The sequence below is a fragment of the Pogona vitticeps genome, chromosome 2 (assembly GCF_051106095.1).
Source record: "Pogona vitticeps strain Pit_001003342236 chromosome 2, PviZW2.1, whole genome shotgun sequence".
Classification (NCBI taxonomy): Eukaryota; Metazoa; Chordata; class Lepidosauria; order Squamata; family Agamidae; genus Pogona; species Pogona vitticeps.
The window spans coordinates 59877952-60002903 of record NC_135784.1 but is presented as its reverse complement, the minus strand read 5'-3'; the positions used below and the strand labels follow the sequence as shown (position 1 = coordinate 60002903).

Here is a 124952-nt window from a genome sequence, read left to right as displayed (position 1 = left end):
CTACGGACATTTCAATGGGTCCAGAACTCGGCAGTCAGACTATTGAGCGGGATTAGAAAATACCAACATATTCCCCCACCTTGGCCGCCTTGCACTGGTTACCTGTTCGCTTCTGTTCCAGCTTCAAGGTGATGGTATTAACATATAAGCCCCTAAATGGTTTAGGACCTTGATTTCTCGCTGAGTGCTTCCTTTCTGTCAGGTCTGCCTGTCTAGTAGGATCGTCTCAAGCAGGGCAGCTGAGAGTTCTGACCCTCAAGAGAGGCCCGGAAAATAACCAATAGGAACTGGGCCTTCTCAGTGGTTGTTTCACAATTGTGGAACAGCCTCCTGCCTGAAATCCACCTGGCCCCATCACTGGGCACTTTTAAAAAAACTACTAAAAACCTTGTTATTTAGCATTCCCAGATTAAAAAAAACATCCTGATGCAATAGAGCTTCCAATAACGTAACATCTAATCTACCACCATGCTTTTCATATTACTTCTTCTTTTATTATACTTTTCGTATTTTATGGTATTTTTGTTTTGCACCTTTATAGATGTTGGGTTTTTTTGTGTGTGATTATGTTATTGTTGTTGTTTAGTTGTTGCAAACTGTCCAGAGTGGCCTTGGCTGCGAGATGGGCAGTACAGAAATCAAATAAATAAATTCTAGTAAACATTGCCGGAAGTGAAATCTGAGATGCACCATCTGGATAGATTCTGCTGCCCTTGTTTTGGAGCTTGCTTTAAACAGAGAAACCTGACCTGCTTATCTGGCTGAGTATTTTGGGATCTGTATTTTTTTTTCTGAACTTCAGCGCTCTAATGCCCAGCCTGATGACTTGTTTGCAGTTGAAAGCTAGCTTATGTTTGTGACTTTTTCATATTGATAAAATTAACACTCACCTTTGTCTTTGGAGACTAGCAGATAATGCTTCCAAACCCTGGAGGGCAACTGCCATTTTGCTCCTAAGAATCATGCTACTAAAAACCCAGAGTTCCACTTGTAAATTGACATTGCTGGGCTAGATGGACTGATGGTCTGACTCAGGTTAAGGCAGCCCCCTAGATTCTTAATTACTTAAGTCTTAGAACTGCAAAGCTGGAAGGGAACTTGTTGATCACCAAATTCAGTCCTTGTCAAAGAGGCACAGTGAAGAATCAAACTCCCAACCTCTGGCTCTGCAGTGAGAAACCTAAACTACTGAGCTATGCAGTTTGAAGCAGTTAACGACACCTTAACCCCTCCCTGATATCCACCTCTAGGAGGCATGAAGGACAACTTTATCATGTTTTTGGAATTCCCTGAGCTGTTTGAGCCTCGGCAAAGGATCATTTTTTCAACATTGGAAGTGGCTTCCAGTCATATCCAGTTTTGAAAAATGCTTCCACTCCCAGGCCTAATAGGTTGGGAAGGATATAATAAAACTAAACCCACGCTCCATAGAAAGTACAAGAATCCTTTAGCAGTGAAGGAAGGAAAAGGCGATTACCATCAGGGAATCATGGAGATCACCTTCTGTCCTGTTGGTGTGTGCACATATGTCCCCAAGTCCTCCATAGGCTGGTGGCTTCAAAAGGCCCCACTGTCTGGACACAAAGGCAGGATATGTTATTGCAAACCAATGTAAATTTATTTAACCAACTACAGTAGTTACACAGCATAACTCTTCTAACAGCTGGGCAGTGTACCCAGAAAGTGGGAGCAATTGTTTCACCCTAACTTGTATCTATAGTTCTCTCCAAAGTCTCAGTCCTGTTCTCCTCTGTCCATGACTGCAAGCTGGGTATGTCAAGTTGTATAGCTAGCACCTGTGTCCAAACAGCAGAGATGCTTAAATTGCTGCTGTGTCTTCCCCCACTATAACTCTACGAGCATCCAAATTATAGTGGAGGTTGGTTGCACTTCTCTGTGCAATGGCATTGCAGGGCCAAATAAAATAAGCTTGCACAGCTTCCTTAGGTCGCTCTGTCTAGGGGCTCTGTGATGCCAGTACCTGAAGCTCTCCTTTGACCTTTTTCACCACCTACTCCATGTTTTTTTCATGGTCAGAGTCTCGTAAGGCTGCCTGTGCCCCCCCCCCGCAGTTCCCTTCCCTGGTGAGGTTGACTCCTGATCACCGTGTACAGGTGTGAAAGTTGGACAGAGAAGAAAACTAACAGGAGGAAAAATGATTTATTTGAAATATGGTGCTGGAGGAGAGCTTTGTGGATACCCCGGACTGCTGGAAAGACAAACAAGTGGTTCATTGATCAAATCAAGTCTAAACTATCTCTGGAGGCAAAAATGATGAAACTGAGGCTATCCTACTTTGGGCATATTATGTAATTGCAAGATTCTCTGAAAAAGACAATTATGCAGGGAAAGGCAACCAGAAGGAAGGAAGCCACAGACTGCAGTTTATAAATGCTGAGCAGGGCAGCTGAGGACAGGACATTCTGGAGATCTCTCATTCATATGTCAGAGGTGACTTGATGGCATGTGTGATAGCCTCCTCTCACGTCACAAAGGAGCTGCCACGTCACACACTCACTTTATTTCACGCTGCCACCAACCATTCCCTCATAAGACACTACAGACAAAAGTATGATTTTAAAAATAAAAACATGTTTATTGATAATAACAAAAGTAATGCTAAATTACTATAATAATTAAAAATAAAAGGCAATCAGTAATAATAAAGTACCCCCACACACTCTCTCTCTCTCTCTCTCTCAGACCTTCACTCTATATATATAGCACAGAACTACACAACATGTTCAAGCCCTAACTCCCTAAGTCGCTATCAGGTCCCTATCAAGTCACTATCTCAAACCCTATCTGACTCACACCTCATTCACTTCCCCTTAAATACCCTAGCTCCACCCTCTTATGTCCCACCTCCCATCACGCCATTGGCAGATGACATGCAGCCACAGGAATGACGGGCAGATGATGTCACCGCTACCGTAACAGCATGTAATATTGTTATGTAGTGTGTCTCATAACACACAGCAGGTAAATAAATAACCCAATTAAGGTAAAGGTTCGTTCTCCTAGTAAATACGATAATATAGTTTAGTCACATACTAATTAAAGGGGGGAGGGGACACGAGTCATAAAAAACCCGAGTCATTTTTCCCCAAGGTACAGCACAAATTTTACAGCACAGTTCAAGGTGACTGACATAATTCTTTGTGCTAGGGAGGATTTTTTTAAAATTCCCGTATTTCACGTCTTTCCTGCTTTTTCTCTTTCGAGATTAGGCTGGACGGCTTTTCTGAGCGGAGAGGGCTTTCCTTTGCCTCCTCCTCCCCCCCCCCCCACATGCCACCATCATCCGCTTTCCCAAGAATTGTGTGTGCTTGCGGACAGTTCACCTGCACATGTCGTTAGAAAAAGGTACACACACACCCTCGCAAAACCACCTCACGCGAGAACCACCGCCTCTACCAGGCTTTTAAAGGCCGCTAAAGCTTCCTTCAGCTTCCTTTTGCCTTTATAGGGTTGGGGGTGGGTGTCGCGAAGGCTATATACGGTTGCTCTTCGGCCCCCGCAGTGTAGACTAAATATTTGACTTCCTGTTGGACTGGAAATAAATCTTTTAGCCTTTAGGGTCGTTTATTATTATTATTATTATTATTATTATTATTATTATTATTATTATTATTATTATTATTATTATTATTGGCTTTGGTTTTGTTACACTCAGCACGGAACTTCTGAACTGAACGCGAGTCGAGCGTTAGTTAACGGAAGCTTCCGAGCCTCACGCGGTGGGCGGTTGCTCTGGGGAGGCTCGCCTTCTCTCTTCAGTCCTGCCAATGCCTGCCTTCCTGCCCTTCCCCCGCCGGGAGGAAGCAGGCAGGTTCCCCCTCACCCTCGTTCCCCGACATTCTCGACAGCTTTCTTCCTCTCCGCTCTTGGGAACCGTCTCCGTGACGGCGAAAGGCTCGGTCTCCTTCATCCCTGTCGCTCCCTTTCTGTCACAGAGGCTGCTCCACAGCAGCTTCTCCGTCTCCCTCCTTCACTTTGACAGGTCGTGGGTACATACGCGCGAGGCAGTTCCTGTTCTCACAACCTGCTGGAATAGTCACTCTAGACCCGCATAAATCCCGACGGGCTGAGGAAGGGTGGGATATCAACGCAACAAACGAATAAACAAATGTAAATCGGTGGACAAAAAGGGGAAAGGAGCGGGCAAACAGGTGACCAAGCAAGGCGGTGACTAACGGGCGAAATTCTATAGCAGAGATCTGTAGGTAGCTTGACAAACCAAATAGGTAAAGCAGGAAGCATTTTAAACTTCAGAGAGTACAAGTTGTCTGTGCACTGGTGGCATTTTCACCTTTTTCCCCCAAGAATCAGCGTGCCTGCAGCATCCGTTTTGCTCCATTCCCCCCCCCCCGTTGTCTTGTTTGAGCCACCTTATGTACTCTCATTCCACCACCCGCATTGTGCATTGCACAGGCTGTAAAGAGACTGTTTTAGCTTTGATGCAGTGCATCTGAAGTCAATCATCTATTACCCTTCACAACCAATTTTTAATATTATCTATTCCTGTTTCTTTCACAGAAACATTGCTCTGTTCTGTCCCATTCTTAGATCTTATATGTCGTTTAGTGACTCTGGCCACCAAATTGAATAGGTGTTGAACAGGGATTTGGAGATTTTGCAGAAATTTTCAGTGTCACTCTCTTGATTATCCCCAAATATCTCTTTGCTATTGAGTTTTTGGGGCAAGAAACTGGGCAATATGCCCACTTCTTTTATGACAAATGGAAAAGAAAATTTTAACAAGGCTTCCTTTCTAAGCTTTTGCTTGATTTGGCTTCTCTTTATTTATCAGTGCGATAATATAATCAGAAGTATGTATAACTATTAAGTGCTAAATGTCTAGTTTCAGATGTGATATCTAGTTTCAGATGTGATATCATTGGCTTCACCTAAGAACCTCTGTGCAGGAGGTATTAAGTTATCCAATTTGATCTTAACAGACAAAAAATAAGTTGCATTATTTCAAAGTGTTATGAATTTGCATAAATTCTTTTTTGACATTTAAAATGATAGGTAGAAAAATTAACACAAATATACAAATTAATTTAGGCTTTTCCTTTTACAAACAGATCTTTTCATTGTATTATGAAAATTAATATGTTTAGTTTTTTATTTCAGATAAATGCTTTATTGATTTGTAGTACAGAGGATTCTCCTACACAAGAGCAAAATCTACTTATATTCAGATCAATTCTGCACTTATTAGTCAACAGCTTTGGGAATGGAAGTAGGCCAAGTAATTATTAGTGCTATTAAAAAGCCCAAAAAAAGAGGTACCAGGAGTAAGAAGAAAAGGTAAGCATTAAATTGTTAAATTAAAATAGGTTTACTTTCTTTTTCCTTGTTTTGGGTTTATTGGAATTTCACATTGAATATATTATGGATACACATTTTTAAGTTGATGTCACATTTCTAAACAAGGGGATTGCTGTGCAAATCTAAATTGAAGCTGTGCTTTCTAACCTGAAAGCTTTTTCTACTTTTTGTAGATGCGTTAAAGTTTCCTTTCAGCACTCTTTCTAAGCCAATTCTTTCTCATTATTTTATATATCCAAGAATTGACCTCTAAAACAGCTTTAGATACCAACATTTAAAGATTGGCCTAGTATGAATATACCTCATATAGTTGAGACATGACTGCTGAATGCATTATTTTATTAGAGCACAGCAATACAAACATTTTAAAAACTGCCTCCTAATAAGTCCTGGAAAGTATCTTGCGCTGGCAGAAGCTGTTTCAACAAAAGAACTGGAAGGGGGCAGTTTCCTTTCCCTGCACAGCCCTAAAACATTTCAGTAAGATTTTATCCGTTTCTTTTCCCCCATCTCCCCACAAAATCTGTGTATTTCCTCTGGAGATCTTTCAAAGGTTTCTGAACTCTCTGGAATTATGGAGATGACAAAAAAAAGGGAAATGCCTCCTCCCAGGTTAGCTAATAAAATTGTTTCATGACCAGAATTATGCAGTTGAATATTGGTCTCTGTAAATAAAGGCAGGCTGTATACCTATTCACATTTACATGGGAGTGTTCCATGAACCTAAATGGGGCTTACTTCTAGGCTTGTATTGAGTTGCATTGTAAGTCTTTTTCTTGAAAACCTTTTTACTTAAGAGAATACTGCTTTATAGATACCTGGCTGGTGAATCTTTAGCATTCCAGATGTTTTAGACTACAAAATCCCATGATGCTTTATCATCAGCAGTACAGGCTGGGAATTTGGGGAGCTGTAATCCAAACATCTGAAGTGCCCAAAGGTACACCACCCTTGTCTCAGGAACTATACAACTGATCTGTAGTATTAGGTTTTTATAACCTTTCAAAGAGGGTGTATGCTTTCTATATAACAGTTGGTAATTTTTTGTCTATATCATTATCTAATCCAGATGTTGTGGACTCCTTTCTTGAGTTCATATCCCATTTTTCTCCAGATTCAAGAATCCTAAAAAGGTTACAAAATAGGATAGTTGGGTTTTAAGGCGTTCACAGCAAACTGCTGCTGCATATCCAAATTAATTGTCAGGGACAGAGAGGGAGGAGGCAATAGAAAATGAGCAAGTGAGAAGTCCCCATTCCTACTGTAAGATTTCTGGAGTAGAACTGACTGTAGATGAACAGAGATTGTAGGTGAACCTGGAAAGGTGAATTCAGAGAGAAAGGAGGGAAAGATCTATGAGATCCAGGTCTGGATATCTTTTGAAGAAATTTGCCCCTTCACCTCTTTTCCTAAACTCCTGCTGTTTTTGGTTGTTGTGAATGGAAATGGGGGGGATAGAGTGACTGATGGATTTCAGTACTGGAGAGGGGACAGGAGGGATAGCATCTAGTATTAAATGGTGGGGGTTGGCGGAAAGATAATGATTAGGTCTCCATAGGGTAGTTGTTTATGTTGTTTACTTACTTATGCCTCCAGCTGTGTAGGATGGGATTGGAACAAAGGTGAGAGGGGGAAATGTGGGGGAAAGAGACATTATTAAGAATGGAGATTTTTAAAATAGTTGGTAGGCAAGTGCTATCACATGGAGAAGTAGTTTCAGATCTCGCACACTTAAGGATTAGGGACAGCTTCTTTCTGGTACACCAAACTAGCAGGCATGCATCATTTCATATTTTCTTCCTTGCTGTTAAATTTTTATATTACTGCTTCCAGTATTCTTTTCCAAAAATTAAGAAGTTGCTGCTTTAAAAATTTCCCATGCTGGCTTACCGTATCAATAAAACAGTCTAAAACATCACAGATAAACCAACCTTAAGCACTGCTGCATACAAATCCACTTGTATACACCATTTGTATCTTTTAAGTCTTGCACAACTGAAATATGTGCAGAAGGATTGTTTGATTCTATAGAAGCTGATTTAAACAGAATATTTCCAAATCATTTTGACAATAATTAAGCAATAACTTAATTTCACTCCCTGCTATCAAATTTTCCTGGCCTATATATACTGTATGTTTTTTTAAAAAAAAGAACTAGGGATAAGGTAAGGAATACAGAAGATAGAGGGGAATATGGGGGGGGGGGAAGGGGAGGAGAAGAACACAAAATATACTATCATCCAATCTGTTCATGTTGTGATATCAAGTCAACTTTCCGCCTTTCTACAATTTGATCATCCTCCAGGTTTCAATTAAGTTGAAACCGGGAGGCTTTCGATTAAGTTTCAAATAAGTTACATCTTAGTTTAAATCTATGTTATTCAAGCACTATCTGATGACTCAAGCCATTTATATAATAAATCCCATCATTCAGTTGCCTTTTGTATTGGACAGTCTTTCAACACTTCTGATAAAATATCCATGCCACTTTCCGTATCTTTATAATGGGTTCCTCTTATTTTGGTACCTCCAATTTCTTCCAGTTCTTAGCATAAAGTATTCTGGCTGCAGTGACTATATATGTAATTAGGTAATTCTTTGTCTTATCTATATTGTCTGGAATACTGCTCAGTAAAAACAGTTCTGGGGTTAGTGGAACATTACAAAGCAGTATTTCTTGTAACAGAATATGTACTGCTATTTAATACTGTTTCACTACTCTACAAGTCCACCACATATGGTAAAAGCTTCCCTCTTCCAACAAACATTTGACACCTCTGTATAAATCTTTGACAATTTTTCCAGTCATATGCCACCTATCAAACATCTTGTATATGTTCTCCTTGAAATGTACCGATTTTTTTTAAGACATAAGACATAAGACATAAGAAATTTATTTGTCATTGCGCTCACAAGTGGGTGCAATGAAATGTGGTGCTCTTCCCCAAGGTAAAACTGGACAACACTACAAAAAAAAGTTTTTTTGTGATCTTTGTGTTATTTTTCCGTATTTGCAAACATTGATCAATATCAATATTATGTCCTATATTTTGTGCCCACCTAATCATACATTCTTTGACCATTTTAATTGCATTTTAACGTCTAGCAAATAATCATACATTTTCTTAATTACTTTATCATTTGAGCCCAGCAGAAGTTTATAAAATATCATTTGTTCTGGATAAAAGCCCTCCTTTTTATCTTTTCTATACCTAGATTCCATACTGTGTGTTTTGATAGGTAAGGGACTCATTGAAATATGAAAAATTATTTTAAAATTTTTTTCAAGAATTTAGGAAACACTGAATTATATATAGTATTAAAAATACAGTTAAATGTATAATACCCAAAACCATTTATTTATTTATTTATTTATTTATTTATTTATTTATTTATTTATTTATTTATTTATTTATTTATTTATTTATCTATCTATCTATCTATCTATCTATTTATTTATTTATTTATTTATTTGATAGATAGATAGATAGATAGATAGATAGATAGATAGATAGATAGATAGATAGATAGATAGATAGATATAGATATAGATATATAGATATATATAGATATATAGATATAGATATAGATATAGATATAGATATAGATATAGATATCCCGCCTATCTGGTCGTATCAGGACCACTCTAGGCGGCTAACAACATTAAAAAACATACAATGAATATGCACATAAAAACAATTTTTTACTTAATACAATGCTTAAAATATTTTAACTATTTTTAAAGCATTAAAAACAAAAAGACACAGTGAAAAGTTGTTTTTTTTTTAAAGGACTAATGCAGCATTTCACAATGAAAGTACTTTAATTGCAGCCTGTTCAGTTGCTGAAAGCTTGTATGAAGAGAAAGAGTTTTAATTTTTGGTGAAAGGACAATAGGGAGGAGGGGAACCTCGTCTACCGTGGTAGATCATTCCAGAGCCTACAAGCAGCCACAGAGAATGTCCTCTCTAGAGTCTTCACAATGTGCCTGTTTGAACGAAGTTCCTGAAGAGATGCAGCCCTTCCAACAACTGGGCCCTGACCTTACAGATCTTTATAGATTATAACTAGATTATAACTGGAACTTTAAATAGAGTCTGGAAACAGTTTGGCAGTCAATTGAGCTTTTCTAATACGTGTATTATATGATTCCTGTAACCAACCTTTATTGGCAATCTGGCTGTAGTGCTTTCAATTAGCTCAAGTTTCTGAACACTTTTATAAGTTGGACACACATGTGACATATTACAACAGTCCAGCTGGCACACAACTAAGACATATGTTATCCTAGTCAGGCTAGTCATCTCAAATAAAGGATGCATCTGATTTAATTCTGTAACACTCTGCTGCTGAAAACTAGGTGTCTGGTCTTGGGAGTGAATACTGGATTTAGCTGCCAGTATAAACTGGCACTCCTCTTGAAAACTTTAGCTTGAGTTTTCCAGAGGAGTGTAACCCAGCGAAGCACAGGTTGACTCCTATTCCCTGATCTGCCTTTTGACTGACAAGAAATAACTTCTGTTTTACCCAGATTAAGCTTCAATTTGTACATCTTCATCCAGTCCATTAATGATATTGAATATCATTAATAGCAGCAGTTACACATAGGAAAGTGATATTATTAAACTTGGGCTGACCCATGTTTACTTAAATGCTAAAAATAAAACAAATTTTTAGGGGAAAAACACTAAGGCAGGAAGACAATCAACTGAGCATGCTCAATGCCTATGGAATATAGACTGCTCAAAGGGAAAAACAATGAAATTCTTGAGAAGTAGAATGGAACAGAGTAGCTGGAAAAGGAGGGTACAGAAAGAGCAATGCAGATATGCATAGGGTAGAGAGAACCATCTCATTGGGTAGGTTAGTTCTTGATTCATACAAGGAAGCTGTTTTTAAGGGTTTATAAGTAAGATCTGCCCATACGGCTCTAAAATTTGATTATAATTTGGGTTGTGCACCAAGACCCACTCTTTCCAGAAATCTAGATGGCCAAAAATGAAAACAGCCCCAAGCACCTCTGAGGATGCAGCAAGCTCTACGTCCAAGGAATGTTGGCTGACAATTTAGTGACAAAAACTGAAGTGGTGTAGGGATGGAATAAAATGTCTAGAATCCTGAACAGAGCTCTCTTTGGTACAGGCCCTCTTGCTGCACTGAACCTATCCAGTGAGACAGGCCTGCTAACATAAACTCCCCTCAGTATTCTGAATGTTTCTGATAAATTCAGCATATTATCAAGGTGACAGTTGCTGTTGGGCTATCATTCTAGAAATGGTTTTGAACTGATACAAAATAATTGCTAAGATCTATTTCTTTCTTTCTTTCTTTCTTTTCGAAGATTAACATTTGAAGATGAAATAAATGTCACAAAATCTGAAGAGGACGTAACATCAAAAAGTTCAGAACAAATGTGAGTATGCATATGTATTACTTACAGAGGTCTGTCTGGAAAGGTTCTAATTTCCCAAGTATATGAACGCCTACGTATGCCTCTTTAGTCCCACATTTTGTATGCTAAATATAGCAAAGCAAAGTAAAGTGTGCTGCTTATATACCGCCCCATAGTGCTTCAATCACTCTCTGGGCAGTTTACAAGTTAATTATGCAGGCTACACATCCCCCCCCAGCAAGCTGAGTGCTTATTTTACCAACCTTGGAAGGGTAGAAGGCTGAGTCAACCTTGAGCCGGCTACCTGGGATTGAACCCCAGGTTGTGAGCACAGTTTTATTGTCTGGAAGCTGCCTAGAGTGGTCGCAATGACCAGATAAGTGGGGTATAAATAAAATAAAATAAGTAAATAAATAACCACTGTGCCACGTGTGTGTGTGTGCGTGTGCGTGCATGTGCGTGTGTGCTTGTTTTGAGAGAGAAAAAATAATCGTTTCCCCCAATGTTTAAAAAGAATTGTATCTTTTGTTACTTATTTGATCATTTAGAGTCTGTTTTGTTTTATTTCTTAAACCTTTTCAAATAAATGTTCTTGAGTCACAGACAAAAACTGTTGAAGAGTTTTGTATTTTGGCTAAAATCCTCTAGCTATGCAGCAGAAGAGCAAGGACTTGCAGAGCAAAATTAGCTTCAAATCTCCCCAGAGAAACCACCCCTTATTGCTCTCATCAGCTGGCATTCTACAGTCTCAGTAACTTACTCTGAAATGTTGGTAAAAGAAAGAATAAAAGATTTCATTGACTCACAGTTGACTAGGTCAAACAACATATTGAAGAAAAATTATTGCTTAAAGCAACAGGCCTGAACAGACTAACAGCCTGCTTCTAGCAGACTCCTGCAGACTACACTTTAACTGCACAAACTGCTAAATGCCAGCAGGCTAAAAGGGAGGAGAAAAGATTCATAAACATAGGGATGTGGTTCTCTTTGAAATCAGAGATAGGGAAGGAACAATTGGTTACTGCAAAATTGATTGACAGTCACCCCAGCCCAGAAAGGTCCCTCCCAGTCAAACCTAATAGAGAAAGCATACAAGGTTGAAATAATTCCGAGAAAAACAAAATAAAAATAAATAAAACTAAAAAAGACAAAAACGGTATGGCATCTTAAAGACTAAGTGCTATATTTTAATGTAAGCTCTCGTGGGCAAGTCTGCTTTTTCAGACCTTGAGTCACTGGTTAGATATGTATTGAGAAAACAATACAAGAGCATTTCAGGGTGAAACTAAACATTAATGTTTAACTTATATTTAGAACTGATGTCCTCTTACTAGATAAAAGACACCTATCCATCATAGTTCATGCTTTCTATCACCTTCATATCTCTCTTTTCTACACAATCTATTTCCCAATTGGTCTTTGGAATGTGGACAAAACAATGTAGAAATCTAATTGCTGGAGCACATATCCTTGGGGAAACTGTAGTGAGAAAAATGGGCTTATCCAAGACTATATTCCTCTAATCCAGTTTGATCCTTAGATGTATGGGAGTCATGATAAGTATTTCCATAAAATATCTTATTTCAATTTTTTTATTTTTTTAAAAAAACTATTATTAATTTTTCCTGAATTGTGAAATTATCTTTCTTATTGCAGAATTACAGCAAAAAGCACCAACTTTCTAGCATTTGGCTTTATCCTCATTAAAAGCTTCTCTCAGAAGGGTTCAGATATAGTTGGAGGTAAGAGGAAGTAAATTCTGCACGATTAAGAATGAAATACCTGTAGGAAAAGCATTGCTTTGATCAGTATTTTGTTGTTGTTATTGTTGTTTTGACATCTAATCCACCCCAAAGTGCTAGAGCACTCTCTGGGCAATTTACTATATAATTATGCAAACAGCAACTTAACTCCCAATGATCTGAGTACTTTGTCTCTTGCAAAGTCAGTTTTAATTTATCCCCATCCCCCATCTACTCTGGGTGTGGGGAATACATAAGAAAGCATGGAAGTGATGTTGGCGGCTGCACAGAGAAGGGGATGTAGTTGAAAATTGTGTCTCTTCTTTTCTTGTAAGAAGTGTGACCATAATAGAACTCCACTCAAGGGTCTAGTATATATAATTTCTGTTTGATTTCCTTTTGTATCTCAGAGTACTTTGTAGGTGCACAAGTACACAACCCAGGTTTTATTTTATTCTACCTAGATTCATGGCCAAAAATAATTTTTCTTCACAATGTCTTTTAGCAACCTATAACAGCTGGAGTAAAAGACTGGTTTTGGCAGATGGCAAAGGATTTTTCAGCTTGGATTTGCGTTCTTCTAATTGTAATGGTGAGGTGGCTATAGGGTATCACTTAGTTTTATTTCACACATTGCAATTGTTTAAATTTATACCTTTTGTGGAAAATTTAAAAAAGAGAAGGTTATACTGTATCCATCCTAAATTTTACACTCCAACAAAATTTAAATCCTTCAGTTCTCTAGTAAGACGGTGATTACCTGTATTATTTTTCTGTTCATGGTACGGTTTTCTCTTTCATTATTTTTTCATTGTCTATAACCTGCTTTTGTAACGGTATAGTAAATTGTTTTCAGCTGGTTAATAGTGAAATTTCCACCTGTTTTCAAAGTTCCTGAAAAGAATTGAAAGCATTGACCAGAATTCTCCCACCTAGATCTACCCGTGTCACTCGCGCGAGCCAGGAGATAAGGCTGAGGAGCCTAACGCCGAGAGAGGCCCGAAAGGAAAAGACCAGAATCCGGGCCTTCTCGGCGGTGGCTCCTCGCCTTTGGAACAACTTGCCCCCTGAGATTCGCGCGGCTCCCTTGCTGGGCATTTTTAAGAAACAACTAAAAACATTGATGTATAGGCGGGCCTTCCCAACAGAAAACCCTTGACGATCTTTTTTCTTATTCTGTTCTTTATTTTTTAATTTACGTTTCTGCTGTAAAGTTTTAAAATTACATTATTGTTTTTACTGTAAGCTGCCTAGAGTGGTCTAATATGATCAGATAGGCGGGATAGAAATTAAATAAATAAATAAATAAAATAAATATTGTGCAAGTAGTTTTGCAGTTTTCAGGCTGTCTGTTGCACATCTGGGCAACAACTGAGTGCCTTATTTGATTATGTCTGAGTGTACAACAGAAAGACAGTTATACAATTCTAGAGTTATACTGTAAGAACCCAGCTGGATTCTGACCATCATATTAAGCACTGATGGCTAGATTCTATTATTTACATATGCTGACATGAAATCAAACTGTGTCAACCACAATGGTAAATTGCTACAGCAATTTATGATATCTGATTTACTCCAGTGTTTTGACCAATATTTTCTTTCAAAAATGAGCTAGACAAATATATTCAAATTTGACTTCTCCCTCATTTTGTTAATACATACCCTGTTTTCCCAAAACAAGACCTAACCTGAAAATAAGCCCTAGTATGATTTTTTTTCAGGATGCTCGTAATATAAGCCCTACCCCAAAAATAAACCCAAGTGAAACCCCGCCCTCCACCATTGTGCAGCAACCAGAAGAAGATGACATGACTGTATTTGAATAAATGTAGATTGTTGTGCATGAAAAAAAATAAAATAAAACATCCCCTGAAAAGAAGCCCTAATGTGTTTTTGGAGCAAAAATTAATATAAGACCCTTTGTTATTTTCAGGGAAACACAGTACAGTATCTATCAACTCATAATCTCCTAAAAAGAGAGATGTATAATTTTTAAAGCATTTGTGTTTGACATCTTTGTTTTATACTCTCCTGAAATCTTGTTTATACAATCCCAATCCTGTGCTGGGTTGTTTAGCTTTTTCTGTCAAACATAGCATTCCTTTGGAGATAATTTTTCAAGGACTGCACATTGGTGGTGGCATCAAAGCTAGCAATGGGCAAGACCAGAGTGTAATGTGGACAAGACACTTTTCCCTTTAACCCCTTTTGCCATAATTTCTATCTCAGCTGCCTTGTTCTCTCCATCTTTGTTCCTGTCCATCATTCTGCTTACAAAGGTCAGATTGCTCGTAAATTGCTTGCTTCCAGCAGGTTTTAAAAATTAAGGATAGTGCTCCATGAATTTGTCCTTATTGATTTATAAATTATCATTTAAATGATATTAATTACTATCAATTTGATGTGAGTATGCTCGTGAAGAGGGGGAAGATTAAATGAATCCCTAAACTGCAACCAAGAGTATCAGAGGAAGTGACTGAAGAATTCTCATAACCACTGTCTATTATCTTATTGAAATGATGGAGAATGGGTGAAGTGCCAAATGATTAGAGGAGGTCTAATATTGTACCTATTTTCAAAAAAGGGAAGAAAGAAGGAACCTGGAAACTATGAACCAGTCAGCCTGACGTCAGTCCCACGGAAAATTCTGGAGCAGATTAGAAAACTATTACTCTGCAAGCACCTTGAAAACAATGCAGTAATAACTAGAAACCAACCCAAATTTGTCTAGAACAAATCCTGCCAGACTAATCTTATCTTGTTTTTTGATTGGGCAATTTCCCTGGTAGATGGTGGGAAGTCTGTATACATAATATACAGTATCTTAACTTCAGCAAAGCTTTTGACAATTTCCCCCATGATGTTCTGATTAGCAAGCTAACTAGATGTGGGCTGGATAGAACAACTATCATGTGGATCCACAATTGTTTATACAGTTGTAATCAGTGTGTGTTTATCAATGGCTCCTTCTCAAATGCAAAGGAGGTAACAAGTGGAGTACTGGAAGGCTTAGTTCTGGGTTCAGTGCTCTTCAACATTTTTATTAATGACTTGGATGAGAGGATGCTGGAAATGAATACCGGATTTGTGGATGGTACAAAATTGGATGGAGCAGCTAATAACCTGGAAGACAGAAAGAAAAAAAAGATATTGATAAGCTCGAGAATTGGATTGAAAACAACAAAATGGATTTTAATAAAGATAAGCCCACAGTTCTATACATAGGGGTGGGGTTGGGGGAACAAAACACACAGCTACAAGATGGGAGATACTTGGCTCAGTAATTCTAAAGTGAGAAGGATCTTGGAATTGTCATAGATCACAAGTTGAATTTCAGCCAACAGAGCAAAGTGGCTGCAAAAAAAGGTGAATGCTATTTTAGACTGCACTAATAGAAGTATACTCTCCAAATCCTCTGAAATATTAGTTCCCCTCTATTCAGCACTAGTTAGGCCTCAGTTCTAGACATCGCACTTTAAGAAGGATGCTGACAAGCTGGAACAAGTTCAGAGGTGTGCAACAAGGATGATCAGGAGACTAAGCCCTGTGAGGAAAGACTGTAAGAATTGGCATGTTTAGCGTTGAGAAAAGAAGACTGAGACCACATTGCAAATTCTCATACAGAGGAGGAGCAGGATCTGTTGTTCATCATCTCAGAATGCAGGACATGCAATGATAGGCTCAAATTTCAGGAAACCAGATTTCAGTTGAATATCAGGAAAAGTGTCATGACTGTTAAGAGTATTACAAGAATGGAACCAATTTCCTCAGGAGGTGGTGAACACTCCAATACTGGAGGCATTCAAGAAAAAAAAGTCATCTGTCAGATATAATTTAATTTGAATTCCTGCATTAAGCAGGGGTTTGGATTTGATGGTCTTATAGACCCCTTCCAACTCCGTTCTATGATTATATGAAATTGTAATTGTATTGGACACCTTCTCTACTATCTATAGGCATTCAGGAATTCCTTTGCATGAGCAGGATGATGAAAGATGAACTAATCACTATTTCCTTTTCTTTGCCAGTCTCTTTGGTAGAATGTTTTTCCCCATGACTAACCTGACTAGAAGTCTGTGGACTGCATTTCTGTGTTAGCAATGGTATGGAAAATTTTCATTCTTCCACAGCCAGCAGAAAAGTGCTAGTTAAGTAAAAATACAGTAGTTCAGACTAGCAGGTTTTGTGGTTTTGGTTGCAAAATTGGATTACATGACCAAGTTCTTCTTTGTGCTTGTCATTTTAGTTAGAAGAGAGCTAACTTTTGAAAAGTATCAGTTCAGCATGGCAAGAATCATCATTTATGCCGAAAAATTCAATGTGTATTTTGTTCTACAAAAAGATTATGTTATAAAGGTAAAGTTATGTAACGCTGTCATTGCTATGCTTTTCCCCTGACAAAAGAGCCAATCTGCAATTTCTACTGGTAGAAAAAAAGTAAATTTTAGACCTTCTAGGATATTTGAATGCAAGCAGATATGAGCAACATAGGTCTGTGAGACTGACTATATGTTATATTTACAGATGTGTAATTAAACCCAGCATGGCATAGAGGAGAGAGTGATAGACATGGACACAGGAGATCTGGGTTCACGTTTGGGCATGGAAACTTACCAGGGTTGTGGATCTAGTGAAACTACTCCTGAAATATCTCACTTATCTTAAAAGCCCTATTAGGTTGCTAGAAGTCAGTTCTAACTTGATGGCACATAGCAAACATAACACAGGGAGGGCGATTTACAGAGGCTAAAGGACTGCACAATCCAGGATCTCTGAGGACTGGTCCTGGGACCCCCTCCAATTTTTTCTTTGTTTCATTGGTTTTAATTCTATATTGTATTTAGCTTGCATTTTAATTGTTGTGAGCCAACTTGAGTCCTTTTATGGGAGAACAGCAGCACAGAGATGAAATAAAATATATACATGCATTATTAAAAAGATCCCCTTGCACCCTGTGGTGGCTTGTACACACACATATGCGCACAAACATGTGTTGAGTGATACCACTCAAAACATGCCAAAATTTCCCTTTAACTCTCTCAGAGGGCAGATGGTTGTTAATGGGCAATGAGGAAGAGCTGGGCGCTTTAGAGTTTCAGGGGTTCTGAGATGCAGTCTTACAGGCTGCACATCTTTGAACTAAACTGAAACATCAGCATTTGAAATATGGAACATCTTTATCTTTACAGAATTTTGTCAGAACAGTAAAAGAAAAATGTGGCCTTTGCTAAAATGTTACTTTTGCCTTTAGACAGAAGAAGGCTCCATATTTGAGTCAGAAATGTCCAGTAGTGGAATCACATATTTATAGAGGCAAATGGCATTATAATGTGGTTGGAATAAAAGTAACTATGCAATCCACTAGTGCAACATCAGATTTTGATGGCAGTATCTCAGTGAGGATCAGAAATTTAGATATATCAGCTCTACATTATTTGAGGATGCAATCTTGCTTTTGGAAGTTGTATCTTTGATCCTTTCTTAGACAGCACAACATACTTAAATACATGGTCAAAATCCTCTAGCTATTGATGGTTTTATTTCCCCAAAGATGTTTAATGCATTTTGTTAATATCAGTGTTTGTTTTGTTGAGGTTCATAACAAAGACTATACTGAGATTTGTTCGGTAGAAAATGCAGGTTCAGGACGGTTAACATTTATATCATTCAACCCCATGAGAGATGAACTTATCAGTGGAGGAATCAATGGAGTAAAGGTACATGCGAGTTTATAGTTGCTCAGGTTTTCTTTCCTGTATATAAATTTTGTTTATAATTTTGAAGAGATGGATAATATTATTAGGTCTAGGGACTTGTCGGGAAAGTCTAGATATGTGAAATTATGGGCTGAGGAATCTGGGTGCTATCCTTTCTTCCATATACTTTTGCTGTAACTGGTATTTGGAACTGTTCATAATTCCCTCTACCTTGACTAAGGTCCCTGTCCCAGCTGAAGAAAAACAGCCCCAAAGCATGATACTGCCACCACCATTCTTCACTGTGGGTATAGTGTTCTTCTGGTGATGTGCAGTGTTGTTTTTACACCACACATATCTTTTGGAATTAGGGGCGAAAAGTTGAACCTTGGTTTCATCAGACCATAACACTTTTCCCACATACTTTTGGGAGACTTTAGATGTGTTTTTGCAAAATTTAGCCAGGCTTGGATGTTTTTCTTCATACGAAAAGGCTTCCATCTTGCCACTGTACCCCACAGCCCAGACATATGAAGAACACGGGGGTTGTTGTCACATGTACCACACAGCCAGTACTTGCCGGTATTCCTGCAATTCCTTTAATGTTGCTATAGGCCACTTGGCAGCCTCCCTGACCAATTTTCTTCTAGTCTTTTCATCAATTTTGCAGGGACGTCCAGTTCTTGGTAATGTCACTGTTGTGCCATATTTTCTCCACTTGATGATGGCTGTCTTCACTGTGTTCCATGGTGTATCTAATGCCTTGGAAATTATTTTGTACCCTTCTCCTGGCTGATCCTTTTAACAATAAGATCCCTTTGATGCTTTGGAAGCCCTCTGTGGACCATGGCTGGATGTGACTAAGAAAATGGCTGGATGTGACTAAGAAAATGTCAAGAAAGACCTACTAGCACAGCTGATCTTTATTTGGGATTTCTCAGAGGCACTTTAACTAATGGCAGGGGTGTACTGACTCCTACTTAACATGACTTTGAATGTTATTGTTTACTGCTGAACACGGCTACATCCCCAGTTGCAATACAGGCTGGAGGAGAGCCCTCCAAATACAGTGGATACAAAAAGCTTACACACTCCTGTTAAAATGTCAAGTATCTGTGATGTAAAGAAATGAGACAAAGATAAATTAGACAAAGATGGTACAAGAGGGTGTGCACAGAGATGCAACCATATTATTTCCGTTTTTTTATTCTTACTTCCCTCCACCTAAAAGATTTCAGTTTGTTGCTCAGCTGAGTTGTACACTTAATAGGTCTCATTAAAGTTGGAAAAAGTTCTGAAATGATTTATCTTTGTCTCATTTCTTTACATAACAGACACTTGACATTTTAACAGGGGTGTGTAAGCTTTTTGTATCCACTGTATTTGGAGGGCTCTCCTCCAGCCTGTATTGCAACAGTTTCAAGGGAGAATTTTATGTTGTGCTCTTACTTTCGGACAAGAAATCTGATACTGTATAACTAAAGCAGTGGTGAAGTTTTGTGTGGCAGTAATGAAGTGTCATTGTTCCCTCCTTGCACCAATTAAAGCAATCCCAGATGTTTAGTAATAGTGTGTATTGGCCAATTTATAATTTATGTGTCACACTGCTTAGGATGATGAAACTGGAGATGGTACAAAGTTTACTGAATTGATTTACTGATCTCCTCAGTCCTGTGAAACTATGGAGATTCTAAGAAATTTAGTCACATTGCAATAGGTTCTATATTTTTTTAGTTGCATTTTCGTGTTATACTAATATTTGAATACATCTGCTGGTAAGTGGAATAAAGATCAATCAATCAATCTTTAAAAAGGACTTATATCCTTGAAAGACAATATTTAAAGCTAAAAACAATGAGTATATAACAGTGGTTTACATCATTAAAAGACAATATTTAAAGCTAAGAACAGTGAGCATAAAGAGACAGCTTACAACATTAAAAGACAATATTAAAGTTAAAACAATAAGTATGTAAATAGGTAAAGGTAAAGGTTCCCCTTGACAATTTTTGTCCAGTCGTGTCCGACCCTAGGGGGCAGCGCTCATCCCGCTCTTCAAGCCATAGAGCCAGTGTTTGTCTGAAGACAATCTTTCCGTGGTCACATGGCCAGTGTGATTTAGACACGGAACGCTGTTTACCTTCCCACTGAGATGGTACCTATTTATCTACTCACATTTGCATGCTTTCGAACCGCTAGGTTGGCGGGAGCTGGGACAAGCGACAGGCACTCACTCTGTCGCGTGGATTCGATCTTACAACTGCTTGGTCTTCTGACCCTGCAGCACAGGCTTCTGCGGTTTAGCCCACAGCGCCACCACGTCCCACCAAGTATGTAAATACTGTACTAAAAAGGAGCAAACAAATACCACTCTGAGAGATGGTAAATACAAGTAGAACTAAAGACCCAGTCAGAGCATTAATACATAACAATCCATCCAAAGGTTACTCATGTAGCCAGCCATGTGGACAGTCACTCATGTAGGCAGTCACTAAGAGAAAGCCTGCCTAAAGAGAAAGATCTTTGCCAGCTTTCATAAGGACAGGAAAGAAGGGGCCAGTCTGGCCTCCCGTGGGAAGGAGTTCCAAAGTCTGGGAGTGACAATAGAGAAGGCTCTGTCCTGTGTCCCCATTAGACACATCTGTGAAAGTAGTGGGACTGAGAGAAAGGCTTCACCTGAGCCGGCTCATAGCAGTCTTTGAGATAGCTTGGATCCAGGTCATTTAAGGTCGTATAGGTTAAAACCAGCACTTTGCATTGTGCCCAGAAACTGATTGGCAGCCAGTAGAGCTACTGTAGCAGGGGGGTTATTGTGATCCCTTTAACCAGCCCCGATCAGCAATCTGGCTGCTGCATTTTGGACCCACTGAAACTTCCTGACACTTTCCATTGGCAGCCCCACATAAAGTGAGTTACAGTAATCCAATTGGGAAGTAACTAGGGTGTGTGTGACAGTGGCCAGATAAGATCTCTCTAGAAACAGACATAACTGGAGTATTAATTTTAATTGTGCAAATGCACTCCTAGCCACTGACAAGATCTGGCCATCCAGGTTCAGAGATGAATCCAGGAGTACCCCCAAGCTATCAACCTGTTTTCATTGGGGAGTGTAACCCCACCCAGTACATCCCTATTCCTTGATCTGCCTTTCACTTAAGGCTTCCCCCTTGACATTTTAGTCCAGTCGTGTCCGACTCTAGGCGGCAGTGCTTATCCCATTTTTCAAGCCATAGAGCCAGCACTTGTCCGAAGACAGTTTCCGTTGCCATGTGGCCAACATGACTAGGGAATGCTGTTTTACCTTCCCACCGAGGTGGTATCTATTTATCTACTCGCATTTGCATGCTTTCAAACTGCTAGGTTGGTGAGGAGCTGGGACAAGCGACGGGAGCTCACTCCGTCGCGTGGATTTGATCTTATGACTGCTGGTCTTCTGACCCTGCAGCACAGGCTTCTGCGGTTTAGCCCACAGTGCCACCACATCCCACACTTAACCACAAGCACCTCTGTCTTGTCTGGATTAAGTTTCAGTTTATTCACCTTCATCCAATATTACTGATGGCCACCGGTTTAGAGCCGAAACAGCTTCCTCGGATTTAGGTGGCAAGGAGAGGTAGAGTTGGGTGTCATTGGCACACTGGTAACACTGAACCCCAAAACACCAGACAGTGTCTCCCCGTGGTTTCATGTAGATGTTAAATAACATAGATGTTAAATAAGAAACATAATACGAACACAATGATTTGTTTTGTCTTTTTAATTCATTGACAACTTCTAGTGTAGCAGCAATTAAAAATTTATAAATATTTTGAAATTTAAAAGGATTTTCATACTTATAGTTCAGTTCTTTGTTACTTGGAAGGAAATCCAAATGTGTCCCAGGTTATTGTGCATAGGACTGTAGGCTTGAACTTCTGGATTGCTAACTTATAAAAACATACACATTTTACAACTTTGCATATAAACCTTTTTCTTTTAGACTTGGAAGTTTAAAGAAAAGAAGATTCCAACTCATGCTAATCCTGTTCCAATGTACAATTACAGCCTTTTCCCCAGGTACTAGAATTAATTGTTCAATCGGAACATATATGTGTACACATTATTATCTTGATATCCTTTTAATATAATTTGTCACTTTTAAAAACATGTGCAAGAATATAAGGGGTTATAATTATAACAAAGTTGGGCCTATTATTTTGAATTTATAATAGCAATTTGGGATAGGATGTCCATAATTCCAGGACTGCTAGTCCCAGAAGCCATCTAGAATTCCCAAGGCAGACTTCTGGGACTGGGAGAAGAAGAAAAAAGGAAGGCAAAAGAGAGGTCTTCCTACTACCATTATCTGCTTCACTTCACATGCTGGCAGGCAGAAGGATCCACCTCCCCAGTCACACTGCTTGCTAGGAGTTCCTCACTGCTCCATGGGAGGATAGTTTATTGACAGACTACCCCTGTAGACTCTAATGTGTTGTGGTGAAACTACCCTTCCATAGAGCAATGAGATGACTCCCAGCAAACAGTGCAACTGAGATGATGTTCCTTTCTGCTTCCCAGCCAAAGCACATATGCAGAGATGGGCATGAAGCTCAGTTCGAAGGTTCATGCCAGTTCATACATGTGGCACCACAGGAGCTGCGATTTCCCCCACCTCCTTGTCCAATGATCCACTCACCAGTTAGAGCACACTCTTCCTCCTCTTCCTCTTCGGCTGTTTAACCAGTCTCCAGCAGGAAGACAGGATTCACTGCCCCGCTTCCTTTTAAAAAAATGTTTACTTAACTGACACAGCTTAATTCTAATACCATGCTAGGTTGATATATCGCTGTTTTGACATACCACTAACTTTACTTAACAACAAGAAAGGAAAGTCACTGAATGATGGCTGTGAGAAAAGACAGGGAAGGACGCTATATTGACTCCATAGGCTCTGCCTCCTCAAGGCAGGACAGCCCCAGTAGAGGCTCACCTGAGGAAAAATGTGGGAAAGGGGGAGTTTACTTGCCTTCCGTCTCTCCAACCTTCATCCCAATGTTTTCCTCTTGCACCACTGCTGTCTTCAGCTGCTGTTGTTGGTGCCTCCTTACTTGCAAATAAACTGGCCAAACTTACACATGAGTAACTTGGGTAAACTTACATGTGAGTAAACCAGGTAAATATTTCTCATGAGTAAACCAGTAATCCAAAAACCTGTGTGGACTCTTCTCATAGGAGAATAAGCATCTCCAGTGTGAACAAAAGGATTGCTCAAGTGAGAGATAGAATACATTGCACTGAAGATAAGAACCTTTTAAGCACAAACCAAACTGCTCCAAATTCCCCTGTTTGGACAAGCCCTTTTAAGAGTCATTTCCCATTCACTGTGTAGTCATGGCTGATAGTGAGTGAGGGTTTTCACATGCCACTCAATGGGAGGGGAAGCAAGGTTGCCTCTTATTTTATATATGAAATAGATAGGTGGTGTCCTCCTCCTTTTTTCAAAAAAAATATTAATAAACATAAAATACAATGATGCAATGTAAAATATATGATGGTGAAAAAAGATGATTTAAATCATGCCAGTTTAAAAATATAGGATGAATATCCAAATAATAAGTTGCTCAATATAGAAATATATAAAAGAATATACAAAAGATAAATTTTAAAAGATGCTATTTGTATCAAAACAAGAGTTTAACATAAGGAAAGTTAATGAAGCCTAACATTTCACTGAAGTGTCTAGAAGAAGTGTGGAAAATATGTCACTATGGTCATTTAAAAAATTGATTCAGAAGGATGATACAGAAAGAAATGAGTCATGAGCATGAATATTTCTTGAACATTTAATTTGTTGTGTTAATTTTTCCATCAGTGCTATAATCCAGAGCCATCCTTTCTATGTCTTTAATGACAGATTTTAGCCACTCTTCAACTTGAGGGGCATTTCTAGACATGCTGCCAAGCACATAAAGAGAATCAATTCTTTTTGTGCTTTAAATAATTGTTATCATCCAAAAGAGAGATAGAGACCCGGGGAAAGGGAGAGATGAATAGGTTGCTCAGTGACCTTTTCAATCTCCTTAAAGACTTTTACCCAGAACGGGGAAATCAGTGAGTAGCTCCATGGTAGGTGGTAAGTAAGAGTCAGGCATGATACATCTTCTCCAATGTTTACTTTTAATTTTTTATTGATGTAACTAATTTCAAGAGGGGTTAAACCAATCTAAGATTATGGTCTGCATGTTTGTAAAGATGGAAGCTTGGGAGGTCCAGTTTTCTATGGAACACCTAGTATCATAATTGATCAAATGGCAAGACCTTTTTCACAGACTAATTTTGTACCCAAAGTGTTTTTACATATGGCATTGATTAATAAAGCAGAAATCCTGGAGGTCAGCTGTTTGCTTTCTTCTTAGGTTTGCATAACAAAATTTTCAAAAGGTGATCAAGGGCATACTATTTGGACTTCGATAACAGGATGTGAATCTACATGAATATGATACAGTATATTTTTATCCAAGAGTCTATCTCTTTTATAGATGAAGTAGGTAGATGGTGTCCCCTTCTTTTTTCCAAAACATTTAGGCAAGGTTCCTGCCTATGCAAAACAGGTCCTTGTTGCTTCCTCCTGTAAAACCCTGCTGCTTTCTCTGATGTTACTTCTTGGAGGTGATCGTGTCACATGAAGTATCACAAATGGAAAAAATAGGGGGAAAGGGCATCTGACCACCTTCTATATAAGAGAAGAGGCAACACTCCTCTCATCTCAAATGATAAAAGTAACACGTTACTAATAAGCAACATACATGGTACTTCCCCCTGCTCTCAGGTAATCCTTCTGTTATTAACACAAGTATGTTTGCTTTTGAGATAGTATTTTAAAAGTCTGTTCTTTATTGAGGAAGAACTGCATGTGTGGGATTTTTGCAATTTCAGCACAGGAAAAAACGATTCATATGCCCTATTTGTGATCTGGTTCCCATGACAGCAATTGTTTAAGGACACAACTGTGCTAAAAACTAGAATGTGTTTCTCCCCAAACTAGTGGGAATGTCTTTTAGTAACTTTTTTGTTTGTTGTTACAGAAAAATCTGTTTTGTTTTGCAGGGGTGGGGGTGACTTCATGGTATTGTATTTGTATTTGTTGAAGCTGCTGAAACTTGAGGGCAGAAAAATACAATGATAGCAACTATTTTGTTCTTAGAAATGCAAAAATAGTTCTGAAATTAAAAACAAATACTTAGAACTAAATCCTCTTGCGTAATTAGAAGCATAGCTTTTAGAGGTGAATTGTGTTTAATTAGGAAATTACCATAGGCATTATTTGTAGTGCATGGAGTTGCATGACTCAACATGCAACACATAATATCTACAGTGATTTTCTAACTTGAAGTAATTTGCCTCCAAAAGTGATACAGTTAACTTTATGCTGACATATCTATGCAAGACGATTTTAGCCATTGTCTGATGTAGCAGTCATAAAATTTTGTAACAGTCATAGTATTATAGTCAATATTGTCCAGGTGATAAGACATACTCAAAAAGTGTAAAGACATAAGTTAATATTAAAGCCATAAAGTAATAATACAAACAGACTGTCCCAATGTGATATAATACTATTATAATGCAATGTAGTATAAGTGTATTCATTACTATATAGTATATGTGTAATAACAATTGTGTGATTATATAAAAATTATATAGTGGGCAAACTCCTTCTGAGCAATGTTATGCCTCAGTAACTGCCTTTAATAGTAAAAATTGGTTCCCAGATTGCCGCCACTGGGTTTGGGATTGCTGCCAGCAATCCAGCAGCAATTTTGGACTATCAGAGTCTCCCTCCATACTGTCCTGAGGCTCCCAAAGCTTCCCCCAGGCAAAAAGAAACCCTAGGGAGTGTCAGAACTTTACACAACAGGATTTTGCAGATTGAATGATAGAACATTGTGTAATAACACATATTAATAATATGGAATAATTGTTATAGGCTGTATAGTTAGGAACATTATAGAACACTGTGGGTAGTGGTGTGGGATTGTGTGTACAACAGAGTTAAGCCTAGAATTCTGCTTTTCTGCTTAGCAGTGCAAATTCATACAACAATATCTTTTGTATATTCAGCTTTTGTGGCACTATAACTAAGCTGAAATAATTTTCACTGTTTTTTCATACTAAAATATTTTAATAATGTTTTACCAAACAGTACAGAATATCCATACATGGGGAAAAAGTGGTGTACAAATATGGATTTTGATGTCATTATGCAAAGATACTACTGCTTTTCTGAAGGTCACTTCTTCTGCTACGACATCAATGGGAAATTGCTACTTGAGATACTAAATGCCCACCAGACTGCTATTCTCTCATGTATCTACTCATCTGATGTTAAAATTTTACTTACTTCCTCTAGAGGCAGTGAAAGTAAGTTGGCCCAAAGAAGCAGCAAATAATGTAATATCATTATACAGTACTTACCCCCTTATTTTATAACCCATTTTATTTATTTATCTAAAATGCAAGTGGCATTACGTTGGTGGAATTTAAATTGTTTAAGTTAGGAGTAGGCAAAATGTAGTCCATGGGTTGCATGTGGCCCCCATAAGCCAAAGTATGACCCTCTTGCTGTAATACCTGAAATTTACCTCAGGAAGATAATTTAAGATTTGGAGCAGCCATCAGTAGAGTTTAATATGTTTGCAATAAAGAAAAATTTGTGACTTAAAGAAAGATCTTGCATCAATAAAGCTGAATTTCATGCCAGGTGTCTTCCAAATGTAGATTTTAGTAATTTAACACAATGATTGGAAAATGCTGGAGAGTTGTTTGTAGAGAACAGTTTAGGTGCTGACGTTTTGTTCTGTGAACAGAAGGATCTTCCATTCATGGAACACAATGGCTAAAATCCTGTTGCTTAGTTTAGCAAATTGTGTTAAAGTAGGCCCATCTAATCAGTGGGGATTTGGTGACTTATAACTTACCAAGATTTCAGTCAGTGTTCAAATTATTGGGGCAGGAAAAGAGATAGAAGAATTTCAGCTTGCTAGGCTCCTGAGTAGTGCCAGCAAAATGGAGCTGGCAGAAGATAACACTCCTTACTGTCCTCCACTGGTATGTCCCAGAAAACCCTCCTGTGGTTTGGTAAACCCTTGTAGTTTGAGTAAGTTTTGGTACAGTAGACTAAGGAAGAAGGGAAAGATCAGCAAGTGAAATTAAGTGGAAGTGGCTTCTGTGGACCACAGTATGTCCCATGCAAAAGGTTCCCTGATTCTTCAGAGAAACAGTAAGGAGGGTTGCTTGGACAGGGATCAATTTCTGTTAAACTTCTTCCCCTGATACTTTTCAAGATCTAACACAGTGTATATTGAATATTCCTACTCTAACTCTCTAGCAGCCTTCTAAAAATTAAAAGAGAGTCATCAGATAAAATAAGGAAGCCAGTCACACACACTTCTTGGCCCTTCCGTATATTGATAAACAGATTAGTATAAAGCTGGAGTCTAGGGTCTTCTCCTTAGTGAAGCTACAGAAAAACATCCTGGAAATTTCAAAGAAGAATGGTCATGGGTACTCCTGAGCAGAGTTCAGGGGCAAACCCCCAGGGAACCAATAGAAAGCTGTCCCTACTTCAGTAATTTAAGCTTTGATAAAATAAATCAAACAATTAACTCCTATATTTATAATTTGATTTATTATGTCTAACAATTGCTTATATTTTCCTGTTTTTGTTTTTTATACTCAGTAAAATCTTGGAATGATCAAGGCTGCTTGTTGCATATATTTCAAGGACATTCTAAAACTGTCACAAAGCTTCTACTGCATCCAAATACAGCTTCATTATTTATCTCTGCGTCACTAGATGGATCAATCAAACTCTGGTCATTTGATACAATGGACATTTTTTATAGGTATTATAGTTCATTTCATAAATACAGTACATATGTTTGGATACAAAGGTGCTCTTTTAATGTGAAAGGGTACCACTGAATCAAGCTTGTGCAAGCTATGAATATAATTTTCTATAGGTGTAGTCTTGTGTGTACCTACCTCGGAGTAAATTTCACTGTAAAAAAATAAAGTCCAAGGCATATATGATTGTGCTGCAAATTGCTTTTCAAACTAGTTTCTCAGAAGTCATACTGATTTGTAGCAGCTGTCTCTTCACTTTGTTCTATAAGATATGTAATTGTCATGGCACCCAAATGGATTTCATATGGCACCAAAATAAAATGGAGCATAGTTTGCTTTATCTAATCAATTTTGTACATGATACAGAAATTTTAACAACAGTTATATATTTTCATGTAATCTCTTCTTTTGGGGGGTATGTGCTAGTTATATTTATGTGCCAAACTGACTAATGTAGTCCGCCTGTAAAGTAGTTATGGTTCTTCTTCATGGTCTCTATGTATTCACATTAATGAGTTTGTATCTGCACAGGATGGCCCTTTGAAGCCCTCTGGATGGAGAGTTTTTGTGGTAATCCTGCCCCTTCCATTTACACTGTACGCTTCAGCATAGTTCTCATTTCTATTTCATCTTCTACAGCAGCCACACCTGTTTGGGAGAGACCCTTTAATCTCCACCTATAAAATTTGTCACCGTTTCTTCAACTAGACATGGTGAATCTACTGTATAGCATCAGGTTAAAGATGCTGTATTTTGGAGAAGGTAATTTTAGTTAGGCATTGAAATTTTGTACTCAGAATTCACCAAGAATTATCCCAGCAAGAATTTTGGAAGGCATGGGCAAGAAATTAGAGTCCTCAGAAGTGTTTTCATTCATTCATTCATTCACAAGTGTAGGGCTCAGAAAACCTCCTTAGCAGCCTCCATTTTGGCAATTAAGAAGAAGGAAGAATAAATCCTTAAGCAGAGCTGATGCACCATCCAACAGCTGCCAACCTCACTCATCTTAATGCCATGACTCAGAGGTCTGTATTACAGAGAGTATTTAATTCGGTATGACACCAGTGTGGCTGTACTGGCCCAGCAATATGCACCTGAGCATGCAAGGTGGTCTCAGCAATGCCTACTGTCCAGCACACCTGTCTCCTCATCTACCTGTGAGCAGCAATACCACCTTCATTTTGCTCTTCGAGGAGGTCAGAGGATTGCAAATATGAGTACCCTTGTTTGTGGTCATCATGTCCTTGTCAAAGGAGTTGTCCACTGATGATAAACACAACACTCCTGAACTCAGTACAACAGAAGAATCTCTGACCATTCTTCCACAGACCCTGGACCCTCAGGCAGGTGCCCAAGCCTATGGATGACAAGTTCAGGAGTCAAGGCAGAGGCAGAGACTTGAAATCCCAAGGTATGGGGCTTGGCTGCAAAGAATGACTTTTTGAGGGAATGAGCTTCCTCAGGAGTAGGGGATCACCTTAGGAGATGGCTTTCTTCCCATGGAGATTAAAAAAGAGCTAAATCTTGCAGCTGAGTTCTGGCCAGAGTACTGGCAGCCCAGCTATATTAAAAAAGAAAGAAAAACATACTTTTAGCCAGGACTGCAAGCTACTGGAGACGTTGCCTCTACTTGTTTCCTATATGCTTAGACACCTGCTTTGGAGTCCTGATCTGTGCCTTACTAGGTCTTTGGAGGTCCGGGAGGCAGTGGAAGGTAGGAGGGCCTGGTGTGCTGTGGTCCATGGGGTCATGAAGAGTCGAACACGACTAAACGGCGACAAGGTTTTTGGAACCTGAATTCTCCTTGTGGATGATATTTAATTGTGGGACTTATACAGTATTGGATTGTTGCTTTGGATCTCCCTACTGAGATTGTGTGCTTTGGTGAGCCCTCTGCACCTGCCTCTTGTGTCTTGCCCCTTCCCTGGTTTCGGGATCAAGTGTTGTGTGTCAGGCAGCAACTGCTGAGTTGCACTGCCTTCAGACAGTCCGTATTAACAAGCAGGAGGTCAGTACTGTCTGTAGATCATAGTATTCAGTCTAAATAGAGTCATCTTCATAACAGAGAGCAGGCAAAGTCATTGCCACTGTATTTGTCAAAAATCCTGAGAATGACTAATAGCACAGACTAGCAAGCAAGAAGTAAACTTCCACATTGTCTCCCCCAAAGGTTCTTCTGGCAATGCATAATAATTTATAGCTCCCCAACAGCTTCTCTCTGATATCCCAAAAAGCAAGAGAAACACGGTGCACTGAAAGCCTAATAATATATAAACAAAACCTGTGTTAACTTACTAAGCATAATAAGCTAACTTACTAAACATAATAACCTACAATGATTTACTTATATACTCTCATAATCTACTTATATTTATACAGTATGAAAGTTTACAATATGGCTGTACATATTTCAATTTACAGTATGTGGTTTGGATATTGTAAACTTTCATACTGTATAAATAAAAGTAGTTTATAAGAGCTTGTAAGTAAATATTTGTAGGATATTGTGTCTAGTAAGTTAACATGGATATTGTTTATATTATTAGGCACAACACAGATATGTAGTCATGTTCCCAATGCCTGCCTTATCTGACCACTGACTTTCCCATGGGCTGCTACTATTAGCTCAGTACCAGCCTTTCTAGCCAGCTTCACATCAGGCAGAGGGGCTAGTAAATTTTGTACTCTGCAAACAGACACTCCACACCTTATCTTCCACAAGGACAAAGTTGCTGCCCACCTCAACATCTCCTTTTTATCCAAAATGGTGTCAGAAATCCATCTGGGTCAGAGTATTTCACTTCCAATGCTATACCTAAAACCAGTTGCAGTGGTTGAAAGATCACTCCACACTCTGGATGTGTGGAAAGTACTTCCTTTGTATGTCCACTGCACATAATCCTTCAGGAAACCACATAAACTGTTAATCTGCTATGGTTCCCACAAATAGGAATAGCCGGTATCCCCACAATGCACAGCAAAATGGGTAACAGACACAATAGCATTCTATTATCAGATGGCCTATATATCTCTGCTGCAATCCATTAGAGGCCAGTCAGTGAGATCCACAGCACCTCAGAGAGCAGTTATATACAGTCTACTTGGCACCTTTATGAAACACAACTGCCTGGACATTCTCCAGTGACATCTGTCTGCCATGCAAGAGATAAGGTCTCTAATCAATCATAGGTGTGCATTCACAGAGACCCTGAAGAGGAAGAATAGATTTCTTATCTGTAACTGTTGTTCTTTTTGAGGAGTCATCTGTGAACTAACACAACCTGGCCATCTCCCTACTCAGATGTCCCCATCTTCACAGTGGACCAAAACTGAACAGAAGGGGAAGGATTGGCTGGAGCACACTCGCTGGATGGGCAGGGCTCCTGCCAAAATGCTTTGGCTCAGCTCTAGAAAGTTACAAGGATTCTGTCCTTGCAGACTAGGTGCATACATCCCCATAGGTGTGAGTGCACAGATGACTTCTCAAAGAACCACAGTCACAGCTAAGCAGCCTGTTCTTCTTTTGGAAGAGCCGTCTCCTTATAGGACTCCAGTGAGTTTAACTGCCTGCTTCTCTAACCTTTTCTGCAGTAATCTTCACTGTTAGTGTGAATAGATTTCTCACCAGGAATATTTAGGCACCTGTATGCATTCACATGACTCTTCCCTTTGTTGGCATCCCCTGGCAACTGAAACTCTGTCACTGATTTATCTGATTTTGAACTGAGGAGAAGCATATCAGCATGAACATTGTAAAGAAAAGGGGTGGAGCTACCACCAAAACTCTTTCCATCCAGAAGATTCTGAAGGGTGGCTTTGTGCAGATGCGAGCCACTAGTATAAATGCATATGTGACCAACTAAACAACAGATGTTACAGGTAAGGAACCTGGATTTCTTTCTGCTAGCATGCAGACTTGTAAACAATTCTGATAGATCCTTGACAACTGACGTCTGTTGCTGTGGGAGAGGTGTTTAACTGGGGAGGTGTCATGTGCTTTAAAATGTGTTTTCAATCTGTTGTTTGAACTGTTTCATGTTTTAATTGTAGTTCTGTCCAATCATACTATTCACTGTCTCGTTTTTGGAGGAAAGTGAGATATAAATCCAATTCATTTTTTAAAGTGCTTCAGTTTTTAAAAGTTTCCCCGAAATATTTCACATTATATCTCTAATTAGCCTTAGCCAGAATTAGCAATAGTTATGGATGATGGAAGTCATAGTATGGAACATTTGTAGCTCCCCTGGTTGTGGAATGCAGACTATTACTATTTTTTAAATAAATATGATAGATTTGGAAGAGTGAGGATATGTGTTTCAAACTGATAATAATAGATAACATGTACATGACACCTTTTTTTACTTCACATTTTGTCTACAATGCCATTCTTTTATGTCTAGCTTATCGCCATTCCAAGAAGGAATACTATGGATTGGTACAGTGGAAGATAAATATCTATACTGTTGTTCTGCCCGCAGTCTTCATATATTCAATTTGAACACCTTTACCAGCTTTTGGACTCGTGTCAATAGTCCAATAAGTGATATGTATGTCTGTGGTGCTGATGGGAAGTCGAACAGGGTGATTGCCATGGGTACTGACAACAGGTATGTAGAAATGTTAGTAAAAATAGAAAAAAAAATTAAATAAACTTTTTTTAAAAAATGAAACAAGTATATTAAAAAATATAAAAAATGACACAAGTTTTTTTAAAATAAACTTATTTGCATGTTTAACAAGAGCTACATTTTGAAGAAGGCATTGGCTGTTATCCACCCCAAAATAATTATTTACTATCAAAATCTGGAATGTACCACCCCATAATAATTTTTACAAATTGAAGACGTTTCCAAAGTAACGATGATACTATGGGACTTTTTATGGCAATGAAGAAGAGTTCTCTTTGTATATGTCATATTCTGTGCATAGGTTTTACATTTATTTTAAATTTTTCTCTCTGTTTCTTTCTAAAGTTTAAGGATATACTCCCTTCATAGTGGGACACGATTATGCACAGTTCTGCCACCTCCTTATCCCCCTCTAATCCAGCCAATTATACACTTTACTTACAACCGAGCTAGTGGAACTATTTACTTTCTCTTGACACCGTGGGATATATGGGTCTACACAGCAAGGTAAAAAATGTTGGCATTTTCACTCCAATAATAGTTGATGATAGCATAGACCTGTTTACATTGTTTTAAAAGAGGCTAATGAATGACAATGAAAGAAATTTAGATCCCCTGCTAATGAAATGGAGGCATAAAAATAAGTTAGCAAATGCACTTCCTCTGTGTTGAATCTGTACTATGTTGGTAACCATATGAATTTCAGAACTTTATTTTTTCATCTGAGTTTGCAGTTCATACAATCTCATAGAGTAGGTATTACTTAAATGCCCAAAATTACAATATTGTATAAGCAAGAAGGTATTTTTTTAAGTATTTTAGAATGGAAGTAAATAGCAAATACATTCATCTTCTATAAAACATCAAAGCAAAGCAAGATTGAATCCCAATTGGCAGTATGGAACCAGGTTCATTGATGGCTATTAAATTCATACTGTTAGAGTGGCGTTATGTAAGTGGGTATGAGGAGGAAGACACTACCACCAGGGCACCTGTGCATGAGCTGTCTCCTGTTTTCCTTGAACCAGAGACTTTGAGACCACCAGCTCCCAATAGACCAGGCAATGCACTCTGGGCCAAGTGGGTACCTGTGCAATACAAATCCAGGAACCTAGAACAGCCCCCCAACATACCTGGGAAGGTGATGTGTGGCGGGGAACACCCTCCAGTTGAGGAGGGGGCAAACTGGCCCTGGGAGCTAGGAGATATAAAGCAAGCTCTGGAGCCAGGAAAGGAGGATCAGGAGAAGGAGGGAAACAAAGAACAAGCAGAGTAGATGGCAAAATGCTCTGTGGATATGATAGTAGAAGAGGTTAAAGAGAAGAACTGGGGAAATGCCTTAGGAAAACTTCAGGAGATGCCTTAGAGGAACCACAGAAAGGCTACCAAGCAGAGGTAGAATCCCCAGAAGAACCAGAGCCACCGAGTGACTGAGAGTACGTATACAAAGAAGATCCCTTGGCTCAGGTTATAATAGAACTGAGAGTACCACAGGAAGAGGCTGAGAGACAGCTAAATCCTTCCAAACTCAGAGAGGAAAGGGAATACTGGGAATGGAGAGATTGACAGCAGGAAGCCTAGATGGGTGAACCAGCTACAACCCAACCAGGATGCTGGAGAAAAAAGAGAAGCGCTGAAAGGAAATGCCAGCCAGGGGACAACGATTCCCCAGAACTGGGAGTGCTGTTGTTGCCTTTAGTGTGGGCATATAAACCCTCCATGCTGCGGACAGGAAGGGGGTGGACACCAGGACTAGACCTTTTGAGGGGAAGGAAAAGAAATTGAAGGAATGGTAGTAACAGGGGGACTTTTGGACTCTGAAGAACACTTATGGGAACTATCCTGAAAGAAGTTCCTTGTGCTGGATCTTTTCCCCATGTACCCATTTTATTAAATTCCATTGCTGTTGAAGCCTCTACGGTGTCTCTATGGAACTGGGAATGAAGGAAAAAGCTCCCACTGAAGCTGCCACGGTTGGTGAGGCTCACAATGGTGCTAATGTGGGACCTCTCCTTTTGCTCCAGATTCAATGGAGTAGTTTTGGACCTGGGCTACGGAGAGGCAGGAACTGCTCATCAGACAAACAGCTAAACAACAGTGTGTGTTGGTGGTATTGGTTGATCAACAGAGAGCTCAGTCTGAAACCCTACAATAAGTCACCAGGGCTAATCTATACCAGGTGAAGGTGATCTCTAGTCTAACATGTAAAAGGGATCCAGGAACCCTCTTTTTTAATGGTGCAATGTGTTCACAGGGATATGAAACCCTATGTCGCTATCTTGGCAAGGCCAAATTACCAGGCCAGAGAGACATTTGAAATTAGGGATCATATCAGATTTCTGTAGGCAGATGCTTTTAGGCAGAGACTGGGGGGGTTAGACTTGCTGGTGCAGAAGCAAGAAGAGATTGCTATAGTAGCAGTGGACACCTCAAAAGGATTAGCCTGGGTAGAAGTCATGAAAGAGCAAATCTGTCTGTGGCAGCAGTATGATCCTGTTCTTATTCAAGCCCTAGTGGTGGAACAACCAGAAGGGAGCCATCACAGTAGTATTCAAGGTAGTATTAAATTCAGACTTAGAGATAGTTTGCTATGTTAGGTTCCCCTAAAATAGGAAATCCCTGAAATAGGTGGACCCCATAAACTGAAAGTAGTAATAGTTAAGGTCACACATGATATGCCCATGGCAGGGCACCTATCCTCCAAGAAAACCCTATCTAGAATTAAACATTTGACTGGCTGTGAATAGTTAAGGAAGTGGAACAGTATCGTCAGCTGAGCCCAGAATACCAGTTCTCCTAACCACTCCTTCACCCCTGGGCCCTATTGATCCTTCTGCCATTGGCAGATAATTCTTTTTAGCATATTGAGCTTGATATAGTGGTCCCACTCCTTTGTTCTACAGGAGGTGATACTCACATGTTAGTTATGGTAGACTATGCAACTGCAGCCAAGGGTTTCCTTATTTTCTTGAGTAGTTTTTCCATTATAGGTTTTGACAGACCAAGGCACTAATTTTATGAGTCGGACCTTCCAACAAATTTGGGCAATGTTAGAGGTATGACGTTTGGTAGAACACTTCAACTGTACCTTAAGAGGAATGCTTAGCAAGTTGGTGCAGGAGGAACCACATCTGTGGCATACCCTATGAATACCAGTCAGAGAAGTTCCTCATCCCTCATAGGACTTCTGTATGGAAGATAGTGAAGATGGCTTTAAGCTTTCCTAAATGAATGATGGGAGGACCCATCATACAGCATGTCAAAGAAATGTGAGAACATCTGAACCTGATATCAAGGTTAGCTAAATAGATGCTAGGAAAAGTCTTGGTGATACAGTACAATAATATGATAATAAGGTGCAACCCAGGAGTTTTTCTCAGATCAGAAAGTGATGCCGCTCTTGCTGTCAGCTTCAGCTAAGCTATTTGTACAATGATAAGGGCACTTGGAGGAAGTGAGGAAAACTGGGGCAGTAAATTACGAGATTAGAATGTCTGGCAGACATAAACCCTTGCAGATCTTCTATGTCAACTCATTGAAGGGCTTGCATGATAGGGAAGCCCTTTGGAAGATACAGAGTAGACCACCTTAAGACTCAAGGTTATGCTAGTAAAAATAATGAAGTTTGTCTGGCAAGGGGGGGAAACTAGAATAAGAATCAAAGCACTTCAAGACACAAAACAAAGAGCGGGCTTTGGACTTACAGATTGCTTTTTATATTATAAAGCCTGTGCTCTAGTTTGGATAAAGGAATGGATAGTTTTAGAAAATGACAGAATACTAATACTAGAAGGACATGTTATAAATCTAGGATGGAATGCCTTCCTATGGTATCAAAAAGCAAAGGACAACAAGCAATTTAAGAATAATCTGATAAGGAAAGTTTTGAACTGAGTATGGACTAAGATCCAGGAAGAAAATTGCCAAAACGTTCCTGAATAGGTCTCACCAATGGAAGCATTCACACAATCAACATTAATGAAAAAGAAGAAACTCTTGAAATATAGAGATTTGTTAGTAGAGGACTTTAATATGAAACCAAGGAAAGAATTAGAAGAACAAGGTATAATATTTGATTGGTGGACAAAAACACAAATAGATTCAAGATATACATAAGATAAAACAAAAGGTTTTGTAAGGAATAGACACCATTAGATAAGGTACTTCTGAATGTAAAGGAAAAACTGATCAAAATGTTGTATAATTATCTACTAGAATCAAAAACGCAAGATGAAATAGTTAAAGAATGTATGATAAAATGGGCCCAAAATGTGGGCCACAGTATTAACATAAAGTCATGGTCACAAGTATGAGAGTACAATACAGTATTAAATTAACAAAAGCAATTAATTACAAAGAAAATATGTATAAGATGTTCTCTAACAAATGTTGGAAATACAAATCAAAAGAAGGTAGCTTTTATCACAGTAGTGGACTTGTAGGGAAGCTAAGAGCTTTTGGAAACTAGTCCATGAGTTTTTACAAAAAAATGTTATCCTCTATAATTCCATATGAACCTGAACTGTTTTTGTTGAATATAATACCCGATTTGATAGAAAAGAAAAAAACTACAGCAGCAAGAATTTTATATGCCAAATACTGGAAAAAAAGAGAAACTCCAATAACCCAGTGAATGGGTTGAGAATGGACGGGCTAACTTACAGACCAGGGATTTACAATTTTAGGAGAGGTGGTATTACACCAAACCAATGGTTCCCCTGAAGTTGTTGGATGAAAACTCCCAGAAGCCTTCACTACTAGCTATACTGGCCAGGATTTCTGGGAGTTGTAGTCCAAGAACATATGGAGACCCAGTGCTGGGAACCACTGCACCAAACCCTCTTACATGATTTTACTTTAGTGGAGGAATAGAAAGTCATTTAGCTACTGAATTGTGTTTATACAGAAGTATGTTTTGATTCTAGAACTGATCCTGCATGTCGAACAGCAGTGTGGACCATTGGAGAGCTACAGCGACACCTGTATAGAAAACACCCCTTAGCCTCGTAAGTTCCTGCTATTTCCAATTTTTAATGTTTGACAACTTTTTCATCTGCTCTGTGCTTTAGTTCTTTTCTGTTCAAGGTAAGCTTCATTTAAGTTTTGTTCTTAGTGTGTTTAAAGTTTAAGTGTATACAGTTTATCTCTGAAAAATAATTAACAATTATTTCATGTGATGATATTTCTGAAATACTATCTCATCAGTTTTTCTCCATAAGGAGTGATGAATGCAAGGAGGGGTTTAACAGACAGAAGAACTTGTATCTAAGATGTTTTATTTATTTAATATTTTAACGTAACATTATTTTATTTATTTATCTATTAAATTTATACCTGCCCACATATACTGAAGTCTACTCTGGGTGGCTAATAATAAAAAATGGAATAAAAACAATATAAGAAAAAAATAACAATAGCAATGTGGCACGAGATGGGGAAAAGAAAAAAATAAACATTAATTCCTATGCATTGAAAAATCTGAAAATCATGTGGGCCGGGTTGCATTGGCCACATTATTCATATATTGACTTGTAAATCAATCAATGGAGATACTTTGACAAAGTTTGGATAATAAAATTTTCTGTGGATTTTTCAACGTTCTAGATATATGATACTGTAACTTTTAGCAAATATCCAGGCTTTTATTAAAAGCATTTACTGTAAATTAGAAATCTATTTAGCATGATTTAAACTATATATGTTGTCCTTGTTAAAGGAAATGTACAAACAACTCTTAGGTATGATGTCAATCTAAATATGTGAGAAGAAATAGCTTTGTTTTGTTAGCTCTGAGATTATAATCTAAGGCAATGAACACAACATCAAAAAACTAGTCATAACAAGTTAACATGTTATCTTAGAATCATTTGATGACCTGGCCAAAGCACACCATACACAGGCAAAGAAGAAAACACATGAAACAACATTGATGCAAACTGTATTTTAAAAACTAAAGAGAATAAAAAAAATTGCATAAACAATTTCTATAAAGTTCTAAGGTGTTTTTCTTGACTAAAGCTGTACTTAAGCATGTTATTTTCTTGCCACAATTTACCTGTACACCATTTATTTTCAATATAATATTCATACATTGGAATATTTATTTCTTTATTTAGTGTTTTTATATACTGTTGACTTAGTGCAAAGCACTACTCTACATGGTTTACAGCAAGACAAGTCTGAGTCTTTTGTCTCTCCACTTTTGGTAAAACCTTTATTTTATTTTATTTTTATTTTAGCAAAGTCTGCTGCAGTAAAGCAGAAGAAACATGCTCTGCTTTTCAGCAGACTGGCCCGATTCAGGGGAAATGAAGTTTTTTTAAAAAAATAGGGGAACATTGGAATTCACTAGGATGAGGAAGAGTCCAGTAATACAAGGATAGTATGTTTGAGTTGATTTTAATCCTATTCCATTATATATATATATTTCATATTCCAAACTTGGGTATGGGGATTGTTTGTATCTCACAATACACATTAAAATCCTCACTGGGGCCAGAAAATATCCTGCAAGATCTATAAAGTAAAATTTTAGGGGTTTTTTCCGGTTTTTCATCCTAGTGTATGTTTAATTTCAAACACAATTACTGAAAATTCTTTATTAAATTTTGCATATTTAAATTGACTTGTGGTCCCATATGTGTACACTAACTTAGAGCTGGCTTTATATTTCTTCCTAGCTGTGTTCAGAAGAATGAATATTTTCAGCATACTCGAAGAAGAAATTTTAGGACACCAGCAAAATGCGAATGCCTCTGCAGCTTGTCTTCACCATTGTGCTACTTGACAGATGAAGGAATGGTGTATGCAGATAGTCAGGAATTTCTGGTTCTTGGTATGCAGGTAAAGAAAAGAACAGGAGGATACATGTAACTATATTAATCAGTTAGCATTATACTTACCATTATACATTACTTGAAAATGTTACAATACATCTACATGTTTCAGTGTCATTGGAAATGCAAATAATTCTGCAAAGGTTTGCATTTTGGTACTGAAAGGTACCAATTGCGCCTCATGGCACAGTGATAAAACTGCAGTACTGCAGTCAATCCTCAGTTCATGACCTGAGTTGAATCCATCCTCCCAAGATTGGTAAAGTGAATACCCAGCTTGTTGAGGGGCAAACTGCTCCTTGAATAATTACATTGTAAACTGCCCAGCGAAAGCTCTAGCACTATGGGGTGGTGTATAAGTTGAAACTATAAAAGTAGACAATGTTGTCCATATCAGCTTGTTTTGGGCTGCAGGCAATGAAAGTAGCATTCTTCAGATTATCAGTTCTTTTAGTTTGTTGGGCAACATCATACTTCTTGGAGATTTCCCATTCTCTTCCTTGAGAAAATGCCTAAGGTAAAAGGTGTGTAGGGAGAAAAGAGTGAGGTGAATTGGGTGCGTTTATAAACATATGAAGTGGTTCACAAGAGCTGCAGCTGCAGAAAATTTATTGAGATAGAGTCTAAATAAAGTAATGTGTGAATTAAAAATTTAAAGTACAATGACTATATATTTGATATAAACACTCCTCATATTATTGGCTTGCACATTCTAGTGCCATCTGTTCTGGCAAGTAGTGGCTTTCCAGGATTTCCAGGCGAGTTCTTTTCCAAATCAGTTATAAAAACCCCTTTTAATGATTTCTTAAATTTAGAGATACTAGGGTTCTAACCTAGGTTGTGCTGCATGAGAAGAACATACTCTGGCCCTGAGTTTTTACTACTCTGTTATTAATTTGTTTGGAGCTTATGTTTTCAAGGGGGCAGATATGCCAATAGGAGACAATAGAGATAGAAATAGGCAGTTAAGGTTCTGTGGTGTGCCTGTCTGCTCTGTTGCATCCTCATCTATAGGCTGATACACTCGGCTTGGCTTTATTTACTTCTAGAGGCCTCTTCACCCTGCCAGTTTCCTTCTCATATAACTAGGAGTACCAGACCTCATCTTTTCTCTTTCCCAAATAAGTAGCTCATACAAATAAATTATTTCATAACTGAATGGTTTTTATTATTTATAATTTTTATTTTTTATTTAATTTATATACCACCCATCTGACCAATAGCTACTCTGGGCAGTTCACAAGCAACCAAAAAGCATAAAATCAAAGTACATTAAGTAATAAATTAGATTAAAATCAAAACAAAATTGAACAAGGTTAAAAATGATGGCTGTAGAGGAAAAGGCCAGTAGTCAACAAGTTCTTAAGTTGGCAGTGTTTTGAAAAGGTTGGAGTAGATGTGTTTTTAAAAGTTTCTTAAAAGATGCCAAGGAGAGGGGCAGGCAAAATTCAGTTGGCAATTCATTTCAGAGGTGGGGTGCAACCTCCAAGAATGCCTGGTTCCTTGTTCTCTCCTTCTGGTTCTCACTCAGGGTTAGCACCCTCAGCCATCCAGTATGGGAGAAGTGAGTGGGAGCAGGTGATCTGCCATGTAACAAGGTCCCAAACTATTTAGGGCTTTATATGATAGAACCATCAACTTGAAGCTAATACAGAAGTGAACAGGCAACCAGTGTCATATGGCCAGGGTTTGGGAAATGTGATAGAATTTATTCATTCACATTATTAGCCTGACTGCCATATTCTGGACCTGTTGAAGCTTCTGTCTTAGGAGTAGCCTCACATAGATGATTTCAAACACCACCTGCCAAATAAAGACTAGATGTGTAGCTCTGGCCCTTCAGATGCTTTTTAAACTATAACTCCCATAAACTCTCAGCTCCCACCAGCTGACTTCGGGCAGGTGGGAGCTGTAGGCCAAAAACATCTGGAGGACTATATTTGCCCATGTCAGTGTAGATGAACTAGGAAAACATGTCTGCTTGAAACTTTGACTCAGAGACTGAGATGTAGTAGTCAGTCACAGCTAGGTTCATTGAATCAATGAATTTACAGAGGAATTGGTGGAAGGGATAGACCATGGTTGATGATACTGAAAGCCACTGAGAGATCCAGCAGAATCAACAGGGACACACGCACACACCCTGCCCTGTTCCCAGTGTAGGGAACCTCCATCCCAAATCCAGACTTGAAATCAGATCCAGATTGAAATGGATCTGGCTAGATTATACAAGGAAAATCTTATACTTTGATAGGATTAAGACTTAAATGTGAATGTTTATGCAAATTTGCTATAGGACGTAAAAATCTTGAACATTTTAACATTATTTCTGCATTGAGATAGTATGCATTACCTTTTAGATCTATTGATCAGAAAAGTATCTCAAGATTGCATACAAAATACATTCACTGGAGTTATTTTCTTAGCAAACTACTAAGTTCCAAATATACCACCAGTTTAATCTGGAAGATTTTAAAACTGATGGCAGTTTGATAAAACAAGAAGCATCTAGGAGCATAATTTATCTGCACAACAGCCGCTCCATAAGACTGCACAGCACTGCACTTATGGGAAGGGATCAGAATAAGGTTCAGTGGAATTATTTACCCTCCTCTTCTCTCTGCTCATGTATGCCTATTTAGAAATATAAGCACCTCAAGATTTGCCAAAAATAGGAAGCCCATAATTCATCTATCCTCTTCCCTAGTTCGCCAGTCTGCAAGTTGCTCTGGGTTTAAAGTAAATCCTCTGCTTATTATTTTTACTATAAATAAACTATATCCTAGGGCCTCCATGGCTTTTTTTAAAATGACTTCTTCTATAGAGGTATATCCATATATTAGGGCCTTCTACAATGTCCTACTTGAATACTGTGTACTAAAGATGGCCCTGACCTTATTGTAATCCTCAGCAAAAGTGTGTGTGTGTGTGTGTTTATGTGTAAATAGACAACAGTTTTACATTACATTAAATGTAATCATATTCCCTTTATAAAGGATGGAAGAGTATTGTTTCTTCATACATCAATACAGAATTTGGTATATTATGAGCTGATAGCCTACAGAGATCCAGTAAGTGCCATTTAGTTCTTTTCTTTACAAATTGTAGCATAAGCATTAAAAGGAGAGAGATCTGTGTTTTTTGTGTGTTGATTTGATAGTGTTTAATAGTATCACAGATCAAATGTTCTTGATGGAGTGAGTGTCTTTAACTCATTAATCCAGTGATAAATTACTAGAATTATGTTACATCTATGATGTGAAAATTAACATTTTGTCTACTCCCATGGAGTTGCCCTGAAATACTGCCACAATAATTTCCTTGGATGAATTATCTTGCACTGCTGTTGCTCTCCATGCAGTACAAAGATTGAAATGCATCACCTTTGTTTACAACTCAGTGGATCATTGTGCCAACAGAAGCTTTTATATGCATACAGAACCCCATCATGTCCACAAAACTCCTTCGTTCAGTTCTGTGGATTCGTACTGCTGGTTATTTTATTAGTTGGTTCTTAGGGGGCAAAATAAAAATAATATGGGTGAGTTAAATGGAGTAAACTTTTTCCCCTGTTGGCCAAATCCTGTTGCAACTATACATGCACAACTTGAAAAACTGAATAGCATAATTTCTTGTTGCTGAATTTAATGCCTGGCATATTTACACAGGTGTAACTTTATGTTATGCTAGCATGAACAGGACTGAGCCCAATCTGTTATTTCTGAGGTGAAACAGGGTTGAGTAAACAGACTTGGAAATGGTGCTTGCATGTGCTTTTGACTAATCACAAAACAAAGGTTGCTCGAAGGCAAGATAAAGAATGGAGTAGAAGCATCTGCTATAATAGATACCTGTCAGCACTTAAGGAAGCTCCGTGTCTAAGAATCTGCTAAGTATGTAACATACTTTCAGTGTACAGCTTTCATTAATTAGATGCTGTAGATGTGAATGCTATACAGGTAACTGAGTTTATTTAAGAGTATTTTTAAAAAGACATGGAGCCAGTGTTTAAAATCATTTATTTATTTATTTATTTATTTATTTATTTATTTATTTATTTATTTATTTATTTTACATCCCGCCTATCTAGTCAACTCGGGCCTCTCTAGTACATTTTTTCCAGTAGAAGTAGAGAGAAGCTTCTGCACATGTAGCTTTCAAATACTTATGGAATCTGACCTGATGATAATAAACATTGATAACTTCTAGTAGTAACCACTACCCCTTTTCATTAAATGGGTTTGATATTTCTTGAAGGTCATGACAATTATTACATTTTTGAATTTAATATATGAGTTATTAGAGTTTGTCTTTAAAAATTAATTTCAAGTTCTTATTATTGCTACCATAACACACTATCATCTTACTTTCAAAATGTAATGATGATCTGATTTGAGTTTTAATTTTTAAAAAAAGCTTACCAAGTATTTATGATTTAAGCCATTGCATTTATTAAAGAGAAATGTGAATTGATTTAGGTTATCCACTTAAAACATGATGTGGTTCACCAGGAACTTATAATAATGTATCAAAGATCAAAAAGCAAACTGATACACTTCAGAAGCTTGCCCGCTCTGGAGTTGGTCTTCCAAGCTGAAGTATCAAATGACACTCTGGTCTTTACCAGGCTGGTGAGTAACAAGAACGATTGAGTAATTTGATGAGAATATGGGTTGGTTGTTGTGGGTTTTTCGGGGGTTTTGGCCGTGTTCTGAAGGTTGTTCTTCCTAACGTTTTGCCAGTCTCTGTGGCCACCGTCTTCAGAGGACTGGAGTAGGAACTCTGTCCATGCTCTGCTGGTGTTTGTTGGATAGTATTTATAGCTGTGCGAACAGCTTTTTGTCTTTTTTCAGGAGATAGGGTGATCAGCATGTTTTTGTTGTGATGATAGAGGGGGGAAGGGGGAGAGATTATCTGTCACTGTGATTGATGGGTGTCGTTAGCTGGGTTGATAAATAAAATTGCTGATAAACTATAGTTATTATTCTCTATAATTGTCTGATTTCTTCATGCATCTTCTAAACTAGCATAAACCTGTATTGTATTTAATGCAGCTGGATTCATCCTAGGCCAGATCATTAAAAGTATATAAAACTAAATATGGAGATTTTATAATCAATGCACTGATATTATCATTCACAGTTCTTTTGACATCAAAGAAATCCTGGTAAGCAGTTTTGCTATCACAAGCAGAAGTGTAGGGAAGATTGAAAGCCAGTTGCTTCTAAAAGAGCTGCTGTGGAGCTTACCTGTTCTCTTCTGTATCTCAGAATGTTTGAGGACTTCTGAGGAAGTAGCCACTTCAGTAAATACTTCCCAAGTTATAATTTGGGACATGGAAGTGACTTCCAAAAGCGTTATCATGAGTTTGAATTAACAGCTTGTAATACCCACTGCCCTAAGTTGAGAACATGTAATTAATTCTAAAATTCTGGAACAAAAGCTGGAAGCCTGTGGCCCATAAAGAGTGGAGGGGATATCTGATCTTTGAAGATTCCCCCCACCCATCTGTTCACTGTCCAAGTGAAATAGAGTGGGATGGGGATTCCCAGGCATCTTTAATCAGGGATCAGAGATAATGGCAGGAATTTCCCATGCACCCTCCCCATTGGAAAGGCCAGTGATGTATGGGAGAGTCTCTGTTGTCATCTGCAGTAGCAAGATGACAGTGATAACAATGAGGAGCTTTGCCTGCCCCATTCTCTCTCCACTGGGAAAATCACAAAGGAAGTGAAGCTACTGAGATCCTAGGACTGGCAAGAACAGACTTCCTCAGCATATGCTGGGGTTGGCTTCACCCTCCTTGGTGAAGCACAGGGCAGGTGAAGCCAATCCCAGCACCAACTGCTGGAAGTCTATTTTTTCCAGTCCTGGGATCTCAGTAGCTTCACTTCCTTTGTGAAGTCTCTAGCAGACACAGAAGCACTGAGCAACACAGTCACCTTTTTGGCTGCAGTACTAGCTGTAGACAGTCCATAATCTGATACTGGGGCCAGAACTATGGTTGTAACATCAGGGAATGAGCATGCCACCTGAGGAGGTGGAGACACATGGGTTTGGAGGTGTGAGGATCTGGCCCAGCCCCGCAGACTCATTCTGCAACTCTGTTATAAACAAAAGCAATCAGCACAAAAGACAGAGCACTTGTTTATATCAAGCTAAAATGTTATGCCTATTTCAGAACAGATCACTATTTGTTGGCCTGGCATCTGGAACTGTGGATATTTTAAACATTCTAAATGCAGATGAAGAAGCAGCGTTTTCTGAAAAAAAGTTGAATAATAGTGGTAAGATCCTTGTTGATAATAATTCAATGTAGTTCAATGAATGTATAAACTGGAGGAGCTAGGACATAAACTTACTGCAGGAAAAATTCTGAATTACTCTTATTTTGATGGCTATCAGATGTTCTGAAACAAGAGTGTAAATGTACATATAACTCCCTATTTGCTTGAAGTAAATCCAGGTGAGGACTGCAACCTATTTTTATTTATTTATTTATTTATTTATTTATTTATTTATCTATCTATCTATCTATCTATCTATCTATCTATCTATCTATCTATCTATCTATCTATCTATCTATCTATCTATCTATCTATCTATCTATCTATCTATCTATGCAGAAACACTTGAATATCAAATGTGGGTTGGCCTTCATTTGTCACTCTTAATCATTTAGGCTGTCTTGACACAGTAAAGACATTTAAATGAGTTAAATGAGATAAATGATAAAAAGTGGTTAAAGTACTGTTGTCAAGCCTGTCATCACAACCTAAGTTTGCTCTTGATGGGCTCAGATAGCTAGCTCATAACTGACTCAGACTTCCATCCTTCTGAGGCTGGTAAAATGAGCACTCGTCTCCATGGAGGAAAAAGTGTCACTTGCATAATTATATTGTAAATCACCCAGAGAGTGTGTTAGCACTATGGTGTAGTATATATGTTGTAACAAGAAAAAGTGAGGTGTTTTCATGGTCTGCAAGCCTCCTTGGCTGCAATATGAGAGAGACAAAACTGTTTTTTTCCTGTGCAAGTTCCAGAAATGTACTGCAAAATGTCTTTGCATCACTCTGCACAAAATTAATATCTTTTCCCTTGAAGAAGCAAGAGAGAGAGAGAGAGAACTAGCTGATTGTTAAAAAAACTTTCAAGTCTCCCATTTGATGATTAAAAGAAGCAATTAAGATGTATTTCTGCGAAATTTGTGCAAATTATGCACGTTGCATTAGATGTTGAGTGAATATTGCCAGAAAAAACATCTTCTCCACTCACAGATTGAAGTGAACAAATGACAGTTCCCTACCTTTTTCTGTGAGGACAAGCAAGGTTTATGTCTCAGTTCCTTGCTGCATTTTGACTGTTCATCTTCAGCAAAGGATTACCTCTGGCCTAAAGGATGTTAAAATCCATCTCTTGGGATGCTTCAGGTCTCCCTTCCTCTAAATCCTGCATACTGTCATCTGTTGGAGAGGGAAACAAAAAAAAATGCCTTCCTACCTGTGTGCAGAGAAGTAGCAATGTCCAAGGAGGTATCTCGGGCTGGGATTAGGTGAGATTAGAGGAAGGAAGAGCTTGTGACCATATTACCCAGCCTTATCTGACAATCTAAATCATGGGGCCAAACCAATTCCCCACTCTGCTCAAAAGCAATAAAGATAAGTCAGGATGGGAAACCTCTGAGAGTCTGGCAGCCATTCTTTCCTTCTTTGGACCTTGGAGACTCCCACTCCCAAGGGGAAAATGACCCCTCAAATCATAAAATCTGCTCCCAGAAGCCTCAGGTGAGCATATCAAGATGGTAAAAGGGTATTGTTGAATGTTAGGAAAAAACATTACTTCCAAACATGATGCATTCCCCCTCCCCAAACATGGCTGGTTACGTCCTGTTCCAAAAAAGACTTATCCCTGCCTGCTTGTCTGCCTGCCTGCTTGCCTATCTTTTTCATTTTCTGGCTACAATAGGCAAAGGAAGTGAAGTTACATAAAAATGGCAGGCTGTATATCTCTGACACTTTTGATAGTTTTGGACAACCCTCTACTCCTGAATATATGGGAGTGGTGGTGGGGAGGCTGTGCTGGGATCCTTGGTGACACATTCTGACAACAGGCTATACTTCCCCACATATATAATTGATAGATAAACAGAGCATTAAGCAGATACCAATGTTTGGCAACCTGCTTCTTTTTAAATTAGATGTCTAACTATATCTGATGTGACATGACGTATTAATATTATTGTTGAAGTTCAGGTTTGGTGATATGTACTTAAAATTTGAAATGTACGTAGGTTTTGTGTCACCTCACAACTCTGAGTTTCTCTAAGCAACCAGTCAGGTTTGACTCATCTGTTTCAGAGGTGTGACTTGTCCGCTTCGTACAGAACCTCTTTATCTGTTTGCAGCAACTAATTCATTCCTTCTCACGCATATGCTGGCATTACTCTTCTGTGTAGGTGGCATGTTGCAAGCCAAAGTTTGGGGGAGGGGGGCACTTCTTTGTCAGTTCCCATCCTCATGACTATTGCAAAATAATACAATTTCCTGTAGTATTTCTGCACATACCTTTTATAAAGCCATTAGTTCTAAGAAATAATAAAATAAATTGCCACTTTCCATAATAGAAAATGCATATTTTCTGAATTTGGCAACTGGGGGGGGGGGGAGGAGGGCTGGGATGACCACATTAATGAGCAGGGCAGCAACTGGAGAACTGAAGTTGCTTATCTGGATTTAAACATTTAAGTACCTACGTATTGAAAAAATGCATTTATATCTACTGTTTAGGAATATGTTTTGGCTTTCAAAGACCGAGGGGAGTAAATATTGTTTATTCTTCATCTGAAATTTCTTTTTGCAATGTCATGCTCTTACTATGACTCCGCATATCCTTCAGATTTATCGACTATTTAAGAAATGAACTCAGTTTATGTGCACATATTGATACTGTCCTCTTATCATGAAGGGCTGGGCTGGGCCTATGACTCTGTCAGGAGACCTAGCAGGTATTTCATGATCAACATCACAGTTTTTTCGCTATGCCTAATCTGATTTATACAAAACTCTCATACATTCTATTTAATTCCACCCACATGTATTTATCAGTATGATACTTATGACGTTTTTCTTTTTCTTTTTTAATTGAGATCTATAATGCATAGTAAGTAGTAAGTTTTAGAAGAGGTGGCTGTGTTCATCTGAGCTAACATATCAGATGAAAAAAAGAATAAAAATTAAAAAAGAGGATTAAAATGTTGTGCCACCTTACTGACTGCTACAATGATTTTGTCCTCTTTTCTTTGTTCTTTTTCTTTTGTTTTTGCCTAATACATAGTAAGTGATTCAGAGCTTAATTTTGTACGTTGTTTTCTTTTCTTTTCCTTTTTTTAAAGAGGCTATATACTCAATATATTTTTACTCGGCTCAAACTGGTGTTGCCAAGCTATCAACCCATTTTTAATTAGTTGTTAGTTGTTATTAGTATAGAGCTTTTATAGTTCTGTTCACCTATGAATTATAAAGAACTTTATAATAAACGTAATAATAAAGAGCCTTTTTATTAAGTGCCTTTATTATTATTGCAGGCCATTGCATAAATGTCTGTTCGGCATTGTTAGAGGTAAAGAAAAAAACCTATGCATAAAAATATTAAAATGATTAATCCAGTAGATTTTCTGAAGGGTTAGTATGTTTGTCACATCAATAACAACAACGAAAAAGATTCCAGTGGCATGTTAAAGACCGACAAGTTTTTTTTCTTAAGCTTTCATGGACCACAGCTACATCATCAGATGACATAAGCAATAAAAAACATTTTTACTCTGGAAAGTTTCTGCATTGTGAATTAAACTCTTAGAAAATAAAATACTATGTTGATTTATTAACAATGCATTAACCAACAAATATGTGAAAAACAAAACTGTATGTTAAATAATCTTGAAGAAGTATATTCTGGCATATAGATGTTCTCCTGACAAGCCATTCTTTATTCAAAATATTAAATTAGTTAGAATTCAACTCTTAACAACTATTTTCTGTCTTTAGGGCAAAGTGAAAGAATATTTGCTTCATCTTGCTCAGAAGACTGCCACAATGGCCCTGTAGTAGCAGTTGATTCTTGCAAGGATCTTTCTGTCTTTTTAAGTTGTGGGTAGGTATAAGTATGGGTGTTACCTTTTTTATTTTCAATTTAAAAAGGAGATGAAGATATATGTGCTGTAAAATTCATAAATCCATGCAATGGCTGTAACTACAAGGCTTAGCACCTGACTTGATCTGAGCAAATGCTGGGACTGTTCATTGTTTCAAGCCATTATCCTCTTTGTTTAATTTTTTTTCAGAGCTAAGCTTTCTGAAAGAAGGACTCAGCAAAGTAGCAGCCACCATCTTAATTTTTCCAGAATGTTTTTCAAGAAATATCTTGGAACAGGATTTGTTTGCTTATCATGTAAAGATTAAGTACAGCTCTATAATAATTATCATAACATCACTACACTTATGTTAGGCAAATAATGCCACTAAAATACTCTAAAAATGTAGACTTTATCTTCATTTTTGGCTGGTGCATTTTGGAACTTGTAAGAACACCAGTTCATTCAAGAAACGAGATAGCTTTCATTTCTGACAGCTAATTTAAAAGGCACTGTTGAACATACATCTTGTGAAGTTAATCAGTATGCACTTGATGACCTTAATAAACTGTAGTCATATCTGTGGAATGTGTAGGTAATCCATTTGTCAACACCTCTTTGAGTTCAACCCTGGGATTCGCCAGGCAGAAATCAAGAAGGAGGAAAGCAATTTTCAGAATCTAGTCAGCCTTGACTACTATAAGCCAATAATAGTATGTAGGTATGAAACAAACTCCTCTGTATATTACACAAGCATTTCTAAGAGGGATAAATATTAATATCCTTGTTTGTAATACCAGCATAAAGCATATCCACTAAAGTTTGTCATTCGTTTAGTCGTTTAGTCGTGTCCGACTCTTCGTGACCCCATGGACCAGAGCACGCCAGGCCCTCCTATCTTCTACTGCCTCCCGGAGTTGTGTCAAATTCATGCTGGTTGCTTCGCAGACACTGTCCAGCCATCTCATCCTCAGTCGTCCCCTTCTCCTCTTGCCATCACACTTTCCCAACATCAGGGCCTTTTCCAGGGAGTCTTTTCTTCTCATTAGATGGCCAAAGTACTGGAGCCTCAGCTTCAGGATCTGTCCTTCCAGTGAGCACTCAGGGTTGATTTCCTTTAGAATTGATAGGTTTGTTCTCCTTGCAGTCCAGGGGATTCTCAAGAGTCTCCTCCAGCACCACAATTCAAAGGCATCAATTCGTCTGCGGTCTGCTTTCTTTATGGTCCAGCTCTCACTTCCATACATCACGACAGGAAAAACCATAGCTTTGACTATTCGGACTTTTGTTGGCAAGGTGATGTCTCTGCTTTTTAACATGCTGTCAAGATTTGTCATCGCTTTCCTCCCAAGAAGCAGGCGTCTTTTAATTTCGTGGCTGCTGTCTCCATCTGCAGTGATCATGGAGCCCAGGAAAATAAAATCTGTCACTGCCTCCATATCTTCCCCTTCTATTTCCCAGGAGGTGATGGGACCAGTGGCCATGATTTTAGTTTTTTTGATGTTGAGTTTCAGACCGTTTTTTGCACTCTCTTCTTTCACCCTCATTACAAGGTTCTTTAATTCCTCCTCACTTTCTGCCATCAGAGTGGTGTCATCTGCATATCTGAGGTTGTTGATATTTCTTCCGGCAATCTTAATTCCGGCTTGGGATTCCTCCAGTCCAGCCTTCCGCATGATGTATTCTGCATATAAGTTGAATAAGCTGGGAGACAATATACAGCCTTGTCGTACTCCTTTCCCAATTTTGAACCAATCAGTTGTTCCATATCCAGTTCTAACTGTTGCTTCCTGTCCCACATATAGGTTTCTCAGTAGATAGATAAGGTGGTCAGGCACGCCCATTTCTTTAAGAACTTGCCATAGTTTGTTGTGGTCCACACAGTCAAAGGCTTTTGCATAGTCAATGAAGCAGAAGTAGATGTTTTTCTGGAACTCTCTGGCTTTCTCCATAATCCAGCGCAAGTTAGCAATTTGGTCTCGAGTGCCTCTGCCTCTTCGGAATCCAGCTTGTACTTCTGGGAGTTCTCGGTCCACATACTGCTGAAGCCTGCCTTGGAGGATTTTGAGCATAACCTTGCTAGCGTGTGAAATGAGTGCAATTGTACGGTAGTTGTAGCACTCTTTGGCACTGCCTTTCTTTGGGATTGGGATGTAGACTGATCTTTTCCAATCCTCTGGCCACTGTTGGGTTTTCCAAACTTGCTGGCATATTGAATGTAGCACCTTAACAGCATCATCTTTCAAGATTTTAAATAGTTCAACTGGAATGCCATCACCTCCACTGGCCTTGTTGTTAGCCAGGCTTTCTAAGGCCCACTTGACTTCACTCTCCAGGATGTCTGGCTCAAGGTCTGCAACTACATTGTCTGGGTTGTCCGGGATATCCACATCTTTCTGATATAATTCCTCTGTGTATTCTTGCCACCTCTTCTTGATGTCTTCTGCTTCTGTTAGGTCCCTCCCATTTTTGTCCTTTATCATGTCCATCTTTGCGCGAAATGTTCCTCTAATATCTCCAATTTTCCTGAACAGATCTCTGGTTTTTCCTTTTCTGTTATTTTCCTCTATTTCTTTGCATTGTTCATTTAAGAAGGCCCTCTTGTCTCTCCTTGCTATTCTTTGGAAGTCTGCATTCAATTTTCTGTAACTTTCCCTGTCTCCCTTGCATTTTGCTTCCCTTCTTCTCTCTGCTATTTCTAAGGCCTCGTTGGACAGCCATTTTGCTTTCTTGCATTTCCTTTTCTTTGGGATGGTTTTTGTTGCTGCCTCCTGGACAATGTTACGAGCCTCTATCCAAAGTTCTTCAGGCACTGTGTCCACCAAATCTAGTTCCTTAAATCTGTTCTTTACTTCCACTGTGTACTCACAGGGGATTTGGTTTAGATTATACCTGAGTGGCCCAGTGGTTTTTCCTACTCTCTTCAGTCTAAGCTTGAATTTTGATATGAGAAGCTGATGATCAGAGCCGCAGTCAGCTCCAGGTCTTGTTTTTGCTGACTGTATAGAGCTTCTCCATCTTTGGCTGCAGAGAATATAATCAATCTGATTTCGATATTGCCCATCTGGTGATTTCCATGTATAGAGTCACCTCTTGTGTTGTTGGAAAAGAGTGTTTGTGATGACCAGCTTATTCTCTTGACAAAACTCTATTAGCCTTTGCCCTGCTTCGTTCTGAACTCCAAGGCCAAACTTCCCTGTTATACCCTTTATCTCTTGGCTCCCTACTTTAGCATTCCAGTCCCCTAGAATGAGAAGAACCTCTTTCTTTGGTGTCAGTTCTAGAAGGTGTTGTAAATCTTCATAAAACTGTTCAATTTCAGTCTCCTCAGCAGTGGTGGTTGGTGCATAAACTTGGATTATTGTGATGTTGAAAGGTCTGCCTTGGATTCGTATTGACATCATTCTATCATTTTTGAGATTGTATCCCATTACAGCTTTTCCCACTCTTTTGTTGACTATGAAGGCTACTCCATTCCTTCTACGGGATTCTTGCCCACAATAGTAGATATGATAATCATCTGAGCTGAATTCGCCCATTCCTGTCCATTTTAGTTCACTGATGCCCAGGATGTCGATGTTTATTCTTGCCATCTCCTGTTTGACCACCTCCAGCTTCCCAACGTTCATAGATCTTACATTCCAGGTTCCTATGCAATATTTTTCTTTGCAGCATCGGACTTTCCTTTCACTTCCAGGCACGTCCACAGCTGAGCGTCCTTTCGGCTTTGGCCCAACCACTTCATTAGCTCTGGAGCTACTTGTACTTGTCCTCCACTCTTCCTCAGTAACATGTTGGACGCCTTCCAACCTGAGGGTCCCATCTTCCAGCGTCATATCTTTTAGCCTTTTGTTTCTGATCATGGGGCATTCTTGGCAAAGATACTGGAGTGGCATTGCCAGTCCCTACTCCAGGTGGATTGCGTTTAGTCGGAACTCTCCACTATGTCCTGTCTGTCTTGGGTGTCCCTGCACGGCATAGCCCATAGCTTCTCTGAGTTACTCAAGCCCCTTCGCCACGACAAGGCAGCAATCCATGAAGGGGAAGTTTGTCATCCACGTACAAAAAAGATAAATTTCAAATGAGAAGGTTCACAGAGTAACCAGAAACACTTTCTGTCTCTGCAATCTGGCTTACAAGTGACTAGAGGAGTTTAGTAGCTAAGAAGGGATATGTTGGCTCTGTAAAAATATATTGGAAGGAGACGGCAATACAGTTATATGTAGTTATGCGTACTAGAAACAGTGACTCAGGCCTTACCTCGATACATAGGGAGCTTCCAATTTGACAGTTTCATGTGCTACTATTCATCCAAAGGCACTGTGCAAGCATTCCTCTTTTCTTAATAGGTTTTCTACAGTATACGTAGGTATTTTTAAAATGGAACAAGCAGTAAAAGAAATACAAGGGGGATATAATTGAACCTCCTGCAAAATTTCATGGATGAGACAGTGTTATTGCAGAACAAATTAGTGTTTGGAAGACTCATATTAAGTGTGCCTGTCCACTGAAGTAAAAAAGACATTATGTAAGAGCACAAATACAAAATAATGGACACAGTCCTGTTGCGTAACTTGGCAGTAACCCAGAGCAGATGCTGGAAGGATGGAATTTAAAGTAATTAGATGCTTCCTAGTCCCCTGTTTTTGAGTTCTGAGACTTCCTGGGGCTCCCTTTTGCCCTGGCCTTTAGGAGCATCAAGATAGAGGGAAGGGGGGTGTTTAATAATTTTAAAAAAGTTACTGCTGAATTGCCAATGCTGGGATCATGATCCAGCAATCCATGGTAATTTTTTTACCATTTACTTCCAGTGTACCTACTGAGTTTTATTAGCAGGACCAATAATTGTACCAAGTGTAAGCTAGAAATGGTAAGGAAGACTTCAACTATTTTAAGCATAAACTTTTTGTATTGTATCTAAGAAGCACTTGTGGGATCTAAAACATTAATGGTTGCAGAACATAATACAGTAGGAGCCCCATGCCTATGAGAGCAGTATTCACAGTTTCACTTATCCACGGTCTGAAAATATTTTTAAAAAACATTTTTAATCTAGAAATTTTTTTACATGTGCTGCCAGAACTGGCCACTAGATGGAGCCAGAGACTGTGCTATGAGTACTTGTTATAGAAGAATACATAGCATGGTTTCTGGTACCTTCTAGTAGCCAGTTCTAGTAATGCCTGTGAAAATAATTTTTTCTATTTTTTTCTTTTACCCCGCTCCCACCCCTCTCATGTTCACTATTACCCACAGTTTTCTGTATCCACCACAGGGCTTGTAACAAATCCCCAATGAATATAGGGGTCCTACTATATGTTATATTTTTAAAAGGATATCCCAAATGTAATTTTGATGGAGAAATATCTGTTGAAACTTTTAAGCTACTTTTCTTCTGAATGGAGACAGAGTCTTCAATCCGATATATTACTGGCAGAGTGGAATGCTCTAACAGCACATTTATACCTGAGCTAAAGAGAAGACAAAGATGTTGGAGGCAGTAGTAGCAGCTGGAACAGCATGAAGCTCAGCAACCCAGCTCAGAGCCTCCAGCAGCACTTCCAGTCAATCTGCAGATAGCTACAATAGTTGAACACCATCAATTCTGGTTTTCTTAATGGAGTTCTGATCATGGACAAGAAGTTGTTTAACTGCCTCATTAGCCCAAATTGCAGTTTGTAAGATTCTTCCCCCCACAGTCTTAGATTTTATTAACAAAAACAAACAGTATCAACATAATCTTCAAGAATTTTTATTTGGTTCTTGATCATGCAGTAAAACTCACAGCTAAATTATGGCTTATAAAAGTTTCATATACAGGTATTTCCTCTAAATTGCAAAGAGACCTTTGGCAATTTAATGATTAACAAACTTAAGACTTGATTAGATGAGCATTTGTTTCACTGTTTGCTACACTGGGGTGTGGGTTGTTTCACTCTTTTTCCCCTGAGGATCAGATGACATAATCACTACAGCGAACTAACCTGTCTCCAGAGTTCCCCTACCTGCACTTTTTTCAGCCCCTCAAAGGGGCTTCTACATTTTTGGAGAAGATAGGTTTGCTATAATTTGGTCCACTTCCAGCACATGCAATAGTTGGGGACAGAAGAAGAAGTGAATCCTAACTTGTCATGGCTCCTTCCACTGTCAATTTCAATGGAGGGTCAGGTGGACTATTGAGGAAACATTCAGTTTGCCAATATCCTGAAGTGGGTTTCTTACTAAGCCACTTCATGATATCAGAAATTGGGAGTGGAAGGAGCCAGACTAAACAGGGTTGCTTGCACTCTGATATGCCGTTTAGATGTGAGCATGGCACCAAATACATCATACAAAAGGCAGGACTGGATGAATCCCAAAATGGAATTAAGATTGCCAAAAGAAATATCAACAGCCTCAGATATGCAGATGATACCACTCTGATGGCAGAAAGTGAGGAGGAATTAAAGAACCTCTTAATGAGGGTGAAAGAGGAGAGCTCAAAAAATGGTCTGAAGCTCAACATTAAAAAAAAAACTAAGATCATGGCCACTGGCCCCATCACTTCCTGGCAAATAGAAGGGGAAGATATGGAGGCAATGACAGATGTTACTTTCTTGGGCTCCATGATCACTGCAGATGGTGACAGGAACCATAAAATTTCTTGGGAAGAAAGTGATGACAATCCTAGACAGCATCTTTAAAAGCAGAGACATCACCTTGCCGACAAAGGTCCGCATAGTCAAAGCTATGTCATTGGAAGACAGGAGGGCCTGGCGTGCTCTGGTCCATGGGGTCACAAAGAGTTGGACATGACCTAATGACTAAACAACAACATGGCACCACATGGCACGTTGCACCTCCACCTGGCCCCAACAACCCAATTTAAACTACACTGAAAGGGCTAGTGTAGATGAGCCCTTAATCTTTTATATTCGCGAAGGCTTTCACGGTCGGGATCTAATGGTTGTACACCAGAGCACAGAGTGCTGTCCTCTGAAGATGCTGGCCACAGAGACTGGCGAAACATTAGGAAGAACAACCTTCAGAACACAGCCAAAGAGCCTGAAAAACCCAGAACAACCCTTAGTCTCTTCATGGAATACAGCCTTTTTCATAAGAGTCATGAAACATTATATTTCAGACAGATGTCAATACACACAACACATAACTGAATATGGAGAGGCCAGAGGGAATATCACAATCATCACTTTAGCATGGTGGATGGTCATTGTTAATATTATAATTGTGATTGTCTGTACTTTCTGTATCAGTTTACCTCTGCACAATGTAATATGACATCCAATATATGCTGTAATAAATGTGTGGCATTTTAAGGAGTCACAGAACTCTTTGCTGTTTTTACTACAACTGACTGATGTGGTGTTTTAGCAGCAAGCCAGCTGTATAAAGATGTGAACTTAATCTCTGTGCTCTTAGTAATATACTATACTCATAGTCCAACCTGTTTGCTTTTATTCAGAAATGCATTCTGTTCTATCAGTCTTGCAGTGAAATACTCACAGGACTGCAGATGCTGCTAGTTTTTATTATGACAATTTTTACTTTAATGGTAAACTGTTTACTTTCATGGTACTGTACGTGAGTCTTGGAAGCAAGTTACTACTTAAGAATTCCCAAGACATTTCCTTTATTTTCTAGTTCAGATTCCATGGTAAAACTATGGGATATTCAGAAGAATTTATTGGCTGAGATCACCCTTGACAACACTTTAACCACAGCCTGTTTCCTGAATAGTTGTGGTGACATTTTACTGGCTTTCAAAAGTGATCTGTATTTCTTGTCTCACAGTAAGGCATTGGGTATAATGAAACCCATTGATACTGCTACTATTTCAGCAGCAGGTAAGCCGTTGAATTTCTTTGCTGTTTGTAACCATTCATATTGATATAGTCCTATCTATTCCCTTTTACTCAGAAATACATTGTATTCAAGTGACCTTACAGCTATGGGTTCGTTGGACTGCAGACCTAGCTAGATTGTATCAACAGATTGTCTGATACACTAAAAGTGAATTTATTATCAGAATGCTAGTCCTTTCATAATCAAAATGGCACCATCTGGATACAAGGAAAGGCAAGCAAACTTGTGAGAATCCAACTTTTGCAGAAATAGATACAAAAATATCTGTAAGAAAAACCTACGATTGTCCAAAAGGACCCAGAATAGTACAGTGATGCTGTACTAGGTATGCTCACTAGCCACAGCATGTTGAATAACTGTTGGATAGGAAATGGAATGGAAAGGAGAATGGAACAGAAAATACTGAAAGAAAATGTTCCAGGAAAAAAAAGATTATGCCCAAATCTATTCAAATATTTTATAAGATTCCTAGTGTCTACTGACTGCAACAGTTCATAATTGCATCATATTTCACAAGATAATGATTCCCTGTAAGTTAAACTAGCAAGAAAAAGTTCAGTTGTATATTCACTGCTCATTTGAGAGCACAGAATAATATCAGTAACTACTATGTGTATGAAAGAAAAGTATTATGTAATATTAATAAATGTAATATGTGTATGAAAAAGGCAGATTTCTTTGACTATTTTCAGATATAAAATGTTTTGTTATGTAAAATATTACATTAAAAATTCTGAATTATTTTTATCATGTGTTCATTGTGGTATGGTGTTCTTTTTTTATATATATTTATTTTCCAACATAAAATTGCCAAATATATAAAGACAGCATCATATATAAAATGAGAAACATAATATAAATCTTATGTGGTATGGTGTTCTAATGGGAACACTGTCATATTAAGTATGGCCATTTGTTATTTCTTCTCCAGAATCTTACATTTTTGAAAGTCAGCCAACAGAGGATGAAGAAAAATATGATGTGCCCAAATCAATTGAGTTGGCATCATATCTGGTATGCTGTGATTTTATATTATATTTGTAACTAAATGGAGAAAGCAGTATTTATTTATTTATTTATTTATTTATTTATTTTATTTCTATCCCGCCTATCTGATCATATTAGACCACTCTAGGCGGCTTACAGTAAAAACAACAATGTAATTTTAAGACTTTACAGCAGAAACGTAAATAATAAAAAAGAATAAAGAACAGAATAAGAAAAAAGATTGTCAAGGGTTTTCTGTTGGGAAGGCCCGCCTATACATCAATGTTTTTAGTTGTTTCTTAAAATATGTTAGAGATGTTCATTATTAAACTGACTTGCATCCAACATCAGCTGCAACGTATGCCACCCTCTGTTAGTTGTGTGGTAGTGCAATGACTCCAGACATAACTTTTAGTTTTATGAATGCTTTAAATTGTGGATGTGGAACCTAAAGCCATGGTCACACTAGAGAAATGCTCCACTGCTTTCTTGCCTCTTCTGCTTTCTGTAGAGTTGCCTGTTATATCCTGTGATAGTGGTTCATAGTTCTTTAATTCCACGTGTGTTTTTTTGGTAAATTACATGTGGTATGTTTGTCTACGCCCCTGCAATGGGATATACCCCTTCTTTATATGTTTCTGTGCTCCCCTTCCCCCCTTTAAAAAAGGTATATCAATATTTCGGCAAAACACTGTTGTTGGCCACATACTGATCTGGGGGGGCATTTATACTCAAACAAATATACTCGTAGCCTTTCAGCAGGTTGGATTTGATGCAGAGATAGCACAAAGGGGGAGCAAAAGATTTGGTAATGGCCATGCATCATCTGAACACAAAAAACAAACTCAAAATTCATGAGGAGTAACTAGGAAACTTTTTACAAGTGTGACTATGTGGAGTAGCATTTTATGCAGCAACAATGATCCCTGGCTCATGTTCATAGAATATAAACAGTCTCCAGCCTATTCTGCTGATGCTATTTCTTCCTTAACATTCCACTTTTTAATGACTTTTTCAGTGATGGTTGTTTCCATGTCAGCTATGTTCTGATGTAGCAATGTTATACCTTCTAGCCCTTTAGAGTGGTGTTGAAGTTGTAGAACCTTTATATCCCACACATGTATTCATTCTTTCTCCTTCTCTTGTCTAGTTCTTTCTTCTTAAAAATGTTGATATAATACATATGCAGGAGATGGGTCTTTTTGTATGGAGGCATTCTTTCATTAGGCAGCTAACAGCCATGGACAGGAAAACTGTAATGTAAAAAAGCACCATAATCTCCTCTACACTTTCTCCCCATTTTGCCATGCATTGTCTTTAGAAGGTTTGTGAAATAAAATAGCTATCCTGTCCCCCAAAATAAGATCTAATCTGAAAATAAGCCTTAGTATAATTTTTCAGGATGCTCGTAATATAAGTGAAAATAAGCCCCAGTTAAGTGAACCCCGCTCTCCACCATTGTGCAGCAACCAGACTGTATTTGAATAAATGTAGATTGTTGTGCATGAAAAAAATAAAACATCCCCTGAAAATAAGCCCTAATGTGTTTTTTGGAGCAAAAGTTAATGTGAGACCCTGCCTTATTTTCGGGGAAACACGGTAGTTATTGTTTGTGGGGAGATTATAAACATTGCCACAGCACATGACATAATCAGTTTTATATGGCATATTGTAATTTTGGCCACATGGTGTCAGCCAACGTATTTTAAAATCTGTGTTCCTTCACATTTGGGAAGTGTGCATCCAATGGCTGGACATTTTTAAAAAGCACCTTGAAACAATAGCCTGGCTTTCCACTTCTCTTGCAATTGTAGAACTAGGATTTAGTGTGTGTGATTGTTCTGGAATGAATGACCCAGAGTATTAATTGTGTTTTTGGGGGGGAAATACAGGAGGGCAATGGTTTAAACATGACAAGATCTACATACCCAAGAGTTTCACTTCTAATGTACAGTATATCCTACCTTGAATGCCGTATTGACAAAATGGTTTCTTTCTGCAGAAATCTTTATTGTTACACTTTTCTCAGAAAGTTAGAAACAAAGTTGCTGTAACGTTAAATAGTGTTGACATTTCCTTTATCATAGATAGTTTATACACAGCTTTTACATTTGTCAAAATTACTTTATGTGTAGAATCAGATTTTGCAAATTTAAAATAATTTCATATGGAATAAACTTTAATTCTTTTAGGCTTAATGGGACTTAATTTTTAGGGCATGTGTATAGAATAGTAGAATGAATCTGAAACTATGACACATATTCCTATAAACTAGAAATTCATTTATAATATTATAAACATTATAATTCCCTGTATATATTTAATGTTTCTCTAGGAACCTTACAAGGGATATGCTTTCACTGATGACTTCACATCAGAGCTGCATGTTTTGCCAAAGAAGAAAGAAAAGGTTAGGTTGTCCTGCTGAATTGATTTGTGCTGTTGAAAAATAAAACCAGTGATAACTTATTTGAAATGAATAAAATAATTGATGTTATCATTGTTTTTAAACAAACTGAGTGGAAAAACATCTTATCCAAAGAGGACGCAAGTCATGGAAATAATTTACAATGCCAAATCCACAATTTATCTGTGAAGATTCTCAGTCATCCAGGTTAGGTTATCTGGAAGTTGAGTCATGGCAATTGGACTTGTTTCTTATTAGGGTGAAACATTTCACTACTCATCAAGTAGCTTCTTCAGTCAACTTCCAGACAAATCCATAATGTAACTGTTGTGATGTGACCCAGTCCATAAAATCTTAGACTTGAATAATAAGATTTCAATGCATTATTGGATTTATTATGATCACACACCAATGATGTCTAATTGAAATAGAATAAAATAAATAACAAACATACAAAAGGGAGTTCTTATTTTACTACTTCCTAATTTTATACTGTAGACAGACACATTCTTCCTGACTTAATAATACTTATGTGCCATGAAGATTCTGACTTACAATGACCCTCTCAGGCTTTTCTAGCTATAAAGTATGCTATGAGCATACAAGCAGCACCCTTTTGGTAGGCGCTGTTTTGAGTCTGCTGTGTCTCTAGATGAAAATAGGAAATGAAAAAGTAAATATTGAAGGTAGCTTTTCCTTCTCACCGTGACAAATAATATTTCATTTACCAAATATCACACAGGTTTTCACTATCCCCAAAAGGTGTCTAAGTCAAGGTTTATGTTATTTCCAAATTTATTCAAATTAGATTAGTTAATTTATCAAATTAAAAGCAGATACTGTAATGAAACAAGTAAAAGCTGTTTAATTTATTTATAACTGTATATATTTGTTCTCTCTCTCCCCCCCCCCAATCCATTAGCAATCCTGGAGATTGGCAATAGCTCCCTCAGAGGTCTACTGTTCACCCTCTACTTCAGAAGCATCTCTGAAGATGTTTGATTTCCTACTTCATCCTGGAATTCCCGACTTAGAAAAACAAGATAAAGCAGAAAGTAAATGCTTAAAACAGATTTTTTTTTATTAAACGATGTTTAGTATTATATAAATATGTGCAAAATGTCCACTGGTTAGAAGAGCTAGTTTCCTTATCTCTATGTAAATCCTTTCCTTCTTCCATGGAAGACCTATTCCCAAACAAATGGACAACATGCCCTATTGTGACCTGTCTCTCAATGGCTATCTTGGTTCTGCACAATGCATTTGAAGCCTGTTGTGACTGAAAGAAGCTGGAATGTATAAATGACAAGCTAATTGTCTGCAAAGTAAGAGACAAAGAAGGGAAATACCCCTTCTACCTTGTATCACCAGTGCTTGTGTTTCTTGACACAATTTTCCACTTTTTATCCATCTTGCTCCTGGTGCAGATTTTCACTAATTTCTGTTAGCCGCCTAGAGTGGTCCTTAGTTGACCAGATAGGCGGGATATAAATAAAATAAATAAATAAATTTATCCATGCTGCCACGAGCAGTCCTCATATGGCTGATATAATATCATTGATGCTAACTGCCCCAACATAGTTGAGAAAAGGAAGAGCCCTGATGGGCACTATTGGAGCACGGCTTTGTGTTCCTAGCCTAAAAAATAGCAAAGCAACGTGTGAGTTCCATCATGCAACTACACCTCCCCCCGTCATTTTCCTATATGTGTGTTGGACAATAAGTAACTGTTACAGCAGATCCACCAATTTTCTAATTGCATTGTTGATTGGAGATGAAGCAAAAACAGAGTAGCTTGCAAACAGAAGAAACATTTCTGCATGTTGTGGGCAACTCCAGTGTCACAGAAATATGTCTTTAAAATGATACACCAAATAAGTGGTGCATGCATAAGCAGCCAAGTATAAGCAGCACACTTCCAAATTGCATGCTTATCCACAAGTTCCTTCTGCTTTGCACAAGGCCCAAGCAGAAGGAAATGCAAACATGAAAGCTTCTAAGCTGGAGGTTTACATTTGTATGCTATCTTTTAAAGAAATCATAAAAGTTACATATTCTATGTCATAATCCCTTCCCTCTTCCACTACTGCAGTTCCAACAATAAGGCAAAGATGGCGCCAGTGCTTTTGAAAAATATGACTGCAAACTTTTTTCATGTCAATACTGTACTTTGCTTGAGAAGCATACTACTGTACTTTTGTTCTGGCAAAGCCTGGCTTTCCATAGCCACAGATGTTCCCGATTTCTCATGTGTGCTATACGATGATCATACAGTGCATGTAAGAGGGCTGATTGAAAATACCCTTTTCTTCTCCTTAGTGTCTGAAAGGATGATTGTGACAGAAGGCAGGAAATATGTTCCCGGACCAATGTATGTACCATCTGCCAAGTGGGAAATGCCTTTCTTTGGAGTTTCTCCATGTTCATCTCAAGTCCCTGAACAATTTGGGACAAGAACACAATCCCAGGAACAGGTTCGTATATTACTTTGTATGACTAACTTTTCACATACAATACAGTAGCCCCACTGTGGCCAAGAGGAAAAACAGCAGCTGCAGATTTGTGTCTTGATTAATTGGACCTACATTCTTTTAAAAAAAAACTTTGGTTGGTGCTAAGCTTTAATGTTCATGCTCCCTGTGGCAGTTCTCCATATTATTTACATTATGGATTAAAAATGGACTCCTACCCATGAAAAATCTGAAATCTAAAGGGACACTGCATCCTCTCGTCCATGACTCAAGGGATAGTTTTGCCAGCAAAGTATCCCAGTCATTTGAATTGGCACAGTCTAGGAGAAATGGCAACATGTGTGGTCCCTACTCTTGTGCCACCCATTCCAACATGGTGATCCAGTGTTGCTGCATCATAGGCACACTGTTTGAAATGCTGTGCTTCCAGTTGGAAGAAGCAGAAGCAGACATTGTTTCTTTGACAACAGATGGCTGAAACACACACTGCACATCAATAGAAAATCTTTATTTTCTGAGCCTTACCTTTCCAAATTTGTTCTGTTTTGTTCAGAGGAGTTTATTCCTTATTACTATCTTTTCCTTATTTCCTTATTCCTTATTACTATCTTATATCAGAAAGTTTTGGATATCCCGGACAACCCAGACAATATAGTTGCTGACCTAGAGCCAGACATCCTGGAGAGTGAGGTCAAGTGGGCCTTAGAAAGCCTGGCTAACAACAAGGCCAGTGGAGGTGATGGCATTCCAGTTGAACTATTTAAAATCTTAAAGGATGATGCTGTTAAGGTGCTACATTCAATATGCCAACAAGTTTGGAAAACTCAACAGTGGCCAGAGGACTGGAAAAGATCAGTCTACATCCCAATACCAAAGAAGGGCAGTGCCAAAGAATGCTCCAACTATCGGACAATTGCACTCATCTCACACGCCAGCAAGGTTATGCTCAAAATCATACAAGGTAGGCTTCAGCAGTATGTGGACCGAGAACTCCCAGAAGTACAAGCGGGATTCCGAAGGGGCAGAGGAACTCGAGACCAAATTGCCAACATGCGCTGGATTATGGAGAAAGCCAGAGAGCTCCAGAAAAACATCTACTTCTGCTTCATTGACTATGCAAAAGCCTTTGACTGTGTGGACCACAGCAAACTATGGCAAGTCCTAAAAGAAATGGGAGTGCCTGACCACCTTATCCATCTCCTGAGAAACCTATATGTGGGACAGGAAGCAACAGTTAGAACTGGATATGAAACAACGGATTGGTTCGAAATTGGGAAAGGAGTACGACAAGGCTGTATATTGTCACCCTGTTTATTTAACTTATATGCAGAATACATCATGCGGAAGGCTGGACTGCAGGAATCCCAAGGTGGAATTAAGATTGCAGGAAGAAATATCAACAACCTCCGATATGCAGATGATACCACTCTGATGGCGGAAAGTGAGGAGGAACTAAAGAACCTTGACAAACCTTGACAGCATCTTAAAAAGCAGAGACATCACCTTGCCAACAAAAGTCTGAATAGTCAAAGCTATGGTTTTTCCTGTAGTGTTGTATGGAAGTGAGAGCTGGACCATAAAGAAAGCTGACCGCTGAAGAATTGATGCCTTTGAATTGTGGTGCTGGAGGAGGCTCTTGAGAGTCCCCTGGACTGCAAAGAGAACAAACCTATCAATTCTAAAGGAAATCAACCCCGAGTGCTCATTGGAAGGACAGATCCTGAAGGTGAGGCTCCAGTACTTTGGCCATCTCATGAGAAGAGAAGACTCCTTGGAAAAGACTTTGATGTTGGGAAAGTGTGAAGGCAAGAGGAGAAGGGGACGACCGAGGATGAGATGGTTGGACAGTGTCATCGAAGCAACCAACATGAATTTGACACAACTCCGGGAGGCGGTGGAAGATAGGAGGGCCTGGCGTGCTCTGGTCCATGGGGTCACGAAGAGTCGGACACGACTAAACGACTCAACAAACAAACACACTATCTTTTTCTCTTGCTTTGTTTTCTATTATTCTCTTGTTCTTTATCCTTTTTCTTTCTTTCCGTAATAGTCCCTTCCTTTTGCCCCCTTCCTTCTTTTATTTTTGTCTCCCCACCTTTTCTTTCTTGCTTCCAGGGACAACTATATTATTTAGGAATAGTGGGGTAAGCACTATAGATGTGCAGAGCAAACACTTTCATTTTTGATTTGTTTCAGGGTCTTTTTGGAGGCGGTGCCTCTTTTGTTTTTATATTTTTAGTGCACCAGTCCTTTTGTTAAACATGAAAGGGACCACCTCTTTTTGGGTTATTTAATTTCATTTTTCTCCAATTGTGTTTTCTCTGGCACTCATCCAAAAGCTCTACGATATACTGTGTTTCCCCGAAAATAAGACAGGTTCTCATATTAATTTTTGCTCCAAAAAAACGCGCTAGGGCTTATTTTCATGGGATGTTTTATTTTGTAGTCATGTCATCTTCTTCTGGTTGCTGCACAATGGTGGAGGGCGGGGTTTCACTTAACTGGGGCTTATTTTGGGGGTAGGGCTTATATTACAAGTATCCTGAAAAATCATACTAGGGCTTATTTTCAGGTGAGGTCTTATTTGGGAAAATAGGGTAGAACCCTCTAAAACTACTCAAAAAAAGTAGATGCTGTAGTTAGGTCAAGAACCATTCTACTCCAAAAGTAGGCAACATTACAGGAGAAAGAAAAATAACATGCATAGCAAAAATATACAGTGGTGCCCCGCATAGCGAGGTTAATCCATTCTGGATTAGCCTTCGCTATGGGGAAACATCGCTATACGGAATGGGGAAACCCAAACGGGCACAAAACTCACAGTTCTGCGATGTTTCCCCATAGCGGCAGCCATTTTCGCACCCTCGGTAAGCGAGGGCAGGGCGCAAAAATGCTGCGTGCGGCCATTTTGGGTCATCCGGCGGCCATTTTGGAACCGCCGAACAGCTGATTCCCCGACATCGCGAAACGCTTACCGATCTTCACAATGCGAGTTTTGCCCATTGGAACCGTCGGTATGCCTTTGCATTAGCGATCCAAAAAAACGGATCGCAATGCGAATTCATCGTTATACGGTGCACTCGTAAATACACGATCAATTAACCAAAGTACAATTTTAAAAATCCAACCTCATATACACAAAGGGAAAATTGCAAAAAAAAAAATCCATACAGAGCCATCCCCACTCAAAAACAAACAACCCCCCCCAAAAGAAAACAAGGAAATAAAGGAAAGAAATACGATCAAGGCAGCCTCCAAATCAAAATGCCTTGAATATGGGGAGATTTCTCTCTACTACTACTACTACTTGATATCTTTTCTTCTGACTCCAGCAGCCAGGCTGACAGAGGTAGTGCAATGCAAGATGGAGGGTACAAAGAACCAGCACACGGATAATTGAAACAAAATACTCCCCTCAATGATTGCAACCAATCCAGGCCCTTTCGGAGGTTCAAAATTCCTGCTTCCCTGCTCTTGGTCATTCTAATTGGCTGCTGAGAGCAGCCCACACAATCCTATCAGTTGAAAAAAGTCCTAGTGACTTCCTGAGCAGTTTGACAAAGGATGAAAGAATAGGTATAGGAAAGAGGAAAACATGAAAGAATACAAAATTATTGTGTATCCGTCTTTCATTTAAGTGGATTATTTGTATTTAAGAGCCACCGTTTTTCAACAACAAGAAAATCAATGAAAAAACACAAAAACAAAAGAAGAGCTTTAATTGTTCTATAATCTTAGTAACCATCAAAAGTCTAAGTTTCCCCTAAGCAGACATGGCCAGTTTAGTGAAAGCACTAAGATATATTTTTATCAGTATCTAATATTACCTATGGCAAAATTCCTTCCTGTTCTGTCTTCCTTTTCTTTACTTCTTGGGCTTAAAGAACTGTGAAATCAGTTCACAGTCCTCAGTTTGCTCAGACACCCTTGTATATTACATTCTATTATTTCAAGGTTTTAGGATGTTAATTAGACGTTTCATTATCTACTGTTTGGAGGCTGGGGAGAATAAAGGGGGGTGCTGGGTTTTTTTGTGGGGTTTTTTTTTGCATGTACTTTTATTTCAAATGCTAATATTGTTACATCATTCATTAAGAACGCTGAAGCAGAGAGTGATGTATCCACTGTGGAGCCATTACAGGAAACTCAAATTGAAAAGCAGCATCCAATCAGTGAAGAAACATCTCCAGAAGTACCTGAAGTAATACCTGAAAGTGTCTGCTCTTTGGACAGACTACCAGCCTTACAGCCCATAACAGATACAGGTAACAAGAAGTAGCCTTGTAAGTCTATGCTAGCAATATCAAGCAAACCCAAAAGAACAATAAGAAAATACTGTATAGAAGACAAAAACATTGTGGAACCAAAAGACTAACTGCAATAATATAATGTGAGTTTTTGGAAACAAGTCAGAGAAAGTGGTACTCCAAGATGTCTGTTTCAATGGTATGATTCCAGTATATGTCAAAATGTAGCTGTAGCGGGCACGCTGAAGCCTCTATTATCTCAGGCCTCCAGGAGGTGCTCACTCTTCTTCCCAAATTGCTGCCACCAGGTATTGCTGTTTCAATACCAATTATTCACTGAGACATGTGTTACTTTGAAACTTAAACTTGTTTATTTGATCAGTAATAAGTAATAGGTAAATCACAAGTTGATAATCAATCTCTCTCACTCACTAAACTCACTGACACACAGAACCCTACTCTCACTGACTTTCTGGTTCACAGCCTCGCATAACTCCCTCTCATACTCCATACACCCCCTTTATATCCCAGCCCCTCCCCCTTTAGCACCACCTTCCGTTCCCTCATTGGCTCCTTTTCCACTGCTCAGCTGTGACGGACAGGTGAGGGCAGGGCTGAATGCTACAGTAGCATGTATTATTTTGGCAGTAAGGATTGCCTTGCCTAATGAACACTAGTCTGCACATATTCACTCCTGAATTGGGAGCAACTAAAAACATGATATATAATGATGTTTTGACCAAAAATGTGTCTACATTTCCTATTTTCTCCTCCACTGGTTCCTGAAAGCTTTTGAAGAATATTGGTCCTCATGGAACACTTTTGTTTTTTATTTTGGCAGTGTTTTTTACAGGTCAGTGTATGATCTAAGATATCTGGTGGCAAAACAATGATTTCTCAGATAAAAGAAACATATTTGAGTCTTAGTAGAGTTGACTTAAACTTGATTTCCATCACAATATGCACCAAGTTTATCTAATGCATCTGATAGATGCTCTCCTGTCTGAAAGCTGACTAACTGAGGAAGAAGTGCAAGATTATCAGGATAAAAAAAGCTTTTGGAACAATGGAGAAGTGATTCATCCTCACTTCCTCACTTGGTGTAAGTGTTAAACAAAATAGGGTAGAGCAGGGGTCCCCAACCCCTGGTCTGTGACCTAGTGCCAGTCCATGGCCTGGGCCAGACCAGGCCGTGGAGACAGATATCCCACCCCCGTCCTTTGCGCATGCATACAAGTGTGTGAGTGCTCCTCACTCCATGCATGCGTGTGAGCTCAAGGAAGGGGGTGCCCCACCTTCCTCAACCAGTCCGCAATGTGAAAAAGTTTGGGGACCACTGGTGTAGAACATCTGAGTCCTCCATCAGCTGCATTGTCCTTGAAAGTTAATGGAGAATCCGCAGTTTTGCATAATAGCTGTGTCCTCTTTAGTTGTTATATAATCCTTGGTCAGATTATAAAATCTTTGATGATGAACAGTGTCACAGACAGCCAAGAGTCAACAAAGGCTACCCCTGTCATATTCCTACTTTCGAAGTAGAAATGTGGATATTCGTATTGTGTGCAAATACAAATATTCCTGCACAGATGGCTTTAATGAGGGTCTGCCCCCAGGCTGGCCCATTCACTCATATGTCCTGCTGCAGGAGTGACCCTGCTCATCCTTTCAATTACACCTTGAATGCCACTGTCTTCTGCTTGGCTGGCCACTTGGCAGCTATGCAGGGAGACTCACCCTCCCAGCTCTTCCTGGAGTGACCAGGCAAGCTGGAGGAGAGCATGACTCTGGGCACAATTGGAAGGATGAGCAGGGCTGCCACCACAGCAGAACATGTGAGTGGATGGTCCAGCCCCGGGGCCAGAGCCTCATTAAGTCTGGCTGCATGAGGATATTCGTATTTGTATACAAATATTCCCCATCTCTACTTCAAAGTCATTCCCATTGTATTGCATTAAATGCAATATTTATGCTGTATAGATCTTCCCAGGTTTACAGCCAGCCTGTTGTGGAATGAGGAGTGGTTCCATTATTTCCATTGGAAAAGTAGCTCCCAACCTCAAGTCCCCAGATGTGCTTGGATACAACTCCCAGAAATCGTGGCTCACACAGCTAGTTGTGAAGGCTTCTGGGAATTTTAGTCCAAGAACATCTTGGAACCCAAGGCTGGAAATTACTGCATTAGACAGTGAAGGTTTTTTTTTCCAGGCCTTTGTGAAGATGCCAAAGTAGTATGATTGGTCTGACAATTTTTTCAGTGTTTCAAAACAATAATCACTTGTAAAAGTCACAAGTGATTGTTATTTTGAAACATGGTAAAAAAGATGTTTCCATAGAGAAATATTTTTTTTACCATGTTTCAAAGTATCTTTCACTTGATCCTAAGATGATCAAGTCAATTACTGAAGAAATTAAGGAGCTAATTTTTTGGTCTGAGCTTTCCTAGATTGTGTCTCACTTTCACATATCTGCACAAGCAGCACACATGTATGGAAACATATCTTTTGATGTTCTCATACTGTGTCCTAATGTAAAATACAGAACAACACTTTCATGTTGAAGGAGAAGCACCTTTGGCATCCATGGATGCCTTTGGATTGCTTAGCTCTGACTTTCACTACATGATGTTTATACCTAAAATTATAAAAAGTTTTATAGTTATGTATTCTTGAAGGCTTTCATGGCCGGGATCTGATGGTTGCTGTAAGTTTTTCGGGTTTTTGGCTGTGTTGTTCAGAACATAGCCAAACAGCCTGAAAAAACTACAATGTCCTTTATATTTTTCTTTCTTTCTTTCCTTTCTTTCCTTTCTTTCCTTTCCTTTCTTTCTTTCTTTCTAGATTCTAACATTTGTGGAAAAATAGAAGAAAAACATTCAGGTGGAGAAAGGCAGTTCAGGAGTGTCAAGGTATTATCTTATTTAATACTGACATTAAGAACCTTTAAATCCCATTGATATTAATAGGATAATTAAACACGTTCATAACTAACTCCTGTGAAATCAGAGAACTTCAATATTTTAATCTTCCTGAATTATACCATAAATTACTTGCCTTGAAATAATGGGTAATGTGATGATTTCATTTACCTTCTGTTTGTTTCATTTGTGTATGTTATACATATGGTTATCTTAGCTGGTTGCATGATGGAATGAATGCATTGACAGAATGTGGGAGCATTTAAGACATTTGCATCATGATAGGAACCAAAAGAGGGAGAGGCATAGGATAGGATTTAGATTAGGGATAGATATGAGACAGAGATATGATATGAGCTGTGATAGATGACAGCTGTGATGAACAGAGTATGACACAAATGGGAAAGGAGAGAGAATTAGAATTTGATAAATTTGTGTGAAAATAGAATTTCTAGTTTAAGTAGATAAAAAGACTGGATGCGTACCTATAATCTTTTTGTTGTTTTTGTAAACCATACAACAAATGTTTCTATATTTCTAAGTGGTGATTTTAAAATAACACACATGCCGGCTGTTTAGCTGTAGCTCATAAAGAACAAGACTAGAAAAGAATTATTAAAAGGTTTCCCCTTTGGGAACCAGTGGTGGCAGCATATTATGGGTTATAGTTCTAACAAAAAGGCTGGATTAAGAATCTTCCACAGAATGAAGTGGAGGGTAAAGAAGAGTCCCAGAAATTCCAAGTGCATAGGTAACAGTGTGAAACAGTTTGAGTAGGAGAAGGGGCAAATCTGTGGACAGGAGTCACTGTATACTACAGTAAAGTGACAATCCATTTGAGGGAGACTTGGGGGTGTCTTTTTAAAAGTGTTTTTTAAAGATGCTTTAAAATATTACATGACACAAGGAAATAATGAGGTTGATTCAGCATTAATCAAGAGAAAATGAATACACATCAAAAAGCAGAGATGTACTGGAAATAAGATAAAAACCTTTTTGTGCTCATGTCACGTCTATGAAATGTTTACAAACATCATGGGGCAGCCATCTAAGGCCTGTATGGAATTATAGAAGCCATTATAAATACAAATGGGCCCCAGAGATGGGGAGTAGCACCACCGATATCCAGACCTTGCCTCTAAGATCTAGGAATGATTAAGAGCTCACATGTTACACCATGACTCTGTCACATCCATACATCTGTTTCAGGCCCACTGCTCCTCTCTCACTAAGAACCCAGGCCCAGGTGAGCTCTTCTGCAATGGTTAGGCTTGCACAGTTATAGAAAACTACTTAGAGTCAGACTGCAAGGTGGGAGGTGGCATTAGAAATTGTTAGAATTCTTCTCCCTTCTTGCACTGTGTCACTTTCGTAACCAATTAAAACAACAAGGACATAGGGAAAAATTAACACACATTGTAGCTAACCACACAATAAAGAGGTAGGTTTGAATATTCAGTTATGTGGATAAATCACTGCTCATTGCATTCTTAAAGTAACACACATCACTCTTGATTTATCAGATGTCTGACAAGCAGTTTATGATATGAATATACCTAACTTTTTGTTCCTGTACGTTATTTTTCAGTTTGGCTCATGGCAGTCTCCTCATAGGGCAAGATCCAAACCCTTGGATGTGGTTGAAGTTCAGGAAACAAAGACGGTCTCTGAGCTTTATTTATCTATTTACAGATGTATACAATGCATTTTTGAGTACTCTACTCTCAGAAAGTAGTTTGCCTTTTATCCAGGTCAATCCTACATGCTGTAGAAACAAATGTCTCATGACTGAGGATTCTGGCAAACCAAGTAAACATTGCACCTGCTTCCAGCAGTAGCAGCTCTTTTATACCTGTGTTTTTTGGAACAGTGGTGTTGAGCCTTCATTTGGCATTAGTCCAACTCTTATGAATACTCCCATCTACTGCATTAGCTTGTTCTCTGTGGCCATACCCGTTGGTCTGTTGTTGGGCTCCATTCCTGCTATAATATATTTTCCACACATTTATCTCAATTATTTTGGATGTACTTCCTTCTGCTAGGGCTGACTGGCATTTTCAGAAACTGGCTGTATTAGTTTTCCCATTATCATGAAAAATACTCCAACTGATTTGAAACACCAGAGGATGAGGTACCGAAATATATTATAAATACTAAATTCTAGCTACTAGTTTGTAGCATATTTCTATAAATATTGTTGCTGTCAGAGCAGGACTTAGGACTGGCTTGCACAGTTGAAGTAAAGATGCTATACTTAATTGCACCACTTTCTATTTTGCCATACAAGGGAGCATGCCTTCTAGGTGCAAATTCTTTGTCTCCTCTGATGAGACTCTTAGGCCTGTTACAGTGGTCCAGGCTATATAGAAATATGAACATGTGAAAAATGAATACTGTTATACAATTTACTATTTAATGTATTTCTGTAATTATGTTTAGAAACATGTGCCCAAAGAGCATGTGCACAAGAAGCTCTTCAAAACAGAAAAACTGGTTCTCAAAAAGATACGGACACCAAAACGCGCAAAACACTTTTCAGTGTCAAAGGTACTTCTTGTTATGTTACCAAAGAAAGATATTATGTAGATTTTTACAGGTTAATTTCAATTGCTTGCTGTGGGGATAGAGGGGAGAGAAAGTTTGTATTTTAATTTGCATAGCAATTTTATATGAGAATGATTTTTTTTCTGAAAGAGAATCCTTTTCATAATTCACTTAAGTTCTTCTAGGGCCACAACGCACATCTAGAGAAATGCAGTCTTCTTTCTATTATAACACTTTCTCCCCATCAACATGATTTCCTTTGTTACATATGACTCCAGAATTAGACATGCAAAAGAACCAGTGTTTACATTCCAAAGATAACACGAATGAAACACAAGCTTCTTTTAATATTATGTTTCCAGAGATAATATTGATGGCACAGAAGCTTTTAATATATTTATACAATTATACCTATTTAACTACATAAGGGAGCATGCCTTCTAGACACAGAATCTTGGTGTCCTTGATCAGACTCTTAGGCCTCCTTCATGAGATTCTTAAGACCAGAATAGACTTTAAACACAAATAATGAAAGCCACAGAACAGTAGTGTTATGCATAAATGAATCTGTACTATAGTAATAGCATTACAATGCTGCTTTTAACTCTTTCGATACTTAAAGCAATTGCTAGTCAATAAAATGTTTCCTTTCAAGTATCTGATTTTCTCACAGAAAGGAGGCTGCAAAATGAGGGGCAAAAGCTCAGTCATTCTGAGTGAGGACAGGAGATGTTTATTTTGCTCTGATTTTACTTTATTAACTACATGACATTTCCAAGGAGCCTATTGGAAATGAAGGTTTGATTTGATTTCATCATCAGACAGACACATGTTATTGATTACAGGCAGCGTGCAAGCTGTTGCATGGAACTAAGTTATGTTTTCTGCCCAGTGAATCTAATGCTTGATCCAATATGTTCTTGATACAATCAACCACGTCCATGCTGCCTTAGGTTTTACCCACTGGTAAAGTGTGTGGCCCTTGACATCCCTCCCAAATTGGAATTTAGCCCCTGTTCTGAAAAATTCTGGCCTACACGATAGTGGGTTGGCATCAGCATCAGAAGAAAATATGATACAAAATCTGTAATTTGAAGGAATAAGCAGCTATGAATAGATGCCCCTAAACCGACATTTCACCACAATATAATGCAAGAAACCATACAAATTACTATGGCAGCCTTGTGCTGCATCCAAGACCGTAAGTATAAAGCAAGTGCCACTCCTGGGTGGGATGCACTCTGGTTAGCTGGGATCTTGCGTATTTTTATCCAGAATACTGGAACTGTAAGTGTACTAACATGTGAAGTGCATTTGCAAACGTAGCTTGTAAGAGAATATGGTTAGTGCTAAATCAGGCAAAATGCTCCATCTGAATCAGAGAAATAAAGGAGGTTCTACTGCTGTGGGTAAAGTTGAACTTACCGTGGGATACATCTGATATATATTTCTCTTTCCTTTCATCCCATCACAATCACCCTGCTCATAAACTTATTCTATAGGGTCCCTAAACTTGCAAGCACAAGATTGGGCATATGTAAGAAATGCTAGGGGAACGTAAGCTATTTCCCTTCCCCAAGCATTTCACCAGAGCACAGTCTGCTGTCCTCTGAAGATGCCGGCCACAGAGACTGGTGAAACGTTAGGAAGAACAACCTTCAGAACACGGCCAAAGAGCCCCAAAAAACCAGAACAACCATTAGATCCCGGCCGTGAAAGCCTTCGCAAATATATTTCAACTTACTTTCTCAACCATGGTTCCCCATGCATTGGCTGAAACCCAGTAAAAAAAATCACAATGAGAGTACACCCATTTAATCAATGGAACTTACAAAGGCGTTAACCCACCAGATCCCCACTGATTCAATGGACATACTCAATTTGCAAATTAACTCCTGGATTTCAGCCTTTGTCCTGCAAATGTGTGTTGCATAAAAATAACATCTTTTTTTTTTTTACCAGAGTGCTGTGAGATCAAGAGATACCATGTACATCCCATATTCCCGAGCAAGTCATTCAGTTGTTTCTGTTGGTAAGATCACGTAATCTGAAACTAAGTCACATTTCCTCCACAGAGAAAGCAGGAAATAAGAAATAATTTTTTTCACAATATACATTAGATGACATATTTTAAAAACTCGGTAATGTTAATTCTTATTTGCGTGGTTGCTGCAGAACAAGTGCAGGCAGTATCTGAGTGTTGGGGGCTATTTCCCCTCCGCTAGGCCATGGAGGGTTATATACATTCCTTCTATGTGTAATCCCCAGCACTCATGGGGATTTTTCTCCCCAAAGTTACATATCATAACCTAAGAAGCTTCTGTGAGTTGTGGTTTGCCATTTGAACAAAATTCTACCATCAGGGCCTGTTTTAAGCTTTGAGCTTTAACAAAACAAAAAACAGATCTGAGCGAACACAATTATGTTTAATGAAAAAATGCTTACAAAGATCTCTTGGAGAGGACAATTTATGAATGGAGAACAAAAACTAAAAAGGGGTTTGGGGCGGGGGTTCAGAAGCCTGGAAAGTCCCAGCACTCCAAAGACCACATTTTTACATACTCCTGTAGTAGAACAGCAAATATATTTGATGAAAATATGTTCAATTTTAAGATCCTTCTTTGGATAGCAGTATCAGTAGTTTACGCCAGCTATGTAATATTCGTGAGGCATGTCTGTCTGTCTATCTATCTAAAGACCCAAGGTGGTTTACTTCATAAAAAGACAAGATTTAAAAGCTAAAAATAATATGTATACCAATATTTTAAAAGAATCACACTAATTGTACACTAAAAATGGTAAACAAAATCAAAACCAAAAACAGAGTTACAAGGCATAGCACTCCATTTTAAAAAACTGTCTCGGACAGCCAATCACTAAGAGAAAGCCTGCCTGAAGAGAAAGGTCTCCATCTGCTTGTGGAAGGACAGCAAAAATGGGGCCAGCCTTGTCTCCTGTAGGAGGGAGTTTCAGAGGCTTTTTTCCCCTCCATCCCACGTTCAGTATATTTTATACATAGGTAAACATTTATAGGAATCCACCCTATTTTTAGTTCACTATTTCAGTTGCACACCAGAACAAAAATAAATAATAATCTTGTGTTGCCTTCAAGTCAGTTCTGTCTTCGGTGACCCTTTTCAGGATTTTCTAGGTAGAGAATACATTTCGGCGGTTTCCCGTTCCCTTCTTCTGTGGGTGCTCTGGCACTATGCACCTTGCTCAGGGCTACACAGGCTGCCTCTTCTCCCAGGAGACACAGTGGAGAATCAAACTCTAAGAACAAAAATAATTCTGAAAACTATGTATATCTGTTAACCTAGAGTTACCCCTTCATGAGTCAGGATTCACCTGTTGAAATAGCACCAGATCAGCAGAGGTGGCAGATGTCACGACAGTGCCCCAACTCTGCCAGCCTCTGCTCCTCTGTCTAGCAGCAGTTGCCTACTCTTTGAGGTCAGTGCTTTGTAATGGTGTATTTTAAAACAACAGCTGCTGCTGCAGTGAAATGGCCAACAGCACTCCTTTGGGGCCATCCAGCATTTGCCAGGTAACTCATGCACCAATCTAAGGAAAGATCCTTCATTAGAGTGACGTTTTGTGAGCCAGTTGATAGCAGAGGACTCTTCTGCCATCAATGCATTGCCATAATGTCAAACACTATTTAAAGTTTGTTAAACTTTGGACAGTACATGCTGCTGCCACCAAAAGATTCCCATGGGCTTTCCTAATTTTTTGTTCTGAGACAAAACAGTGTAGATTGTCCCTTGGAGCAGGGCACATTATGGTGTGAGATGGCCCAGGTAATGTTGTGTTGTTCTGTTGCAGAAAGCAGCAGAAACACCAGAAAGAGGTTGACACACCACGAGATTGGGGGAAGAGGTGGCAGAGTGGATGAGGCAGCTTCTTCATCTCAGCTGGCAAAATGCCTTGGGTTGGCCCTGATTTCACTGTAATCAGTTGAAAGTGATCCCATTTAGTTAGGTGGTCTATACAACAGATACATCTTGCAGTTATTGGCAGGGTGGAGGGGAACCAGGCTGTATGCGTTACCTTAATTAGCCAGAAGAGGGAGCACAGGCTGCACTCTTCTGCAAGTATGAAGTTCATGAAAGCTTTTATTCTGAATCCTTTTGAATCTCATAGTCATCTTCTGATAAAAATGACAAGTCTGGCTTTAGAGAATTTGGGCTGCAAAACATACAAATATTTAATAAATGCATTGTATTCTATTTCTAACATTTATTTATACATCATGGTTCTGAAGAGCTAACCTTATGACAATGCCCCAATTCTGCTCCTCTGTCTAGCAGCAGTTGCCTACTAGACAGATATATGATTAAATTCAGGCAATTATATTTGTACAAATTTAATAATTTTGTACATAAAAACCTGAGGAGAGTAATGCTGTATTTTAATCCACACTAACACATTCTGCATTTCAAAATGCTATAAAGGTGGGTTTGTAGCCTGTATAGCATTCAGAAATTGAAGACAGTCAGTCCATAAAAAGTGTTGTTACTGTTAATTAATTTTTCTTTTATGTATGCTTGTCCTCGTCTTATTAGTTAGAGGTTGTAAGTCATGAGTTTTGTATTTTGTATTTAATTTTATCTTAGGGACCTTTTACTTGTGGGGAGAGGAAGTCAATTAATTTTTTATTCATTTATTTTTATTTTTTCTTCCCCGCCTTTTCTCCTGGAGTGGGGGAAGCTTGTCTTTTCCCAGGGAGGACCCCCACCAACCATTCTTATGGGACATGAGTTGATTCTGGTGGTGACTGGTAAAGGGAGATACGGTGTCTAGAGGAATGGCCATTTCAGGAGAAGCCAGACTCATTCTTTAATACTGATCCCAGGTCTTAGTGTTCTGGCCCTCACCCAGGTGGAATCCTTTGCCCTCCACTCTGACCCTTTTGTTTGCTGAATGCCAAGTCAATCCAGAACAAGTCTCAAGTAACTGCAGATTTCATTGAGAATGAAAGGGTTGACCTGGCTTGTATCACAGAGACCTGGTTGGGTGCTGAGAGTGGGGTAGCCCTCTCTCAGATTTCCCCCCCTCCCAATTACTCTGTTAACCATCAGGGCAGACTGGATGGCCACAGAGGTGAGGTTGTCATTGTGTTTCAAAATTTCATTAGGACTGCCTCTCTGGCCAACACCAGGTCAGAGTGCTTCCCTCTATCTGTTGACCAATTCACGTACTGATTCCCCGCGATCCAGCACTATCCCTTCCAAGGCTGACAGACTTTCTCTCTGCTGCCATATTGCAGTTCCCCAGTTTTGTGCTTCTGGAGGATTTCAACATGAATGCTGAGGTGTTGGTTCTTGGTCCAGCCTTGGATTTCATAGGCACCATGGCCTCCCAACAGGTGAATGGACCCACACACATGGCAGGTCATACGTTGAACCTTTTTTTAAGCTGGCCAGGGTGAAGGAGATCTGAGGATGACCAATTTGACTCTGTTGCCCTTGCCATGATCAGATCAATTGTTGTTGCTTAGTCGTTAAGTCGTGTATGACTCTTCATGACCCCATGGACCAGAACACTCCAGGCCCTCCTGTCTTCCACTGCCTCTCGAAGTTGGATCAAATTCATGTTGGTAGCTTCGATGACACGGTCCAGCCATCTTGTCCTCTGTCGTCCCCTTCTCCTCTTGCCTTCACACTTCCCCCAAATCAGGGTCTTTTCCAGGAAGTCTTCTCTTCTCATCAGATGGCCAAAGTACTGAAGCCTCAACTTCAGGATTTGTCCTTCCAGTGAGCACTCAGGGTTGATTTCTTTCAAAATGGATAGGTTTGTTCTCTTTGCAGTCCAGGGGACTCTCAAGAGTCTCCTCCAGCACCACAATTCAAAAGCATCAGTTCTTCCGTGGTCAACCTTATTTATGGTCCAGCTCTCACTTCCATGCAATACTGCTGGAAAAACCATAGCTTGAACTATGTGGACCTTTGTTGGCAAGGTGATGTCCCTGCCTTTTAAGATGCTGTCAAGGTTTGTCATCGCTTTCCTCCCAAGAAGCAGGCGGCTTTTAATTTTGTGGCTGCTGTCACTATCTGCAGTGATCATGGAAACCAAGAAAGTAAAATCTGTCACTACCTCCATATCTTCCCCTTCTATTTGCCAGGAGGTGATGGGATCAGTGGCATGATCTTAGTTTTTCTGATGTAGAGCTTCAGACCATTTTTTGAGCTCTCCTCTTTCATACTCATTACGAGGTTCCTTAATTCTTCCTCACTTTCTGCCATCAGAGTATCATCTGCATATCAGAGGTTGTTGATATTTCTTCCAGCAATCTTAATTCCGGCTTGGGATTCCTCCACTCCAGCCTTCCGCAGGATGTATTCTGCATATAAGTTAAATAAGCAGGGAGACAATACAGTGGTACCCCGCATAGCGATGATAATCCGTTCCGAAAAAATAATCGCTATCCAGATTTGTCGCTATGCGGGGGAAAAACCCATAGGAACGCATTAAAACACGTTTAATGTGTTTCTATGGGGAAAAAACTCACCGCTATGTGGAAATCCTCCATCCGGCCGCCATTTTCGCTGCCCGGTAAGTGAGGTAAGGGCGCGAAAACACTGTGTTGGCCATTTTGTTTACCCGGTGGCCATTTTGGAGCCGCCAATCAGCTGTTTTTAAAAGATCATTACGCAATAATCAGTAAGCGAAACGCTTACCGATCATCGCAAAGCGATGTTTACCCATTGAAAACATCATTATGTGATCGCTTTTGCGATCGCAAAAACCTCATTGCTATGTGGATTCGTCGTTAAACGGTGTGCTCGTTAAGCGAGGCACCACTGTATACAGCCTTGTCATACTCCTTTCCCAATTTTGAACCAATCAGTTGTTCCATATACAGTCCTAACTGTTGCTTCCTGTCCCACATATAGATTTCTCAAAAGACAGATAAGGTGGTCAGGCACTCCCATTTCTTTAAGAACTTGCCATAGTTTGTTGTGGTCCATGCAATCAAAGGCTTTTACATAGTCAATGAAGGAGAGGTAGATGTTTTTCTGGAATTCTCTGGTCTCTAGTTCCTCTACCCCTTCGAAATCCAGCTTGTACTTCTGGGAGTTCTCGGTCCACATGCTGCTGAACCCTGCCTTGGAGGATTTTGAGCATAACCTTGCTAGTGTGTGAAATGAGTGCAATTGTACGGTAGTTGGGGCATTCTTTGGCAGTTCCTTTCTTTGGAATTGGGATGTAGACTGATCTTTTCCAAACCTCTGGCCACTGCTGAGTTTTCCAAACTTGCATATTGAGAGAAGCACCTTAACAGCATCATCTTTTAAGAATTTAAATAGTTCATCTGGAATGCCATCACCTCCACTGGCCTTGTTGTTAGCCATGCTTTCTAAGGCCCACTTGACTTCACTCTGCAGGATGTCTGGCTCAAGCTCAGCAACCACACTATCTGGGTTGTCCATGAAATGCAGGTCTTTCTAGTATAATTCCTTTGTGTACTCTTGCTACTTCTTCTTGATGTATTCTGCTTCTGTGAGGTCCCTACCATTTTTGTCCTATATCATGTCCATCTTTGCAGGAAGGGGTCCTTTAATATCTCCAATTTTCTTGAACAGATCTCTGGTTTTTCCCTTTCTATTATTTTCCTCTATTTCTTTGCACTGTTCATTTAAGAAGGCCCTATTGTCTCTCCTTGCTATTCTTTGGAAGCCAGCATTCAATTTTCTGTAACTTATCCCTATTGATCAGATCAATACCTACTGAAATTAGGCCTGTCAATGACAACCCCCCTTCGTGGGGAGAGGGGAACAATTAAGATTGTCCATCCATGCAGGGTATTAGATCCTATTGGTTCCAAGATGACTTGGATGGGTTTCCAGATGAGCTGATTGGTGTGGGTGTCAAAACCCCGGTTTCTGAATGGAATCTGGCAGCAACCCAGGCAATCAACTCCATTGCTCCTAAACACCCTGTCCTTTGGAGGGCTTGCTCCTCCCCATGGTTCAGCAGGGAGTTGCCAGCTTTGAAACAAGCTAGGAGAAGGCTAGAAAGCATCTGGAGGAAAGCTCCCTTGGATGATAATAGGACTGTGGTTAGACACATGTTTGGTTGCTATTTTACAGCCATCAAGGCTGCTAAGAAAGCCTATGATGTGAGATGGACGACTAAACACGAACAATCATGCTCCACCATAACATCATACTACTGTGAAGGCTAATGAAAGGAAAAAGGAAAGAAACTGATTGTGAATATATTGTGGATGGGACTTCCAAGTAGCATTTAAGAAATATTTTATGGAATTTGTCTAATCTGATTTAAACTCACTGCTCAGGCTTTAAAAGTTTATCCACTACCTCTAGTCGTCTGTGGATTGTGTCTACTAGCCTAGAAAACCCTTTCAAGGGTTTCAGATTATACCTTCCGGGGAGGGTCTGAGTTATCTGGAAGGATTAAATGTTAATCATTTACTCTTTCCAGCACTCCCTTTACCCAACCCTCTTAAATCTTAATAGTGGCGTACGTAGGCAATTGGGGTGATTTTTGAGCTTGTGGTGCCATAGGAGAAGAGGAAGAACAAATATGAGATGGATTGATTCTATAAAGGACACCACATGCTTGTGTTTACAAGAGCTGAGCAGCACTGATGAGGACAGGACATTTTGGAGACTGCTCATTCACAGTGTTGTCATAAATCAAATATGTAACATGTAACAACAGCAATGTCACATCATTCTAGAGTATATAAATTAAAATATCCCTCTCTCTTTCACCCTCCTTCCCTCTCTCTCATTCTCTCTCCGTGTGTGCCTCTCTCTCTCTCACACACACACACACACACACACACACATCTCTGGATGGGCTAAGCTTGATTATTGTTGAAGAAAGAAGTGAGAGAGACTCTTACAAAAAGAGATGGCAGAGGAAAGAGGATTTTGCCTCCAGTCAGTTCCTAGCAGGGTGGAGTTCGGTTTCACATGTCAGTTCTTTATGATTGGCCAGGGTCAGATGCTTGCTTTGAATTTAGAATTTATTTGGTGGGCAAAATCTTGTTGCAGAGGTCTTTGTGTGCAGTTGTGTACGTTGTTGCATTGTGTACAAATTTCATGCACTCCAAAATCACCAAAAGAAGCCTTTAATCAAGAGTAGTTTGCTGCTGCTGCTGCTGATATTATCGCTGGATTTCAGCCAGTATGTTAATAGTGGGTACAATAATTCTCTAATTTAGTTTCCATATAAACATGATAATCTGGACAGAATAACTGAAGACTTTAAAGGTGGGAGACCATTCAAAGAAATGGAGGATGATTGGTAAGAAAAGATCATTAGCACCTTGCAAGCATTTCTGAAATCCTCAGTACAAAATAGTTCAGCTAAAAGGAAAGCATGGCAGTTCTTACTTGAAATGTGTATCTCTAGGCCAATAGACTGCAAAACTTTTCCCAAATATTGTTACCTTTGATGTTACCGTTGGAGTGGCATGAACTTACATGTGGCTAGAAGGTCAAAATTACATCCCACTATGCTTCTGTCAATTTATATTCCAGTGTCAGTACTTCTAGATTTCAGCTCTGAAGTTTTTCATCCAAAGGCTTATTTTTATTTTCTGTCCAGTTGTTTCTGATTTACAGTGATTCTAATAGGTATCTGAGAGAGGTTTACAATTGCTACCTCCTCTTCCCATCATGGCTTCCCATGGCTGCATGGGGGGTTTGAAACCAGGCCTCCTAAGTCCTCATCAAACACATTATCAACTACACCACACTGGCACTATAAGTATTGTTGTAGTAAGAATATTTTATGAAAAATCAGAAGTATGCCTTTATGATGACAGGGAAGGACTTTTTATTTATTTTAGTACATTTTATCTCACCTTTCCTTCTGGGAGTTCAAAAGGGATAAAACCAGAAAAAAGTTTAAACATAAATTTAAAATATCTTTATAATTAATTACAAAACCCACTGAACATAAATACGTAACATAGCAAATGATAAAATTAAAACAGCAGGCAACATTTTAAACATATTTAGAAGACAAAGTAGATTAAAAGTGCTCATTAAAATGACATAGAAAATGCCTTTTGAGGAGCCAAGGCCTCCACAAATTTCCAGGTGGCCATTAATGATGAAATGAAACTGGTCCTTCCCTTAGGAATAAGTTTTAGAACCAAAGAGCAGCCAATGAAAAGACCTTCTTTTTAGTCCCAACTATAGAGGAATCACAGAAATTGTTGGGCATTCAGAATGTGATCTTATTATGTAAATGCATTATTACCACACTGACACACATGCAGTGACATCAGTCCTGTCATTGTTATGTAGCATACAGCACATCATATTTAATGACAGATTGAAGCGATGTAAGTAAAAATTCCTCTCCACCAGTTGGACAACATCTCCCACAGGTAAAGCAAATGAAATGCATGCAAATTTGCATTCATCACTTATCTTTTACCAAACTGGTATTTCTATCTCATGTGAATTCATTTAGCATTCACACAGGGGAATTTCTCACCATAAAGCCCTAATTAAAGGCCAGTTCACAGCAGCTCTCCTAATGTTTTATCTTTTGTACACAAAGTATATGAAAGTAGAAGGCCTTTTTCTAAAAAAAATGTCATCTCATGAAGCAGTTTATTTCATCAGCTGAATAAATAATACAACAGCTTCTATCAGATCCATTTAATATTTTTCATTTGGACAATGCTTATGTGTAATATGGGATAAAATTACTAGTTCTTTGCTTGCACCTGATGTGAATGAAAGTAAGGATAGGCAATTTCTTAGAGGTCTGGGGAATTTAGAGTGTCACCCTTACTTGTATCTCCTACACCTTTTTTTTAAGCCTATAAAGGCTTTGGGGGCCTTTCAAGAGGCACTGGGATCATATTTGCCAATGATGGAGACTGTCTTGAGCAAGTTTTGGTCAAGAAAAAACTTTTTTCCCTGACAAGAAATGACTAAAATTCCTAAAGACCAGGGACTTTTTTAAAAAGGGAAAAATCTTATACATGAGAGGCCTGTGGGTTGCGGCCTCCCCATTTGGAAGTATTAGGTCAATTCCTTCAGGTGTTTTATTATTATTCGATTTGTTTTTATATGGATTATGTTTTCCTGAGGTTATATTCTAGGTAGGAGACTTCTGGAATGTTAATAAAAATATGTGCAAGAAAATACATAAGGCATTTAAAGACATGCTATAATTTGATATTGTTTTAAGTACATATACATCCAAATTTGAATCAGGATCCCAGCATACATAAAGCCAGCCTTTGCTTGCTAAAAGCAAACTAACTGATATTAGTTACTTAACAGTTGTTCAACTGTACATGCCCATTTCTATACCACCTGTACCTTTTGTTCTAAGGCAAAAGAAGAAAATTAAAATTCGTGAAAACCTTCAGCATCTGTGAAAATCTTTGACTTCCTATGACAAATGATAACTCAAAATTTTCTAAAGGAAATGTGCCATCTTTATATATAACTGAAGACAATGCAGACACAGACTCAGTAATACTTAATAAGGATCTGCCAAAAGCAATGAGAATTAATTAATCTAACCCAAGGAAAAATATCCTGCTTATAACAAATTAAATTCCCAAGCAAGATAAATATTTAGGCTGCATTAACGAGGGGCTAAGGAAAAGTAATATTTTTCATCTTTTTGATTCCTTTTTTTTTTAAATCAGGAGGAAAACTATTCCCTGGCCTTGAAACCAAGGTATGACATATTTATCAGTTAAACAGTAGTCATGTAGAGGGCCCATACATGGCTATTTTAATATTTAATACAATAATTCATCTTGTTTCCAAAGAGATTCTTTGAGATTATTATATGTACAAATACAGGGATTCTATTCCCACCCCTGAATGTATTCTACATGCAGTAGGTTTTAAAAGAAGCTTTTGTGTTTTTGTGTGTGGCTACCGTGTTTCCCTGAAAATAAGACAGGGTCTTATATTAATTTTTGCTCCAAAACACATTAGGGCTTATTTTCAGGGGATGTTTTTTTTTTCATGTGCAACAATCTACATTTATTTACATAAAGTCGTCATCTTCTTCTGGTTGCTGCACAATGGTGGAGAGCAGGGTTTCACTTAACTAGGGCTTATTTGGGGGGGGGGGTAGGGCTTGAATTACAAGCATCTGGAAAAATCATACTAGGGCTTATTTTCAGGTTAGGTCTTATTTTCTGGGAAACAGGGTACTGTAGTACTGTAGCCACTGGCAATGGTGCGGCTAAAAAATATTGTAAATAAATAAATAAATAAATAAATATTTACTTTTCTCTGCTTTGCATATGGATAGTGCAGAGGATAATCCTATGTATAACTATTCAGTCTTGTAAGTGAGTTCAATATTAGTGTATCAAATTTTCCATACCTGAGATCCTCCTGTGTGATAGCACAGAAAAGATTCTGCCAGCAGAACATTGCTAGATTCTTGATTTGCTCCTTGGACAAATGTAAGTCAGGCCACTGTAACAGCCCATCTTCCATGTGTGAAAAAAGATAATGGGTATCTCATGTGAGAAAAGAAAAAGTCAAACTACTATTACAATATTCTGATTCATGAGCAGTTTGCACAGGATTCTGGTCTATATGTTAGAGATGGCATAACCAGGCAGTGGGAAGATTTCTGTAATCTTCTTTAAGCAGCACAGCCATGTTAATCCAGATTCTAGAAGTCTTCAATAAAATTAATAACACACTCCCGCCCCCAAGGAAATAGCTGAAATGCATATTCCTTTCTACAGATTTGTTACTGTCCTGTTTAGAGGGTGAGCCCACTTATATTACTGACAGGGTGTCTAAATTTTTATTGATTGCTATGAGAACTAAAGAGAAAATGTTGCAATCACCTTGAAAGAAGGATTCATATACTCCATATATGAGTTTTCTGTATGTTCTGTCTTTTTATAATCTTGCTGGTCTGTGACTGTAATAAAGAATGATGATGATGATATTCCTTTTAAATTCCAAGCCCCTTTTTTAATCTACTCTTTTTCTCTGTTTTAGGCTTCAACATCAGTTGGAAAAAGGTATGCACAATGAAAACATTACCATCCAATTTGCTCCAGAAAGGTTTCTAAAGTAAATTGGAAAGAACTATCAGGGTGTGGGAGCCCCTTTCACCCGTGGTGTCTGTTCTGCTGGTGAATGGACACCACTGGATGCAACCCTTGCTAAGTGCACATGTAAGGAAAATGGTTACATGAAACCATGGTTTGTCCTCTGTAACATGCAGTCAGATTTATTTAGGATGTTAATTTTTAAAACACATGGCAGGAAAAAAAAACCTAAATTAATTTCTACTTTAGACCATAACTAAAGTTATGACTTTAATTTTATTAAACTAAAATTTCTTTGCTATAATTCAGGACAGATGTCACTGAATATATTTACAATATATTTTATGGTAAATATATTGCTTTAACAATAAACGTTTATGCTGTGAAATGATTGAATAAAATTTCCCAAGTGCTGTGATGCAAACCTTGCTAGATGTATGAGTAAGCATGGTGAAATATAATTCAGTATGCCATTTGCTGATACATTTCTCCTGTGTGCGTTATGTGCTGTCAAGTTGTTTCTGACTTATTTGCATATATGAATTAATGACCTACAAAAAACCTCTCAAATCTTAAACTAAAGGCCATGGGTTCTTCTGTTGAGTCAACCCATCTTAAATTAGATTAGAACCCTCTTTTCCTATTGCCTTCAAGTTTATGACCATTATGGTCTCCTCTAGAAAATTTTGTCTTGCTGTGTCCAAATTGCCATAGGCTTAGTTTAGTCATTTTACCTTCTAATAAGAGCTCAAGCTTGGTTTGATTTAGAGCCCATTTGTCTTTTTAGCAGCCCACCAACAACACGTTACAAATGAATTTATTTTTTCCTATCAGTTATGTGCATTGTCCAACTTCCATATCCATACATAGCATATCTCTGAATGATCTTAACCTTGGTCTCCATTGACACATCCTTATATTTAAGGGTCTTTCTAGCACCTTCATGCCTACCCTTCCAAATCCCAATCTTCTTTTGATTTCTTGGTTGCTCTCTCCATTTTGGTTAATCGATGCACCAAGGCACAGAAAAGCTTGAACAATTGTGGTCTCTTTATTGTTACAGATAAAGCTATGTAATTTTTCTGTAGTCATTATTTTGTCTTCTTAATATCCAACTGTGATCCAGCTTTCACACTTTCTTTCTTGACCCTTCCATTAATCCTGAATTAATTTATTTCCACAATGCAAGATAAAAACCTGAAGGTTAATTTTTCTATTGTAAATATCTATACAGTTTTTTAAATTATGCATAGAGTGGCACTTTCTGTATCATTTCTCAACCATAGCACTTGGATTTCGTCCTGTGAATTTTAGAAGGTTATTTCAAAACCTCAGATTGGGATGCATTGTACAGAATGGCTATGCCAGGTCAGATGTATCCTGAAATTTCAAGATCAAAATCCTAGACCATGGAACAGGTCATTGTGAGGCCTTCTCTGTTATGGAAGCAGGGTAGGCAAAGGTTGGAAGGGGAGGTTGGAACAGATTGTGGAAATGATCATGAGAAAAATTTGGATCATCATATCCAGAATCTAGTTAAAACCAGAGACAAGGGAGAAAGCCACTTTTTTCCCTTCCTCCTCCATTCTTTTTCCCTTTTTTTTGGACAGACAGAAAAATGCCTGCTGGGAAATGGTGGTTAGCCTCTAAAGCTGCCTCATGCTCAAAAATCAAAGTCTTCTTCCACCAGTGTTGTTCACCCTGAGATTGGTCCCTCCATTGGAGGCTGGCAGAAGTGCAGAGACTCCGTGATGCTTAAACTAGTAATCCTACCTACTATAATCCTACCCTACCTATAATGTGGAATAAAATAAGAAATAGGTGAGCAGGAAGATGTAAAATATATCCAAATCACTATCACATTGAATATATACAGCTGGGAAATTACCATATTTTTCGCACCATAAGACGCACTTTTTCCCCACAAAACAGGGGGGTGGAAAGTCTGTGCGTCTTATGGAGTGAAGAAAACAGATTATATTTTCCTGTTTTCTTCTCCTAAAAATGGGTGCGTCTTATGGAAAGGTGCGTCTTACGGAGCGAAAAATACGGGTATACTAAAATGTTTCTTAGATATTTTCTTCATATATCCAGCACCTCAAACATTGATGTATTCAAACCAAGTTTTAATTAATATGCAGTTCATTTTCTTCATAGGCCCCTTTCAGGAAAAAAGACTGACCAGCAACAAAATGAAGATTATGAATCCCCTTATGAAAAAGATATCATAAGGTACAGATAATTGTTAACCTTAATTTCTATCCAAGTATATGTTCTTTTGAGCTCTCTTTACACCTGGTCTAGGGAACCTTTCTTGGTTCACGTGCTGAATTTCAGTTTGGGAAGATTCCTGGAAACTTTTAAATTAGTATTTTCTTTGGAGCAAATGGCACAAAATAAGGTCAAGGAACAAATGAAAGTGGGGGCATGTATGTTTTCAACATTATTTTACTCTCTTTATTGAAGGCATTCAAACACTAAGACTGGTGTGCGTTTTTCTGCGAAATAAGCAGAAGTGAAAATAAAATATTAAAAACAGTGGAATGTACAATTCCTCATCCTGGTTGACTGTATTGATTGACATTTCCAGAGTTCACAGATCAATTATCATACTGGATTATGGTTTAATTAAAAAGTAAGGTAAGTGACATTTCAGAAACAATTTAAATTTACAGCAACATGTCACATTACCTTTTGTTTAGGGTGGTGGCCTGGAGGAGGAAACAAAATGAAAGGATTCGCCAAGCAGAGGAACGGCGCCTATTGCTAGAACTTAGAAAAAGGCCGTGTTCCCGAAACCACTGTTTTACACCTACAAACTCTCAGCAATGTAAGCTTGTTTATTTTTATTGAATATTATTCATAAATGTAGAGTATGGAGGCATAAGGTGTGACCTTTGAACGAGGCTTTCCCTATCTAAAGAGATCTATGGGGGGGGGGACATGCTATTTCTAGTAGATAGGACAGGAAGTTAAATCTGTGTATTGAGTTGTTATAATCTGAGTACTGTACATGTAGAAAACCCTGAAAAGATTTACCATAAGCCAGAATTGACTTGATAACATTGTTGATAGTGATGTTTTTGGGTTCCTCACACATGCAGTGATGTATGTATGTTATCTCCAAATACTGTATGTTATATAAGCCATAACCTACACCACTGCCAATGTGAGAAATCCAGAAGTAGCAATGGATTATACAGAACTCTGTCCATCGATTCCACCTCAACTTTCTGTCCATTGTAAGTTCCACTTCCAATAGAACAGCTCTACTTAGTCATGTTGAGGGAAAATGTCTAATTTCAAGGGCCACTCTTCATGCCCTCATGTTCCACATTCACCACTGATTCAGTGTATGCCATGTAAATTTCTATAACAGGATTTTGACTACTAAGTGAATACAATAAAAACTACATGACTAGAATACGTATGCTTCAAAATGGAGTAAAATAACTCAAGAAAGCACGCTTGCTGTGAAGCCACAAACTGAAACACTGTTGGGATCCAGGCTGTTGTCGCAGTCCAACACAGAATATAGTGGGGGTTTGATTCCAGGAAGTAGCAGGGATTTGAATCAAATTTGGGGGCCAGGCATTGCTAGGAGATAGGAGAAAGGAACAGCACAGAGAAAAGGTTCAAAGAAGAGAAAGGAAATTTCAAGAAGTAGGTTACAATGTAGGATTATTTTTTTCCACAAGCTGGAGACATCCTGGTACTTCTGTGAAGGCCTGGTGTGGTAGGGTAGGGATTGTGCAATATCTCAAGAACAGGAAGGCAGGACCCTTGAAGGCTGTTCATGCCCTTTTTAGCAGAACAGGAAGCAGCTAATTCAACTTGAGGATTCAACCTCTAAATACTGGAATGGTTAGCAAAGCACACTTCCTACTTTAAAAAGATCATATGCACATTTCTTGTTCTAAAAAACAAGAACGTTTATATTGCTGAGAAAAATACATTAAGATAGGAGAGTTATTGAGAATTCTAGCTAACCAAGATTGAGATGAGGGAGCTCATCTCTCAAGGACAATGGGATGATGTAACATCTGTTCTTTCAAACATCAAAAAGAGAAACGGTCAAACACTCCTCCCCATACAGAATGTAAGCTGAGTTACTTTCAGTCAGGCTTCCAAAGATAGTGATTTTATTTCAAATATAGATTTAGACTTTCAGCATAGCCAGTGATTTCAGCAAGCAGAACTTGTTGTTTCCTGATATTTTGAGGCTGAGAGGACATTCACAAAGCAAATAATAGCAATATCAAGATGCTTGAACATCAGCAGGACAAACATGCAAGAACACTAGAGACTGGGGATTTTTACAAGGATCTGTGTGTCAAATGTTTCTTTCTTTGAGACTGTTCCTTCCCGTAGATATTGATGAGCATGGCTCAGTCATGCCTCATTGATCAAGAGAGGAAAAAACAAAAGAAATAAAAAGATGACTGGCAGATTCATCACAAGCTTCCTTACAAAGTAACCAACAGAAAATGACTGATTCTAACCAACTTGATTTGGAATGCTTCCTTCTCAATAGGATATGTCATCTCAATAGGATATATGCCACTATAGCAGTGGTCTCCCACCTTTTTGACAGCAGTGACTGGTTTAGCATGTGTGCAGGGGTGTGTGTCTGTGCATCTGGGGGCATGTGTGCATGTATGAGTGTGTGTGTGTGTGTGTGTCCATGTGTACATGGGGGCATGTGTGTGTCTCTGTATGCATGCATGAGTGTATGTGCGTGCATCCATGTATGGGCAGGGGACATGCATGCATCTGTGCATGTGAGGGGGTGGGAGATCTGTCTCCACGGCCTGGTCCTGCTAAGACCACAGACTGGAACTGGTCCGCAGACCACGTGTTGTGAACCCCTGAACTATAGGATGTCCTTAGAGAATTGCTATTCACTCGCTCTTCCTTTTCTTGCTCTGTTTCATCCATGATTCATTATAACATTCTTATGTCTTCATTTTTTTCTCACTCCTTTCCCATTGTCATTCCTATCACCCTTTGCATATTTTCTTGTTCATCTTTCCTTTTTTTTAAAGGGGCCATTTAAACATTCAGTTCTCATCCTCCACCTGTTCTCTCCCAATCAACTGTAACAATGACATGTGTCGGTCATATCCAAAAACTCATTGCACCCACGTATAATGTTAAAAGCAAGCACTGGTGATTGCAGCCAGCTCTCTCTTGGCTGTTATTATAAATGAAGATAACATGGTGAGGTCCAGTGGTCTGCTACATTTCACCTGAAAAGTCAGACCACGTGTGCATGGTAGTGGCCTGGTAGGAGGACAGGGGCTTTGCTATTGCCTATGGAGCAGCTTCACTTGCTGCTATTAACATGTGGGCTATTCATACTTTCATCCTTAATGCTAAATCCATTATATTTTGGAATAGGAAGTACCATAAATTAGTAGTTGTCTTATGTGAGGGTGCAACTACACAATAGAATTGACATGCTGTGAAATCATATCTGGGAAGTTGGGTTTTCCCAGGTAAATTTGTGTTAACTGGCCACATAGAGAGAGGAGGAAATTGACAGTCTTTTTTCATCTTAACCTAGCTCTTCTACAGCTCTCCTGATTTGCTGGAGGCACAGCTACAGAACTACCTTAATAAGCTATACACAATGATCAAGTGGTAATTTTCTCCTCCTGTTCCTCCTCTCTTTTTCTCTGGTATCTAGGTGTCCTAGTACAGTGGTTCTCAAACTGGGTTTCCTAGATGTTCTTGGACTGAAATTCCCAGAAACTTTCACCATTGCTCGATGGCCAGGATTTCTGAGAGTTGCAGTCCAAGAACATCTGGGGACCCAAGTTTGAGAACCACTGTCCTAGTGCAACAGTACTGGCGCCAAGCCTTTTTTTAAAAAGGAGAAATCACATTATTTGCAAAGATCCAGCAGTGGATTTTTCCACTGCTCCCACCAGCTTCTGCCCTATTGTGCCAACCATGAACATTACTTAAATACTTTTCTGCACTGGTTCAAGCAACCACACTGCCAGAATTGATGCAAATGGATCTGATGTTTTGTTTTGTTTTAAAAAGTAGATGCCCCAGAAGTGGAGCAAAAACATATGGATTTGAGGGGGAGAAAGTCTTGAGTTAATTTGCATTGGTGTTTATGTCCTGTAAAAAAAGCAAACTAGAGTATCCCAATCCGAAAGCATTTTTGTCATTCAGTGTAGTCATACCTTAAGTTAAGAACAACCAAAGAACTGCTGGATAGCTCAGTGGTTTAGGTCTCTGGTTGCAAAGCCAGAGGCTGGAATTCAATTCCCCACTATCCTTTCTTGAGAGGGACTGGGCTCAACAATCGATTGATATGTTCCTTCCAGCTCTGAAGTTCTAAGTTTATAAAGTTCAGTGACAGGAGACTGAAAAGTGAAACCTTAATCTGTGTTGTGTTCTAAATCTAAATCTACATAAAAGGCAAAAGAAATTTAGAAGTTATGATTCATCCATTGCCAATATGTTCCTAGTCTTCATTGACTTGATGACAGTTTTTGTGCTAAGAAACAAAAAAGACTGACCATGTGGTTTTACATATAAGGTGGTTTTATATTTAGGTTGTGGTAAATCCTGCTATGCCCAAGGACTTTTTTTCCAATTCTGCATAATTACTATAATGACCGTTTTAAGCTTGGTGCACACTCTTTCCATAATGTAGACATAGGATATAAGTAAAACAGATTTTGCAACAGAATAATTGTTTTAAAAGAGAAAATCCATTGGTCTGTTATAATTATACAATTATACAATATTCTGCTGCAAAACATATGTTCAAGATGCCTTACTAATAAAATACTACAGTTTATCTGCATTCTACAAGCCTAGACAACCATTTGTCAGATCTGCTTTGACTTGTATTCCTGCATTGAGCAGGTGGTTGGGCTTGATGGTCTTATAGCCCCCTTCTAATTCAAATTATTCTGTAATTCTATGATCAGCTAACCTGTGAAGAAGACTTCTCAGGTTAGCTGAGAGATTATTTGTTAAAGTCAGGACACATGTTGGTGCATTTTAAAATAAGCAAAACAGTAGATTACTCATCTTTAATATATGATCCCAACATGTCTGAAAAAATCCAACTTTGTTTATTTTACAAAACTCAAAAAGCCTTCATGCCTTGAGGCTATAAACAGTCATAGTGTTTATTGCTGGTATAATTTTTTACTTGAAGACAGGTTAATTCCTATCCACACCTCATATTTTATGCTAACAAGTTCAGTTTAAATATGATGCAATAAGAACATAACACATAGCATGGCATGCACCTGGCATTTTGTTTTAATTTAGGATCTTACTCAGTGTATATGTTCTGTTAGAACACTTATGTACTGCCAGTACAGGTTACAGAACTGTGCTGGGGTAGAGAAGTCAGTTCCTGCAGCCATATTCATTGAAGAATACAGCACTAACAACCCGCTTATAGTGCTTAGTTTAACCATCTTTTATCACTTTTCGCATGCAAGAGATGATGAATCTGAAGATAAGACTATTCTGTTAGCATGTAGGCTCTATGCAGAAGCAGAAATTCTAGGATATCTGAGTTGTTGCTGACATGTAGAGCCTACGTATAACGTGTAATCACTCTTCTTCAGATTTGTTAACAGAAAGAGACTGAGGGAACAGGGATCTCCCCCTGACAACTGTGTAGACAGCTCTGGATTCAGTAATAACTGAAGAACCATTATCTTTGTCTTGCAGTTCAGATGTAAAATGGAGGTCTATGTGCTCCATATTATAGACAATGTACGTAGGTACAGCTGGGATACCTAGGCCAGTGTTACGTTGTGGGTCCATATACGAGAACTGCTTCAACATACAGTTCTTTATTCCAAAGAGGATATGACAAACACAAGACACACATTCAATAAATCCCCATAACTACGTCCCCAATCAAACCATCTCGGCATCACCACATTACAAGGTCCACTTGTCTCCTACAGCTGTCAGAAACCTCCTTTAAAGTGACCAATACATGACAGACAGTTCACACAACTCACGTTAAGACTGCTGCATGCTACTTTTACCCTGAACTAAGCAAATAGTTGCTGTTCAACTGTATGTGTCGCAAAGGTAAACAAATATTCATTCACAAGCACAAACTCAGATGCATCAACTCTCTGTCACACAACACATAGAAGAACAGTTTGTATCTTCTATAACAATATTGTTACACATCTACAGCTCATGTCAGCTTTCTCCTGATTTACTTACTCATTTAGGAAGGTAGCACTGGGGAAATATCACCACATCTCCTTACTTTAAGCAGTGTTTTTAAACAAGAACTTCCATGTTTAGACTTTACCCAAAATAACAGGACTATTTGTATGTCATTTGAATTGATTTAAATAAAGGTACTTTTATTAAACATGAAAATATTATTTTTAGCCATGCTTATCATTTTGTAACTTCTATATTTTCTAAGGAAACACATGCTGCTACTAAATAGAATCTTCTGTGCTACCTATGTGCATATTCCATAGTCTTTGGTCATGTAGCTAACATCTGTTTTGCACTCTGTAGTTCTACCTGCTTCAAGAGGTAACAAGTTTGATAACATTGGATTTATTTCACTTAAATTTTCTGGACTACGATTTTGGTATTTAGTGTTTATTGATCTATGTAGTTTGTTTTGTTAACCACCTGGAATAGTGCTTTGGCATGAATAAGGTGGTATATAAATTACAGTAATATAATATATATACAGTGGGGTCTCTACTTAAGAACGTCCCTACTTAAGAACAATCCAACTTAAGAACAGCTCCATTTGCTAAATTTTGCTTCTACTTGAGAACAGAAATCCAAGATAAGAACAGGAAAAAAAACCTTTCCTGCTCTTTTTTAAACCTTAGGTCATCTTAGGTTAAAAAAAATTCTCCCCCTAGTGGTAGAGTACGTATTAACCAGCTTTGCATTAGTTCCTATGGGAACTAATCCTTCAATGTAGGAACGCACCTCTACATAACAAAAAAACAGCCAGAACGGATTAATTGGTTTTCAGTCCATTCCTATGGGAAATTTTGCTTCAACTTAAGAATGTTTCAACTTAAGAACACCATTCCAAAACGGATTAAGTTCTTAAGTAGAGGTTCCACTGTAATAAAAAGTATTTGAAATCTAAGTGCACAAAATTTTCTTGATCTAGCTGGTAGTCAACTGGAATATTAAAACTCATACCTTAACAATGCCTTCTCCCCATTTCTGATCACATAGATCAAAATCTGCAATCTTCTGAAAACCTTTCTGAAACTTTGTTCACTTTGATGAAGCCTTGGATGAAACAACATCACAGTCGTCCATACACTGTGATGGAAGAAACAATTGTTAATCTCCCTAGAGACTTCCCTTACAGGTAAATGAAACATACTAACTTTAGCAATATGTTTTTCAGTTCCTCTCTTTTCAGTATGTGTATATTCACAAATGTTTAGCAATCGTTCATAAAAAAAACAGAGTTCTAGTCTCCTGAATTTCAGATGAAGGAGCCCCAGGTATTCCTCTTATCCTATATTATTTCTACAGCGGGCTTAGGATGATTAATGTATCAAGCGCAGGGAAGATCAATGGTGCAGGAATAAATTGTGCATTTTCCCTCCACTTCATTTTGCTTTTTCAGATCTCCTTTCAGAGCTTTGTCTCTGAGCAAGCATTGGAATTTCAAATTTCTTTCTTGCTTCACTTCTTACAACATACTCAAGATATGGTAGCTCAGGCTTTCCAGTCTCAAAAGGCTATTAATAACGATAGCATTTTTCCTCTGGAATTCACCAGTAATTTAAGAAAAAGAACAGTTCTAGACAAATAACTAACCATGGCACATATGAACACAGTTCTGTTGTCAAAATATTGTATTTCTTGTACAACTAAAAGTGAACATTTTGGCCTTCAGAAAAGAAGCTGCTTCTCCTTTTATTGTATTAATGGAATGGTCATTAGGTATTCCTGGTGGCACTTTTTAAAATGTTCACTTAGTTTGCTAGATAGCTTGCTAGTTGCCCTATGTATTTTTCTGCATTGTGTAAGACTGGTAGTCTCTCGGAAGTAGGGACATGGTGGTGCTGGGGGTTAAACTGCAAAAGCCTCTGGGCTGCAAGGTCAGAAGATCAGCAGTTCGAATCCACGTGACAGAGTGAGCTCCTGTCGCTTGTCCCAGCTCTTGCCAACCTAGCAGTTCGAAAGCATGTAAAAATGCAAATAGATAAATAGGCACCACCATGGTAGGAAGGTAATGGCGTACCGTGTCTAGTCACACTGGCGATGTGACACGGAAACTGTCTTCGGACAAACACTAGCTCTATGACTTGGAAACAGAGATGAGCACCGACCCCTAGAGTCAGACATGACTGGACAAATGGTCAAGGGGAACCTTTACCTTTACCTAGTCTCTCTGAACTTTTCTTACCCTGAATGTAGGAGGCAATAATAAAAGCTGAACTTTTATTATCTTGAAAATGCTGTGATGATATAGTAGTAGGCATACTTCAGTCTCAAGAAACTATGGTAAATGTGCTCTGAATAGAGGTCTTGGAACAGCATCTAGTGTGGCTGAGAAGGCCAGTTTGAGAATGACAATTCCTTCCACACTGAAGACAAATACAATCTGTTCCCTGTCCAGCTCCCTGATTTGGCTGGTTTTGAGACTGCTCTTTGCCTCGGCCTGCTCAACAAATGCCTCCTCAAATTGGGAGAGGCCATGCTGCACCACCTGCATCCAGGCTGAATGCTCAGATGTCAAGGTTTCCCATCTGTCGAGGTCCATTCCTAAGGCCTTCCGATCCTGCTTCCAGATATCCTTGTATCGCAGCTGTGGTCTTCCTCTAGGGCGCTTTCCCTGCACTAATTCTTCATACAGGAGATCTTTTGGAATCTGGCCGTTAGCCATTCTCACGACATGCCCAAGCCAATGTAGATGTTGCTGTTTCCATAATGTATACAAACAATTCCAGCTTGCTCCTGGACTATACTATCTGGAACTTTGTTCTGCCAGCTGATGCCAAGAATGCGTCAGAGACAACACATATGGAACCTGTTCAACTTCCTCTCCTGCTGTGCACAAAGGTTCCAGAACTCACTGCAGTACAGGAGTGTACCCAGGACACAAGCTCTATAGATCTGGATCTGGCTTTATGCCTCAGCTTTTTGTTAAGTCATATTCTCTTTGTGAGTCTGAGAACATGGTAGCTGCTTTGCCAATGCGTTTATCCAGCTCAACATCTAGGGAGAGAGTGTCAGAGATTGTTGAGCCAAGGCACACAAAGTCATGAACAACCTCCAATTCTTGTGTGGAGATGGTAATAGAGGGAGGTGAGTCCATGCTCTGGCCCATGACTTGTGTTTTCTTCAGGCTGATTGTTAATCCAGAGTCGTGGCAGGCCTTGCTAAAATGATTCATGAGTTGTTGGAGGTCTTCAGCAGAGTGGGTAACAATGGCTGCATCATCGGCAAAGAGGAAGTCCCGCATACATTTCAGTTGGACTTTGGTCTTTGCTCTCAATCTAGAGAGATTAACATACCTGGCCTTCGCCCTTAGCCCAGCTTCCAGGGAAAAGAGTCCAGGGTCCTGGGACACACTCTTTTAAAGCAGGAAGTCCCACCCCCAGGCCCCACCCCCAGGCCATGTGGTCAGGAGACAAAAAGAAAGCCCAGAAAAAAAAACCTCAGCAAAACAACCAGGCCATGTGGTCAGGAAACAAAAAGAAAGCCCAGGAAAAAAAAACTCAGCAAAACATCCATTCAAACATCCATTCAAACATCCCTGGCGAAGGCCAGGGATGTTTGAATGGATGTTTTGCTGAAGTTTTTTTTCTGGGCTTTCTTTTTGTTTCCTGACCACATGGCCTGGGGGTGGGGCCTAGGGGTGGGATTTCCTGCTTTAAAAGAGCATGTCCCAGGACCCTGGACCCTTTTCCCTGGAAGCTGGGCTGAGGGCGAAGGCCAGGTATGTTTGAATGGATGTTTTGCTGAGGGTTTTTTTTTTCTAGGCTTTCTTTTTGTTTCCTGACCACATGGCCTGGATGTTGTGATGAAGTGTATTTTTCTAATTAGAGATGGGTTATGTAGTCATGTCTTAACCATAGAGGAATCCATTTTGAGTCTGACACAGGCTAAGTTCTGGAAAATTACTAGTAGTTATTTTCAGCTTTTCTTATCGCTGCAGCTGGAGAGAAAACACGGCAGAGTCAAAATATCTCTAACCTGAATGATAAACAATTCTTTGGTGTTGGTGGGAAAGTAGGGCGTACCCTATGCTAATTCTTGCCTTCGTGATTGGTTGAATATGTCAGGAGGGGGCAGGTTGGAGAAATTTACAAGAGGTTGGAAAAAGTAACTCGGAGAGGGAGAAGAGAGTTTTGGGTATCTGAAAACATGGCGTTGCATTTCTTTGATCCAAGTGAAGGAACCTAATTCAACAATATGGACTGCGTAAGAATATCGTTTGTTTACCTTAGTTTATAGTTTAGATTTTGTTTTGTTTAATAGTTAATTTTTATAGAAGGTGCTGAACCGTTATGCTGTTGCATAGAAATGAAACTGTAGAGAAATGTTTTCTTTGTTCACTTAAATAAACTTATGTTGTTTAATAATTGGCCTTTCTAGTCCTTTGAACAGAACAGTTTCCCTATAGATAATTAATTTGGCTTACGTTACCAAAATTGAGTCATTAAACAGTAAAGATGCGGTATTAAGTGGTTTCTTTTTAATAAAATCGAAACAGACTTTAAATGCAGGCTGCCAAGAGTTCATGTCCCGGGAACTGTGTTGACTCAAGCAGTTAACTTCGAATGGGAGTGAAGGGAGCCTAGATTTTCCTGTTTCGTGGTTTTTGATCTCATTTATGGGACCAATAACTCACATGGTGGCAGCGGTGGGATGATCCACGGGCCTGATTTGCAACCTGATTTCAGTAGTGTTACACTCGGGCTTTCTCTTTACACACAGTTTGCTTTGGATTTATCCAGATGCTGTGGTAAATTGAAGCTAAGGGTCAGGCACGGACTGCTTTCAGTTTGAAACAAGGCAGCAACACAGCGTGGGTTGTCCTGCTAACTGTCTAAATATTTTTTTTTCTCTGCTCTATTTCTTTTCAACTGAAGCCCTGGCTGAAAAGGGTCAGTTGTGGGGGCGGATTCTGTTAAAGGACTAAGTGTAAATTTCTAAAGTAAGCTTTTTCGTTGCTAGGCACAGCTAAGGCACAGCACCTTATCAGGGTTTTCAGGGCAGTTTTATGGCTGGCGGTAATTGATTGCCGAAACAGTGGGAGGTTTACAGCTCAGCGGCTGCAAGCAGTCAGCATGGCTCAGCATGTTACTGAGAGGCGAACTGGCCGGAGGAAAACATCCAGCGAATTGAGGTTGCTGATGGAGGAATCGGAGGGGGAACAATCAATTGTGGAAGATTCGGTTGAAGAAGACCAATTGGATTTACAAATGGCTGGGTACCCCCAGGAGTTTGACCCACTGCCTATTCCAAGCCGGAGAAATTCCAGAGGGCGAGCGGAGGAGCAACATCCCCGACCTACAGAGGAAGCCGTTGGTGAGAATCCGTCTGGTGCGGGGGGGCGGAATCCACCCACACCGATGCCAGCGTCTGAGGAATTAACCCAGCTGGTTGCAGATCTAGTGAGGACCCAAAAGGAGTTTGTTAACACTTTGAATCAGGCTGAGAAAGTGAAGAATAAGTGCAGAGAGCAAAAAGTGCAAGAGCTGCAGGAAAAGAGAAAGGCTAAACAGGCAATTAAAGACTCTATAGCCAGTGTGGATAGGGGAAGTCTACCTAGATACCAGGAGGGCAATTGTGTGTTGAGCTTCCTTAAGAATTTCGAGCAATCTTGCCAAGATTTGGAGATACCTAGAGATTGGTACATCAAATTACTTCGTTCACAAATTTCTGGTCAACTAGCCACAATAATAGCCAAAGTGGCTGAGGAAGATTATGATTGGTCTGAATTAGTTTGGGTTATTAAACAGCGATTTGGTTATACAAAAGAGCTATTGAGGCAGAATTTTAGGAAAATCAAAAAACTGCCTAATGAGAGTTATGCAGCTTTAGCTGACAGGCTGGAATTTTTAGGAGACCAATGGCTGGACTCTTTGAAAATCAGATCTGTAGCAGATATGAGAAAGGCATTATTCATGGAGCAATTTATGAACTTGGTCCCTTTAGAGTTGAGGAGTTCTTTACTAGAGAAAGAATTTAAAGACCTCCAATCCCTTGCGCTGAGGACTGACGAATTGTTATCATTTAGAAAACCTGAACCAGCGCCTAGAGCCAGAGCAGAGGCGCCTAGAGCAGAGGCACCTAAGAGACAAAGCCAGCCTGATTTTAAAAAGCCTTACCATCAAGAGTATAGGCAGACTTCAACTGATCAGCGCAGGAGTTTAGCTCCAAATCAAAGCAGACCCACTTTTGCTTGTTTTAAATGCAGTGGCCCTCATCTACAAAAGGACTGTGGACTATCTCAAGGACCCCCTAGTCAAGCTAGGAAGTCAGATGTTAGGACACCGGTACCAGCGCCACGCAAATCCAAGGGAGGCACACCCAAAGTATCTCTGGTAAGCCCTAACACCCCAGAGAGTCAACAAGTACCAACTCAAAGCCAGTCTGTCATGGGCACAGTGCCTAGACAGAATCAACCCAGTGGGAGTACTACCGCTTCACTAGCCAGTGATAGACAGGCAGCGGTAAATTACTATGTGCCTCAAATATTAGATGTTCGTGGAGGAGAACAAGCAGGAGCTATAAGACAGTCTCCACAGGGGAAAAAGTATACCCTGATGGACCCGGGTTGCGTGATCCCTGAGTCTCAGAAAGAATGGGCTATGAAGACTTATTCTGCGGAGGTGATTTTGTATACTGATAAAGAACAGGTGGTTCTAAATGCTTACAGTGATTCTGGTGCTGAACTTTCTTCCATATCCCGAAAATTTTTGCACCCAGAACTGATTTTGGACAATTTAAGGTTACCCATTAGGACCTATGGTTCAGGAGACGTGGGAGAACAACATATTCCTCTCGCGTTTGTGGAATTATCGTTCAAAAATTGGCGTGGTACTAAACTTTGCCTCACTCATGAGGGGAAACCTGACTTCTTGCTGGGAAATGACCTCACCTATTTGAATTTTAAGCAGAGTCAGGAAGGTCCTGCTGTTAAAGTGGTCACCCGTTCCCAAACCCAAAAAGCAGAGACTGGGAGTGTTTCTGATGAAGCTGTCCCTACTACAAACTTAGACCAGCAGCAACATCTAGTGGCAGAACAAGATAATGCAGCTAATACAGAAGTGGAAATAGAGGAATCAGTGCCTATGGGGTCAGCTGAGTTTAAAGTGAAGCAAATGACTGATCCCTCACTAGCTTCCTTGAGAGCACAAGCAGATGATTATGCTCAAAACCCAATAACACAGCAAGTTGACTTTGTGTGGGGCCAGAATGGACTTTTGTATAGAGAATATCATCCCAAATCACACTTGAACATGCAACCCACACAACAGCTGGTAGTACCACAGGAATACAGACTGAGGATTCTTGAATTAGCTCATGACAATCCATCTAGTGGTCACCAAGGTGTGCAAAAAACTTTAAAAAGAATTTCTCAGCATTTTTATTGGCCTGGTATTAACAAAAATGTGAAGGACTATGTCAGTTCATGTGACTATTGCCAAAGAATCGGTTATCAGACCGATAAAACGAAGTCTGAAATGCTCTTAATGGAAATATCTGATCAAGTTTTCCAATGTTTGCAAATGGATGTCATGGGACCTTTTGTTCCAACTAAGTCTAAGAAGAAATACATCATCTCTTTCATCTGCCAAGCTAGTCGTTGGATCGAGGCCTATGCGTTGAGTAATCTAAGAGCTTCCACCATCGCGCGCATCATCATAGACTTGTGCTCACGTATTGGAGTACCATCTCAGATAATTTGTGATCAGGCGGGGGCGTTTCGTAGCTCCTTAATGGACAAAATTTGTGAACTTAGTGGAATAGAAATAAAATTTAGCTCCGCCTATCATCCTGAAAGTCATGGGTTAATTGAGAGAGGTCAACAAACCTTACTGAGGATGATCAAGACCATGGTACAGGTGTATGGTAACATTTGGGACGATCTGTTACCATTTGCTTTATTTGCTTATCGAAGTTCTGCTCATACTTCTCTTGGTGGTTTCTCTCCAAGTGAAGTGGTATTTGGGAGGAATCTACAAGGACCTTTGGATTTCCTGAAATCTGATTGGGAAGGTGTGGTGAAAAGCAGCACAGTTCCAGTTGCTGATTTTGTTAGAAATCTGCAAGAAAAACTGTTAGCTGTGCAAGAATTGGCTAAAGACAATTTGCTAAATGCTCAATCAACCCAGAAACTCTATCATGACAGGCATTCCAGACACAGGGAATTTGATGTGGGAGATTTGGTTCTTGTTTTAAACCCCCTCAGACCTTCTAAATTAGAAGTTGGCTGGGAAGGTCCAGGGGAAGTGGTACAGAAACTGGGGAATAACAATTATTTAGTAAAAATGTTGAATTCTGAGAAAAAGCCTGTAAGTTACCATGTCAATAGGTTGAAATTGTATAAAGACAGAACTGCAATGGTTTTGCAATATAAGGTTGCTTGTTATCAGTCTGAATATGAGCCTGTAGATATGCTAGCTGAATTAGAAGATGCTGGTAATTGGTCTGACAACCTTGTTTTGACAGGTACCTCACTCCAGAAGGGAAAGCTGTACCAAATCCTAGAAAAATATCAAGATGTTTTTTCAGATAAGCCAGGTTACACAAATTTGGTCAGTCATGAAATTATCACTACCGATAATCAGCCAATTCGGTCTAGTCCATACAGAGCAGTTGGTGATCATGCTCTACGGATTGAACAAGAGATACAAAAGATGTTATCTCTGGATGTAATTGAGGAGTCATCATCCCCATACTCATCTCCAGTGGTTCTGGTTTCAAAAAAAGATTCTACTGGCAAGATTCTTGATGAGATAAGGTTCTGTGTTGATTACAGGAAGTTAAACAGTGTTACTGTTTCAGATCCTTATCCATTGCCTAGAATGGATCATTTAATTGAAAAATTGGCCAAGGCAAATTTTATCAGCATAATTGACTTAAAGAATGCTTACTGGCAGCTGGATTTAGCCGAAAATTCACGAGATAAGACCGCTTTTATCACTCATGTAGGCACTTTTAGATTCAAAAGGCTACCATTTGGATTGAAAAACGCAGGAGCATCATTTCAAAGAATGATAGATAAAGTTTTAAAAGGTCTACCTTTTGCTAGTGCTTATCTTGATGATGTTGCTATTTTCAGTTCTGATTTTGACTCTCATATGTCTCATGTTGAAACTGTGTTGTCTAGAATTCATCAAGCTGGTCTTACTGTCAAAGCTAGTAAATGTCAATGGATGAAAGGGAAAGTCACATATTTGGGTCATTTGGTTGGTCAAGGTGAAATTCATACTCTGCAAGCCAAAGTTCAAGCTATCAATGATTGGCCTATTCCAAAAACCAAGAAACAAGTGCGTTCATTTTTAGGTGTAGTTGGCTATTACAGGAAATTCATCCCTGATTTCAGTGAATTGGCTACACCTCTGACAGAGCTAACTAAGAAGAGACAGCCTGTCAAAGTTAATTGGACCCCCGAGTGCCAAGGGGCTTTTGAGGCCTTAAAAGCGAAGATTATTCATGCCCCTATACTGAAATCACCTGATTTTGATAAGCCTTTCATTTTGCAAACTGATGCTTCAGAATTTGGATTAGGAGCTATTTTGTTACAGCAAGGGGAGGATGGGAATCTACATCCTATCTCATACTTCTCTAGAAAGCTCTTGGAAAGAGAGAGACATTATGCAATCCTTGAAAAAGAGGCTCTTTCTATATATTGGTCTCTTAATCTTTTAAGACCTTATCTATGGGGGCGTAAATTTACACTCCAAACTGATCATAGAGCCTTAGTCTGGTTACAAAAGATGAAGTCTCAGAACCAAAAATTGTTAAGATGGAGTTTAGCATTACAGGATTTTGATTTTGAAGTTCAACATATACCTGGAAAGCTAAATGTGGTGGCAGATGGACTTTCCAGGATGTACTGTGAAGATCCAGATGTTCCTGACTGCTAAAGAAGATGGAAGACGGTTGGAGTAGTTACTGTGGCTAATGAACTAACATGCTTGTTTCCTTTTTGTATATCTGAATGGTGTGCCAAAAGATTGTATTGCTGTTATTGTTTGTTATAATCCATATATAATCATTTACTTTTAGTTGTTTTATCAATTTACTTCAAATTAGCTCAGAATAACTGTTCTGAATTTAGAAGAAATTTAGCGGGGGTGTGTGATGAAGTGTATTTTTCTAATTAGAGATGGGTTATGTAGTCATGTCTTAACCATAGAGGAATCCATTTTGAGTCTGACACAGGCTAAGTTCTGGAAAATTACTAGTAGTTATTTTCAGCTTTTCTTATCGCTGCAGCTGGAGAGAAAACACGGCAGAGTCAAAATATCTCTAACCTGAATGATAAACAATTCTTTGGTGTTGGTGGGAAAGTAGGGCGTACCCTATGCTAATTCTTGCCTTCGTGATTGGTTGAATATGTCAGGAGGGGGCAGGTTGGAGAAATTTACAAGAGGTTGGAAAAAGTAACTCGGAGAGGGAGAAGAGAGTTTTGGGTATCTGAAAACATGGCGTTGCATTTCTTTGATCCAAGTGAAGGAACCTAATTCAACAATATGGACTGCGTAAGAATATCGTTTGTTTACCTTAGTTTATAGTTTAGATTTTGTTTAATAGTTAATTTTTATAGAAGGTGCTGAACCGTTATGCTGTTGCATAGAAATGAAACTGTAGAGAAATGTTTTCTTTGTTCACTTAAATAAACTTATGTTGTTTAATAATTGGCCTTTCTAGTCCTTTGAACAGAACAGTTTCCCTATAGATAATTAATTTGGCTTACGTTACCAAAATTGAGTCATTAAACAGTAAAGATGCGGTATTAAGTGGTTTCTTTTTAATAAAATCGAAACAGACTTTAAATGCAGGCTGCCAAGAGTTCATGTCCCGGGAACTGTGTTGACTGAAGCAGTTAACTTCGAATGGGAGTGAAGGGAGCCTGGATTTTCCTGTTTCGTGGTTTTTGATCTCATTTATGGGACCAATAACTCACAGATGTTTTGCTGAAGTTTTTTTTTCTGGGCTTTCTTTTTGTCTCCTGACCACATGGCCTGGGGGTGGGGCCTAGGGGTGGGATTTCCTGCTTTAAAAGAGCGTGTCCCAGGACCCTGGACCCTTTTCCCTGGAAGCTGGGCTGAGGGCGAAGGCCGGGTATGTTTGAATGGATGTTTTGCTGAGGTTTTTTTTTCTGGGCTTTCTTTTTGTTTCCTGACCACATGGCCTGGATGTTTTGCTGAAGTTTTTTTTTCTGGGATTACTTTTTGTCTCCTGACCACATGGCCTGGGGGTGGGGCCTAGGGGTGGGATTTTCTGCTTTAAAATAAATAAATAAATAAATAAAAGAGTGTGTCCCAGGACCGTGCGCCTAATGGCGTGTGAATTTCTCAAATTTTGTGTCTGGCCTTAATATGGTAAATCAGAAAGCCAATTAGATTTGCATAAGCCTGGGAGTCAGGAAAGTTTTAAGGATCAGATCATACTTTTGCACTACTAAAGAGCAGGCCAGGTAGGTGGGGCTCGTCAGCCATGGAAGGCAGCCCATCTAGGAGAAGGAAAACTCCGATTTCAAACCTCCACTGCCTTGTGGCTATATCTACTCATGGAAAAGGCTTCAGGAGTTAACCTCGAGGCAAAATCCGGAGCTGGAGTCCCGAAGGCAGCATGTGTCGTTCTGCCAACTCCTGCGACATTGCTGGAACCAGTTGTATTGGCTCTTGGCTTTCCATTGGATCATTTCAGCAATGTGGAGAGGGGGGATCTGCTGCTTGGGTAACAGCCTATCCTCCATATTACCTTACCTAGGCTTCATGCTCTGGAGAGGACACTCCTCGATTCAGAGCATGTTACCATAGTCTCTTGAGACTGAAGGATGCCTATGCTAGAGAGATTAAAGAGCTTTCCATCTGATCTAGTCCAGAGATACAGTAGACACCTTCTGTTGCAGTTCCAAAGGCTTGCTTCAACATGACAGCAAAAAAGATCCCAAACAGGATTGGCGCGAGGACACAGCCTTGTTTTACTCCGATTCGGATGTCAAAGGGATCTGATGTTCAGCCATCAAAAACTACAGTGCCCTTCATTTAATCATGAAAGGACCTGATGATGTTAAGGAGTCGAGGTGGACATCCAATCTTGGGAAGTATTTTAAAAAGTCCATCCCTGCTAACCAAAACAAAAGGCTTTGTAAGATCTATGAAGGCCACAAAGAGTGGCTCTCATTCCCTACATTTCTTCTGCAACTGTCTGAGGGAAAATACCATGTCAGTGGTGGATCTATTAACTCGAAATCCACACTGTGATTCTGGATAGACACTGCCTGCAAGCACCTGGAGTCTCTTCAGCACAACACGGGCAAGTAGCTTCCCTACAACACTGAGAAGAGAAATGCCACGGTAGTTATTGCAGTCGCCCCATCTCCTTTGTTCTTATACAATGTGACAATGTTTGCATCCTTCATGTCCTGTGGTACTCCACCTTGCCTCCATAAAAGACAAAAGATTTCATACAGCTCAGTGGTGATGATCTCTTTACAGCACTTCAGCAGGGATGTTATCCTTCCCAGGTGCCTTGCCGGAGGTGAGGAAATCCAAGGCCACTTTTATTTCTGCAAAAGTTGGTTCGCTGTCCAAGACTTCCAAGACAGGCAGGCACTCAATGTTATTTAAATGCCTCTTCGGTTACTATGTTTCCTCTAGAACAGGGGCCTCAAACATGCGGCTCGGGGGCCATTTACGGCCCGCCGGATGATGGTTTGAGGCCCCCACCTTGCCTGCCCCCCCTGAAGTGCCCATGCATCCTCTGCTGTCAAGAGTCCAAAAAAGCCTCACCTTGCTTGATGGCTTTCTCCCAAAACAGCACCTCTTGCACCCTCCATCGGGAACTGCAGCCTGCTAGCCAGCCCGCCTGTCTGCTGGCTGGCAGGCTTCAGTTCTGGATGGAGGGTGCAAGGGGCGCTGTCTTGGGGGAGAGCCGGCGAGCGAGGCGTGCTGCCGGCCCTTTCCCCCGAGTCACCACCAAGCAATGCCTGAGAGTAGAGCTCGCTCCTGGACCGTCCTCAAAGAGCGCCTCCAAGCTGCCAACAGCAGCTGCCGCCGTGTCTTCCAGGGAAGCTGCTCTCTTTCTCTCTCGGCACCCCCCGAGCACCAGCCCGGCCAGCGGCCACCTCAGTGCCTGGCGATGCCTCCTCCTCCTCCTTTTTGTTCTGCTTCAGCCACCTTGGCTCTGGAGATTGCCTGGGCTCACCTTGCAAAGTTTGCTCCTCTGTTGTGGTGGGGGTAGCTGGTGCTGCTGAGTATGCCTTTTTTGAGGGGGGCCTCAGAGAAAGGTTGCTGGTCCTCTGTGTGTGTGTGTGTGTGTGTGTGTGTGTGTGTGTGTGTGTGCGTGCGCACACACCTGTGGAGGGATTGCCCCGTTCTGTTTAATTTCATGGGTACCGGTGGGGGCTTTTCTCCTTTGGCAAGGTGATTCTGTGAGGATTTTTTAAAAAAAAATTGTCATGCCCTCCCCCCCGCTAGGCGGTTGCTGGCGCTCCCTCCCTTCTCCGCTTCTTCGTCCTGCTGCTGCTGCTGCTGGTAGTGAAGAAGGAGCCGGAGGGGGTCGTGGCCGACGACAAGGGCTCGCACGACCCTCCTCCTCCTCCTCCTCCTCCTTGGAGCCCCCAGGAAACTCCTGGGAGGCTTCCTCGGGCTCTTGCTCCGCTTGGCAAAAAATCTGATGTGGCCCAGCCTCACCCAGACTCTGCCTCCAGCAGCCCCCGGGTAAATTGAGTCTGAAACCCCTGCTCTAGACTATAGCTCAGAGTAGTGTTGCACCCAGCATTCCATCCGTTGTACTTGGTCCTGGGAGATCATGCCTGTAGCAGACTTCCAAGGGAGCAGATTTCTTCTGTATTGGACCTAAAGCCTGCTTGATACCATCATACATTCCCTTGATGTTACCTGTGTCCGCTGCTATCTGTATCTGAGAGCAGAGCTGATGCCAATAATCGTTAGAACGTCTCCTGGCAGTTTGTTGGACTTGGCTACGAGCAACTCGAAGAGCCTGCAAGTTGTACTCACTAGGACAGGCTTTGTATGCTGCTAGAGCTCTCCTCTTTTCCTCAATGGCTGGAATCAAGGGATCACCAGGGAGTGATCAGTATCACAATCAGCACCCTGATAACTGTGTGATCGTAATACTAGGAAGGCTAGGGCATCTAGTGAGGATCAGATCGAGCTGATGCCAATTATTCAATCTTGGATGTCTCCAAGAGACTCTGTATTGAAGCTTTATATTAAAGAATGTGTTGCTGACACAAAGACCATAATAACAGCAAAACTCTAGCAAATGTTGGCCGTTTTCGTTCATCTTCCCAATGCTAAACATCCTAGACAAGTGGGCCAAGAATTGTGATCAGCACCAACTCTAGTGTTAAAATCTCTGAGAACAGCGGCTCTTTCATAGTGATTTTCTTGATAGTAGCTACCAGATTGTCATAGAATTTGTCTTTCACTTCTACTGTGGATGAGTTTTTGTGCATATGCACTAATAAGGGTGACTGGTCGTGCTAATGAGCGGAGGTGCAGAGACAGGATTCTTTCATTCCCCACAGTAGGTGGAACAATGGATCTCAGAAGAGTATTTCTAACTGCAAAGCCAACAACATATTCCCTGGTCTCATTCAATGGTTTTTCCTGCCAGAAGAATGAGAAATTGTTTTATTTGACAGATCCCATGTCTGGCAATCTCGTCTCTTCCAGAGCAACAATGTCCATCTGCAGTCTACTCAATTCCATGTCAATGACAGCTGTCTTGCGTGTGTCATCTATTTCCTGCAGGTCATCAGAAAAGCCAGGGGTCATTGTCCGAACATTCCAGGTGCCCAACTTTAGGGCAGAAGTTTTCTTATTATTATTGCACGGTGCAGGGCTATCGATCTGCTTGTCAGCTTTCATCATAAACCCCATGCACCCTGTGAGGTTAACAGACCATGGCAAGACAGAACCTTACTGGCTGGGGGCTGCCCAGCTTAAGGTGGGCGGTAGCTATCTAGTGAGGTGCAATGACCTTTCCCACCATCGGAAGTAGCCACTGGCATCATGCTCTACGCCAAACAAGTGTAGATAGACCAGTATGAAAGAACAGATACCGTATTTGCTGGCATACAATTTATTTATTTATTTATTTATTTATTTATTTATTTATTTATTTATTTATTTATTTATTTATTTATTTATTTATTTATTTATTTATTTATTTATTTATTTATTTATAAAAGATAACTTTTTGGGCCCAAAAAGCATGCCTCCAAGTGGGGGGGGGGGTCATCTTGTACGCCAGGTACACTGAATGACACGGGGCTGCGCTGGCCGGGGAGGAAGGCAGGCGGGCATGCAGGCAGGCAGGCAGTCGGTCTGGATGGAGGGAGGGAAGCACAGCCTGCCATGCCTGAGTGGCCAGAGCCCGCCACCGGGCTGCCCGCCGCCCCACGCCGCTGAGCCAGCCGCGCGCTCGCTCGCCACCCGCCCGTTTTCCTTTTCCTCTTCCTTCTCCTCCTGCCACCGCCCACTCAGCCTCTTCCACTCTTCCTCGCCCTCTTGCTGCCATGCCTGAGCTGCCGCCGGGCTGCCCGCCGCCCCGCACCGCTGAGCCAGCCGCGCGCTCGCCCGCCCGCCACCTGCCCGTTTCCCCTCTTCCTCCTCCTGTTGGGGGGGGTCGTCTTATACGGCCGGTCGCCTTGTGCGCCGGCAAATACGGTAATGCTGAAAGGTAAGACTCCCAGGTTGGAAAGCACTCAATCCCAGATTGGAAAGCAATGGCGAAAAGCAAAGGACTTGTACAAATAGCACTGTTGCTAATGATGCAGTTATTAAAGTTGAAAATACATCTAGATGAATTCTGGGGGTTGCAGTGCAAAAACCTGAGGACCCATACCTACTTCAGATGTAAGGCACCCTATGAAATAATAATCATGGTCCATCAAACCAGTTCTGATTTACAGTAACTCTTTCCAGGATTTTCTTGGAAGAGAGTACACAGAACTGGCTTGATGTTCCCATCTTCTGAGGGCATTGTGGAACTGCCCATAATGATCTCCAAAAGAGCTACTCATTAACAGCCCTGTTCATGTCTTCTAGACGAAATCTTATGATTTCCCTTATTGACTATGTGTTTTTCCTCAACAACATAGCACACATTTAGTGCAGCTTTATATTATCACTTTGCTTTGAGATGGGCCATTAGAAAGTAAAAATAAGTTCAATATCCATGTCTGACTGCCAAGGCACATATCTCTGAGAAGGTTTTTGTTCTAGGGCAGTAGTTCTCATCCACGGGTCCTCAGAAGTTCTTGGACTCCAACTCCCAAAAATCCTAACCAGCACAGCTAGAGGTGAAGGCTTCTGCAAGTTTTAGTGCAAGAACACCTGAGGAGTTGGGAACAAATTTTCTAGGAAAAAAAAACATGAATCCTGCTATCTGGAGCAATATGCATTCATCTTAACTTTTGGGTTGCCGCCCCCATAAGTATGCATAGCATACTTTTTACAATTAAACATGGATTTTCATAAACAGTGCTTCTGCTTATCTTAGAAGAATTCCTCTTTCTTTATTGATTTAGAACTCAGTGCAACCTGTTATATTCATAGGTTGGCTTGGGGAATACCAACTACTGAAGACTTGGACATAAAACTGTATCACCCTAAAATTAAATTAAGTAAGGAATTGAAACCTGGCAACCTGCCGATAGAGAAAAATATGCAACCAACAAAATCAATCCCAGATAAAGGGTATGTATGGAAGATAATCACCACGCTTGTGTCAACTGATCTACAGCAGTTTGTTCTCTCTCTTCCCTCATTTCATTGTGGATGTCACATGATCTTACTCTTACTGTCAGAAACTGCCATTAGATTTTCAGTTCATAGATCCAAGTACATTGTAAAAAAAAGAAGCAAGGTTAATTTCATTTTGAATTTTGTTTACATTTATCAAACACTGTTCAATTTTTAAGCAAAAAGGATTTTCTGCTTTATTTGTCTGCTTTATTTTCAATAACTCTGTGATACTATAATTCTGTAATAAAAATTATACACACAAGAGTAATCATGCAATTATGCTCGCTTCCACAAGTGAAAATGGCTGCACACACATTTTAAACGATATGCAACCAAGAATACAAAGCCAGCCCACCAGCGGCAGAACCACATGCATTTTCACTTCCCCAACAAAACTCTGGCCTATGTAAGTGCTTTTGTTTGCTTAAAAGAAGTTCTATTGCAAAATGTTTCAGTTCACAGAAATCAGATATTGCCTTATTAGGTTCTTCTACATAACGAAATTATATTAGTATTTTTAGAATAAAGCATGCAAATTAAGAAATTTGAATGGGCAGATGGCCAGAACCCATACTATATTTTTAGGGACACTTATCAAAAACATAAAAGCTCCAGGAGGCCCTCTATAATGCCTGATCTTTGAAAAATCTGTTGCATGGCTTCCATATTCTAATAATCTCATTTGCATATTTCAGGGCCTAGACGTTTTCATGCTGGATTATTCCTGTATTGCTCCAGTGGAATCCAGCAGTTTCCGTTCATATGCAAAAGTGCTCAGGACCATTTTGGATTATTTAATACAGAGGCCCCCAACCTTTTCTGAATCACAGACTGGTGGGGGAGCGGGGTCCATGCACGAATAGCCAGGGCACCTCCACACTCGCAGAGAGTCATGACACGCTTGTGCGCATACATGGAAGGGCAGGGCACGCTTGCGGAAGGAAGGGCTACGCTTGTGCACATGCCTGGGGGGGCAGAACGAGTGTGTTTGCGTGTGGGGTGCATGGGGGAGTGTGTGCAAGGGTTCAGGAGATTTGTCTCCATGGCCCAGTCTAGCCATGGCTATGGACTGGCATGGGCCGTGGACCAGGGATTGGGGACCCCTGATTTAATACATAGTATGAGCTTATCTAAATATTGTTATAAAGCAAAAAACAAACTAAAACAACTTCTATAGGAACAGATGCTGGACAGTGTTATACATTGACACCCTTCTCTAGTGATGAGAAAAATAAAGCCGCCAGGAAAAAATGAAGGGCAAGGCAAGCCTCAAAGTGATGTAGAACTGGAAGGTTGATCTGTACAGGGGTAGGAGGATTTTGGCCCATGTAGTATGAAAAACAAACCCTGGGTCATTTCCCTTTGTTTGAGAAAAATTCATTGAAAGAAGCAAATGACAAGATAGTTCTCTCTGAATAAAACAAAACAAAACCCAGTATTCTGTTGATCCAAGAATGATTTAAAATAAAAATACTTTGTTTAATTTCCCAGCAGCACCAATTCAGGGCTTTGTGCCCTCTGTTTCTCTTCTCTTATAAATACAGTGGTGCCCCGCATGACAAATGCCTCGCACGACAAAAAACTTGCAAGACAAATGGTTTTGGCAATGGGGTTGATGACTCGCAGGACAAATGTTCCTATGGCCATGCTTCACAAGATGAATGTTTTCCATTTTTTGTTCCTGCCTCATGTTTGCTGATTTTTAAATGTTTTCTATGATGTTTAAAAAGTTAAAGTTTTTTGATTGAAAATTTTTAAATAATCTGCACAATATGTATGGCTTTAATAAACCCTTTGTAAACCAAATTTGACTTTTTTCTGACTTTATTTTTTGCCTGTAGGAACGCATTAATTATATTTCAAGGCATTCCTATGGGAAAACACATTTTGCAAGATGAATTTTTCGCAAGGCAACATTAACTGCAGAACAAATTAAATTCATCTTGCGTGGCACCACTGTACTTCATGAATTTTAAAATGTGTAGAAACCCATTCTTATCATATGCAAATATGAGACAAGCCTATGTGGATATTTAGTGGCTCTATACATTTTGCTGGACTGGAATTCCCATCACCCAACAAATTGGCTGTACTGACCAAAACCTGAAGTTGCAATCCTAAGACATCTGTAGTCCACCAGTTCTTCACCTCTGATTTAAGCTGATGGGGTGTAAAAGGAAAATAAAAGCTCAACTGTTGATAATTCATTATATGTGCATTCTGATTTGTTTGATTTGGAATGGCCTCAGAATGATGAAAATTCTCCTTCTCATTGAATCACTTGTACTACTTAGCAACCTACACTTGGTTTTGTGAATTTTGTAAGACATTTGAAATCTGTTGTCCCATTTCTCTCCCCTGTTTTAAGTGTTTTATCAAAGGGCATGCTGTACTTCATGACTTGGAGCTTCAGCTTTTGTTGACAGCATAATGGATGTGTATTCAGCTTGTTTACAGGTGGAGGAAATTTTGAGCAGCCATTCAATAATGAACAATCTTGAATATATGATTTCAAAAAGCACAATTCAGAAAGAAAAGGAAGGAAATCACTTTTTCTAAACCTGATTTCAAAATGTTAGAAGCAGTATTTTGGTTCATTATGAGCAAGATTCTGAGATTCTGAACTAGACAATATAACTAGCACATCATTAGCAGCAGATCCCCTTTAACAGTTAATAAATTGCTGTTTATCCAAGTGCAATCTAGTTTCAATCTACATATTGCAAATTAGTTTGCTTTCCTTATGTTTCTGTAATTGATCACGACAGAGTTTATTTGCAAGTGAACTGCTCCAGCACAGGAGCTTTGAAGGAACTGTACTGAAGACAAAACATTCTATTAAACTGGTCACCTGGCCGTAATAAATAAATTCTATTCTATTAAACTGGAAATATTTGACCCTATCTTCCATAGACCTTGTTATGGCTGGGCAGTGAACTCTTCCATTCTTCTTTTAATCTTAATCTTAAATCTGCAAAGCTAGAAGGGACTCTATAGATTGTCGAGTCCAACCTCTGTCAGAAAAGCACACTGGAGAATCAAACTCCTAGCTTTTGGCTCTGCAACCAGATATCTAAACCACTGAGCTATCATTCGCCCTCATGAATCCTCCAATTCTGAATTTCTCTATCATTAATAGTGGTAAACATAAAAACAAAATTAAAAATCTAATCTTAACATGTTAGGAGATGCTTCATCACAATGAGACAGAAAAAAAGTCATTGGAAATCATACAGTGGGGTCTTGACTTGAGAACTTAATCCGTATTGGAAGGCGGTTCTCAAGTCAAAAAGTCTGTAAGTGAAGTCTCCATTGACCTCCAGTGCATTGAAAACCGATTAATCCCGTAACAGGCCGTTTTTGTTCCATTTTGGTTTTTTTCTGGTCTGTAAGTCAAATCTCAGTCTGCAAGTCAAACCTAAATTTTGCGGCCAGAGAAGTCTGTAACTCAAAAAGTCTGTAAGTCAAGCCATCTGTAAGTCAAGGGTCCACTGTAGTTTTAAATCTTAAAAGTACAGCAGAACCCTCATGTCCACAGGGGATTCATTCCAAGCACCCCCCCCCTCAAGAATACTGAAAACCATGGATAATAGCAAACACTATAGAGTGTGGTAAAAGGGGAAAAAAACAGAAAAAATGTTTCCACATGCATTACCAATTAGAGGGCATCAGAGACCATGTTGTGTATTCTTCATTAACAAGTACAGTGGTGCCTCGACTTATGACCATAATCAGTTCCAGAAGATGGGTGTAACTCGAAATGGCCGTAAGTCAAAGCACAATTTCCCATAGGAATGTATTGGAACACGATTAATCTGTTCCAGCAGAAAAAAATACAAAAATAAATAAATAAAATAAAATAAAAATAAAGCACTGCAAGCCCCATAGGAATGCTCTGGGACCGAAAAACAAACACACCAAAACCCACAAAAAAACCCTGCAAGCCCCATAGGAACGCGTTGGGGTCAAAAAAATTTTGTTTTAAACCAAAAACAAAACAAAAAAAAACACAGCCAGCCCCATCAGAACGCTATGGAGCTGAGAAAAAACACTAAAAAACAACCCCCCCACACAGTCAGCCCCATTGGAATGCCATGGGGTTGTGGGGGGGAAAAAACAAAAAGAACCCCCCACACACACACAGCCAGCCCCACCAGAACGCGATGGGGCTGGGAAAACACACACACCAAAACACAAAAATCATCACAGCACAGAAACATAACCCCTCCCCAAAACCCAAACCCACCCTGCAAAACGAAGTAAGTGTACTTACTCAGGAGCAGCAAGCAGCACCAGGCAGTCCAAAGCCTCCTCCAACATCCTCACTCTAACCGTTGGGGTGAAAGAGCTACAAAGAAGCAGCCTCTTCGCCACCAACAGTTAGCAAATTTCAATTCCCTGCCTTTTTCCCCTACCTTTTTCCTGTTGCAACTCGAAGCTCCGGCTTCAGGTTGAAGCAAAATTTTGTGGCCGGAGCTGGTCGCAACTCGAAATGGTCATAAGTCAGGACGTTTGTAAATTGAGGCACCACTATGTTCATAGCACAGTCTCTGGCTCTCTTTAGTGGCCAGTTCTGATAATACATATGAAAATAGTTTTTTTTCCTGTATTTTATTTTATTTTAATATTTTTAATATTTTCAGACTATGGATATGTGAATCAGTGAATATTGATCCCATGGATAAGGGGGTCCCGCTTTATATTTTTCTGTCCCTATCCATCTTCTTTTTTTCAGGTTCATTGCCATCATACTGTATATTTAAAGGTAATCAAAAGCAATTGCTGACCAACTGATGATCTGTTGCATTTTTCTGTCCTTTGCAGGAGATACATCTTAATGAATGACCCAGTTTCAGCACCTTCTACTCCTGCGCTGAGTCCCCTGGAAAGCAAGCTACTTAGTGTCCGTTTCCCTAAGCAGAAGGAAAAGATCCTTCGTTCTCTCATCTCAAAAGTGTAGGATCCATGGTAGTTTTTCCTTATACTGTATTTGCAGCAGCTGTGTTTTAGTGAATGCCTTCTACACCTTCTATTCTTTTCATAGATCTACAGGACAGCAAGTTTCTGATGGTGCAATTTCTCATCTGTTCTCACACTTTCCTCCTAAACTTTAGTAGACTAAATTCATATTGTTTGAATGAGTCTCCAAGGAACAAAGCACCAATAACACCAATATCTGAACATTCATACTGTATGACTTATTTTTATGACATACCACTTGCTGCTCTTCATCAATTCTCACTTGAATAATTCATAAATTATTGTCATCAACTCAAACTTATTTAGTAAGTAAGTATTAATGAACAGAGTACTACTTACAAATATATTACTAAGCGTGTTAAATCCAGAGATTTAACTTGGCCAGCTCTTTCATACACGTGTTGTAGGAAACCTGGGCTCCCAATAAAATCATATTCCCTCGTTATGGCAACCTCATTTTTTTGCTTTGGACACCTACTTACAAACTAGATACATTCTTGTTTTCATTCTTCCAGTTGACTTTATACAACTACTGGCTTCTCTAGAGCAACTACCGCTACTGCTATCACATGTTTTTGGATGGCCCATGTGGCAACCGACGATCCCTTCTTATGCTCTGTCTTTCTCCTTTATGGCAATTTTGTAACTATGATCTTGCAGGTCAACCAGAAGTGCCCTCCACAGCATGCAATATGTATGGTATTAGAACAAAGACACAATCAGAGGCCTCCGCATCAGCATTACTATAAAGTAACATTAAGTTGCTGCTATGGTCAGCAGTTACCTGAAGAGGGAATTTCCCTTACCGTATCAGCCCATATTCCTTGGGTCATCTGAATAAACATTAATAGGCACTACAAGGCAAGTGTTCTTGTTGCTGATTTGAGTAGGAAACAGAGAAAAGAATGTGCTTGAATCACTGTGTGTACACACACCACGGTTATGCTGACTTATCCCCAAACTGCTGTTATCACTGCAGACCTGACTGGGTTGCAACACTCATGAGTAAAAAGAGTAATCAGGTGCAGGTTGATCTTCCATTTTTAATCACAATAAAGTTTAATATTTAAAACATATTTCTAAAGAAGGTGCAACTGGCTTCATTTCCTGTTTGTTCCACAAAGACCTCCAGTAATTCTCCCTCTTTTATTTTTGCTTCTTTGCTTGCTTGTTTGTTCATTTACCGTATTTTTCACTCCATAAGATGCACCTTTCCATAAGACGCACCAATTTTTTTAGGAGAAGAAAACAGGAAAATATAATCTATTTTCTTCGCTCCATAAGACGCACAGACTTTCCACCCCGTTTTGTGGGGGAAAAGTGCGTCTTATGGTGCGAAAAATATGGTAACTAATAATAGGATCCTAATCCCAACCATTAGCCTGGCCTGAAATTGCAGGTTTATTTCCTCTTGCATACTAACATCCACAACACAAAACACTACATTGCCTGCAGCAGCATTATCAAAGCACATATGTAAAGATGACCCAGAAGTCTTTTATGCCTTATATTTTGCAGTAACAAAAATGGAGCAGAGTTACTTTCAAGCCTATATGACCGTGGCTGCAATTTACTACATTTTCAAAGTACAGTGATGACCCGCTTTTACGATTACCCCACATTACGACAAATTTGCTTCACGACAACATTTTTGCAATCGCTTTTGCGATAGCAAAACGATGGTCTAAATAGGGTTTTTTGCTTAGCAATGATCGGTTCCCTGCTTCCAGAACTGATTCTTCACAAAACAATGTTTTTTTAACAGCTGATTGGCAGTTTTAAAATGGCCATTCGGTAATTAAAATGGCTCCCCGCTGTGTTTAGAGATGGATTCCTCGCTATACAGGCACCAAAAATGGCCACCATATGTTGGATCTTCGCTGGACGGTGAGTTTTTAGCCCATTGGAACACATTGAATGGTTTTCAATGCGTTTCAATGGGCTTTTTATTTTTGCTTTGCGATGTTTTCGCTTAACACTGCTTTTCCTGGAATGGATTATCGCCGTTAAGCGAGGCACCACTGTAACAACAATGTGTCTCTGTTATTTGTTACTTCTCCAAGCAATGAAGGGGAACAAAGGCATTTGGCAGACAGGCTTTTTATTAAGACTGTTCATTGATGGGCACACAGCAAAACAAAACAAAACAAACAACAACCCACCATGCTGCATTCCATGCCTCTAATACCCTTTAACATTAACATTTTTCTGTTCCATCAATAATCCATACTGCACAACATTGTGGTAAATGAGAATTACTCTTGTATTTTTTGGAAATGCTATAATGTGTAAGATTTCCATCATGTATGGTGGTAATACTCCTAAACTACACACAAAATACAACTGAAGGAGCAAATTTATCCACATATAACTAGAAATGATTCCGGGGTGTACATGTCAATCAAAGCTAATACTATTCTTTTCGTATGATTGATGCATTGATTAAATCAAACAACAGTGAAAAAAGTTACTGGTCAGGAGTAGGTCACTGGTCAGGGGCGAGGGAAGGGGGTGAGATTGTGGGACCAGCATTTCAACATATCTTCCATGTAACAAGTTGTGTAGATTGCTCTACAGAAATGCTATATGTTCTGTTTATCTGCTGATACAGGCTGCTAAGAACAGGTTTGTTTTTTTAAGCAAGGTGACTTTGTAAGAAAGGCAAAACCGGGATGGTCACTGAAATTCTATTTTTCATTTCCCTGACTTTCCCTGACCAACATTTATCAACTTCCCTGACCACCATTCAAATGTAACCACAAGTTAAACATGAATAGGTCCTGTTGCATTCATGCAAGTCTTAATGAAATGTTCCACTCTACAACTACACAAGTCTACACAAATATAATTTTTTTTGTCAAAGTAAGAGATTTAATATCAGCTTCTTTCAACATTAACTGCAGCAACATCAGTTTTGCAACTGCACCAAAAATTACACCAAGATACAAACTTCAATTCAAGTAAACTCTGAATGCTAACAAATTATTTAACATTTTTGTTACTATTTTAAAGGTACACTAAAATTATATAAATGTTCTATCTAAAATGGTTTCTCTGAAACCACGTTTTGAAATTGCAGTAATAATCAAGTTAGAAATTAGAATGCAAGTAATCTATTTTTAAAGAATAAAGATTTATAATATAAAACTATCACTTCTACAGTTTTCTCTTTTAATTTTGTAACTCTTTTAATTTCTCATCAATTGTTTGCTCTTCCATTTTGGTTTCTTCTCTCAGTCTTTTTTAAAAAGCATTTTCAAGGTATTTAGTTTGTCCCTCAGGTTTCTTCTTTTCTTCTTTCGTCTGAATTTCTTCTTTTTGGTTATTGTGTTTAACCTCTAAGTGCTCTGTGCAGCGTGCATGAGCATGCCTAACTGACTGCAATAGCTTCATATCAATTACAACAGGTGTAAGTCCTGCACAGTTCAGGATAGCATCGTAAATCTGGCGTTGACAGACAACAGTTTCTTCATGCAAGTTCTCAATTAAAATTGACTTATTAACTGAAAATCCACTTTCAACAGAAGCATCACCATGTGACAGAGTAAAGCACATTTTGACAACAGTCCACAGATCTGAGAAACTTTTGTTGGACATCAAAATACCACTGTAAAGCATATCCAGTCCAACTTCATCATTTTGTTTTGCAACATATGCTTGAAATTGAGCCTTGAACTCATTGTGGGCAGCTGCGGTTAAAGTAGTGTACTGTTGCTTTGATTTTTCTGCTACTGTGTCATTGATCTGATTTGCTTCATGTAGAACTTCAACAACAGCCCCTATTCTGGTGATTCCAAGATTTGGCTTGTGTAAAATGATAGTAGGCTCTAATACTGATAAGGCCACATGCCATCTTGAACTTAAAATCACTTCTCTCAATCAACTTTTCAACAACAGCTACTACCATGTTTCGACACTCTAGGCAAAACTTGGCCACTTGACGTTCACTCAGTTTAAGTTTCTTTCAACAGCTTCTTTGCTGCAAAGCCAAAGTCAACCTTGCTTCTGTCGAGCAAGTTCTCAGACAATTTCATGACAATTGTTAGCAACTGGGAACCAGAAGACACATTTTGCAGCTTTTCTGATTTTATGCAGCAACTCATGAGCTTCTTGATTAGCTTACAAAGTTCTTCATACAAAAAAAAGGTGCCAACTGTTTTTTGTTTTGAAACCTTGATAGAAATGGCTCACAATCTACAGCAATCGTTTTCATGAAAGACATTTTGCACTTCATGGATGGATCTTGCACTTTACAAATTGAAGTTTTACTGTGGGGGAGTTTTGCTTCTTCCACATACTTCTTGATGTTGTCAAAAACATAGCTCTATCAAGGCACTTAACATTCTCTAACCACCGATTGGAGCAAAACATCAGAGGAAATAGTGTGCTTCCAGTCATAGCAGTGTATGATGCCCTCCTAGCTGGGGAATCTTTGAACAGAACATACATATTGAGCAAGGCTGAATTCAGGTTCATTTTCACTGCTTGCAATCCTGTTTTAAAAGACCCATGTATAACATGAATGGAACAAGTTCCAAAGTCAATCAATTCTTTTCCTTCTCCTTTACAGTCAAGGTTGGTTTTAATTTCTTCTTTTAGTTTTCTCAGAAAAAAGGTAATTTACATTTGGCCCATCCATAGATACTTGTAATAATTTTGCAACTGATAAAGAAGACATGCCTTCTTGATACTTCTGAAGAAGGTCTTCAGTAATAGCAGTTTGAAGAAAAACTGGTTAGATACCGTGTGGAAACTTTATGACAGTAAGCATCCCAAAAATGAACCACTAAATCCATCTGTCCCTTTTGAACCATCTTATTCAATGCTTCATCAAAACATTACAAATGTTTGGCATTTTTTCAGCAGTTTCAGTAAAAGATCAGAGAAATATGGTGCCAAGCCAAAAGCAACAACATACATTGCTTTGTTTTTCCAAGATTAAACTGTTGAGCTATCTGAGAACATTTGCTTCAATAACTCACTGATGTTACAAGAGTTCAGTGACATCTTCTTCATCACCAGTTGCAAAGCCCACAGGCACTGCTCTCCTAACATAGTCCTTGATTACACAGGCAACCATACTAGTTTGTGAGGTGGGTAATTCTTTGCCATTTTCTACACTCTGATCATGCTTTTCAGTTTTCACAGGGGCTGCCACTTCACCCTCTTTGGTTTTACTATCTGAACTTGTACTTGGCTTTGAACCTATATTGCGATTGAATTTTCAGGTTCTTCTGATGTAATGGTCCTTGTGCATGAGACTCCACAGCACTTAGTTGAAGGGTGTGGTAGCACACTTTACAATAACCTTTGCATTCGTCTCCAGGAACTGGTGATAGCCATGGAACAAAGTCAGGATGGAGTCTGAAATCCAGCCACTGCATATTAAAAACTGTCCTCTTAGAAGCCATCTTCAAAATGTGGTTTCAGATACAGCCGTACACAGAACTACCTGCCTGACATGAAGATGTTAGCAGATTTGTTTTCTAGCAAGTATAGTGGGGTCTTGACTTAAGAACGGCTCGAGTTAAGAACATTTTGACTTAAGAACCACTCTCATAGGAAAATATTGACTTGACTTACATACTTAGATTTAAGAACTGAAAAAAAAACACGTGGGAGGCAGGGAAAGTGCAAAATGTGAACTTTCAGTTAACTGTTGGCCAGTGAAAAGGGTGCCTGTCTGCTTCCTCACTCCTCCCAGCGTTTAGAGAGTGGATTGGGAGACAGTCTTCGGACTGCCTGGTACTGTACTGCCTGGACTGTATTTTTCCTGCCTTCCCTGAACCTTTCTTGACCTAAGAAAAAAAGAAACAAAATATTCCCCTCTGGTGGTCGAAGGTGGAATAGCAGCTTCCCATTAGTTTCTATGGACGGAAAAGAGCAGATACGGATCAAATGGTTTTCAATGCATTCCTATGGGAAATGCAGATTTGACCTGAGAACTTTTTGACTTGAGAACTGCCTTCCAATACGGATTAAGTTCTCAAGTCAAGACCCCACTGTAGGAACTTTCTAAAGCTGCAAGAAAGGAGGTGGTGCTTAAATGCTTGCAGATCATTTCTGCAATCGAGAGAAGCAGACAACCCTCATTTGTAACATTTATGCATGGGAAAAGTCAGGGAAGAGGGTGAGAGAGCTGGTACTCTGTAAACTCCAACAGGAACAAGGAATAAAATTGGAAAAATTCACTTTGCATGGTGCAAAGTAGAAAGTGATAGTTGAATGTGAAATCCAACAGCAGCAAAACTCATTTGCAACTCTGTGCTGGGTTTAGCAGGAGACAAAGCGTCCATTCCATAAAACAAGCATGACTCAATAACATACTTATCTTTATATGTAAGTTAAATGTAGTACTAGCAGGTAAGGATGAAAACAATTTTTAAAGTGTTTAAAGTGTGTACTATCTTGTTACATGTTTAAACTAGCCTTGCTTTGCAAATGCTATAGGCAGACCTTGGGAATCATGCAGGGAGAGAGCTCAACAAACACATTGGGTTGGTTGCTGGGGGGTGGAGCTGAGAAAAAGGTGGATTTGGGAAAGGGTATCATTAAGTTTTACTTGTATTCTGCTGCTTCTCTATTCCAGTTACCACAAGAACAGATCATGCTCTTGCATCAGCAGGTCAAAAATCCACTGCTTGAATATATTTTAATCACAATTTCCCTGATTAACCCTGACTTCGGATCAATTTCCCTGACTTTCCCAGACCAATATCCATTCCCTTGACTTTCCAGAAAGTGGAAACCCTGCAAAACAAAGAATGCCACTACATTCCCTATGATGTAGAACTTCGGCCTACAAATGACTAAATATACCAACAGAAACCGTTTATTTGAGTAGCATCAACAAATGGTGCAAATGATATTATCTGCAATGAGCTCATTACCTTCCTGAAAACCTATTTAGGAAATTACCACTTTGTCTCTAAATGATTCAAGACTTCTAGTCTGCATCAAACTCTTTCCAAGAATATTTTCTGGAACAGGATTTCCCTCGCTCTTTGCTAAATCGTATGTGGTTACAGTTCTTATTTCTACACAGACGTGCCAAGCAATACCAATACCACCAGCCTAAAAGCTTGAATTTTAAAACAGTTCTGAAGATTGCCAATTGGTTGCCAGTTTCAGCTGCCTTCTGCCCATTTACCATATAAGAAACATGTAAGGAAGTGTGGCAAATCTTTTTCAGCCTGCAGGCTACATTCTGTTTCTGGAAGCTACATGCTAGAGGTGGTTGAGGCCAAAGCAAAATTTGGGGTATGAGTCAACTTTTCTGGACAGAATTAAGTTATGTGCTCCTGCAGATGGAACTGTTTCTGCCACCTGAATCAGGAGGAAAGTAATTCTCCAAGCAGCCTCTGCAGTCTCTTCTGACCTTAAAAATATCTCCAGAGGGTTGGAAGAGCCTCTGGGGCAGATGAGCCATGAAAGAATCAATACCACCTTCCTGCTTTTCCTTTTTTTAAAAAAAAATGGTATAATAATAATAATTTATTGTCATTGTAAGTACAGTATATACACAGTATACCCATACAACGAAATTCACATTATGTTAATAATAATGATAATAAAATAACACTGTGACCATGCTTCACAGCACTTTGCCCCTATCTTGATTTAACCAACAGCTGCTTGTCTCTATACAGATCAAATACACAAAATTAGTCTTTTGCTACATTTTAAAAAGATGACAACTTTCTTTGCAAGGTCAAGGTACTTTGCAGATGTTCACTGATATTTTAATTTTACTTTCAATTTTTATCTTTTCCTATCTGGTAATTTTCAAGAGGAAAAGGATATTTACAGTTGCTAATACAGTGGTGCCTTGATTTATGAACTTAATTGGTTCACGAATATGGTTGTAACTCAAAATGGTCATAAGTCGAAGCACTATTTCCCATTGGAATGCATTAAAAAATCCAAAAGGCAAGGAAACACCCCAAAACCCATCAGAAAAGGGAGGGGGAATCAAAAAAGGAAACCCCCCAAGACCCATCAGAAAGGGGGGAAAATCCAAAAAGCAACCAAACCCCCCTAAAACCAATTGAAAATGGAGGGGAATCCAAAAAGCAAGGAAACCCCCCCCCAAGACCCATCGGAAAGTCGTGGTGATATCTGTATTCATCTCCCTGGGAGATGAATATGACCATCCCATCTCTATTTACCATTTTCTTCTTCTGTGTGCACTTTGGGAACTGTGCAGCTTACCCAAACCCACACAGGCTGGTTCTATTCACAGGAAGCACTGTGGAAAATCAAACTCTCAACCACTGGCTCTACAGCCAGGTACCTAAACCACTGAGCTATCCACCCAGCCTATTCCTTTTGATCACATGTAAAAATGAACCTTTTATATAAAATGCATTAATTTCTTTCAAAAATGTCATGAAAAAGAAAACTTCCTCAGGCTAGCAATGACACAGCCTTCAAATGAAATCAAGTGCCCTGGTTCTTTTGTCAGGTTTATGTAACCTGTTTTGATTCTTCTATTGCATATAGCCTCTGAGAAATGCCCTATCCAGCTCAATATTTGTTTTTATTCTTCCAGTATCCTTCCATCTGCCATAATATTATGCTACTTGAGGATCATGCTTCCCTCTGTCTAATGGTCAGGCTGGCTCTGGTCAGTAGTTCCGTTCTAAAGGAGGTAGATCTAAGCGTAATGAACCATGCCTTACATACTTCACATTTGGTTTACTGTAAAAACAAGTATTTTAAAACTATAGCTAGTACAGAACACATTTTTCTGGCATAGATGAAACAACATCTGTCTTGAAATGACACTGGCTTTCTTCTTGTTCCCAAGGCCAATTTAAGGTGCAAGTTCTTGCGTATAAAGCTCTAAATGAGGAATAGTCAAAGTGTGTGT

At 39.3% G+C, this 124952-nt stretch overlaps 1 protein-coding gene and 2 long non-coding RNA genes across 3 annotated transcripts; 2 read left to right on the top strand and 1 right to left on the bottom strand.

The window, feature by feature from the left end:
* The first annotated feature begins 3833 nt into the window (after window positions 1–3833).
* LOC144586678 (uncharacterized) lies at window positions 3834–12645 on the top strand. Its single transcript, XR_013541633.1, has 4 exons — window positions 3834–4172; window positions 5140–5316; window positions 10679–10750; window positions 12386–12645. It is a non-coding gene; the product is annotated as an uncharacterized LOC144586678 (long non-coding RNA).
* Window positions 12646–13854: 1209 nt separating this feature from the next.
* Window positions 13855–20512, bottom strand: LOC140704352 (uncharacterized). The gene is made up of 2 exons (XR_013541634.1): window positions 20346–20512; window positions 13855–15597 (listed from the first exon to the last, which is right to left on the bottom strand). It is a non-coding gene; the product is annotated as an uncharacterized LOC140704352 (long non-coding RNA).
* A 29-nt stretch (window positions 20513–20541) lies between these two features.
* On the top strand, window positions 20542–123989 carry LOC110091165 (uncharacterized). The gene is made up of 28 exons (XM_072989524.2): window positions 20542–22226; window positions 26353–26570; window positions 27889–28054; window positions 32456–32662; window positions 33029–33190; window positions 37609–37689; window positions 39364–39526; window positions 42516–42590; window positions 43998–44150; window positions 45701–45806; window positions 49563–49668; window positions 57290–57492; window positions 58443–58525; window positions 60834–60908; window positions 61828–61960; window positions 63225–63379; window positions 67473–67641; window positions 70461–70528; window positions 72126–72200; window positions 72977–73084; window positions 75044–75113; window positions 84738–84769; window positions 86068–86090; window positions 88278–88352; window positions 88823–88950; window positions 95346–95484; window positions 110912–111052; window positions 115925–123989. Exons 1-28 carry the CDS (start codon window positions 22201–22203, stop codon window positions 116058–116060), a joined length of 3276 nt encoding a protein of 1091 aa, XP_072845625.2. The 5' UTR covers window positions 20542–22200; the 3' UTR covers window positions 116061–123989.
* Window positions 123990–124952: the final 963 nt, after the last annotated feature.

Bases quoted from the DNA above. Each gene is read 5' to 3' on its own strand.
- LOC110091165 (XM_072989524.2), top strand. From the start codon at position 22,201: ATGTACAATTACAGCCTTTTCCCCAG. The intron at 60,909-61,827 runs GTTAGGTTGTCC...CCAATCCATTAG, and splicing joins TGCCAAAGAAGAAAGAAAAG to CAATCCTGGAGATTGGCAAT. The intron at 88,353-88,822 runs GTACAGATAATT...CCTTTTGTTTAG, and splicing joins TATGAAAAAGATATCATAAG to GGTGGTGGCCTGGAGGAGGA.